Raw genomic sequence first — 121,896 nt, 5'->3', positions numbered from 1 at the left:
CCTAAGTGCATTTCGGTTTCTGTGCCATTAATCATTTGTTAATCATAAACACTAGCAAAGAATTGCCCTGCGGGAGGTTTTTCCAGGCCTGCGGCTGCTGTGTAAAACACAGACATGTATATTAATTTATCATGTTCTTCTTTTTATCTTCATTATACTACTGTTTACGGTCAGGTAGCAAAAAAAAAAAAAGAGTTCACGGACACCAAAGAAATTAATAATAAATAGGCTAAATATTCTTCTTCTTTGGAGGCTATGGTACAGGCGCTATTAGCATCACTGTTTGTTTGATATGCGCAACATCATATTCCTGTGACACCCCACTCCGAGTGTCACTGCATTTTGGCAAAGTTTATTCGTAAACAGCAACTTACAACTAACATACACGTTCGTTTTGAGATCAGCTGCGATTTATAAGGATTTGGTGGTTTTAAAAATGTTTTCCAAAAGAACTATAGATGTTGATATCAGTATCAGATCGACACTAGAATGATAGGATCGATATTTTGTTCCTATCCTCTAAATACAATATGTAGCCCACCGAACTGTGTTAAAAAAAATTTTTTTTCCAGAAATGTAAAAGTATGCATCTATAACCTTTTTTTTGTGTTGACTGTCATGTCTATTTTAGTTATAGGTCATTTAAACAACAACCCAAAGAGCTTCAGGGACAGGCATATTTACCTTTCAGCTTTTCATGTATTTTTATGTAAGCTGAAAGGAGTGCTTTGTTGTGTTGACCAATTTTTATGGAATGTAAAAATCACAGTAACTTACTGGTCATTCAAATGTGTTCATAATTTGCATAAGTCACACCACACTGCTCTTCCCTACATAAGCTGGCTTTATAAATTAAAAGTGTTGGCATTCGCAATACCGGCTCTGTATTTACTCAGTATACGACGGATACAAAAGAATGCAGTATTACACAGCACTACCTGGTACTCTAGGCAGCTTAAGTATTACGTTTCATCCAGACATGTTTAGGAGGAGTTACAGAAATACAGATATACACTATGATCATATAGGGTAAGATTCATAAAGGATCAAGTCATAACTATAGCTTTCTGAAGGAGCCATAAACACAATGAAGCCATGGAAGATATATAGCCTATATAACATTTTGAATTTGACACAAAACACATTCACTTCTATTACTGCTCAGGTTTTTAGTTCCTCTCTCATAAACACACCTGAACCTGAGTAGATCACCAACACATGGGCCATGTGACAGCTGAATTATTGTATTATTGTATGCAATACCCGTCATATATGTTAATTTAATGCATAATTAAATGCCCCCCATACACACACACACACTCACATACACACATTATGTTATATTATTTTAAGATAATCCACGTACAATTACGAAAAACAGTTTCCATTGCAACTGCTTGTAAACACATCTCCAGGCAAATATTTGCACATTCTGTTAGTTTCAGCCAGAAGGGATACAAAAACAAACAGAGAAGTGAAAATAGAAGGTTTTTTTTTTTAACTTTATTTCCTGTCATACAAAGATATCAGAACAATTAGCCGTATTATTATTATTATTATTATTATTATTTTAAGTTAGGCAGTATAGTAAGGACCACGCTTTGCAAACCAGAAGGCAAAATAAGGATGGAGAGGTGATGAGGTAAGGAAAGTGTGAAAGGGAAAAGACAAAATTAATTTCTTGAAGGGGAAGACAGTTGATGACGACATAAAAAAAAACCCGGGGAAAATGAGAAAATCACACAAGAACAGATTAGTGTCAGGAGAACAATAGTGGAATGCTTAATGGATAAACAAAGGCACCAGAGCTGAACTGGGGGACAGAGGTAAGTGGGACAAATGGATGGCTTCTGAATATATAAACAGCCTCTGTCTGGAAACCAGGCGCCCTAAACTCCATCTGGATTTACCCCTGCACTACACCCAAAATACATCTGTGGAGAAGTTGACCCAGCCTATTTCTGCTACTTAAAGAAATGTAATGAAAGTTCCATCATGAATCCATGTTCGCACCCTCGCACTATTAAATATTTACAAGTAAAACAATATATATATTTATATATTTTTTTTAATTCACAATAACACACAGTTGTTTCGACTGTGCTGTGCTCTGTGTGAACCCATGCATGCATGGCTCCATGTTATTCCGCTTCAGCACCCTCCCAGAAATCCCCACACTGCGCATGCGCGGCTAAAGCGCGCTACCGCAGACAGGGGGCGTTAACATGGCGCTGTCTCCTCCACGACCGCACTGACTGCAACCTGCCAATGAGAGAGAGAGCGAGAGAGGAGATAGACAGTAAGAGGAGAGAAAGCGAGAGAAGCGTAGGTTTCCATTCCTGTCAAGCCTCCATCATTTTTTTCTCCTACACCTATGAGTCCCTACACATTTTCAGGTGGATAGGGTGAATTTCCAGAGTTTTTCAAACGCCGCTCCCCCTTGTTTCACCTGCGCAGTGGATGGTTTTTGTTCGGCGGCAGCAGCAGACGCCCGAGCTTGTAGAGCAGGTGTGAGGGACAGCGGCGACCGCTCCTCTCCTCCCTGTTTCCGAGGGGAAATGTCGAGCGAGAAGCCGGTTTCAGCACCACCGGGCTCTGCTTCTTCGCTCACGGACACGGACCGAGAGTCCCATCCTCCGGCGGGCTCCTCCGCGCAGCAGCCGCCGCCACCGCAGCAGCAGCAGGTCGCCGCGGGCGCTGGCTCCGGCACCACCGGGGAAAGGATGGTGTCTGCAGCCGGCTCTATGGTCCTCCCGGCTGGGGTGATCAACCCCGCTGTTCCGATAAGGAATATCCAGATGAAATTTGCCGTGCTGGTGGGCCTGATCCAGGTCGGGGAGGTTAGCAACAGGGACATCGTGGAGACGGTGCTGAACCTGGTGAGTGGGAGCAGGACCGAGCAGTCCTGGAAAACGCTGAAAGGAAGCCATAGAGCACAGCACAGTCGCTGCGCCCCAACCCGCTATGTTTTATTTACGATGCTTCGCTCTCTCCTGGTTGTGTGGCTTTCAGGGGATGATGTCATTTGTTTGTTCGAGAGATGGTTGATATTTCTCTTTTATTTCCCTTAGATGAAACAAGGCCGCTGTAAGAAATAATAATGTGTTATATTTAAGACCAGAGAAGTTGAATGAAGCATGTGACCCCACCGAGGCTCTGAGGGTAGTCTAATCACCGGCCATTGTTGACTAAATGACCCGTTTGCGGTAGCTACAACAACCGGAGACATTCGCAGTCAAACTGTGGGGGATACTGAAAAAGTCTATGCAGGCTATTCTCCTGACCCCGATATGTACCCTGAAGTGATGCATAGGCAGATTGTAACAAGCCGCGAGTGGTTTTAATGTTGCGCACAACATCAGGACCCCTACAACGTACTCCATTCGTGTCCCTAAACGGGCAAAATCATGCATGTGTGCACGTCCTGGCAGCACAAAAACAAACAGATCCAACGCGGACAAAGGCCGACTAGCATTATGCTACCATCGACATATGTGTGTGTGTATGAGAATGGGTCAAAATTATGCACAGGCCTATTGTTGGAGGCAGGGCCCTGCATCCCGAGCCCAAAGGAGTCCCATATACGTTTGTGTATAGGTGGCTTTGGAGCTGTTAATGGTTTATATTACTCTGCTTCAAGCAGCCATTATTTCTGGAGCACATATACGTTTCCACCCCTCTTCCATCTTCACCCCTCCATCGGAGGCTTGTGTCGGCGATGCAGGGCCTAGATCAGAGGATTTAATCCAGCTGGGTTTTTTTTCTTCTTTTTTTTCCATGACTGGTGTGTACTGTTACGAAACAGATGAGCAAAATGTACAGCCGATGTAGGTCTGGAAGACTAATGCTTTTGGGGGGAGGTATAGGACGTGTGCGTGTTGGCTGTGTCCCCCTCCTTCATCTATCAGGCGATGGCGTGTGCTGCATGATATTACATGCATCTAGCATGGAGAAGAGGAGGAGGGGGTCTGATCATTATTGATTTTCTTTTGAAGGTAGAATAATAATGACTTGATAATGAATTTTTTACCCGATTACAGTGCAGCGAGTCTGACGGCCTGTTAACTCACTGGATGCTTGGAGCAGGACAGCCTACAGTTGAGCCAAACCATTTTGATCTCAGTCAGACTGTGGTGAGCCATTCTGATTCAGGTCGCCTCTCATCTCCCCAATCGATTATTGGTACTACGGGGAAGTGCAGAGGGGCTTTCGCTGGCTCACTCCAATCTTGTCTCCTTCTTTTACAACCCCCCGGGTTGCACAAGCTGATAACCATCCATCCTGTTCCACAGCCTCCTCCTTCACTCTGGAGGGACTGAGAGGAGTGATGCTGCCTGCATAGACTAGGTTGGCAGGGCAGCGCCATGCATTTAAAAGCAGGTGGAGAGGGGTTGAGGGAGGGTGGGGGAGGAGAAGAGAGAGTGGAGGAGGAGGAGGTGGTAGGATGCTGCAGTGGCTATGTGCTCAGAAAATCACCAGCTGATGCAGCGGAAGAGGACAGGACTGGTCCACATCAGATCAGTGAAAGCCCATCAGAGCATTCAGCTGAAATGCACTCTGCATCATTTTATGTAAATAACCCGCTTTTAAGGCCTTAATGTTTATTTGCGAGTGTTGCATTAGGCCCGACACGCTGACAAATTAAAGCAGCGTGTGTTGGTCATACAAAGCTTTACTTGCTAAATCCTGAATTGAACAATCAGTTCTGGTTGCAAGGCTGCCAATAGCTAAGCCTGTTAGGGAATTCGGCTGCCCAGCTCCTTAATTAAAAGAGTTGAAACAAAGAGGTGTGGAGGCAGGAAACCTCAGTGGTCATGCTGCTGGTACAATGAGTCCACTGTGACCCAAAAGCTGATCCATTATTCCAATCAGTGTGGGAGACCACAGCAGCCACATTCTCCTCCACCGGGGCTTTATTGATCAGATCCCACTGCGGCTGGAGTGAACAGATGGGCCTGTCTGCTGTATCAGATATGCTCCTTGGTCTGTACGGCGACATGAAACTGTGTAGAAAGAAAGAGAAGAACAGTTGAGAAATCAACTTTGAGCCCGAACACTTCAGTGCTGCCCTTGTTTATTCTTAATCTTTTAATAAGTCCACACACATGGACTAATAGACCTTCACTAGGTGTGGGGGGTGCTGACAGCAAGGTGCTCAGCGATTATCATCAACAAGGCATCACAGTTGTCAAGGCAACACCGGTCTTTGATTGCCTGCATCCAGACGCTCCACCACCTGGTGTTGCTCTGCACTTCCGGACTCCTCACACAGCACTCTTCCACAGCGTTTCTTTGCTCTCCCTCTCTCTCTAGCTGCCTTTGTCAGTCTCCTGTTTATGTGCTTAATATATCTTAAAGTACAGAACAGGCGATGAGTTACTTTTTTACTTATTGTATCTCCCATTGGGGTTAAGATTGACTTGAAATCTGGCAATTGTTAAGTCCATAGCATGTGATTTTCATACCTCGCTGAGCCCTATGTGGAGGCATCTATGATGGATGTGTTTGTGTTCTAATTTATTCAGTCTTTCTCTTAAATTTGTCACCTGTCTGTAGGTAAGTAGATGTACATCAAACCGCCTAATGTAGATTTTACAGATCAATGGTTCTCAGTCTGGGAGTTGAGGCCCTTTCCGAGGGATCATAAGATGATTAATAGGGGAGGGGGGCAGTAAACAGATTTATTTTTTCAGACGTTCATTTAATCTTTTGCTTTTTTTTTCTATCCTTAAGAATTACTGAGTAGTTTTACATTTTTAGGTCCCAAGTAAAACTGGGAACCCAGATCTCTTCAGCTGACCTGGAAATATTCAGCTGGTGTTGCAGTAATTTAAAGTTTAGGCACCACTCTTATGGGCAGCCCTCTCCACGATGGGATACTTCAGTCTGTTTGATTGGGCCCATTTCACAGTTGAGTTTTCCCCTTCCAAGAACTTCCTGTCGTTTGCCTCACTGCACTGTTTGTTCTGTAGATTTTAACCCTAAAATCTTTCCAGTTAATGTTCAGCCACTTCTTCCACCCAGTCGCTGGTTATTTGTGTGACACATTGTGATGCTGTGGAAGAAAGCCAGGTGAGAAGCAATTCTTGTTGACAGAGAGAAGAGTGTTGATGTGTGACTTATCTGTCTGAAGCGTACTGTCATATCTATTCTTTGTTTGAAGAACTGAGACATATATTTCAAATGCATCTACAGGCAATACTGTCAGTCCCTCTGCCTCAGTACAGCACCAGCTGGGCTTATTTATAGGCGGATTTATCTAGTTGTAATGCTTTTTTTGGGATCAAAACGGCGTGTTTATCTGGGATAGAAAATGATTGGTGACACACTCTGGCTCACTCTTAGTTTTTATGCCACCTTCTTTGCTTTTCCTTTCCTCCTTTGCCATCCTCCTCGGTCAGATGCAATATCTTCTGGCAGTGTCAATCCCCACCTGAGCCTCCTCAGTGGTCCCACTGACTCTCTGTTAGCAAACGTCTCATTATTCTTGTCCACACGTTCCACAATCACCAAGGTCACCTGATCCTGAGTCCTCAGTCGGCAGAGCGAGACTCGGCACAGCACACCAAGTCAGACACATCCTGATTATAAAAATACACCGAGGTGAATGCAGGCACACTTCAATCCATTCATCGAGGTTATAAATGGAGGAACAAATGCTTCACAGAGACTCGCTCTGTGTCTTTGAATCTCTGTCTGGTGCGCTGCGACTCTGGCATGCTGATATGTGCTTCATGGATTTGTAAAGGAATAGGTCACCCATTTTCAAGATGCATTTTGTGCCATTGTACTTTGCCCTGAGGTGGTTTGAGACATCAGCACAAAACTCAGTTTAAATGAACCGTTTTTCAAGGGTGCCCCGTGGCTGCATACCTAGGGCATAGGTTAACTATTTCCCTGCAGCACTGTGATCTTCTTGCATGGCCTCGCGGTGGAATAACAATGCGTCATCTGGTGCTCGCACAAGAGTGGAGATGAGCGTATTAACAAGCATCAGCTAACAGACTTGAACAGTCATTTAAATCATGTGCTCTCTTGGTAGCGTGGGTTAAATGGACTTTTGAGTATAGTGAGTAGTTTTAAAGACACTAAAAAAGATCTGATTGAAAGTTGTTTTTTTTTTTAACCGTTCAGTACTGCTGGGCCATATTGGACTGTCATATAATATAAGTATTGGTGTGTATATTGTCTGATATGCACACATATGTTTTAAATCTGCCAGCTCCACTTTGTTTTTTCAAAAACTGTTTTCCCATCTTCTGCAAGATGATATTGAGGTGGTTATTTTTGGGAAAGATTAGCTGCTGTAAAGCTGCAGAGAAGCTTACGATTGCCAGTTTGTGCCTAGGGTCCACAGGCAGTAAGCAGCGTTAGCTAACGATGTAAACAGTGCTGGACAAAAACACTGCATGAACGCTCTCTTATTTTGTTTCCCTAAATGAGTATACAATATAAATACACACACACACACACACACACACACACACACACACACACACACACACACACACCTATGTAAGGAAGAGCTAGAGGACAGAAGGTGTGGCTTCTGCTGCAAGGTCATGGATGACTTTGCTATCTATCACACAGCTGGGTTGTCCTGACCTCTGCATGAGCCAAAGGAGAGACAGGGAGCGTGAAAGCCAGGAGGAAAACGATGATGTGGAAGGATGCTCATCTTGTACTTTAAAAAAGAAAAGAACAAAATGCGGTGGAAGGAGAAAGATGGTGAACTACATGGTGAGAAATGATGAAAAGGATTCAGAGCGGTTCAGTTTGTGATTGTCCTTCAGGTGCTCTTTTATTCTTGAGTGTAACATAGGTCCAGCTGTATGATGTTCTGTGGGGGTCTGATGAGTTCCAGCCCCCCTGCGGAGCCTCATCATGCTGTGGGTATCACTGTTCTCCTCTTTCCTCTGCTCTTTTGGGTACAGCAGGGAAATGTAGTTGGGAGTCCCATAAACCAGACTTGGGCTTCGCTCACATTTCAACTTTTAATTGGCCATTTTTCTTCATCGATCACTTGTCACAGCGTGGAATTAACTTGTACTAGTTTGTTAGCATGGCTAGCGTTCTTCCAGAGCCGAGATCTGCACCTCTCAGATTCTCCCGCAGTCCGGACAAATCTACAAACTCTTTTCATAGTGTTTCAAATTTCTGGGGAAGGAAAATACCCAATTAGAAATATAAATGTCAGGTTGTCCATTAAACTACAAACCTTGTCGCTCCCAAATCCTCTTATTACCAAGCTCCTCCAGAATGATCTGCTTCTGAACCAAATAATCTCTTTTAAGACATAATGCTGAGGCCCGCTTTCATTATCATTTCTTTTTCAGCCTTTTTAGCTTGAATTAAAACACGATTTGGGCTAAACTCAAACCAGACTGATTTGTATGCGTGTGTATTAGGCACCCGGGCTAAAAACGTTCACCTCTCTGTCTTAAGGCTCCTAAATTCTGCTTCGCTTCTCTAAATTCCTTCTCATCCTTCGTTAGCAGCTATTTCCAGATGCGGGGTTTTTCCAAGGATAAGCCGTGTAAGATTTGGGTGAGCGTGTCTTCTGGGAATGGGAGGGAAAATGAGGGGCAGAGGTTTGGTGGGGAGGAGGGAGGAAGTGGCTTCTCTGTCACTTCCTCCATCCCTCTAGATTGTTCATCTCCTCTAAGCACATCCACTTCCCCTTGCCCACTGGTGTAATCTCGTCTCGCTCTTTGGCTCCCTGGCTGGGTGAAGCGGCCGAATGAATGTAGATGATCCCTTTTATGATTAGGTAATGAAGCTGTCTGCAGCGCCACCCCTCACTGGTTCTTTTTCTCGGAATACTTTCTCCGTCTTCTCGTCTTTGAGCATTAGAAGGTCTGGAGGGAGACTTTGTGTTGTCCTGTCATCACCTCTTACCTACTGTTGCTAGGTTTTTGTAAATGCAACTGCAGATGGAAGAGAAGTGCAATAGGGAGATGACATAAGGCGCTCAGGCCTGGCTTTTACCTGCAATGCTATAAATTGTCATAGAGGGGATTTTATGTCTAGTGTTTGATTTCTTTAAAACACCATCGGCATAGGGGTCTTAATTAAGCAAGAGCAGGTTTTATGAATTATGAATGAATTGCATAAGGGAAGCACATGCTTGTTGGCAATTATCGAGCTGAAAATGTAATCGCTTTTGAACCGAACAGTCACCTTCCGTGTTTGCTGTATGCTTTAAGGCTCCATTATCAATCTTGATAATTTTTTGATTGAATTTGTTATAATTACCACTCATAAATAATTCAACTTTTATTGATTTTTTTTAATGCCTCAATATGCTAATATGAGATTTGTTAGGTTAAGGACTGAACACTGAGTACACTTCAGCAAATCTAAAATGTGATTCAACACGATTCGCATCATTAGCAAAGTCATTAGCACAGAGGTTCAGTTACTTTTTCCAGTCTGCGCTGTGATTGACGACCCAAGGTTTTCAATAAAGACATTAAAAGGGCAGCTGTTTGTGTGTTATTTAGTTTAGACGTAATTGTGACGTAGATCTATTCAGAAATCACTAAAAACCTGAAACACTCAGCCCTGTTAGTAATTCGCTGCATCAAAAGTATCCATGAATAGAAGTAAGGTCCGCATATTAATACTGTGTAAAGTACTTAACCAAAGATACCAACCAACTCGTCCCTTTGCATTTGTAAAAGTGTAACCAGCTGGACTTTGAGATTTCTCTTAAATTCCTTAAGATATAAAATATTAATTGATTAATTTAATATCAGCTTTTTTTCTCTGGCCTAATGCATTATTCATTTTCACAGCTTCACATTAAGAGCTCCAGGAAGCATATGTTCTCGATTGTTCTGGTTGTCCTCTGCTGTGCTCTTTGCTTCAACACCATTGTGTCTCTGTGTCTGGCTGCTTCATGCTTTTGTGTCTGCCTCTATTGTGTTTTGTGTTTTGTGTTTTTTTTTTCTCCCCCAAAAGTGTGCATTGTCTGCGTGTGATTGTAGTGAGATGGGAGGGGCCATAACAATATAATACAAAACATTTGGATCAAAAACACTGTTAAGAATCTTGTTTGTTTTGCATCGGTGTATGCGTGTGTGTGCATGCATTTACATCTGGCACAATGACAATGCAGTAATCTCCAAAATTATAACAAGCTGCTTTGTTTGATTTACCTGGTTTTTGTGTGCCGGCGAGGGTGCGCCCCCAACATCCCAGAAAGAGGAGAAATGAGTGTTCCTACAGAACCCCTGCTTTAGTTTCCTACACCTTCATCTGCACATTTTCTCTGGCAACACACACACACACACACACACACACACACACACACACACACACACACACACACACACACACACACACACACACTCTCTGCTCTCTTCCTTTTTGTAGCCCACATCATTCCCTGGCAGGGGTGATTTTATATTCATGCTGGCCTACTTCGCCTCACTCCCTTGGCTCTAAACACACACACACACACACACACACACACACACACACACACACACACACACACACTTGCCTTACTGGAAGTATAGCTAACTGTGTACCTATTCATCATGCTGCATACTGCAGTGGCCGACGGTTGATTATAGCCAAGTTTGTAGTGTGTGTGTGTGTGTGTGTGTGTGTGTGTAATTTTAGTATTCTATATTAGATATCTAGGATCTCTGAGGTATGTTCGTGCATCCCCTACAGCCTGAAAAACGGTGTCAGAAGTTGTCATTTAACACCACATTACACTGGTTAGTAGTTCTGCTCTGCATCACAGCAAATCATTGTTTGCTTTTTGCTTTCCACCCTGTTACACAGTGAGTGAAGAACATCTCAGGACGACATGGCCACCACATGACATAGACTTGAAATAGTGTATATATATTCAGGGCTCGCAAAATCGCTAGCCCGACGTCCCGGGGCTAGCGATTTTTCCAGTCGGGCTACCAAAATCTGTCTCTGCCCTGCCCGTCGGGCTATCATAGGAAAATATATTTCAATGCTTTTGCATTCTTTCGGAAATGTAGCTGGGTAATTATGTCATTGGCATCGGTGAGCCACTGTCAATATGTGACATATTGAAATCGTGTTTGAATTTGCGCTTGTTTTTTGCTTTCACTTTGCAATCGCGCGAACTGTTTTATAGAGAGCGACAGCACTGATTGGTGAGTGATGATAATTTGCGCACCAATTCCTCTGACATCGTCTTATCAATCGTTAGCTTACTATGCAAACATGACAAGTGAAATCTCCCGCAGCAAGCTTAAACATGTGAGAGGTTGATCGCGCAGAGAATCGCTGAGCGTTATGTGAGTGCGTGTGTAAAAGCAGCAGGATATATATTTTAGTTCTGCTGAGCCAAATAAGACAGGTCAGCGTGAAGAAGTGACAGCCAAAGAAAAGCTTACCACAAAACGGAAAAGTTATGACAAATCAGACTATAAGGCAAAAAGAAAGTGCAGCTTTATGGTTTCATGGACAAAAGAATTTCTGTGGCTGCGATATGATGAGCTATATAACCAGGGCTGCACATAAGTGGTCCGCAGGTGCGCATTCGCTGTCAAAATAAAAAACGCGCACAAGATAAGAAGTTGCAACGCGTGTTTGCGTACATAAGATTTTCTGGAGGAGGACAGACATTTGTTTAGAACTCTTAAAGATGTCGAAGAAGCAAGCTCCTTTAAGCAATTACTTTGGTGTTCCTCCACATCCAAAGAAATGTCAGATGGAGTCCGAACCACAAAAGAAGCACGTATTCTCGGAAAAGTGTTTGCAGGAGGTGAGCTGGCTTCAAACAAATGATGAACGCACAGAGATGTGGTGCAGAATGTGCCGTGAAAATCCCACTCTAGCGGACAAAAACACTGCCTTTTATATGGACGCAAACGCGCGTTGCAACTTCTTATCTGGTGCGCGTCTTTTATTTTGACAGCGAATGCGCACATGCGGACCACTTATGTGCACCCGTGTAAAGAACATAATGTTCTGCCGGGTGTGTTGTTGCTTTTCCCTCGATTTCCGAGTCGACAAGCGCCTTTGTTACTGGGACCAGTAATTTTAAGAAAGGCCCCCATTAGAACCCATGAGAAATGCAAGAAATGCATTATTGCTCAGTCTGCAATATCTTTCCCAGAACAAACACCAATTGCAAATAACATACTAAAAATAAACCTGAAAATCAGTTTAGAATAGCGTACTATGTTGCAAAGAGTGAACTACCACTGGCAAAATTTAGCAGTCTTTGCAAACTTCAAAAAGCAAATGGCCTCGATCTTGGTTCCACTTGCCTCTTACCCGTGACTTCAGTGGAAATTTCAAATTCAGGATCTGACACAGACTGATTCATGTCCTACACAGTTCTTACAAGTTCATAGAAATTTCTGTTCAATTAGAACCAAGTATTTGAGTTGATGATTGTAATTTTTATACAATGTTGTAATTTGTGTTTAAAGAATTTTTTGATTAATGTTTTGTTTCCGTTACAATATTATACTTTAATGTATAATATTGTAACGGAAACAAAACAGGAAACAAAACATCAATCAAAAAATTGCTCTCTTTTTTATTCGGGCTACTTAAATTTATTTTGGGCTACCAAAAACTGAAGAGTCCCTGCCCGAAGGGCTACCAGGGATTTTGAAATTTTGCGAGCCCTGATATTAGACTTAAAACTTGTTGTTTTTTTCATAAGTAAGAATAAGAACACTAGTTACCCAGGCCACAGTGACACTGTATGCTTTTTTTTGTGTGTGTCTTCCTTTTTTGTGGAGGTGATGCCGTTAGCGTAGCAGCACTGGTTTTGGCTCACAAAATGAAGTTAGGAGTGTGAGCCGTGGTTCATATCATCAAGGGAAATAAGAACAGTATCATAATCTACTGTAGAGTCCTTATTTGGCAATAACATTGTGTAGGTGGGCTGGATATCAGTCAGTAGTGTCGACAACTGATAAGAAAGCATTTCGGGCCATGACAAATCTTACATGTGGAGTCTTTCTAGTGCAGGTGCTTGGAGTAGGTGCTAAGTGGAGCGTATATTTACACAATCGGCCCTCTTAATCAGCTGTTCTGTGTCCATTGAGGTGTAGGATCAACTGGACTTACGAGGAGAATCATTTTGCGGCAGCTTTGGCTGTGGTGTCAGTTGTAAATGTGCCAACACGACGACAAACACAAAGATGGTTGCTGCAGTGTTGTTTCCTGTGCAAGCCTATATGCCTGGTTTGAAGTTGTTTATAGTGAGAGGACTGCTGCATCACCTGTAGCAGAGTTCAACTAGTCTGTATTAAGCCAGGGCCATTGAAGCCTGTTCTTCTGGGTGGGAATGTGTAAGAACTTACTTTGTTTTACATCTAGTAACCATCTGGTACAAAAGTTTATTGACTGATGTTTGGATCTAGCACCGTTCTAGTCATCTATGTTAGCGTGGGCAGCTAGAAATATTAGGTGGAAACGTGGAAAAGCCAATACCGGAAATTATAGTAGCCGACTAATAACCTGTCGACCTGTTTTTGTTTTTGTTTTTTCCTTGTTTTGTATTTAGTTTTTTCATTTGTAGCTCTAACAAAATAATTGCAATGACCCAAAAGCCAGCTATATATATATATATATATATATATATATATATATATATATATATATATATATATATTAGATTTCATTTTGACTGGTTGTTTTTAAATCAGTTTAGTTTCTGAATTTTTGTTTTTAATCCAGAGTTGATTTTCCTATTGATTTCCTTATTTTAGATGAGGTTTTATTAGTCATCAGTGTCAGAGTCAAAATTTAGGTATTGCAATAAAAACACAGAATGTCTTGAAATCAGTGCCTCATCAGACAGGTTGTAACATTTTTACCAAACTAATAAAAACTAAAACTAAGGATTTTTTTTTTGTGTGTTTTTCCAAATTCAAAAAATCATTTCAGTTAGTTTTAGTTAACTATAATAACCTCAGCCTCAAAATCAGCAGTTACTGCAAAAATCAGCCTCACTCCATTTATTCTCTGGAACAGAGAAACTGTAAGCACATGCAAAACAAACCCTCTGAAGCATATCAGGGTGTATATGTGTGTTAGATCACAAATGCTGCTATAATCAATGCTCTTGCAGTAGTTGCATTAAAAGCAGGATAAAATATAGTCAGTGGGTAAAGTTAAAAAAAAATGTCATAGCTTCACTGAAAGTCTCCTCCAGTTTACATGTAAGTATAAATAATGGCTTTTCTTAGACTGCTCATTAGATAGAGAGCTTATTTTTGTTGTTATGCTGCTCATTTGAGGCAGTTCTTCCATACAAGTACACAAGAATATTACAGATAATATATATAGCACACATCTAATTAAAAAGTTAAAACACAAAGACAGTGGCAGGCTCACTCTCGGTGCCCAGCAGCCAGTCAGAAAAGATGCAAAACCTGGTACATCTTTGAATTTAACAGACTTAATTGAACACCTCTGTAAACGCTTCATGACAGTGTGGCCTGTTTTGCCTGACCTCTGTATTTGCCCACCAATCAAAAGTTGAAAAGGTGCTGATGTTTCGGTATTTCTCCATAGGATGGAAGAAAAGAACTAATGATTGATGGAGAACAAGATGTTTGTAAAGCCCATCCTGCCCTTAGCTAGAAGCATCTGTGTGACATTCCTAAACCTATTTCATAGTAATTGAGAAAAAATAAACCATGTCACAAAAGGCTCAAAATCCACTGAAACTCTTAACAGCATGTGGAGTAGTGTTTGTGATGGTAAAGTGCTAAATTATCACATTTAAAAAAAGCTGTGCTGTCATAAGACCTTTTACAAAGCATATAAAAAGAAAAAAAACTGTGTTTTGTGACTTAAATCAAATAAGTGAAGAAAATGCATAAAAAAAAATCACTCATTTGTTTTAACCTGAGAAAATAAAAGCCAGTTTTCAACTAAGCTGGGTGTGCCATTTTATTTATTTATTTTTCAGCAGAAATTTGGTTTCAGACGCACACTCACAGCCACACAACATGTAATTAGCATTGAAGCGCCTCATAAAGTTTGCCAAAGTAAACCATGGGAGGACCACTGTCATGAAAATACTCCTAACAATAAACCCAGTCACTCAAATCACCTTCACACAACTAAATATGAACACTTTAAAGAAGCTAGCAAAGGGAAAATGGTCAAAGCTAAAGCTAGAAGGAACACAGAACTAGCTAGCAGCCTCAGTATAAGCAAAGCATCAATGCAGTTACAAGGAGAAAAGCACCAATGTCCCGTAAACATGCTGGGAAATGATTTAAAAACCTGACATTGTTATATAAATCTGTTGCAATTGCTTTTGTTTGGGAAGGTAAAATATGTCACATAAAGGTGGCTGTAGAGCGGCTCATTTCCAGTGAATTATTTATAACTAACTGTTTACAATTAATTATTTATAGTTAAAGAGCACTTTATTTTCAGTTGTTTCAGGGAGAGAAGATGATCCTGCAGCTTAATGCAATTTGGAGGAATTGTAAAGTTTACACATTTCTTTTATAATGAAATTAAGTTCAGGCACGGAAGAAACGTCATCATGTTGCCTAGCAACCATTTCCCAATAGGCTAAAGAGACCCGTTTGTAGTGTTTATGCACCTGTAACATCTTGCGTTGTATCATTTTAATTTCATAACAGTGTCATCTCATTAATTATCCCCAAAACTTAAATAATCCATGATATATTATGACATCAAGATGTTGCCTAGTAACCAGCCAACAACTAACATCATGAAGTAAACAATACTGAAGCACTGGCATGTACTGGTTGAATTAAATTAACTATGACTAGTTGTACAAATAAATATTGGAGAGAAAAAAAACATATTTATGTTATAATTGACATTTATAAGTTTTTGGTATTTATGAGTAAAATGACACAAACCAGTTATTCAAATAAGACGTAACCACATGTAGAAATGTTCGTTTCTGATACCAGCAGGACAACCATGATCCTGTAGCACTATGTCATGGTTTATCCTCACCCCTCCTTCAGGCACTTTCACACTCGGAAACCCTCGAGGAGAGAGGTACAAGAAATTATTTTGAAGCCAATATCTGACAGTGTTGGTGACTCACTGTACTAACCTCCAAAAGCCCCTGTGCCTCACCAACCCACCCCTCTGTATCACTACTGACCCCTTACCCTGCACTCGCCACATTCAAGCTCTGAATGCGGTCAGCTCAGGGTAAGGGTTGGATTATTTTATCTGAGTGCAGAGATGGAGGCTCTTATAATCAAGTTAATGTATGGATTCAATAGATGGCTGAGTCTCACCCTGTGCATTGTACCGTGGGGGTCACGCATGGAAATTGTTTCATTCCCAGTTGCACAGTGACCTAAATGAACTAATCTGGCATTGCTGACAAGAATCATACAGACATCGATTTGTGAGAGTGTGTGTGTGTGCATAGATAGTCAGATAGATGGATGGATGGATACCTAAAATGTGATTTTGTTGCTTGCCTAAGGAACTGGAATTGCACTGAAATGTTTATCTCCAAAGCTGCTACAAATGATTCATGAGATGTCTGTATTTGAATGTCACTGCTGACTCCTGCCAGGAGTTATTCCTCCCATGACATAATTTTAGACACTGCAGTTTTTCTTTTTTAAAAATCATAATCTTTCCGTGTGTTTACTCTCTTATTTCAAGTGTGAGGCCTTCTTGGCAAAGAGAGCGTACATGCTGGCATGGCTCCGTGATATTTGAGAATGGATTTAGTGTTGATATGACCTTTTGATTGGAAATAGTTTGTGTGTGTGAGTGAATTTGGCATTCATGAGATCATTATCTGGGGAGCCTGTTTTTATATTTTTGTAACTTTATAATAACTGACACTTAAACATTTTGTGTATGTGCAGTTATAGTTTTGAAAGCTTAATATTATTTCATTGTAGTTAGACTGGAATTGGGAGTTGGATATCGGCCACTAATACCTAACCTAATGGCAGCTACAGTGAGACATTTATTAATTAGTTTCCTCGATTTGTTTACTAATAAACAAATCCATATGTGTAGTGGTGGATGACTTGTTATGTAAATATTACTAAATAGAGTAAAGAAAATGACTTAAATAGTTGTTTTGTAACTGGTTTCAAAGGTAAAAATGGTTACATTTTGAGTACATTTTGTGTGTAAGGAAGGCATTTCTGGTTAACTTAAAAGTTTTTTCATAAACGTTGTTGCGTATGTAGTTTTTAGATGTTTTTAAATGTAAGTCCAGCTCATATTTTTGGGTTCTAGTTGCCCTTCTTTACGTCTCAAAGTTAAGTCTTTTGATTAGGTCTTTCTAGCTTGCTCACACATCCATTAGTTATCTAATAGCATCCAAGAAAATATCCTCCAGGATGATGGCGTGCACCAAAACAGAAGTCATCAGATAAATTGAAGCTATGAGAGATAAAGTATCAATGTATTAAATCCCCTAAAGGCATGCAAATAATGCAAAAGACAGAAGGAGATGACTTGAAAACATGCTTTATGTAAAAAAGAAGAACTGGCCAAAACTGACTTGATTTGAATCTAAAATGATCAACACGAGCACAAACTTCAATTGGTTGTCTTTCAAGGTTTTATTTCCAAAGCACGAGCTTTTGACAACTGCTTCTCTCTTACCGCTGTTTTTGTTTTACTCCAAACGCCTCATGTTCACCACTGTCCAGCGTGGAGGACGGGTCTGAAGTAAAGCTGATGTAGTGACAGGCCTGTACTGGTACAGCACCAGCCTAACAGATGTGTAGTTGAGGCCTGAGCTCATTCTTTTGGCCGTCTTTTATTAAAAAGCACATTTTGGAATTGTTAGAGAATAATTATATAATAAAATACGTCAGAGCCGAGTTTGGCTTCAGCAAATTTGGCTGCTTTGTGTTCAGTTTTGTAATTGTCTGGCTTGACTTTTGATTATCTTGGGTGTGTGGGTGTGTGTGCACACTGTGTGTGGTCTTTTTTTTTTTTTGTATAATAACGCAAAGTACATCATGGTCCGCTAACCCCTCAGCCGTATTTTGTGTGTGCGCGCATTTGAGTGTGTCATTCCTGACTGTGTCTTATGATGATGGATTACTGAGACCCACTGGAGCTGCTTGCTCCCGCTCTTATCCTCCATCAACTGCGGTTCAATGGAACAGTACTCTCCATTGTTTCAGCTGATGGCGAACATGCACGGAGGCGTGCGTTTGTGTGTGAGTACTCACACACACACACTGTGCATGCACACATCCTATCTGATGTAGTGCATGCACGACAAACCAAACCAAGCAAACAGATTAGCGATCCTGAATTGCCACCAGCTTGATGCGAGGCAGGTCTGCTGGGCTTATCTAGTGATCTTTGAACTTAACATCAGCTAGTCTACAGCGGCCTCATCTCACAGACACACACACAAAGACGCACACACTCAAACACATTCCGTAAAAAGGCAATCGTCACATAACTGAATATGGAGCCAAGAAGAAACACACACTTGCAGATATAAAACGCCAGACTACTTGCATACTGCAAACAAGTTGCTCTGATCAATCATTCCTTGCGGAGGCTGAGAAAGAACAAGGAGCACATAGTGACTTACACCCAGTGAGGTGTAAGCAACACGCTGGATGCCCTGTAGGACTTCACTTCCTCTCAGCTTTGAAATTATCACATTTTGAGTGAAATCAGGAGACAAGTTGCGAAAGGCCTTGTTAAAGTACAGAACGCAAGCCTCGAGTGCTTCCTTCTGAGGCTCCCATGACATAACGCACAAGCATGCCCTTGTTACTTCCTGTCTTGAGGAAAAACTGAAAAGAGAAATTAAGTTACATCAGTTCCTAGACAGAATCTGCTGTTTCCAAGTGGAAGAGGAGAAAAATGCTGAAAGAAGGGTCCTTAAAGTTCCACTTCAGCACCTCACGGTTTAACTAATGCCTTCATCCGGCTTCAGCAGCATCTCTCATTTGTTTGATGCAGTCCTTCCCACGGTGAGAACATGTCCTTGATTTCACTTCTCTCCTTGGCCCTTTCTATTTTTTCTCTCTTTGAGCCTTTCTACTTTAGATACTTTTTCTCTCTCCCACTCCTGACTTCCAGGCATTTTATTTTATTTTATTTTATTTTATTTTATTTTTTTGGCCTTAACACATAAATCATAAAAGTTGTGTTCTGGTAAAAGGCCCAGGCAGTGCTTCCTTACTCTTAGGTTGTCTCCAGAGTCTATGAAGAAGTTACACTCGTGTTCATTCATTCCTTTGGTTTCAGGTGTTAAATGAGCAAAGCTAAGTGCAGCACGTGGTGACTCTGGCATATTTATTTAACGATTTATCGATCTGTACTTTCCAGAAATGATGAAGCTAACGCTGTTGCCATTCTGTGAAAAAACATTTCTTTTACAAAAACAAGCAGCTCAAAAGGCAGCTGATTGCCTTAATTGCCATCATTAACTTGATTAGCTTAAAAGTCAGTTTACATTCTGGTGCTGCCTCTTGATTACAGTTCACTTAAAATACTTGATCTGATATTTTCTATGAACATGACAAGCTTTTCACCTCTCTCGTGGTATTAAGTGGAGAGCAGTCCTTATGGTGTCACAGTTTTGCAGCTTTATCACAAAAGTAAATAAAAACACAACCAGCGTAGAAGAAATCGGAACGACTACGAACCTCGAATTTCTCAGATGACGCCACTCTGGAGGCTACGCTTGAAAGACACACACTAAGTTATTAAAATTGTATAGTCAGTTCCTTCAGTACAGAATAAAGTCTCATTGGCTGCTCCATTGTCACATGGGGTTGCCACAGCAGGTGGTGACGCGTGTTTGATTTGGCAGAGTTTTTACTCCAGATGCCCTTTCTGACACAATCCCAAAAGGATTTGCGTCTATGGCTGGAATCGAACGAGCAACCTGCCACTTGCCAAGCAAATGGTTAGACGACTACACTATAGATTTAAAGTGCAGCTGTTTGACTTTATACACGTCTTTGTAGAAAGGATATGTTGCTGAGGGTGGCTGCCGCTCCCAACAATAGCACGATATGACTATACCACTTTTTCATTTTTTTTCTTTGCGTCCTACTTATTTATTCCTGGGTCTAGGACCCAGTTAACACTAGATGAAAGGGATCAACCGAACAACAAGAGCAAACTGAACTGAAAAGGCCATCGACTGAATTGTGTTGTATAAAGAAAGATGTAAATTTATTCATGAGAAAGTGCATCGGCTTATTATTTTAGCTGAGAGGCACGGTTCTAGCAGTTCAGCGCTGTCAGTCTCAAGCACATGCTTTCAGATTTCTATGATAAATGGTTTTATGTAGGGGATGCACATGCATTTTAATTTTATATATTCAACTCCTTTGTTTAATTCCCTGGCTAAAATAAATAAATAAAAAAAGTAGCACCATGCAGCAGGCTTTTATTGGAAGAAAATCCAAAAATCTAAAACTTTCATTGGCGCTCAGCCTTTCCTAATCTTCAAATTTATTACATAAACTTAAAAAAGCATTTTTTAAAGATCCCACTGATAAACAGCCAAACGAGCTGTGCCTAACTTTAATCAAAAGTCTGAGCTACTGTTACTGCTATACTTACTACTCAGTACTGCATCATTTCAGTGTGATTTTTATAGCTTTTTGAATCGGAAACGTGGTTTTTAATAATGCGTTTGTGAAAGAGTATCAGGGCGTGATCTAAAACACGAACGAGCAAAAAAAGTTTTTTTTTGTTTTGTTTTTGTTTGTTACCCAATAGCATGTGACAAGGCTTATTGCAAGATCCGTTACTAAGCCTCTTTAGCCAATCAGGTGGCAGACATTTTAAACTGCAGTTGGATGAAGTCAGCTTTGCGATCACTTGGCTGCAATCCTCCAATCCCTGCAGTGTGTGTGCGTACGTGCACATCTTTCTGACCTGGATTTTTTTTTTCCTGAATATAATATCAGCCGTGCTGAGTATGGCTCTGCTCTGCTGCGGCGGCTCCTACAGAGAGCGGGGCTTTCGCATCTTTGGTCGTATTTTGCCGCCACGCACTTTTAGATCTTGAAAAGATCCTGGTGGTATTAATACAGCAATTAGTGCAGTTGCAGCTTCAGCTGTTTGTCAATGAATTTTTCCGCCCAGATGAAGGATTTCCAATGCAGCTTCTCTTAGTCAGTGTATCTGTCAGCAGAGAGAGCAGGAGCTGTCCGCTGTGCTGAAAAGAGTCCGCTGTATCCGTCTGTCTTCTCTCTTTATCTGTCATTTCCCCCAAGCAAACATTCACACTGTTACTCTTTCTGCAGTTTTTCCTTTCTGCACTGTTGGTGACATCTGACCTCACTTTAATTCCATCTCCCTTTCCACTCTTGATCTCTTCTTCTGTTAAAAGCTCTTTTCCCCCTTCAGTTCTGCTCCAGTAAACAGACTTCTGAAAAATCTTTATTTTCTTTTACAAGCTACTCAAATGCTAATGAAATGGTGGCTCATTATTATTGGATTATTTTGGGAAGACTCTCCGCATCCCTGCAGTTCTCTTCCTGTTATCTCCTCCCTTCTCGCTCTTTTTTCTCTTTTCTTTGTGTTTACTCATGCTGTCATTCATGTGAATTGCTGCTACTGCTGTGTGTTGGTGACGAATCGAGCGAGAGTGCGAATGACTAAGACCTACAAGACATTTTGCAATGAATTGTTTAAAGGCCTTTAGCCCTGTGAATGCTGAGTATGTGTGCTGGCTTTGGCCAACTTTAACAGCGGCGTCCGAGTGTTTGCGCTCACTTGTCTGCGTGTGTGCACAGTATGTTTTAAGCTAGCACTTGATAAGGTTTGAGTCAGGAGGCGGGAAAAGGCACACTGAACTGGTCTGCAGCGAACTGGAGACTTTGTAGTGGCTGTCATAAAAAAAACACATCTCAGCAGGTATTACTGTCTTATCTTGCCTTTTCTCACTCCTCTTTTATGCAGCTCTCCCTCTTTGGTTGCTGGCGGTGCTAATAGAAACAGACAAGCCGGTACATGGGAGTGCTCAATAGCTTTGCTTCTCTTTGATGCATGTACAGACGCACATTCATGCTTATTTTTGTGGAAAACGTGCCCAGGGTACAGCTCCTGGCACCGAGAACCAAAATGCAGTTGTTTTGTTTTTTTAAATGCATTTCTTTTTTATGTAATGCAAATGTAGAGCTTTCACTTATTTGCTAAATTGGAGGCAGTACATGCTTGATTGGAATTCGTCACCTTACCCACACAGCACCCTTGACAGGATTACACTAACTGATGGGAAACAAGCCTTCTTTGCCCATGGGCCTAAATATTTATGCATACAGGGCTTTACCCAAATTAAGTCCTGAAATGGTACAAGGACTGAATACCTAATTTTTAATTTGGTGCATTATGGCTCAAAGTTATTGCATACATTAATGCAACACACACAAAAAAACATGCCTATAAATACATTCGTATTTGCCTTATTCAAACCAAATGTGGCCCGTGTTTACTACTACAAGTGGGAAACATGATAAGTGAGAAACGAGCAAATCGTTTGGGGAAACATGAAATCTTACAAGCCCTGGCCCAAGATAAGCGCGTCGGATAAGCACTCTCAATCAGACGTTAAGCCCAGTTTATTTTCTCTGGTTTTCTGTGTGTCAGACCTGTGATTGGATGGCTTATGTGTGAGAGGAAAAAAAGTGAGAGGGATGAGAACAGTGTTGATGTTGCTGCATGGAGCTGCTGTATGTGGCTGACGTATCAGCTTGTAATAAACGACCATCTGCACTCTTCTTCAGGGAAAACGCAAAGTGCGTATTAAGAAAGTGCGTTTTGTGTGGCAAGTTCTACGAGATGTTTAAAGCTCCCCGATGCTTTTTGTTGTTTTCTTATAGATGTATACTCACATGTATTGGTGGAAGATGAAAGATGGTGCTCTGTTGCCACATTAGCTTCAAAGCAGTTTTTGAGTGGCTGGTTGAAAACATGTCATTTTGTGTCAGCTCCTAAAGAGATGCTGTAGTTTTTTTGTTTATTTATTTATTTATAAAATGAGAGTGTTGAGTCTGTGAGGATATACTATACCATGCCTAGTAGTAGGGCTGTTCGATATAATGATATATATTGGATGACAATATAAAAACGTCTATCGTTTCATTTTACGCTATCGTTTGTTTCGTGGTGTCGCAAAATAAACTGTTTACGGCAATATTTTTTCACCGTTTTGATGGTCACTGTAGTGGCTATATTAATTTCTTAAAGTTCTCTCTTTCTCTTATATTTAATATAACCACACTACTGATGGACAAGCGCCTGTTTTTATGTGTTTAGCAACAAAGACGGTAACAGCATCGCGTGTCCGCTTGTTTATGTTCCACATAAACCTTTCACAATAAAGCTCAAGATCCTGTTGAAAGAGCAGATTATTTACGGATGAGAAGTAAAAAAGAGCCGTCAGGTGCTAAAAAAATAAACCTTAGACTCAAACGTTAGAACAGGCTTTTCCCCGCAGCACGCTGTGTAATAAATACTCAAAGAAAACAGCGGCCGTTACAACTTATGTCTAAAAATGTATAGTTTCATGCATCGGTTAAAACACTCGACTCCAGCTACATGACGCGCAGCTGGAAACACTTCCCGTAAGTCGAGCTGCCCGAGATTCACAGAATTTACAGAAAATGTTACATTTTTGTGATTTATATCGTTATCGGACGATAGAATTCTTATATCGGGATATGAGATTTTGGTCATATCGCACAGCCCTACCTAGTAGCAGTACGTCCATAGTGATGTCTACCACACATTTTTATTTCTCTGTCCATCACCATTTTCAGGTTAGCATATTAACACGCGCTGTTTACCTGCATGGATTACAGGACTACAAATAGAATGCAAAAGGAACCAGAAAGCTTCCCATACCTAAAATTTTGGTTATGCTTTATTTTCATTAGAACTTGACCAATAGATATATATTGGCCCAGCTGACATATCGGTCCATATTGGCTGTTTGCCAATAAATGCTGATAAATGAAAATCTTAAAGTAAAAAGAGTTTGGGGGTCTTAGAAATCCTGCGTCCGTAATTCTCATTCATATGCAGACTAAATTTCCGTAAACTGTTCAGGAAAAAAAAAAAAATCTGACTCTTAAAATCAGTTATGGACAATCAAAGTTATTTCCTCCTTAGAAAAATGTGAACGTTTATGAGTCAAGCTGTCTAGAAGCTTTTAAAGCATTACAGTCCAAAACCGAAAGTGCACCTGTCAGCCTGGATGGAGGGAGAGGAAGGGAATCATGTCAGTAGGATTCATTGTTTCAGGCCCATTAATGGCCGTGGCTTGGCAGTCCTTTAAGTAGTTATTTCAGTCACAACTGATGTGGTGAACTTTAAGTATATAAGTATAAATACTGCACATCCGCTTAGTGTAAAGTACCAGTTTGTGTACTTATGGCAGATTTTCATGCCGTCAACTTATTGTCTGGTTTTGGCGAATGCTGTCCTCTTCATTTCTTTGCACAGGCTTTACTGCCACTCTTTTGTTTTTGTCCTGCATCTCCGACTCATCCCACATGCCTGCATCTTTGATTTTTTTTCTTTTTATATTTGTGACCTTAAAAATAGCTACGCTGGTCACAGGATGACCTCACCAGTTTTTACTGGTCCAAACCACCCATATATCCACCCCCCTATTGTGGATTTATGTAATTCTTGCAGTATCTGGTGTGTGTGTGTGTGTCTGACATTTCTGCAGTTATCTTCACTTCTCTCTCTTCATCGCACTCCAAAGCTTGAAGTGAAAGCCCTACACTTTATGCATAACAGCCCTTAGATATTCCACACACTCATGGCTGATCGTGTTTATTTTGCTGACTCACTGGGTGTGTGTGCATGTACGTGTGTGTGTGTGTGCTGACTGTGTGATTGTTGTTTTGAATGAGGCTTCATGAGTTTCTCATCCCATCTGCCATCTGTGCAGATGCTGTTACAAAGGCCCATGGGAAATGCAGTCTTGGAGGCTATCCCCTCCCTATGTGTCTAGAGGCTCCAGTCAGTCAACATGTCATTGTTAATCACAATCACAGAGGAAGAGGGAGAGACACATGCATTGCCCTTTTTATTTCAACATCTCATCCTCTTTTCTTTCTTCTTCTTCTATTTTTTATCATGCTGTTTTCTTAACTGCGTATCCAACATGGGTCTCTGGGGGGAACTGGATCCTGTTGCAGCTGAAACTGGATTAAAACACCAACAATAATTTTTTTTAACCATTTATTTTGATTGTTTACACATTATTCTATTTGACTGTATTGGTCCTGGTTAGCTATATATATATATATATTTTTTTATCTCACTAAGATCTCAGTGCGTGTTGGTTCACAGAGCTTCAAAATAATACATCGTATTCATCCTGCTGGGTTGTCTGATTACATATCCAAAACACTACCATTAGTAGTTAATCACTTATAGAATTAATCAAATCTCATTCTCTCTCATAGTGCAATCCATTAATCAACTTTTTAAAAAATATTTTGTTGGAAATATGCCTGTCTCCTCCAACCACCGTTGAGCCCCTCATATATTTTCAACCTAAAGCTATAAAAAAACAAGATTAAGAAGAAGTTTATCCTCTGAATCTGCGCTAGTGATAAAATTAACCGAGGCTCTTATCAATGCAGTTTTCCAGAAAATGAGGTCATGCAGGATACAGAATGTGGATTATTGAGTGTTTAGTGGCCAGTTTAGCCCTAGTGTAATCCATATCTTTGCAGAGATTTGCTATGGTCATCACTGGAGCACTAAACCCTCAACTGCTCATTGTAAAGCTGCGGGCAATAAAATCGCTCTGCCGGCCTGATAAGAAAAGCACAATAGCATTCGGCCGCTGACTCGCCCTCATTTTCTTTTTCGCTCCATCTCGCCCGTTCGCTCTCACAAACGCACTCTTTCTCATCACTGTTTCCCTTCAGTGCAAGCTGCTTCCTCTTGCCCCTTTGCAGTTCACACCATTCACTCTCTTGTTTGTTTTTCTCTCATCATCTCCCTCTCTGGTTCCCCCTTTTTTTTCTTCCTTTTTTTCCTCGCTCTCCTTCAATTTTGCTCTCCTGCGCTCTGTTGAGCCCTCTTGGCGAAGCGTTAAGTGTATAATCTGTGATCTCATGTCTAGATGGGCCTCTCGTCTCCTCTCACTCTGCACACAAAGGGCTTGAATGGCCACGACTCACTCAGGGGACACAAATGAGTAATGACTCACACATGCGCGCACTCTCACACACGCCAAATAAACACACACGTACACATGGCCGCACCTCTCCAGCACACTCCCGGGGGCTTTGAAGTTGCATATTGATGATGCCAGTTCCAAAGGCTCAATTGAATGTGCAGAAGCAGAAGAGGTGGCTATTGACCGTCCACTCACCTCCCTGACCTGTCATCTCTCTGACAGCCATAATGAGCAACAGGTGCCTCTTTTGCCAGGTTTGGCCTTGATAGTTATCCAATATTCAACAGTCAGTCGTAGTAATCAGCCAGCATAATCGCTTGTTTGATGTGCCATCACAGCACTACATAATGGGCTGCGGTGGGTCTGTGAGAGATTGTTTTCGATTAAATAATAATTACTGAGATGAATTTTCACATTCAGTTAATGCTCAGAATAGCTGTGTTTAAAGGCTTAAATTAAGGTGATTAAAATAAGAATTTTAATTAAAAGGATTTGTAAACGAACTAGAAACTAACAAAAAAATTAACGGTAAATAGGTGATTATAAATTATGAAGCACAATCATTAACAAAAAAAATGGCGTGTGGTAAGTATAGCTATTGTCTTCATGTCACGTCAAGACCTTTTCATGTCAAGCTAAGAATAAGCAGAGGCAGAAGAAGTCAGAATGCCTGAATGGTGCTTTCGTTTAAGAGTGGCGAGGAATGTGTTTCCTGTGTCGTTGTTATATCTTATCCTTCATTTATGCCGCGATTCATGTGCAAGTTCTTGCCTACGGCGAGCCCACGGAAAGCGGTTTTCAACCAACACAAACGTGCTCCCATGCAGTCATCCAAAATCCCAACTGCACTTTGCTTGACGTGGATGACACTGTGGGTCAGTCGAATGTTGATTGGTTGACAGGTGGGCTTGAAAATGGAAAAGATTTGACAGCAGGTTTCACAGAGAATGGCAGAAACTCGAAGAAAAAACCATCAAGGATAAAAAAAATACAGTAAGAAAAGTGCAGACAGTGGCTACAGCAGATATTTATCATTGTTTTTAACACTTGATCTCACTTCAGCTCTTTGTTATGAATGTTATTCATTATTCATTCTTCTTCATGGCTGGCTGACAGACTGATAAGACTAGCCCGGAAAGAGGTTGTACCACATATTTTCTATACTGCCACCATCTGGCAGTAAATACTCTCTGTGTGGAGATGAGCGGTCAAAAGCTGCCGATGAATAATTTCCCCATTACAAGGACACTTGAATAGAACAGGGCATTTTATGAATTGCTTTCATTACATTAGATTACTCATAAGTTTCATTTTCATTTACACAAAACCTTAAAAACTTTCATTTTTATTTTTGGCCTTCATCATATTGGACATTGCAGAGAGAGTTAACAGGCAAGGAGAGTAGGAAATTCAGGAAAATGGTCTGGGGCGGACTCAGACCCGTGTGATTCACCGCTGATTTCACATGTCTCCGCCAAAATCTGGCACTACCAAGATGCCTCGAAATTCCTGGAAGCAATGACGTCAGTGACTGCAGGAGTGGCATCTACAAGAAATACAGTTGATTCACAGACACAGCCACAAATTCTCTCTGTAATGATTTTCTCTCCATAAAAATGACCAAACTTATACAGCGTAACGTTTCATTTTTTACTATTATAAATAGGAAAGTGTGATTTGTTCTCAAAAGGCACCAAAGTTACACATGGGTCAAATGAGCTGCACCTCAGAATGACATTGAGCGACTGCTAGCAGGTAATATAGCTGATTAAGAGGCTCAAAAGCTTGTGTAGTCCAAGAAATGAGTAGATCGTAGCCAAAAACATCCAGATAATTGCCGTTGAGATAACAAAATGTTTATTTTTCACAATTTAAGTTGGTTACCCAATGATAACGACATTATTAATGGCTTCATACTGTTAAGTGTCCCTTTAAGGCATGATTATGTTAAACTCATTCAATATGAACAATACTGGGCCCCCAGGGTGTCATTTATCTTATTACTTAAAGCTTTTGAAATTCGGACCTGTCTTAGCTTGAAAATGCCGATGACCCTTGGAGCTGCTCTGGATTATCTGTGAGCAGTGTTGCTGGCGAGAAACGCTCGGAGGGACAGAGGGACTGTTTGTTTTACCGAGCTCTTATGAGAGCTGGTTTTGGCTGGCCAAGGAGCCTGCCCATATAAGCCCTTTGTGGTGTGACGGTCCTGGCACCCTCCACCCCCACCCCAGCCTTCTTGAAACTCCCACTTCCCTGACACAGTACGGATGATGCCAAGCTCCCAGTGCCAGCTCCCGTTGGGGTCTGAATGAGCAGCGCTGCAAGGCCAAACAGTACAGCAATAGAAATGGGAGAACGGGCGTGGTTTCGGGCGGTGGGGGGGTGAAACGGCAACTGACTGAGGAATAACTGACTTTTATAATCACCTCAGTCACAGAGTGAAAAAGTGAGAACGAGTGGTGTCTGGCAGACAAACACTTCTCAAGCCCATAAATACACCACAAGGAGATTACTCATCAGTCATGAGCCCTGTGGGAGATATTCTTACATTTCAGACTGCTGCTGAGTATGTTTCAAGGTTAAACATCACATGCTCAATGATCTGAAGAGTGTACTCTACAGTGTAGGCATAGAACAAGTAGGCTTCTGTTCATATGCATTCCAGTGTTTACCTGTCAAATGTGAACTCTAGCTGGTTGCCTTGCTCTCTTTTTCTGTGTATGTGTGTGCGTGCATGTGAATGGAACATCCAGCCCTGGACGGCGTGCTCTGGGAGCAATCGTTGCCGTAATGGAGCCAACGCAAACGTCTTCTAGCAGTTGCCAGGAAGACGGTGAGGTCAGCGAGTGGGTGGCACTGCCATGCCCGTTTATCGTGATGCATGAGGAGCAATGTGACTCCCTCCCTGGTTTGTGTCTTTTACCCACCAGGGTGGGTAGTAAAGGCCTCTTGTGCGTGCTCATTGATTTGTGAGGGCATTGTCGTTATGGGTGGGAACCGACACTGTAGACACGTGGACCGGGGGTGAAAAGAAAGATTGAAGGTTACGAGTCTTTATGCAAAAGAATCATGTTCCCTCATAAAACTAATTAGGAATCTGTTGTGGCTGTGCACGATGGAGGCGGTGATGGTGCTTGAGTGCGCTCGAGTGTGCTCAGGCTGTTTGTGATGAGCCTTATTGCTATTTAGGTGGCGTGTTTATTTATACATCAATTAAAAACCCCATTCCAGCAAATAATGGACTCAGGCATCTATCACTTTTATTGAAGTCTCATGAAATGGAGAACATTAATTTTGACTGGAACATTTTTATACTGAAGAAGTCTTTTTCAGTCTGACTGTCCTTCCTTTTTACGTTTTGAGGTCCAGGCAGTTTTTGGCGGTGTTATCCAGGTTGTTGTTTTTTTTCTTTTCCCCCAGATGTTGTTTCTGGTAGAGCAGACATAATAATAATTATTCAGACACTTCTATTTCTCCCACTGCGCTTTGTGCACTCGCGCTTTTTCCCCTCCTTATTGTTTGTCACGAGACTCAATTCGTTGCAGTCGTTTGCATCACCCCTCTCATCTTGGTGTGATCTTCCTCACACGGGTGGGAAGCAGTATGCACAGCGAGAGTCTTGTGCTGTACATGTGTAGGTTTGGCCCGGGGATGTGTGCGTTTCTCTGTTCAAGTTGCTCCGTATCCGTGAGCAGGTTTCTGCAGAAAAAAATAATTACGCCGCCTCCCCCCCTTAAGCCTCTATTACGTGTAATACTGAGCGTCTTCAGACGGACAGGCTGTATAGATGTAATACAACACAGTGGTCCCCAGTGAGCTCTGTAATTGGGAACCTCAGAGGAGAAGGGGAAATTCAATGTGGGATGAGTTAATTCTTCCTCTTTCTATTCCATACCTCATTCAGGGGTCCACTCTAATCTGTGCATTCACAGAGTGCAGCGGATCAATTCTTATCACTGAAAGGGGGGAGGAGAGACATAGGGAAGAATAAGAAAGAGGCAGGAATGAGAGGGAGGTAAGAGCAAGTAACATGCTGATTGTACACTTGGAAGCGTTGAAGAATTGAAAAAGGTGTAGTTCTGTAAAAGGAAGGGGAAAGAAGCATGATGGATAAGGACCAACCTTTAATCTTATAGGTCTGTGAGCCTGAGACTCACAGAAAGTCTATTGATGGGGCAGCACGTGACAAATGTTGGTGTTGCTAATGATTGCCGCACCTTTTTATGTCAATATTATATATGGCAGCGTCATTTTTCTTTAAAGTGAGATCAAAGCCAGGTTTGCAGGAGCTTCGGTAACAAATGGGTTACATCCGTGTTCATTGTTTGACGTTTGTTTGTTTGAAATGTATTCATAAGTCACGTTTTCTAAATTTTGACTTTCAACTATTATTATTTTTTTCTAATAACAGTTTTATGCAGTGCTGTAACTACTGGCTGCTAAACTGAAGCGTACTTGCTCAGATTTTGTCAGTTGAGGTAGCAAAACATCTGTGCACTAATAAATGGTGACAGCAGCGTGTCCCTTGTTCCATTCCCCAGCAGCTGGTCTTTTACTACATGTCACTCCTCTGCTCTCTTCCCACACATTTCTCCTGTCTGTGTTAAAGTTTGCTGTAGTGGAGTTGTTTATTGATATTCCAGCATAGGGTGAGCTTACATGTGCACAGAGCGGGACTGGAAAGCCAACCTACAGCTGCTGGGTATGACATTTATACAGGTAGGAAAGTAGGATGACATAATCAAAGACTCAAACATAGGATAGGAAAATACCTTCAGACATTACTTGTTTGCAAAGTTGCTTGTAATTATAAAAGCTCTGATTGAAGTTTTCTTGGTGTGCCTGAATGAGACCCACTGATACTGATTTATTTTTCCCAATTCTTAGTTGCTTTTTAACTACAACTGACAGCATAAGCAGACAAAAATAAACTTTTCTTCATGGTAAAATGTTATTTTCATTATAAAATCAATCATTAAGTGTAGGATCTTCTCTTGCTTACCCTACCGAAAAAGGGCAGTGGTAATAGATTTATATAACAAAATAAATGTCAGGTACTTGCATTATTTTCCCAGTATTTTTATAAAGTCAGCAGATAATAGGATATCGACCCTTTGCACTTTTTCCCCTTGTCTCTATAATTTTCCTTTTGCTCAGCTTTTGCTCATACCGAGGCTCTGGATAGCTTTAGCGTTAGCCACTTTTCCTTTGTTGTTTTTTTCTTTAAAATATCCAAGTTCGGTTTGGTCTGTTAAGAGTCTGATTGGGTTTTGGAAAGGTTTGTGTTTTTACTCACACTGAGATGCTTCCACCGTGCTAACGACATGTTAGCATAAGGCTGTGTGTGTGTGTGTTTGGTTGTGCTGCTATGCACACATGAAATAGACTGGCTTGTAATCGGGCACATGTGAGATTGACCAGTCACAGATGAGGCCCGAGAATTATAGAAATTGGTTGATTCTGGTCCCTGGCTGATCGATTCATGCGTCTGTACGTGTAATATTCAAACAGACCGAACGTTTTGATGATGAAAATGAAAGTTGTGGAGACTACAACAACTTCAGTTCCCCTTCTGTCTCCTTGGATTATTTGTTAGCCCTTCTACCAACAGAATTGTTTTCTTGTCTTTGATAATCAATTAATTAATTTTTTAAAATTCTAGTAGGTTAATTAACTTATTGCTCAACCCTCATCATCCCTGCGGTTATGATGCTCATACCAGGGACAGAGATGTGCTATCTGTAACAGGCTGAAACATAAAATTTCATATGCAGCAAATGAGGCAAAGATGAGCTGTTCATAAACAGCTTCAAGGTAAATGGACTGGTTCTTCCATAGTGCTTTTCTACTCTACATGAGCACTCAGAACGCTCTATACAACTTGTATGATTCACCCATTCACACGCACATTTCTATCTAAGTGCTTTCGAGCTAAGATTCACACACATACACACTACGATGAACACATCGGCAGTAACTCCGAGAACGCTGGAGAAAACGTGGATAACCAGACGCATTTAATTCCTTCATTTCAATAATCTGCTCTATACTCTATAAGTTCTCTTGCTGAGAACATTTGGTTCATCTGCAACAGGAGGTGTATTATTTGTCAGTGAACACAAATGATTGCCTTTTGTTTTAGACAATTGCCAGGAAGACTCTTTGTGGAAAACAGTGCTGGACACAATGAAGTGAATCTAAATGTCTCACAAGGTGTATTGATTCATCCGGGATGTGTTTAGCTGCTGTCGAATACAGATTTGTTGATTTGTCAGATGAATATTATTGTGTATTTGTTCTTTAAAAGTTTCATTTTGAAGCTAAGCGTGTGAAACTTTATTTTTTTTTAACAGTGATCCAAAAACAACACAGTAAATTGCTATGTGATCATCTCTTAAAGATAGCAAGAGTGCGCAGAGTATAACTTTACATTCCCCGCTGAGCTTGTAATAGTTTTTGCTTAAGGGTCGTTTAACCACATGCAGAATGAATTATTGAAAATAAACCCTTTATTGAACAGCACCAGCATTATCTGCGTCTTCCCGCTCCTGACTGCAGACAGCACACCACAGCCCTGCTGCCCCTCCAGTTTAATCACATTATGAAACAGACCGACTCTTCTTGATTTATCGATTAGTTTTATTCTCTCATGCCGTGTAAACACCACAATAGTCATAATGTTTATCCTGTTTGCTGTCTTGCTAGCTTCTGATAATCTATTGCATGTTTCTTTTCCATCTGATTTAATAACCCCTGTGGTGTTCTCTTAGCTTGCTGGTTGCTATGGCTACCGTTTCCTGGATAGCGTAGCGTGCTGAGGGTGAACTGTGTGGGTATGGCTGTGTTCATGTGGCGTGTTAGTTAATGTGCTAGCGTGTTGTTGCTGTACTTACCCAAGTAATTATAGTTGCCAGCCATTAAGAGACGGAAAATCATTTGCATTTAGTTTTTAAAGTGCGGTCTCCTCACACTAATGCCATCAGAGAGGAGAGGGACTGACATGTGCGTTAACTTTGCATGTGTTCAATTAGTGTTGTGCATCTGAGGTGGTAGAGAGGGGCATATTTATGCCTGCTGCATTTTGAGAGTAATTGTTGTTCATAGAGTAGAGTTCTGTTTTCCTCACGTTACTGAGGAGCAGAAGAGGAGACGATCTGTGTGTGTGTGTGTGTGTGTGTGTGTGTATGTGCTCACATGAAGGACGTTTATTTGTTGCAGCATATGAGGCCCCGGGCAGAAGAGATGCTTTCCCAACCACAATCAGCATCCATCAGAAGCCAGGCTTACCTCTCCTTCAGACATAAGGTTAAATGCTACACTAAATCATTCACTCTTCTTGTTCTCTCTCTCCACCCTCCCCTCCAATTCCTGCTCTACCTCTGTTCCCTTCCCAAACCCTCCCCCTCCTCCCCCTTCCCACTTCTTCTCCTAAAGCTGGTGGGCGGCGAGTTTGACCTGGAGATGAACTTCATCATCCAGGAGGCGGAGAGCATCGGCTGCATGGTGGAGCTGCTTTCCCACTGCGAGGTGACGTGCCAGGCGGAGATCTGGAGCATGTTCACAGCCATACTTCGCAAGAGTGTGCGCAACCTGCAGACCAGCACCGAGGTTGGCCTCATCCAGCAGGTGTTGCTGAAGATGAGCACTGTGGACGACATGATTGCAGGTGAGCAGTGGGTACACATGGATACATGCGCACATACTTTGTATTTTGATCAGTTTTTTCAAGATTGGGCAACGTATAAAATGAGAATATAATGGGATATAATGATAACTTTACAGCTTAATTCCCCTGAATTAACTCCACCCTGTAATAGCAAAAACCACGCCTGACTGTTTTTAGAGAATTCCTTGAATTACCACAATTTTAATATGACCTCAAATTTGTGGCTTTGAACCGGGTCCAAACAGCTTACAGGGGGAAGCGTCTGCAGTGTCCGTGTCCAAACATATTAATGTCTTTTTTACTGGGCTTGGCACTGTGAATTCATCCCAGAGTCAAACTGTCAACGCAAAAATTTTGCCTTCTGTGGGGTCTGAGGACACAAACAACTGGATCGCCATGCCGTTGTGCACCTGCTCTCAGCACACTGAAAATTCTGGTGTTTTTAATATGAAACATGAACACAGTTGTCAGTAACTACAAAGGATACTCTCTAAATTACTCTTCTTCCAACCTCATGCTGTTTCAGGACAGTGTAGGGGATCCAGCACACATTGCAGATACACAAGTGCAATAACTCTGGAACGGGACTTCCAGAGAGCTTTCAAAAAACACTGGCAGTGGCACAGAGGTGGACTATGACATTACTTTAAGAGAAGATCAGCCATATTTAAATAAAGGCTTTTGCTCTTTATGGCTGAAGAACTTACTGGTCACACTTAGTTTATGATGATGGTAGTGCTTGAGGAAAGAAACATGCGGATGTATCGCGTATTGATCCTAATTTATTGGTATTTGACAAATGCTAACAAAATATTATGATATTATTATTATTTAAATGGTTAATAGGCCTTAAATCAAAGTTTGGGATTGAACACAGCTGCCTTGGTTACCATTAGCTTTTACTTTTAATAGAATGTGTTTTTTATTCAGTTGCAGTGACACACACACACACACACACACACACACACACACACACACACACACACACACACACACACACACACACACACACACACACACACCTTATAGCTATTAGGCCACCAGCGTTATCTGTATGCATGCCTTCACAATGACTGTTCAGGGGACATCTTCAAACTGTGACTACAGAAAGTCGAATGTGTCAAAACTTTGCTAAGTTCTGGAAGAAGACCCAAAACGTCACCCTTGGTTAGAATTTTCAGGAACCACTTATTTTGGATTGCACGCTTGGTGTAAAACTTCACTGATGCTGAAAAATAGGTAAAATTCAGACTAGAAGAGCAGAGTCTGTGCTAAGGTCAGTGCCTTGATGTCTAAATCTGCATTTATATGTAATGAGTTCTTTCTGTAAACTCCAGCTCTCCACTGTGCGTCCAAGTTTCATGCACTTTGTCCTGCACTTTTTGCATAACCTTGCTGACAGAGAGGAAAGAAGTCCTCTACCAAGGCCAGTGGCCTATCTCTCTACTTTAACGAAAGTGATGGGGATCCATACCAAAACATAATGGGCTGTTCTTTAACAGATGCCCAACCTCTCAACCTTGTAATCGTGTTGACGAAGCAGCAACCAGCTGAATCTGTAAACGTGCCTCCACCTTGATGGAAAAAACTCAGATGTTTTTCCTTATATCAAAACCTATTCCACGTGTCCATGAGTGTTTGCCCTGCAGTGAAACATCCATAAAACCCTCCAGTGCAGCAAAAGCAAAATAACAACCTCGATGTGTTTCTGTGTGCTCACTGCCATTTGTAACAGGGCTTGATTGCAAAACAACACATCCACATTCATCTCTTTACATGAACGTATTGACCTTGGCTTCCCTTTAATGATGCCTCGGAGTGCACATCTTTTGCTCCACCCCCCCAGTGTCCTCTCTGCCCTAGCTAGCGCCGCAGGACGATGTGTTTTATAACTTCTTTGACTTATTACTGCTCACTACAGCAGAGTATACGCCACTTAAATCAATTTAATGCCGATTCTTCCAGAGAGCTGTGATTGTAACATTTTTCCAAACCTATGCAAAATGACCTACATGAATTGAACACAACAAAAACAGAGCTTAGGGGTTTTGAATCTAGGACATTGTGTATTGCATTTTCCTCTCATACCCAGCACCTCAGTGAGATATCCCTCTCCTTTATTCCCTGTCGCTAGGCTTTGGCTAATGAAATATTATGGGAAGACTCTATTCATATCTAGCAGGCCTAATGGGAAAGAAGAGCCTTTCTAAGCAGATTGGCTCCCTCTGAGAGAGCCGTGCTGTCTCTCTGCCATATCCACACTGATCTGTTGTGGTTGTGTAAAGTGAAAGTCAATGAAGCAGGAAGGTCATTTGGGCTAAACAAAAGCCTCAATGTGGTATTTAATTATATGCTTGAATATTGAGAGGGAATTGTATTTAAAGTCTTGTTTTTGTCATTTCATGACATGTAGCCATTAAACAAAAGCTCTTTCACAGCCTTAGAGAGGGAGGTGACAGATTGCCACTATTGTCTGTTAAAATGTGAACAAATTAAAGGAGTAGATTACAATTTTGGTTAATATGAATATTTGTTTTTTGTTTGTTTTGCTAAAAGGAGATTAATACTACTCTGCATGCTGTTTTTTGTACTATTAGCAGTTAAATTACATGTGTGGTCAGAAGTTTACAGACACTCATCATTGTACAGCATCTTTAATTACTTTTTTATCTAATCTACACAGGATCAACATTTAAAAATGTAGGGCCTCTAATATTTGCCTATACTCAAATCTTTTAAGTTATGCTGTAGCTTCTTCGGTGCCTTTTAACCCTGTAAAGCCTGATACAAGTTAAAGCTCATATCTGCAAATTAATATTGAATTCATTAATTATTATTTTTTTTATTCTCACAATTATTTCACAGTTCAGGCTTAAAGGGTTAACCTGACAAGTCCAAGGCCTGTTAACTTCTTGTGAGTGATTATAATTGATTTTGTCAGGTTAAAAATTGGTATTGGACCAATGCTCAGAACAATAGGAAGGAACTCCGTGAAGATTTAAGAAGGAGGATTGTGTAGATTTACATAAATAAACAATTGTACGTAAATACAGGATAGTCAGATGCGTCACCCTCAGATGAGAGGATATTTAGTTAGGTTAGGATGTTCAGACAACCCAACAAGCCTGCCATGAACTGGAAACTGTTGGAACACTGGCTTCATTGGCCATAGTGGAGTGAGCTTTTGCCGTGGACTGAGGAGATCCAGAACAAACAAGAAGCTCCTGTTCCAAATTCGACACCTTCAAGCTAGACTGGAATTTGCAGCGGTCCACATGAATCAGCCATATGGCTTTTGGAGAGACGTTTTGTGGTCAGAGGAGACAAAGATTGAGCTAACTGGCCACAATGACATGATGTTTGTTTGCAGGAGTAAATGCGAAGCTTTCAAACATAGGAACATTGGGTCTGTACCAAGAAGCCAACCAGTTTAGATGAATCCCACCAGTCCATCCAAAATTATAACAGAAGCTTTTTGATGGCTATCAAAACTGTCTGATTGAGGTGCACCCTGCTAAGTGATGTTTACCCAAGTGGGAGTAGAGGTGATATATGTGTATAGTCGAGCCCGTATGTACAATTGTGACCCTGTGTGGATTAGAGAAAATCAAAACTCAGTTCGTGTTCTTAAAGTCATTAAAGATGTAAGCTGTACAGTCATTGCACTCTGGAAAAAGAACAGTTCAAAGAAATCATTAAAAGCCCCAAATCACCACAACATTCATGCCCACGATGACTGCATGTAAACGTTTGACCACAGCTATATTTGTGAATCATAATTAACGCTGTCACAGTATATTTAGCCCTTTCTCAGTTGTTTGGCCTTCTATTCCCTGATGTATTAAGATCATTATGTATTAATGGAGCTTTATATGTTGTCATGTGTACTCTGACCGTATTTAGCAGTGCTGTGAAAAGCAACACTCGTTGAGGTTTGAGGTTGTGTGTGTTTTGTTTACATGGCAGTAGCTCTGAGTACTTGGATGAAGCGCCGCTGATTTTTACTTCTCTGAATAATAAATTGCTCAACTGACAGTATAACAACCTGTCAGTGTCTTATGCCCTCACCATATTCTATCAGAAATGTCAGTAGAGAGACTTCCAAACGCTGACTCACACACAAACTCATAGGAGCATGCACATTCAGGATATCTCTGCTGTCTTACACTTACTTTCTGCCTTTTGTTTGTGTGTGTGTGTGTGTTTTCTTTGTTGTCAGACCTTCTGGTGGACATGCTGGGAGTCATGGCCAGCTACAGCATCACAGTCAAGGAGTTGAAGCTGCTCTTTAGTATGCTGAGGGGCGAAAACGGCATCTGGGTAAGTTTTGGTGGTGATTTAAGAAGCGATTAGAATTTTAGATTGTGGGTACGTCTCCGCAGGATCTGTCATTTCCACGACTTCCATTGTCTATGTAAGCAGGTGAGCAGTGTTGTGGTCTAGGCTCCTTCATGCAAATCAAGGACATCCAGCGCAACTCAAAGCCTCTATAAACTGAAAACTAGCTGTTGTCAGTCGACAACGACAGCAACAGCAACTGCAGGGCTTAAATTCTTGCAGAAACACATTTTGTTACACTAAAGCTACTTTGGGCTGCTCTCTTATTTCCCAAGGGGGCCGCGTGTTTGATTTGGCACAGATTTCATGCTGGATACCCTTCCTAACACAAGCCTCCCATTTATCCTGGCTTGGGACCAGCATTAGGAGTAACTGGCTTGTGACCCCCACCCCCATGAGACTGAAATTGTGTCTCTACCTGGTCATGAAGCAGGGCTATTTCATGTGTTTACCTCTGCACCAGTCCTAGAGAGCTTATTTGGAAACAAGCTGCCACTTTGGTCTCGGTTTAAAAAAATCTGGAAGCAGACAGCCCACACGAGTTCATCCAGTAGGGTGCAGATTATGGTTTGCATGGTTGTAGCTGTAGAGAATAAAGTACGTCATCCAATCTAGCGAGTTCTCCAGCAGGCGTCCAATGCCAGGAAGTGGCGTGACACGCACCATTAGCTACGGGCTAAGACTCATGCACTTACTGGTTCTTTACAGTTTAACAAATATCAACACTGCAAAAAAAATTGTGATGTATGTCGTAAGTATCTCCTGTGTTTCATATTGGGAGCATTTCTGATGTGGTGTACCTCAGGGGACAATTCAACGACAGATGGAGCTTCAGTCAGAAACCCTTTGTTTGCTCAGATGGCAGCAGACCAACAAATATATCAGAACATTATTGAAGATTCATGTCTGGTTTGAGAGGAGCTGGTATTCACGAAGCAATATTAATTTTCTCTGCCAACACTGATGATTATTGGGATGTTGTAACCTTGGATATGTTTGATCTTTTTAGGTTTTTTGTTTTTACAGATGTCACATTTGCTGCTGAATTAGACATTTCACTGTTTTTGATTTACTGGTATTCACTTGCTGTGGAAGCTTAAAAAATGCAAACTATATTAGCCATACAGCATGAGTTTGTCTGCGTGTCATCAGTCTGGATGTCACTTAGTGAGATGTTTGTGCTAATGCACTAGAATAATGCAGGATGGGTGTGTATACCTTTGTGTGACTCCATATTAGGATTCATTTATGTATGTTTGTTAAGACACTTTAGCTTGTGTTCTTTTCTTTTTTTTCTTTTTTTTTTTGCTTGTAATTGATTTTATTAGTGTAATTGAAGAGAAGCATGGTGAAAAAAAAGTGACAGTGAAAGCTTAATCAGGTGTGAAGGTGAAGGAGCCAGTAGAGTCCAGTAGAGTCACATTCAGGACACATATAATCATCTGAACTGCTCTATGAAGCTGAATGCTTTGTTCGGGGATTTCCATTTCTTCTTCTTTACTTTCACCTCAAACTTTCTTTACTCTCGCACAGTGAGCCAAATATACGTCTGTTATCACAACCTGCCAATTTGGCATTGTTTTCTCAGTGAATTGCTTTGCAGGCAATTGGAAGGGAGTTTGATTAATACATTTCCTCCTTTATTGAAACGGCAACACGAACCACTCTTGCACTTTGGTTGCTTCAGGCTTTTATACTGAAACCCGTATGCTGTTTATTGTCGAATTTCTGCTTAAATTGGCTTCTGCTATTGCTGATTCATGCTTACTTTTAGAGCTACAAACGCCAGTACCTGAAAATGGGATTAATTCAGGAGCTTAGATTTGGGAGTGCTTAGTGCAATCTCAGCTTACATTGCTTCTTGTTGTAAGCTTAACAGCTCCCTGTAGTTTGCTCATTGGCCCACCTTCTAGTCGGACGGTTTAGCTGACTCAGAGCGGATGTTTTAAAACTGTACTGTGGAGATTAACGAGGGTTTTATGAGTCTAAACCGTCTCCTATGACATCCTTACTGACTGTAGTTTTAGCAAGGTTTGCAGAGTGTGCGATGATTCGGTGTTTGTTAACTCATCCTGTGAATCCTTGCCACTTCTTCGGCAATCCCCCCTTCTAGTCAGGCTCCAGGGCAACCTCCATCAGCAACCTCTGGTCACTGATCAGCAGTCCACTGCTCTCTGCTGTCCAATATCCATCACTAACCCATCCACCTACCGCTGTTTTCCCATCTTTTCCGATTCCTCCTCCCCTCAGCAGCCCTCTCCAGAGACAGATCGATTAAGGGTTGCCATGGTATTGATGAGGTGTTGTCGGGGGTAGGACGGAGGTGATTGAAGCGTTATTGATCCAGCTGGGTTGTGGTAGAGATGTGATGTCACACCATGTTTTTTTTGGTTTTTTTTTAACAGTCTTACTCTCCCCTGTGCCCCTGATAGGGAGCATCTGTCACTTAATAATGGCAGTCACTTTGGTCTTTCCTCCTCTCCTCCAGCCAAGACACGCTATCAAGCTGTTGTCAGTGTTGAACCAGATGCCACAGAGACACGGCCCGGACACCTTTTTCAACTTTCCAGGCCGGAGTGCAGCGGTGAGACCGACCAGCACGCACTAACCACTTATACACTCAAGCCTTAATCTAAGAAATCTATCAGAATAATTCTTTTTTATCCAGATTAATCTATGCTTGTTTGCAGTCAGTCAGCTCATATTAAATGGCATTTTCTCATGCATATGAGTGTAGTGATAGCTGATTGTTCTGCTCCAGGCTATAGCTTTACCACCAATTGCCAAATGGCCATACCAGAACGGATTCACTATCAACACTTGGTTCAGGCAGGATCCACTCAACAACATCAATGTGGATAAAGACAAGCCGTACCTCTACTGGTAAGTTCATTCATCTGGCCAAGTTGGGTTTTTTTTTATCAGCCCTCCGGGATCACAAAAGCACAGGATTTCTTTGTAGACTCTTGGTATGCTTTAAAAAAAACTCTAGATAGGTTTGAGAAAAAGAAAATGACAAAAGAGGCTCAGACATGAGCAAATTTCTATAGTGGCAGCACTCACTAGTGTTCTCAGTTTAAAGAAATTTTACTTGTGTAAGAAGTGGTTTTAGTTCGTACAGACGTCCTTGTGCTTTCACTATTGATCCAAGCAGAGGAGCCGACATAGCTGCACAAAGCAAGTTCAGGCCTGTTCCTTCTGGATGTCAAAAAGCATTATAGTTACAGTTGGAAGAAAACTAACCTGAGGTGACACAGTTTGAAAAGTGTGCTGCACTTAATCACAGCATGCGAAAGCACTTAATATACTGCAGACTGCAATCTGCCGCAATTGGTGTGAACGCCATACAGGATAGGTTCACAAATGTGCATGTAAGAAAGGTTTCAATCGGTGCTTTTGGGAAGGTTGAGCGGACAGATTTCCGTCAGGATGCACGCACGCGACGGGTTTTAACGTCACGTCAGAAACTGAACGAATCAAAAGAATTCTGGGTTAAAGGAAGGGGAGGTCAAACTGCTTGTGTGAGACAGAGGATGAACTGAAGTTGTTGTTGTGTTTAGGCAACAAAAGCTACTTTTGCCTTGTTCAGAAGGGTTCACAACAGCAAGCACAGTTTCCCTTGTGGGATCAATAAATTGTCTGTCTATCTATTTCTAAGAACTCTCACCGTGGGAACTTGTCGCGGAGTCATGGGGCATTCATAAGTCAAAGTGCAGCTGTTACAAGTTAAAAAAAAAAAAATCTGAAAATCAGACAAAAGCATTTTTTTTTTTCATGTTTTCAATCATCACAACAAGTTGCATTTGTAGGTTTTTAATAATTTTTTTAATACAAGTAAATAGTCAGACGGCTTTAGACAAGCAACAAACTGTTAGCAGTCGCTGTTGACTATCGCAAACAAATTGTGATAGTTTGTTTTGATTTGCAACAGGTGTTAAGACATTGTTTTAATCATGTTTCTGTTTAGACCCGTAATCCATATTATATTTGTGAAAAGGGGATTTTTGGTCTAAAATCAGATGTAGAAAAATGTTGATGTTGTTTGAGTCCATTCTTATGGTGTTTTTCAGCCATTTCAGTACTGCGAGACTCGTAGGAAACAGATCAGCTCTTCTAACACCTCACTTCCATCTTTTTGTCATCTTAGGAGTGTTAAAGTGTTGTGTTGTCAGCTGGCCACAGACACAGCAATGATCACATAGCTCCCGAATCCTAAACAATCAGATCTATTCAAATCTTTTTCCAGCGTTACTTTTGTTCAGCTTTTGAGTGTCTTCAGTGAAACATTTAATATAATGAGTTAACTAGTCTGACTGAATGACATGGTTAGGAAGTTAATAGATAAACAGATAATGAATTAGAACATAACTTTAAATGTCAACACACTCCATTATAAGTGATCTGTTGGGTGGATGCCTCCTCCTCGCTGTGCAGCTCTGGCCCTCGCTGGCCTCACCGTTAGTGTTGCAAGTGCAAGCCGTTAGCTACTATGAAGCTTCATTAGCTTTGACCTTTTATTTAATTGAACTCCTTCACGCCACTGCTTGGCTTCTTCCCTCTACCTCTTCGCTCTTTGACACTAACTAGCACCGTCCTGCCTTCACCTCTCCTCCCTCTGATTCATTACGGAGAGAAAAGGTTGTGAAGTCGTTTACAGGAAGCGCGATGTGCATCCATATATCCTCCAGATACTATCTCGGAGATGAGTGCTAATCAGGAAAAGTGCTCGGATGTAATCTTGTTTCCTTAGTAACAGTTTGGTTTGTCAGGTTGTCATGGTAAGCAGGGTGCGAGAGAGGGAGGGCAGCCTCCTCTTCTCTGGCCCAGGTCTTATCATCCTCCCCCAGATGCAGCTGCTACTCCAGCTGCCTGTCTGATACTGGCCTCAGCAGCTGCATGAAGGCCATGATAACGCAGTATGTGTCCTACTAATGTGTACCAGGGATTCACTTGAGAGGGATTTATATCTCCTTCCTGCTGTATGCGCGATCCTTCTGGGTCTATTTTAAAAAGAAAATATGTCTGCTTGTTTCAGGAATAAGCTTAGCTGTGAGACTAGGTTTTATGTGGAGGTTACAAGTGCGGGAAGAGAAAAATGATGCGGGTAAAATGGAGGGAAGAGGATTACTGGTGTTTCTCACAAACCTACAATCTGGGACCCTTGGCATCGCTGAAAGGAAAGCACCTTAAAATCCTGCTTTTTGTGACCCTAAAGGATGTGATATGTGGGTGTGAAAGGTGCCTTGTGCATGTATTTCAGTAGTAAGGATATCTTGAGGTGCAGTTGTATTTGTGAAATAAAATCCAGCTCTTTTAGTCTAAGCAGCTTCATGGTTCACATGCCCTTTCGAGGGACAGCTCATTCATGAAGTTAGCCTAACCTAATTTGTTTTCATTTACAGCTAGCTGAAAACTTATCACAGCCATTTTCAGACTCGTATATTGACTCTACACCAAAGTGAAACGAGTGTTTCTCTTTCTCATTCTTCTTCAGTTTTCGCACCAGTAAAGGAATAGGTTACTCCGCGCACTTTGTGGGAAACTGCCTCATTGTGACATCGTTGAAGTCGAAAGGAAAAGGCTTTCAGCACTGCGTGAAATATGATTTCCAGCCCCGCAAGGTAAGAAAAAGAAACACCCATTTTCTGGAGCTCCTGTGCCACTTGTTAAATGACACAGCATCAGGAGAGTGCTGCTGCTCTCCCCCGTCTCTCTGCACACATGCCGAATGTTGATGAGTCCAGATAAGGTCTGTCAATTAAGACCCGCACGCTGCCCCTGTACCGCGCTGTCAGCATTTTGCCACTGTCCCACACACATCCTCGCACGCGCACATAAACAAACACACATTACTTGATGAGATGGCCTTCCAGAGGATTTGCTGACCCAGTAGAATCCCTGCACCGCCTAACGAAGTTCCCAGTGGTTCCATTTGATAAATTTCAAAGCCACCGTGTCTCACAGCGTTTTGCCTTGTCGTGCACATGCGTTAATGCGTGTGTGCATGCATGTACGAGAGACTGAACGCCGGCAGCGCACACATTGTGCTCCCTACTCCCCATGTATAGATGCACCTGCAAAATTATAGCTTCCCCACCCTCCCCTCTGCACTCCTGTTCCCCATTGCAGTCTCTCTCCAGGGAACCTGTGTGTATTATCATCAGGGAAGATGTTTTCTAATGAAGGCACACAAGCATATTGCTGTAGCCATGCACTATAAAGGTGGGCAAAGTGAAAAAAGAGAGAGAACAGAAAGCGTTCTGTTGAGTAAATGAGTTCAACACTGTTGTAATTCATGTTAGCTGACCTTCTTATAGTGAGCTAAAGTAGAGGGCAGTGAGAGTGAGTATTCTCTGTATTACAAAGATATGAATTTTCACTAAGCTAGGAAATAAAATAAAGTCTTGATGAAAACATACAGTAGTGGATACAGCAGGAGGCTTTTGTCAATATCTTTCAGTAGTTTGTGTTTATTAAATAACAAGTGCAAAGGTGCAAGTAACACATTTTGTTCACCACAGGCTTCAACAGGTTTGCTTTTACAGTAGCTTAGTAATCTGTATGATGCATTCAGCCACCAACAGAGCCAATGTCCAAATCAACAACATCAGTGTACCAGATATTTTGGAGCAATCAAGGCTGACAGTGTTTTTCCTTCTATTACTTGCAACCCCGAGAGATCCCTTCACTCTCTCTGAGAAGCAAAAGGAAAAAAAATAAGAATAAAAAAAGCAAATTATTTGCTTTTATTTGCCTAACTTGTGAGCCCTTTTTTGTGTTTTTTGTCGTTGTTGGTTTCACTCTTGGTTTTCCTCTCTGCTGTCACAGCACAACACCCCAACAAACACATGACAACAGGCTATAACTCGCTCTGCATTTCAAAAGCAGATGAGGTATAAAAATAGGAAATCCCAAAAAGTGCAATTGCAGCACGGGACTCACGGGAGCTCAGGTGTCATCACTGTGGACCGCCCGACCCCCGTAGCAGTAAACATTATACGCCAAGGCCGTTGCCTTATTTCTCAGTTCTCAGTATGAATGCGTCACTTTTTCACTAAGTTTCAATTTAGTTTAAATTCAGCCCGGGGGGTTTGGATGTAATGCGTCTGATGGACAAACAACTGTCAGTAATAGCCAAGGTGAGAGCAGAGGCAGAGGAATAAAATCGATTAAAATACCGTTCTGGTTGTTAAAAACGAAGAAACCAAAACAAGAAAGGTCTCAGTCGTCACGAAACGGTTCTGAAGAACTCCCACGAATATAAAAGCCTCGGGTAAAACAAAGAACATTTAGTTCTTGTTTTGGTAATTTGGTGCAGTGATGCTTTTCTTGTTTTGATTAATCATCTTGTGTGTGTTTTATTTTAATGTGTTTTTTCAATTTTTCAGTGGTATATGATCAGCATCGTCCACATCTACAACCGCTGGAGGAACTCTGAGATCCGTTGCTATGTGAACGGTCAGCTGGTCTCCTATGGTGATATGGCCTGGCACGTCAACACCAACGATGTAAGGGCGCTGATGTTGTTTGCCGTGGATTTTACGTGGTAGCGTGCACAGTTGATTATGAACGTGGAGTTCATTATTCAGCTGCTTCTATTTGACGATTGCTTAAAAAAATAGATTTAGCTTCAAAATAAGGATTTCCGCAGCACTGTCAGAAATCCAGTACTGGTCTGGCTCTACTTCACACCTCTCTCCTGTTGTGATATTGGCAGACATCTGAGGTTTGCCCTCTGCATTTGTCAGCAGGAACAAAGTTGTCCTTGGGCCTCTTTCCAACATAGCTCACCCAAACTCCAACTTCCAACTTTTCCATTTAGCAGGTGACAGGTAGCTGCTCGGCCTTTGTTCCCCTTCCATCCTGGCCAGCTTTTGACATTGCTGCCGGTATTGAAGTTTGGCGTTGTTGTAAGAAACTGAGGGAGAGGGTTTTGCTGTTCACGCAGCTCAGTCAGAGACTTGAAAGCAAGGGTCTCGGAAAACGTCGACGCTATCGGGGTTTGTTTGGTCCCGAGGGCCCAAGATAAAACGTTTGTCCTCATTTTGAAAAAAGGCAGAGGAGTAAAGATTTCATTGTGATAAGGGCTATGAGAGCGAACGGGACAAATGTAATAGCAGGTGAGAGTAGAGTTGGGACCGAGCGATTAGGAACCAGCAGCTATCAAAGGTTTATCTGTTTTCTACCATCCACTGTTTATTGCTTCAGAGATCTTATGACTCAACATGAACCATATCTGTCTTTCAGATCACTGTAAAGATCAGCAAACTTCAAAACATATTATTTTTCTCCAAACTGTCGATTACTCTGATTACATTTCTGTTTGATTATGTCTGAAAGGTAACATTATCTTGTGCTCTGTCTTTCCTTCAGAGTTACGACAAGTGTTTCCTGGGTTCATCAGAGACAGCAGATGCTAACAGGGTGTTCTGCGGTCAGCTGGGGGCCATTTACGTTTTCAGTGAAGCTCTCAACCCAGCTCAGATTTTTGCTATTCACCAGCTCGGCCCAGGATACAAGGTGAGATAGCGCCCGCATCCATGCTTATCACCACTATAGCACATGTTCTCCAAATGCTTAGCTGTGCTTCAGTGTCACAGTTAGAACATCCCGGCCACCTGACTATTATTTAATGTTTCTATATGCTGTCGGTTTCCATTCATATTGTTGTTTATAACCTGAGGATTTTACCTGTACCATCAAAGTCTGCACTGTGCACTGGTCCCTGCTGTGTGCCGATTTAAACACCAACAATAACAGTGTTTGATCAAATGTAATATCATAAATCAAGGCGATCTTGAAATATTGGGGCCTTAGCACAGACCACAAATCTTAATAATTGCACTATTTTAAAGTTAAAGGCAGGTTTGAACTTTAAAAAAACTAAGAAGAAGAAACTGAGGCTACAAAACCAACACTGGATAGAAGCTTGGAAAAACATCTGGTTTTTATGAGTCTCCTTGTCTATTGTGATTGTATGGTAGGGTCAGAATGTGTAAACAACATGAAAGCATGGGTCCATCCTGCCTTGTGCCAAGAGTTCAGGCTGGTGGAGGGGTAATGGTGTGGAGCATATTATCTTGGCACACTTGGTACCAAGCGAGCATGGTTTAAACAACACAGCCCCACAGAGTATTGTGGCTGACCACGTCCATCCCTGTATGACCACAGCGTACCCATCTACTGATGGCTGCTTCCAGCAGGATAATGTACCAAATCATTTCAAACTGGTTTCTTGAACATGACAGTGCACTCAAATGGCCTCCACAGTCACCAGATCTCAACCCAGTCGGGCACCTTTGGGATGAGGTGGAACGAGCTGTGTGGTGCTATCATGTCAATATGGACCAGAATCTCTGAGCAGTGTTTTCAGGACCTTGTTGAAGACATTATGAAGTACTTCATCCCAGTACTAGAATATGAAGTGTGTTTAACGAGCTGATTAGAAGTAGTATTTTAAATAAGAACATTTTTTTAGGTACTTCAAACATTTATCTGTTTATAAGACTTTTCTCTGCTGCTACTGTTGACGTGTCCGTTGTCTTGAAGTTTAAGATACTTCTTGCTTTTTAGCTCTAATGTGTGAAGCCGTAACTTCAAAGCAGGTAAAAAACATCTGTACACATTTTTAACAATAATACCAAGTTTATTCCAGTATAGAAAAGGCAGGTCTTAGAAAACTAAATGTAAAAATATACATCAAACGTTATTGTTCAAAGCCAGGCTTTCTCATAGAGGTCATCAGTAATGTAATCTAAAAGGTGCAGGAGTTTTTCCATTTGATTCATCGTGCTTCTGTCAGTTTCAGTGTCATCAACATCAGTTTGTGAAGACTGATATTTTAACTTCTCAGCAGCAGATGATGTTGTAAATGGTAAATGGCCTGCATTTGTATAGCGCTTTTCTAGTCCCCAAAGCGCTTTACACTACATTCAGTCATTCACCCATTCACACACTGGCGATAGCAAGCTACATTGTAGCCACAGCTGCCCTGGGGCGCACTGACAGAGGCGAGGCTGCCGGACACAGGCGCCACCGGGCCCTCTGACCACCACCAGTAGGCAAACATGGGGTTAGTATCTTGCCCAAGGATATTTGGCATGCAGCCAGGAGGCAGCCTGGGATCGAACCACCGACCTTCTGATTAGTGGCTGACCTGCTCTGCCACCTGAGCTACAGCTTGAGTTCATCTACCTTCCTTCTCAGTGAGCTTTTTGAATGCCTAGATTTACTCATACACCTAGTTTTTTTTGGTTGCACTTATTTCCTTGAGGTTAAAAAGGCACAAAAGGCAAATACAGAACTATCCATACATGCCACATTTTAACTCAAGTGGTTTTTTTGGGGTTTTTTTAGGACTTTGTGTTCCTGTGGTTATTAAAGTTATTCAAATGAGGCTTCACAATGTTGGGTGTTGAGCTCTGATTGCTTTAGAAATCACAGTTTCTGCCTTTTGGTCTGGCTATCAGTGGCAGCTGAGATGCCTTCCCAGCTGTCTGCTTCTTGTTTTGGCACACTCGCACGCCTCAGGCCACTTACGACTTGTTTATGAAAGTGTCCAAAGATGTCAGAATTTTAAAAACCGCGAGTCGTCATGGGGATAAGGCAGCTGATGTAATTTCAGCTGCTTATTAGAAAGAACGTATCCTTAATCAGATTTTGTTCTTTTAAATAATGTTTTTCTTTGGCATGTTTGCATGTATTAGATGGCAGCTGTGTGGCTACATGAGCGATCTGGGGGAAGGAGACCAGGTGAATGGGATGCAGTAAAGATCTGGCCGGCCTGAAAGCGAAACTACAGGCGCACCGGTGAAGGGATTTGAAATTGTCAGTGTGACGCTGACGGGGAAAGATGCAGTATATAGAATGCAGGAGTTAGAGCTGTCTCTCATATACGAGCGCTGAATCATACATGTGGCCTTTACACCTTTCCTTTTTTCTTTTAAACATCGAGGCATTTGATGAACTAGACTTCTCTTGTGCTCCTCCTAATGATCGCATGCATGGGGTTTGCTGTTTCTCTGCCATGAATACTGATTCCTCTCTCTGTCACAGCCCACAGTTTCCTGAGGCTGATCAGTCAGATGATTGCCTCTCTGCATGGCTTAGAATGGGCTTCTCAGATGCCCAGAAGAGACCATTAAATGGCTCAGTTGTTTTAAAGCCACAGGCCTCAGCGCTGGCATTGTAATGACAAGTGCGTGGGCTTTTCGCTCGGCCAAAGGAGGGACGCCAGTGGGTCTGTTTGTGTCACGCAGCTTCCTGTCTTAACTCGAATATAGGTCGGTCCTCGTTCCTGTGGCTTCACGCAGATGTGGACGTATGTGTGTGTGTGTGTTATACGTTTCTTCTTGGGTTTTGCCTAATCTGTGTTTAATCGAACTGTATCCACATATATACACACAGTATGTGTGCGCGCAGCCGTATGTGGCTTCTTAGTCCCAGCCACTGTCAGTGTTACTGTTCAGTAATGAGGAGCAGGAAGCAGACAGACACTCTGCTTTAGCACAGTGAGGGTGCGCATGGTGTTCCGGTTCGACGAGGCTTATGATGGCTGACACGCTGTTTGTGCTAAATGTCTGCGTGCGCAGTTCAGCACTTCCATGCTCTCCTAATGACGGAAGAAGACGGGACATAACGTCTTATTTTTCTGTGCGGGCCACGGTTGAAAGGAAGCTCTGGTGTTATTTTTATCTTCCTCTGCGTGTGTATGTGTGTGTTCTGTATATGTCCTGCCACTCATGTGTTGAATATGTCATTGGTTACACTGTTTATAGGAGGTCCAGATGTCCTCGTTGCAGAGCTCTGCCAGCAATCTGGCCACAACTTAATTAATGAACCATGCGAGTATGTATCTGGACACCTGCATTGTGCGCTTGTGTGTGTTGTTGTGTGTATGTCTCATATGTTTCATTATAGTGACATTCACAGTCTTTTTTTTGTGGTGCGAGTTGTTAATGTTGAACCTTTAGATAATTCTATACCTTAATAATGGATTTCTGTGCAGATTAACATGTGTGACTAACGCTGGCTACAAATGTCTTGGTAGATTTCAGATATTTTTGCTCTAATTCAGTTTCAGAAAGTGTTTAGAGTTGACATTTAGTTTTGAATATTTACAGATAGCCAGTCCTAGATTTAGATTTTTTTTTTTTTTTATAAATAGCTTCCATAATAAGTCAGGCAACATTTCTGTCAGATGCTGGAATTCTCATCCTGAAGAGTTGGCCGTCATTCAGTAAACTGTCTGGAGTTGCAGGCAGGCGAAGGATGAGCTGAATGGTTTAAGCGCGCGTGCACGGGCTCGTGCGCCGTTATCACTGCAGGCCATGTCGTATCTGCATCTGTCAGGTGCGAAAAAGGCAAGAGTTGTCGCTTTCATTCCTCTCGGTGTGAGGGGACACATGTTTTTAAGTGCAGCCGCGTAAGGCTTTACATATGTAAAAACCCGCGCTTTAATGCATGTTCCTCCTTCCACCTGACGGATATCCCCTTATGTCTTCATACTTTGAAGAGTCAGCAAAGATCTTTCACGCTTTCAGCAGCCCGCCTTCCCCCTTTTTACTATGGCAACCTGAATGCAAGCTCACATTTAAAGGAGCTGCGTCTATACATACACACACAGCTTGTAAGTACAGCACAATAAACAGGCTGACGCTGCAAAAAATCTGCATCCTGCATTAATTTCACATTCAGGCTATACAATACTTTTGTAGGGCCCACTCCAAAATAAACTGAAGAGGCTTTTTATTAGTGATTGTGAAGAATTATTGCAGAATTTCAGGCAATTTTTAACAGATAAGCTTATTGACACACGCTGCTTCACAGAGGAGCTGTTTAACACGGGGTCATCAGCTCCCGTATCTGACTAAAGTAATATCTTCTTAATTCAGAAAATAGAAGCATGCTGTAATTACCATTAATTACTCTTACAAACAATGATGTGCTGTGAAGACTGTGTGAAAAGTGGCTTTAGATGCAGATTAGTGGCCTCTCCCGGCTCCTCTTTGCGTGTCCATGCAAGGAAGCGTTTTGTGTTTCTCGTAACTGAATCAGAGAAGGTTTAGTGTAAATTTGTATTCAGCCCTTGGATGGAAATAAGGATATTACATTTAGTGGTGCATGGTTAAAACTGCTCAGGGCATTTTTAATCTTTTTTTACGCTAGACCTCAGATGAAAGGTTTAGAAGAAGACGGGCCTGCAGGTCTGTCATCGGCCCGCGGCTTTCCTGTGCAGTCAGGCTGAGTGAGGTACCTGGGGACCCAGACGCTTGTAGGTGGAGAGCGGCCCCCGCCTAGAGCTGCTGCAGAGGGTGGCAGATCAGTCCACTGGCCTTTCATCTGCTGGGCTTTATACTTTGTGTGTAGCAGCACTGCTGCAGGACACATGAACCCAGAGACCTGTGCAGATAGACGGATATAGATACAGATGAAGTGCAACCTACAGTTCCTACAATTTGTGCGTGGACTAAAGAAATGCGTCTATCTTTAGACTGCGTGTCCTGGTTTCAACATACTGCTGTGTTACATTCATCCATAATGTCAGTGGAGGAACAGAAAAGTGAGAAAATGATCCAAAGTAAAGCTATTTTAGATTCCAGGCTGTGTGGGTTTTTTGTTGGTTTTTTGTGGAATAAATGTAAATAATGTTTCCCTTCTCTCTTGTGTGTTTGGTGTTGGTGGACTACAAAGAGAGAGATAAATTTGGATCTCCGAGTGCTCCTCTCCCACACATCCGCTCCCCCATCCATCTCTTATTCTGGGCTAATTGAATTAGTGCCCGGGTTAGCGCTGTGTTCATTAAGCTAATGCTGTGTTGTTTACACACGGCTCATGCTGCAATTAAGCAGACTCCATTTTGGGTGTTGAACTTGTGCACACAGAGACGCGCTTCTGTCGTCTCGGGGAAAGTCATTTGTCTGTCTGATTCAATGGTTTCGTCACACAACCCTTGACATCTTCTTCTTCCTCCTCCTCCACCGCCACCGCCACTGCAGAGCACTTTCAAGTTCAAGTCCGAGAGCGACATCCACTTGGCTGAGCACCACAAGCAGGTGTTGTATGACGGAAAGCTGGCCAGCTCCATCTCTTTCACCTACAACGCCAAGGCAACGGATGCCCAGCTCTGCCTGGAGTCGTCGCCCAGGGAAAACCCTTCCATCTTCGTCCACTCACCGCACGCACTCATGCTACAGGTTAGTTTGGCTTGTTTCTTCTGAGAGAGCTCGCTCTAAATCACAGCCCACAGCTCTTGATGTGTTTAGTAATGCATATGTGAATGACTGAAGTGGAATGAAGTGATTGCTCAGTGTGATTATCGAGCTAGTTTTTCATAGGCTGACTCACACTCGCCTCAATTGCATTTGTGAAAAATAAGTGGTATTTACCTTGCTTGGAGTACTGAAGATATAAGGGATTTCCTCAGTATAAGATATTATAGCTGATATGATATTTAAGAAAATATAGAAAACAGATTTTATTTTGACAGGACTCTTAGATCTTAGTTTAACCTTCTTTGAAGGATACTGCTTGTAGTTATGTTTAAGCAAATATCTTTCAAGGTTGATGGAGATCTGCTCAACCAGTGGTGCTTTTCTTTTCTTTTCTTTTCTTAAAAAAATCTCCTGATTTCTGAGAATTCCCTCAGTTGCACAGTGTGTGAAAAATGCACCAACCATTCAGGCAGCAAATTCTCTATTTTATAATTACGAGGGCACAAAGGGAGTCCTGTTTTCTTATCCAGTTAATTTAGTTAAGGGAGGTCTTGCAGTCGCCTTTTTCATGATTTTAGTTCAGTGGGTTAAAACAGCTTAAAGTGGTACACAGGTACCATTTATAGCCCTAAGGAAATGCTCTGTTTTGAGATAATTAAAATTATTTTGAAGTAAATTGTTTCAATTTGTCTCTGTGGGATCTAAAACTAGTCTTTAAAAAAACAAAACAATAGATGCACTAAATGTGTGTGTGAAAAGAAGCAAGTCTTAAATTACCATATGTGGAATAAAAAAATGTCTGCAACATTTTCTATTGTTAAGTCTGCATATGAGAGCTGTTTGCTCTTTAATAGTGGAAGTGAGTGTGTGATTTATACTGTGTGAACATGTCAAATAAAGTCAGCGCTAACAGTCTTTTTTCCAACCCCCAGGATGTGAAGGCTATTGTTACCCACTCCATCCACAGTGCCATTCACTCTATAGGAGGCATACAGGTCCTGTTCCCTCTCTTTGCACAGCTGGATTACAAGCAGCTCAATGACAGCAGCGTGGACACCACTGTCTGGTGAGTCATCTGCATAAATACAGAGAACCTGATGGCTGTCTGAAGAGCACTTATATCAGCTGCACCATTTTTTCTTTTCCAGCAGAGGAAATCAGGCTGAAGCTTCAAAATATTACATGTTTTGTTTGCTATGCAGTGCTGCAGCTGATCCTGGTAGGGACCCCGAAACAAACAAGGGAAAATGAGAAGAAGTAAATATAGACAATGGTTGACATTAGAGAAAGGTAAATGTCGTATGTGGGAGAGTTGTCTTCCTTTTAAAAGAATAACCTCGGTTGTGCTGCAGGCTACAAAATAACTGATTACAGAGAGTAAAAGGAGGAAGAGCGAGGTGTTTTAGAAAGTCAACGTGTTCTCCTCGCTCCGAGATTCCCCTAAACTGCCCCATCTCATGAGTATTAATCCAGTTACATCCAGTATCGAGCAGCTTCTCCACATTGTATTATTTGCATCTTGCTTATTAAAAATATATGCTGGGGTATGTGAATGTGGGTCTGAAGAGTGATAAAGCAAACATGACATGGATCGTCTTGCCTGCAGTAGTAAACATGTTTGTCCAGTAGTGATTTCAATGCAGCATTGCTGGTGTGTGCTTATGTTGCAGTGCTACTCTGCTGGCATTCCTGGTGGAGCTGCTGAAAAGCTCAGTGGCCATGCAGGAGCAAATGCTGGGCGGTAAAGGCTTTCTGGTGATCGGATACCTGCTCGAGAAGGTCAGTACAAAAGCCTCCAGGAAAGAGTTTGCATTCTATTTGAGCTCCATTAAGTGCATCAGGGTTTTTTTGTCAAGCTTTACTTACATTTCGGTGTGATGCAACAATATTTTTGTCATTTGTGGTTTTGTTAAAATGTTTTGGGCTATACTGACAGGTGCTTCTTTTATTTTGTTCAGTGCGATATTAAAGGTCAAATTTAATGCAATGTTGATTGCATTTCATCAGTATTACAGAACTGTGCAAAAGTCTTGAGCCACCTGTCTTTTCTTTATGTTTTGCTTCTAAAGAGACAGAAATTCCTTATATACATGTTTGCGTGCAAAGTTTTTATTTGGACACTGGTTGCTTTTCCACTCATTTTCAGTCCAGTTCTTGTATTTGACCATCTTCAGAGAAATGCTTTTGTTTGTTAGTGTACCTAATGAATCACGAGATAAACCAGTGTTGTGTCTACACATGAACCACAATTTAGCAAATTTAGCATGTAGTTACTAGCAGCCTGTCACAAAACACATAATTTGTTTCCCATTTCTGTTGTTGAATCTGTAAATTTCAAAGATAAATTTGACATAAAATAGTATTATTAGTTAGTTAGTTATTTCCAGAGAGCTATTAGCCAATAACGTGGCATATTTCCACATTATACTGCGTGTACAACTTGGTAAGAGGAAAATGGACTAGTGGAGCACAAAAGCAGAAGTGGCAGGCCTAAAAATCATACAGCAGATGAACAGTATGTGAGTCAGGTCCTTAAGAAATAGGACAAAATCCAGCAAAGACCTGCCACAGGACCTGAGAGATGTATCTGGATCTTAAGTTGATCCATTTACTGTTCACTGAAGCCTCATCAGAAATGGTCTGAGTGGAAGAGTGGCTGTCAAGAAGCCATACTTAAGGAAGAGAAATGGGTGGGGAAGGCTGAGATATGCTAAATTACATTAGAATAATTGGACTAAAAATCGGTGACAACAAGTCTTATGGAGCGATGAATCCAAATTTAAATATGTGAAGTTAGGAGAGAGGTACAGCAGTGTCTACAGCCATCTGTAAAACACGCTGGAGACTTTTACCATGCAGTACCATCTGCAACATCTTTATCATTGAAAACATTTCAGCATGATAATGATCCCAAATGCCAATCTAGTAAAAGCATACCCGGATAGAAAAACACACTGAAACACTGTTGGTCATGGATCGGCCTCCCCAGAGCTCAGACCACAATATTACTAAAGCAGCGTGGGATCATATTGACAAAGAACAGAACAAAAGGCAGCATAAAAGAGCTTTGAATGTCCTTTAAGAAGGCTGGAGAACTATTCTGCTTAAAGACATTACAGGAAAGCTTACCTAAGAGAGTTCAGGCTGCGCTAATAAGGTGGTCATATCAAATATTGACTTACAAGCTTGTTAGAATATGATTTAGTTGTGTATATGTTTCCTGTTCTTCTAGAAAAACGTAAAGAAAGGAGCGTTGTCTCAAGGCCTGCTTTGTTGAGTTTTTAAACTGAATTTTCAACATATTTATAGGTATTAGAGGTTGTTGTGCGAAGATTGAAATGTGCAGAGGAAAGAGACAGCGATATCATATGCACACTTCTTAACAAAACAGATGGTGTAAATTAATTACCTGAGACCTGTGTTGACCTCTAGCTTAGGTACCTAAAATTATGTATTGAAAAGCGTCATTCAGCAGGTGATTGGCTGTATCCGTGGTTACACTGGCTGTACTGTAGGATGACAGCAAATAAAACGTTAACAATAAAAATAATTTAAATAACAGTGTTTATCAGCTTGTTATAATTGCGTGCTCTTTTCCTAGTCTTCACGGGTCCACATCACCAGGGCAGTGCTTGAGCAGTTCCTGTCCTTTGCCAAGTATCTGGATGGTTTACCTCATGGAGCGCCACTCCTCAAACAGCTCTGTGACCATGTCCTCTTCAACGCTGCCATCTGGATACACACCCCCGCCAAGGTCTGTTTATTTTCAGGCATCTCCTAAAAATGTGTGCGAGTGTGTTTTACATGACCTTGCTGCAAAGAAAATAAAGGTCTGGAGGCCTGTAAAAGATAACCAGCAGAGGGAAGAACATAAAACATAAAAAGAAAGCAAGAGATACTGTTTTTTTCTGATTATTGTGTACTCTAGGTTTGGTCTGAATTCAGGAAAAAAGAGAGACATGTAAACATCATAAAAGAAAGATGGAGGGGCTGATATCTCTCACTGGCTTTTGCCCTTTACAATAATATAATGAACAAGGATGGAAGAAGACATTGGGGGGAGGGGCTGGGGCATTACACAGGAGAAGGACAGAACACGCGAACGAGGGGAAACAAAAAGAAAGAGTGACATTTGAAAAGACCTCGGGACAGAGAGCGATGTGTTGTTCCTCTTTTCCTCCTCACTCTGAACTCGATGTGGCATCGCTGAAGGGCCCCTCAGCTCTTGCCTCCATTTATTCTCAAATCTTCCTGGCTCCCTGTCTCCTTCCCTCTGACCCCGAGAGCTGATTGGCCTCTGGGTATAGCGGTGCAGCCGACGGCGTCCTGGAGTAAAAACAGAAGCTATGCAAGCTTCTCAGGAGACGGAGGAATGTGCGAATGTCAGAATGCAACACTGTACAAATACAGCGTATTGATCTTGGCTTTTATCTCAGAGATTCAAAGTGACTGAAGTATGTGATTACATATTGGGTTTTTTTTTTTTTTACCTGCAATTGAGTGCCACTGCAGGAAAGATGATAAGTTCTTATTACATGATAATAAATAAGAACAGTGCACGCATAATAAACATACTAAGCAGCCCCACACACACAAGAAATCTTAAAATCCTTTAATCTTACTTCCTTTGTACCGTTCTGCCTCCTGCTGAGTGTTATTATTTTCTACCTCTTAGTGTATTATCATTACCTTCGTTATTGGCGAAAATAGCCTCGGTCATGTTCAGGACTTAATAAAACACTTGAAGAAATCACATGTGAGTCACATCGCCCGTCTCTCATAATGTGTCCCCTGCTCAGTTTTAAAAGAGCCCGTTTCTCCTGGTAAACACATTCCTTTCAGAGAGGGAGGAATATATATTCTTCTTGTTTTTGTTTTAATAAGCCATTGTTGGAGCAGCGGAGCCTAAAATGTTGCAATACGATCAAGAATTTTCATATGTTCTGCTGAGATGGTTTTAAATTGCACCAGATAAACAGCTTAATGTGTGAAATGTAATATAATGAAGGCCATTTAAGTCATCTGAGTGCACTCTCCTTTTTAGATGAGCTGTGATGTGGTATGGTCAGGCAGTGGCACCCTGCTAATTTCATCCGTTTAAACAGAGCTAACTCGTTAAGGCTGGTCCTTAGCGTCACGGTCACTGTAATGAGCTCAGAGATTTCTGAGCGTACAGCACGCTCCAATCTTTGAAAGTGTGATTGAGAGGATTGGTTAGTGGAATATCAACAGAAGGGGGGGACTTTTTACTTTCTTTTTTTTTTTTTTTAAATGGAACATAAAAGGAGGAAAGGAGCAAATTAGCGATTGGAGAACGCACGCCTCAAATACCAGATTCAGTAACTGGCTCCTCAGATGAGGCTCGAAGAGCTTCAGGCACAGAAACATCAAAATAACACAAAGCAGGAAAACACTGGTGCTTTTACTGGAGGGAAGTTTCCGCTGTGGCCGTCCTTTCACTGTTAAACAGCTTTTTTTCATGAATATCATAAACACAAAGTGATGATTTATTTCTCTCCCCAAACTACTTGTCCGTCAACATGCGCATATAAAGACAACGCACGTACTGTGCATGTATTGTTTAAATGTATTTTGTGTATATCCAGGTCCAGCTGTCCCTGTACACATACCTGTCATCGGAGTTCATCGGCACTGCCACCATCTACACCACCATTCGCCGCATCGGCACCGTCCTGCAGCTGATGCACACTCTGAAGTACTACTACTGGGCAATCAACCCCCTGGAGTGCAGTGGAATCACCCCCAAAGGTCTTGGTATGTTTACAGTGCACACAGTTTGCATGAACACAAAGGCATGCTCGCTGTAAGAAGAAAGACAAGAGTGAATAAGGAGCAATGACAGTCCCTTAGGCTCACAGCTCACAGTGTTTCCATTACTTCACCACTAGGGACTCAAAGTGCATACGGTGCACTCTGCCACACACACATGCACACACACACACGCACACACACACACTAGTGATAAATTGTGCGCAGTTTTAGGGTTCAGTATCAGGTCCAAGGACAGTTTGTTATGTGGACTGAGCCACAGCTGCTCTGGCTTTGCTTCTTTTATTTTTATTTTTTTTTGCTAATTTGTCAGATCCCATCCTCTGTGATTCAAATATATAAAGACGCTGCTGTCACACACATCACAGAACTAATACAGTTACAGCCAAACTAATGCGCAGTTTAGCTGGTCTATTACCTTAGTTTAACAGACTTAACTTTCTAGCATTAATACATGACCACATAAAGGCTTCCAGTCATCTATCCAGGAAGTTTATTTTACTTGTTTTGCTCTAAATCTCCATTATTTCTAAATTAATACGATAATTGTTACCTTTACACGCCTGTTAATGACTTCCTTCTTTCCTTGGTTGCGTTAAAACGCTTCGTCTCCTGCCTCGTGGCGTTGTTGTTTTCTCGGTTAACAAATGAATTTCACACTTGTCATGAAAATAGAGAGTAAATAATTCAGAGCTCAGACAGAAGATATTTGCTAGAATATACAGTAAAATATTCTCTTCTTAAAAGCCTGACAGTCGCCCATTTGAACCACATCAGTTTAACATTTAAACGACTCTTAAAATTATGATTATTTGAGATTTAAGGAATGTTTTCTTTCACAGTTATGAGCAGTAATTTTGAGCTTCTTGTTAATCATTTTCATTTGATTTTTATTGTGCTGTAATAGTGGTGCACTTGCTTTTTTGTTAAAAGATGGAGACGGGCCTTGCAAAAAAAATAGTTTTAGAAATGCAGCTCAAGAGGTTTTTAAATTGTAAAAGGGAGTTTTTGCTGACAGTTGAAAACTAAAGGTCACCTCAATACCTGAATAAGTGATTAACAACTTCAAATTGCCGTACAAATTTGCAGTGACATCGTACTCACAGTCATTTCAAATAGTTAAAGCTATGAATGTATATACAGTAAAGAAAATGATCATTTCTGCTATATATTACACAGTTGTCTTGATGTATGCTCAATCATCCAGGTAAGTAAATCCCCAAAAGTTGATTCTGTTCATGTGGACATAGTTTTTCAGTGGGAGAAACGTTTCGTCACTCATCCAAGTGACCCTAACAATAAACTGAACTTGACCCAACCTAAATCTTTGGACTAAAATATAAATTTTATTAAGATATCTACATTGTGGGCACTTTCTTTTGATCACCAATACTTTCTTTTGCAGTTCTCCACAGTGTGAAACAGATTTATGCCTCCACAATATGAGTAGTACATGTATACACACACATATTCAGAGTTTTTCCCAACAACCACTGGTGTTTATGGGAATGGCTGAGCAGCTTCTTTTGTGTATTTAAGAGTGAATAAGACCATTTCAGAAGCATACACTGCATGTTCTCTTTTCCAACTGCTGCATTTTATTTCTTAAGAAGAGAACAGGTGATAGCTGTGACACCTGTGTAAATAAATCTTTTATATTTCCTTAAATGTACCCACACCTTGTGCTTCTTGTGAATACAGTGTTTTTGGAAGAAGGTCTCAAAGATTTGTCCATGTTTTTTTTATAAAGCCACTATAAAACATATCTATTTTAAAATAACACAGGGCTGACTCAGATATTCAATTTTCCTTGCCTTTGTAATAGAGCAGGGAACAGCTAGCAGTGCTAGCACCGCCGCTGTTGTCACGCTCTGTAGCAGCAAAAGGTCGGAGGAAGCCTCACACTTTAATCAACCTCTCCTTTTGCCCGGGACCCTCCGCTGACTATGAGTACGCATCCCATGTCTCCATGGTAACAGACATGTGATTGGCAGATCCAAGGGAGCTTTTGGAATTTCTAATCAAGTGACTGTCTGGCTTCTTTTCTGTTTGGCGATATTACTGTTTGCCTGCTGGGATTTAGCCCCATAAAAAAAGCGCAGATAACAGTATAGCAGCAATTAACCTCAGACACATTCGTACTGTAGTTCAAAGCTAAAAGCAGCTAGTTGTGGTTTGAAAGCCTGCAAATGTATGCACTTGACTATACTGTATGAATGTGATATGCACTCATTTGCATAGTAATGGACAGTTATGTTGATCATACCATGAGCTTTGTGAATAAAAATGCATTCAACTAGCTGAAGAATGGGCTTGAATCCGAGTTGGAAGGATAATTTTGTATTTTTAGTATTTTCTTTTTCATCTTGCACCAGCCGTGGACTGAGCTTAAAATACCAAATTCCTTTAACTGTGTATTTTACAAATGGCTAAATTAGGTGGTGGTTGGAAGTTCCAAGAAAAGAGTGTGTAGTCTTCACAATAAAACCTCTTGGGTCTTTTGCTCTTAAATTGCATTAACTATAATCAGATGTCCTCCACTGAATTAAAAAAAAAAAGGGGGGGGCTCTAAATGAATTACACTCAGCGGACACTTAACGTACGACTTGTTAGTACCAGGCTGGAGCTCATTTTCCCTCCAGAGCTGCCTTAATTCTTCATGTCAGAGATTCAATGAGGTCCTGGAAGCATTCCTCTGACATTTTCTTTCTGCATTGACGTGATAGCCTCAAAGAGTTGCTGCAGATTTGTTGTGATGAGAGCCTTCTGTTCCATCACATCCCAAATTTGCTCGCCTGGATCTGGTGAACGGTGAGACCATTTGATGACGGTGAACTCCTTGTCATGTTTCATAAAGCATTTTGATATGATTTGAGCTTTGTGACATGGTGTGGTATCCGTCAGAAGGTGGTACACTGTGGTCTTAAATTGAAGGACATGGTGTGCAACAATAGTCAATCAAGTAGGCTGTGGTGTTTAAACCATGCTCAGTTGGTACCAAGGGACCTGAAGTGTGCTGAGAAAATATCCTCCACTGCCCATTACGCCCCCATCAGTCTGAACCGACTATACAAGGCAGGATGGAGCCATGCTTTCATGTTCATGTTTCACACTAAATTTTGATTTTGTCATTAAAATGAAATTGATCAGGTGATTATCAATTTTGGTAAGTTTTTGTTTAATCTCAATTGTCCCTATTAACCTAGTGTGGTCTTCTGTTGCTTGTAGTCGATCTGCAGTCAGAGATGCTCTTCTGCAATAATACCTTGGTTGTGACGAGTGATTATTTGAGTTACTGTTGTCTTCCTGTCAGCTCAAAGTAAACTGGCCATTCTTCAGATTGTTATGAGCTGACAGGTATACCTAATAAAGTGGCCAGTGAGTGTCTTAGTCATGACAAATGTCTTTTTTTTCTGTCTATTCACTTTTTTCTTTATGTATTAAGCCTCGTTCAGCCAATTTCAGCGACTTTTTCTATGTACTTTGTGTTAATTGTTGTAAAATGGGCAAATCTTGAGGAAATTCATTTTCTTTTTAGATCAAATCTGAAGTTTGTGTGTGTGTAGTTGTGGCAAAGGGCCCAAAGTCAGAACAAAATTGCACCACTTTAAACCTCTTTATCTCTCGAAAGCTTGCCATTATCCAGTTAAAATAAAAACTACTCGTTTGTTATCGTAATTTAGACTAGATAAAATTGTGCAGCCAGACTAGGAGCACACAAAGACGAAAATTAATTTCAAAGAGTAAGCGATGGTAATTAAACCTGCCCAAGGAAAGCTGTTTAGAAGAATATAAGCTTTATTCAAGGCGTCTTATGACAAAAGAGCTTTAAATAAGGAGGTTCCACTCACACCGCTTTCACCTGGCCATTTAATGCAGAGTGGCTGGGTAAACATGATGGATGGTCAGTGTCACCGTTCAGGCTACACGCACCAGCTTGACAGATAAGGATGATGGATCGCAGTGGATTGCTTGGGTGTCATGTTTTGGCTCCGTGAAGAGCAGGAGAACAGACTGAAACACGTACACATTCGGGTGATTGAAGGGCAACAGAGCGTGACAACGAAATGGAGGGACAGGCTTCACATCGTCTTCCTTTCACACCCTCGGCCTTTTATGTTTCTCGTGAGCCTACTTCTGCTGGCTAAGCAACAGTGGGTCAAGTCTTGCTTCTGAGAGGACGTGGTGCATTTTATTCCGTTTACAATAAACACTGTTTGCGATTGTATTTCTCTTCCTTTGAGGAATACATAATAAAGGATCGTTTCAAACACCCTGACACAGCAACATGTGAAATGACAAATACACACAAACTGGACATCATAAATGTTTACTGGTTCTAATAAACAGAACAATTCTGTTGGGAGTGATGAGGACACGTAGCATTTGAGGTTTATTGGGTTGCATTGTGGGTGCTTGGTTGCTAAAGGCATCGATACAAAAAATAGAGTAGTTGAGGAAAATGGAGAATAAGTAAAAAAAAGTAGGAAAGGAAGAAGGGAACTTTATCTGACTGCAGTGGGATTCAGAGGATAAATGTCCTTGTTTTTGAAGGGTGGGTCTTATATCATTCTTGTTTTGATCTAAATCAATGCATTTTTAGGCTGCCTGGCACCGCTTTCCATTAGCTAGTTATTTGGCAGCTGTTTTGAGCCGATTCATCACAGCTATAAATTCAACTGTATCTGACGTGCACATTAAACACTTAAAAAAAAAGAATGAAATACAGTTACATCAATTAAAATTTAATGCCATCATCTGAGTTGTCAGTTTTTTTGTCTTAATCATTTTAAAAGTGATAGAGTTGTGAAGCTTTGACGCAGCTAAATGTCAGAAGGAACAAACACTATTGCTCTTTTTGCATGTGTGTGTGTAAGTTGCCCAGTTCTAGATGAATCTGCTATAGAAAGCATGCACCTTTTCCTGAACTTTTAACAGAACTATAATAATTCAATTTTAGTTATATACCGCCAAGTCACCACAACAGTCTCCTCAGCCTGCTTTATATTTCAAGGTAAAGACACCACAATAATACAGAGAAACCCAACAATCAGATGACCTCCCTATGAGCAAGAACTCGGTAACACGGGGAAGGAAAAACTCCCTTTTAACAAGAAGAAACCTCCAGCAGAACCAGTGTCAGGGACAGGCGGCCATCTGTCGTGACTGGTTGGGGATGAGTGGAGGGAGGAGGGACAAGAGACACACTGTGGCGTTCTCAAAAATACATTTTAAATCATTTTTGCATCATTTGGTTTAAAAAACAAACAAAAAATGGCACAGCATTAAATCAACAGGCCGCTGCTTTCATCTTTACATAGTTCTACATGCTGTAAGTTAATCTTCATAAATTAAACTATGCAGATAAATAATAGAAAGTCTTTCACTTCATTCATTATACCAGCATGATGGATGTGACTAAAACTCGTAGCAGAGTAGTCGACAGCTCTTTTCCCTCCTGCATACAGTGCAGGTTTTGCCACATTGGCAAAATAATTGCTCAAGGGGAGAACATATCTTTTGACAAGTATGTTGACCATTTTCCTGAAGCCTTCATTACACACAGTGTTTAATGAGTGCACATTTTTGGCCTAATGGAAGGGGAATGTGTTGGTTATTTAAGGGCTTCTTTGTGTGCTCGGTGGATTTGCAGATGCGCTGTACAGGCTCGTTTTTACTGATGTTTGAGTTCGCGATGGACAGTTCATGTTACAAAGCACTGCACTGTTTTTCTTGGTCTTCATGCATTTATCACACTGCAGTTTGTGGTGTGTTTTGCTTTGCACATGACTTCTTGGTTAACATCACTTGAGTTAAAGCCAGAGTATTTCAAAGCATCGGATGAGGACCTTTTATAAGGGCATGCTCTTTGCCTTCTGTGAAAGTAAACTTACACGGAAAAAACTGTTAGTAAAATCTGTTAATGCTTTCTGCGTCAGTATATTAGAATTTTAAATCACCAAATATCGGCATCAGTGTTGGATGCTTGTCTGTGTAGGTTCTCAGTCATCCAGCTAGTCTAGTTTCTTGAAGCTTCTGCCGTTCTAGAACTAAATGGTGGATACTGCACTTTGAAGCATCAGAACTGGTGACCCCAACAGACTGAATCAACTGACTCTCTGATTGGCTGCAAACTGGACAATTTGAGAAGAGGTCAGTGAACATACCGATATCCATCAGGGACAATCCTGACCTCCTTCTGCACCACTCCTGCACCACTGGACAGGCAGTGGAGCATCTTCTCTAACAGACTGATTCCACAAGGACAGATGCAGGAAATCTTTTGCTACATGTCTGCCAGAGAGGCATGTACCAGATGTTGTTGTGGTTGTTGTTTCTTTGCGAGACTGCTCGCTGCGATTTTTATTTTAAATAACTGATTTTCATTTTGAAAGAGAGACATCAATGCCAAGTTTTTTAGCTTTGGATAAATAGTACCACAGGCCAGAGTAAATACTTGATGATGCTTGATTTTTGGGGTGAACTGTCCCTTTAAAGAACCCATTTGCTAATAAAGGCCTGTGTCAGTTGAATGAATGAGTCACGGCAAAATGGAGCGCTTGAAGAATGCAGCCAATTTCAGACCCACACGAGAAATGCCTTGTGCTGTGCGTCAGATGCTTTTGTGGGTTTTTTTTGTTTTTTTTTAGCTCGATTATCTCTGTGTAAACCACCACAGCAAACAACTGATCCAGTACCAAAGCTGTAAAGTATATACAGTGGATTACAGCGGTTGTTTGGTTTGGATCACATTTTTGTGAATTACTGCGTCTTTGCTGTAATACGTTAGATTAGTACAATCATAAAATATCCAAATTGCCACTAGAGTTAATGACAGTTATTTACAGTCATATAGCAGAGTGAGTGTGTGCGAGCGTGTTTGTGTTAACGTGTTTTTCTCTGCTCTCCAGGAAGCCTAATAAAATCCAATATCAGTAAACACCAAGGCTCAGTGGTGGGCTTATTTAGCCGATCATTATCGAGTGTAAAAATGTATTTTTAACAGGAAATTAATTTTGTGTTTGCGCGTCTTTGTCTAGATGGACCACGACCGTCCCAAAAGGAGATCATCTCACTCAGAGCCTTCATGCTCCTCTTCCTCAAACAACTCATACTCAAGGTAAAATGAGAGAAACCGATTTACCGTGATCTTCATCGCATAACATCCGAGAAATCGCTTCTTTTTTAGCTTTCTTTTCCTATTATGTCCTCTGTTGTTTTTTCTCCTGGGGACTGTTGGCTTAATCTAAAATGTGTGTGTGGAGAATTGCATTATAGATTTGCAGCGTGAATAAAACACTGTAGCTTTTGTGTTTGTGCACTCTGATATTGATTTGTTCCTGTATTTGCGTGTGTGTGTGTGTGTGTGTATGTAAGGAGGTTGTTACTGCTTCATGGTAAAAATGCAGCCAGGAACAGAATTAATGAAGCGGTGTGTAGTTAATAAGAGGTAAAAAACAACAGGAGATCACGAATGTTTAACTGAATGTCTGGTTTTCACAGGACCGGGGCGTGAAGGAGGACGAGCTGCAGAGCATTCTCAACTATCTACTGACCATGCATGAGGTAAATGCTAAATTCTGTATTAAAATAGACACTGAGAGAGGGCAAAAGAGGGAAACGGAGAGACTGTGAGAGCGGTTGAGTGGAGCTGGTGGCAAAATGTGCATTATAATTTGTGGGCTGAAGTTATGGTCCACTTAAACGAGTGAGTGTGAGTCAGCTTCAGTGCTGTGACCGCATGAAAAATGGAGCAACAATGAACTGAACAGAATGTTCTCTTCTGTAACAATTATATCTATTCTTGCTCTGAAATGCCACCTGCTATTCTGTAATCCACCCCTCCGCGTCCACCCTTACAACTCTTCTGTCTTTGTCCTCTTAATCCTGTGTCCGTCTGTCCCACAGGGCTTTCTCCATCTCACCTGCTTCATCTTTCCTTTCTTTGCAGGATGAGAATATTCACGACGTGCTCCAGCTGTTAGTGGCCCTTATGTCTGAACACCCGGCGTCCATGATCCCTGCATTTGACCAGAGAAACGGCATAAGGTGAATGCTGCTCACACATCTGCATACACATTAAAAAGGTTTTACACAACACCAGAACCTGAAAAAATAAGTTTATGGTTAGAGCTATGCTGTTTGTGTCAACATAGGCATCCATATGCATCTATGTTGATATCTATATTAGTATTATATATTATTTTGTTATAATAAAACCCATGATTTATTATGAATAATTAAAGTAGATAGTGTTCATTCAGAAAAGTGTAATATCTTTCATAAATCCCCAAACTGCTGCGTCATAGGTGTTGTGTTTCTTATTATTATTACTATTTGCCTCCTTGTGCTCTTGGCAAACTTTTAAAAGAATAGGAATGGTAGATGTGGTTTATACATTAAAAATCATTAGTTTGCTTCTTGGCAATTTATTGTTTGAAATTAAAACAACAGGATGCTTTCATAAGGTTTTATAGGTGCATAAAGATTGAAAATATGGCAGTTTAACAAATTGCTACTTGGTTGCCAGGCAGCATGATAGCGTCATAATTTCAACATGCATAATTTAACTTTTGTAGACGAGTTAAATGTTAGTGTCATAAAATAAAAATTGTACAGTGCTTTTAAAGGGTGATATAGGTGTATAAACGCTAAAAACTGACCATTTTAACCTGTTGGCAGGTGGCTAGAAGGCAACATGATGATGTTATATTATCTGATGTAGATAAGAACCTTCGGGGGTCTAAGATTTACCTATGTGCCAAGTTTGGTTGCTCAGCTCCTGGTGGTATAGGAGGAGTTTGGGGACAAAGAAACAAATAGAGATTTAGTATATTGTAGTAGGATATTTAACAAGTGTCTCCATAGTGTAGTGATTTACACATTTGCTCAGCAAACCAAAGATTGCTGGAGAAACAAGTCGTTTTTGGAGTTGTGTCAGGAAGGGCGCCTGGTTTAAAAGTCAAACACGCTGGCCCCCCCACTGTGGCGACCCCTTGTGACAAGGGAGCAGCCAGAAATAAATGTTTAAGAGCAGGTCAGTGAAATCAAGGCATATACCAACAAAAGTTCGAATGTGACCTGCTGAAGTGTGAAGATTGCAGGAAATGAGGCCATCGATGTTTGACTTTTCACTTCTGTACCAGTAAGAATTGCGTTGCAAATTGTTCAGAAAGAAAAGGACCTGTTGTCCGAAAGGTTAAATTCATCGAGCCAGAGGTCAGAATCATCATCGGGGCCTTCTTACTAACAAAGGCATTGCATTAAGGTGGTAGGTGGGCGGATGTGTTTCTTTGATTCATAAGAAGAGTTCCTTTGTAACAGCAGACTAATTGAATGTGGGAAAACTGAGATGGGATGAGTCCGACTGATATAGGATTTTAAAGATCAATATTTGGTCATTTATATATCTGACATATTGGCCAGTTTTTTTCCTAAAATTTGATATGTGTAGATATTCAAAAGCCAAATATTACTTATGCTCTGCCTGACTGCCTAGCTGGTTTTATTTGTGGTGTTGCAAACGCCTGTGCCCTCTGGTGGACAAACTGTGCAATGTCAGTATTCGTGGTTGAAGGGTGTTTCTCCCATCTCTTTACTTTTTAAAGTTTCATTTATTGGATGTTATAAATCCTGATACTGATATATCAGCACCACTCTAGTAATTACCCTTGTGTCAGTCTGTTCTGTTCATCATCCATAAAATGTGAATGTTTTCACAGTGGGCTGCTTTACAGTAAAAGAAAGGGAGGGGGGGTGGAGAATGTGTTGGTTTTTGGTATGAAGCCCCTTTCTAAAACCAGTGAAAGATTTAGACATAGATTTAAAATTTACTCAATAGTATTAATTTAATTGTTTAATTCAGATAAAATTCCTGTAGTTTCACATTATGTTTCTCGAGTAGCTCGAACTACGCAGCCTTTTTCAAAGACGTACCCTTGCTGTGCTTGTAATTCCCCCAAAGCACAACGACACATGGATGTCTTTTTGGTTGCTATGGTAACTCTTCTGTTGCTAGAGAGCTAGTTGCAAACTGTGGCTTGTTCCTCTTATTTTTATTTTGATGTACTGTGTGCACGCTTCTTTGAAGAAAATGCTTCAGTCAGTGCTCGTGTTGCAAACTGTGACTCTTAAGAATGTTTGCTGAGTTTCAGGCAGCAGGTGTTTACTACACAGCGAAGAACCCCTAATTTTGCCCTTGTTTTTTTTTGCTTTATGTTTGCTATTGTAGTAAAGAAAGATGTTATAACTGTCTCTCTGACCTGTGACTCTGTCTCACATGTTACAGGGTAATCTGCAAGCTCCTGGCCTCTAAGAGTGAGAGTATCCGGGTCCAGGCACTCAAAGTTCTGGGCTACTTCCTCAAGCACCTTGGTCACAAGTCAGTACTGCTTGCTGAGCTTTCCTGGTATATTTCCTTTGTGTGGTTTTCTGCAGCACTGAAGTGAGGGAGTACTTGATATTTTCCTATAATCCTTTTATCTTTTACTACTAAACCCCCCCCAAAATCCTGCATCAGTGGAGGGAGATGGAGATGTGCCACGCATAGTGTAGGTTTGAGTGTGTGGAAAGACACTGCAGTAAAGCTGCAACAGTGCAGTCTCCACTGAACCTTAGAAAGACTGTTTGTTTGTGTGTACACCAAGATAATGCCCTCGTCATCATGTCCAGGCGGAATAATCCTTTTGACAGTGTGCACTGGCAGGGAGGTGGAACCTTGATGAGCAGCAGTGAATGCTGGGGGATTTATTCATCCCATGTGACAGCCGCGCCTCTCGCTGCCTGACATGAGAGCAGGCTGCCATAATGCACCTGAGCCCTGCACCGTCAGCCCCCCACCTACTTAACATCTGCTTTAGCCAAACATCCCGTAGGGCTGCCCCTTTCAGTCTACATGTCATTTCATTGCATATGGAAATTTAATATCGATCCTAATCGGTACATCAGTCTTAAATTAAATAGTAAAGCCAATCATGCATACGTTACAGTAAAGTAAAAAGTGCTTTTTCCTAATAATCTTCAAATATTCTTAAATATACTGAACATTGTCAGGTGGTATTAGATTTACTGATAATCTGATTTCTCATATTAAAAAAAGAAAGCACAATAAAAAAATCAGGGTTCTGATAATAGGGTTCTATAATAACGTCTTAAAAGCCAGTGACATTTTGAATAAAAGATTATCTTACCCTGAACTTATCTAGACATTTCCCAGCAGAACTGCATGTTAGAATATAAATGTCTGATGTAGCCAGAGCAAAATCTTTAAAGTTCATGCGATGTCCACTGTAAGAGCGATCTAGGTAGCTGTCGACTTTATATTTAAATAAATACACGTCTGCTGCTGTGTTTCTTCGGAAGGTTTTTTCCAGCTGTCAGTCAACTCAAAGCGCAGCTACTCCTAAAAGGCAGATGGCCTACTTTAATCATGCAGTGTAATGCAGAACTGTGCGCAGGTCTTGAGCCATCCCTCAAGTCCTTAAAGTGGTCTTGAGTTCTCCAGGCTTTTCAAGTTTACCAAGTTCGTTTGGACATTTGCTGCTTTTTCAGCCATTTTCAGTCCAGTCCTTGTACCTGACCATGTTCAGCTGAGCTATCTACAGCAGTATCTGAAAGTCATGTCCTTAAGGAATAGGAGAAAATCCAGCAATAAACTGACACAAGACTTGGTAGATCTAGCTCTAGCTGTTTAGTTGATCCATCTACTGTTCCCTGAAACCTCATCAGAAATGGTCTCTGTGGAAGGGTGGCTGTCAAGAAGCCATACTTGAGGAAACAGGAAAAAAAGGGTGAATTGTGCCAAATTACACAAGAAATGGACTAAAAATCAGTGGCACAAATGCAGAAACGTGCCAGATTTTGATCCACCATGCAATGCCATCTGGAAAGCAGCCTTATTTGCCAGAATGACAGTGGTCCCACACACTGTCAGTGCAGTGAAAGCATGTCTGGATGGGAGACTATTAGTCATGGATTGGTCTCCCCAGAGCGCGGACCTCAACGTGGGATCATCGTGGGAGAGAACAGAATAAAAGGCAGCAAACATCCACAGAATAGCTTCAAATGTGCTTCAAGAAGCCCAGAGAACTATTCCTGAAGACTACTTAAAGAAATTACAACAAATTTTGGCTCAGAATTGTATAAACAGTGTACTTCCATGTGTGTTTGCACGTTTCAGTAAATCGCTGGATCTTTTTTCCATTTTCCCTGCAAAATATAAAGAAATGAGGAGTAGCTCAAGACTTTTACACAGCACGGTAGTTTAATACCTGTCGTAGTCGTCTTCACTGCCATCCTCCACAATAGCCTGCCAGACTCGGTAACAGCTTCTTGAGTTCAGTTACACTGAATCTATAGACTTGCCTTATTATGACAGCCAGGTATATAGACGATGCTTTTATTTATAAACCATTTTGCCTCGAGTTTATTCAATTTTTTAAAACAAAGTTGGAAGTTTGAGCTGTATGTCAAAACCAATTTCTCTAAATGAGAGTATGTTTTTGGAAAATATAATTTAAACGGCACAATAGTAGCTAAAGTGACTCATTATTTTGACTGTATATGCGCGTGTGATTAAATCCTCCAAAGGCTTTGGTCAGGAATATGAAGGCGCTTCAAGCATTATTCATTTAATTCAATTGTAAAATATACTCAGAAGTTATTCATCCCTGATTTCTGAGCCTCTCAAGTTTAAACCCTCTTATAAGCACAATTTTTACCCACCGGCAAGGTAACTAATAAAAGTTAATCATTCACAGCCATATGAGCATTGCCCCGCTACCTCCTATGGTGTCGTTGTATTGTTAATGCCTCTTGTCAATTTCTCTTGTTGGTATTCAATTCGTATCCTCTCTGGTCCCATCATAGCTGACAGGGCCACATGGTGCCACCTGCCAATATCAGACCGTCACCCGGTCAGTGACAATCAGTGTCAGTTTCAACTGTCATAAAGCCTTTACAAATGTGTGTGTTTGTTTCCCTGCAGGAGAAAGGTTGAGATCATGCACACACACAGCCTATTCACGCTGCTGGGCGAGAGGCTGATGATGCACACCAACACCGTCTCTATCACCACCTACAATACTCTGTACGAGGTAGGTGAATGTCAGTAAATATTACAATGGATCAAGCCATCGGATCTGAGTTGTTGGAATCTGTGTGTTTATAATTTAATGACTGCTGTCAATCTTCTAACCGTGCAGATTCTGACTGAGCAGGTCTGCACTCAGGTGGTTCACAAACCACACCCAGACCCCGACTCCACTGTCAAGATCCAGAATCCCAGTAAGTGCATAAGCACTTCACCTCGCATCTGCGTCTCTCTGCGGTCTTTGGTCTGCCAGTAATGGAGTGTTTTGTTTGTTTTGCCTTTTCTTAATGCGAGTAAACAAACAACAAAGCGTAAATTGAGAAGCTGACACTGTTGCCATTTTCCACTTCTTGATCTCATTCCAAATGCTTTCAAAATATTTGCTTCTTCTTCTCTCTCATCTTGTTCTTCTCTAACCTTTACTTGGTTTTCTTTTTACCTCACACCCAGTGATTCTGAAAGTGGTGGCCACCTTGCTGAAGAACTCCAGTCCCAGTGTGGAGCTGATGGAAGTCAGGAGACTTTTTCTTTCTGACATGATAAAACTCTTCAGTAACAGCCGCGAGAATCGCCGGTAAAAAGCACACAAATCACTGTACCTGCACTTATCCAGCCGTGTTCATTAGCTCCTCACTGTGGCTTTTATTTTGAAATCAAACTCATGCTACAGCTCATCTCACATGCTGTCTGTTTTGTGCACCAGCTGCTTGCTGCAGTGCTCCGTGTGGCAGGACTGGATGTTCTCCCTCGGATACATCAACCCCAAGAACCCAGAAGAGCAGAAAATAACCGAGATGGTGTACAACATATTTAGGATCCTTCTCTACCATGCCATCAAATACGAATGGGGAGGATGGAGGGTCTGGGTGGACACCCTTTCAATAGCACACTCCAAGGTAAGAGTGGGACATGCACAATTCAATAACAGTTCCCAGTAGTCTTATTTCGTTTAGTACAAGTATAGCTTGTTATTTCGATTATGTTATTTCTGCTGTATTTTATATTTGGTGGTATGGCTCTGTCCTGGGACTTCCAAAGCCTTCCATGTACATACATGAATGCCAAAGATGGCGAGATTGGCAATAAGACCGAGCAAGAGCAGTGAAGGTGTCAATAAAAGCAAACGTGACATTAGTAAAAATCAGAAATGGCAAATAAAAAGGAGGAGCTATTGTAGAGGGGAGTGCAAAGTGGCTTGCAGATCGGTAACAACTGCAAGCGAGCTAATGTGAGATTGTCCAATAGGAGCCTTAGATAGGGCTTAAGCTCATGTGGGCTGCCACTGATGACAGCTGTTGTGCAGCACTGCCGGTTGAGCTTGACTTTGTTGTCTGCTGTTTGGCTACAAATGAGCAGATATTAATGGGGATTTTCCAGGTGCTGATATTCTGATTCAAGCTGCTTATAAGCTGTACAGAAACCTAGTGATTTGTGCAATTTGACCACTGTTATGTGTTGTTTCAACATCTTCCAGGGCCAGAATGATCCAGCATTGAGACACTTTCAGAAACTGATCACCTCTCTTTTCACTGTTCAGTGACAGAACTTTAACTCGCCCTTTTTTCTCATCTCGAGGTAAAAGTGAAGGGGCATTATGGGTAATGGTCTAATGGCCCCGGAAGGCTAGTGTCCCAGTTTTCTGCACTTTGGTGTAAATGATCTATGAGTCTCCTTTGGACTACCGTGTGGCTATTGATGTGAAGATTCACTTTTGTTAGTGCTTGTGTGCCGATAACATTACCAGTTATAATCTACCATCTGTCACAGGTGACCTATGAAGCCCATAAGGAGTATTTGGCGAAGATGTATGAGGAGTACCAGCGACAGGAGGAGGAAAACATGAAGAAGGGAAAGAAAGGCTCAGTTTCCACCATCTCCGGCCTCTCTGCCACACCTGCGCCTGTCGTCAATGGCAACTTGGAGATTGATGACAACTCCCAGACGCAGACACCTGAGAGTGAGGCGGAGTACAGCGAGGGGGCCGGCGCAGACTCACGCAACCTCCTCGCAGAAGGTGCGGTGAAGAGACCTAACGGAGAAGCACTTACACCTGGGGAGCAAAGTGCAGGTCCAGGCGTGAGAGTGGAGGTCCATGACCTTCTGGTAGACATTAAAGCAGAGAAAGTAGAAGCCACGGAAGTAAAGCTGGATGACCTGGACCTGTCTCCTGAAGGTCTTGGTGGAAGTGTAGGTGGAGGAGGTGGGGGAGGAATGGAAAATGGACCTCTGGTTGAGGTAGATTCTCTCTTGGACAGTGCTTATTGCAGTGTGGTTCAGAACCTAAATGGGAATCTGGCGCCTAAAGATGACACATCTGGTTCGGGGGTTGGAATGGGGACAAACCTCGGGCTTTCAGGAGTCAGCCTGGATGATGATGGGAACATGGGTCCCCTCATCACATTGGCGGATGAGAAAGACAGTGTCCCGAGCAACAACGGATTTCTCTTCAGTAAGGTAGGATTAGTATTACTGTGCTGCCTAATCCTTCTTAGAAACATTATTTGGGAGAGTAAAAAGGACTAAGTTTTCCTCAAACCTGAAGCTGTACTGTTTTTCCATTTTTCCCCAATTATTCCTTCCAGGTTGATGAGAAGTTGCTTCCAGCTTTGGCAGCCACAGACCCCCTTGTACTGCCCAGTCCAGATCAGCCCACTCCATCCGGCCCAGCCCCAGCTCACTCCACCACCAGCGCTAGTGATGACCTCAGCCTGCTGGCCCACATGACCAGCTGCGGCTCTGATTTAACACAGACCCAAAGCCACACTACCGGGGAACTTCCAGAGGATGGGCCCTTCAAGATCCAAAGCCCTCTTGCTGACATCAGCTCAATTGCTGAGGCTGAGAGCCAGACCCAGGGAACCTCTAGACCAGATTTCCCAGAGGGAGAGGGCACAGCCGGTGCAGACGGAGAGACTGCAGGGCTTAAGACTGGAGGAGATACAGCCAGCACCACCTCTGACACGGAGAGGTCAGATGATGGGAAAGACAAGGACACAAAGAAGATCCAAACTACTGCAACCACTCAGGTGTGTTTAAGTGTGTTCAGCTGGTTAAGAGGGAGCTCCTCACATGTTGTGTACACACTGGTCAGCAAATAAACTAAGTAACTCTGCCATGAGGTGTTATCCTGCACATATGAGTGATTTTTTTTTTATTTCCTTGGCTGTATTTATCAAAATGTTTAAAAAGTTATAATGTGAATGCATTAAAATAAAAATAGAAAAAAGTGTGTAATCATCCTTACAAATCGCATTAATACCTATTGTCTTTCATCTAATACCTCATGACTTTCAAGTGGCTGCAGTGCCTCATTATTTTACCCTTGCTTGTTGGAATTTTGTGTAATAAAATCACAGAAAGCTGGGGAAAGTGCTTTTTCACCTCCCCCACTGAGATTTATCCTCTCAGTTTAAGGACTGAACAAGTGAGCCACTGGTCACAAGCCTGCCTCTCTACCCTGTCCAATGTGATTTGTGTTGTGATTAAAATAAACAGTTCAGCAGCAGTCCTGTTTTCCCGGCCAAAAAGCTGAGAAGCTGCCCACACACGAGCTAAGTTTCAGCAACCGATCAGTGAATGCACAATGAGAGTCTTCTGTGTTTTTTGGGGGGCTTTTTTCCTGTGGTTTTGACACCTTAAATGAAATTGAATTTCATCGATGCGTGTATGCCAAGTCTTATATTAGACCAAATGAGCTTCACTTGCTTATTCAACAACTGTTACAGGCCCTCCACGGTCGCACTGCAGCCCAGTTGGAGAGGGACCTACGCGTTGATTTGGGTTTCAGGGGTATGCCCATGACGGAGGAGCAGCGGCGTCAGTTCAGCCCAGGCCCGCGCACGACCATGTTCCGAATCCCAGAATTCAAGTGGTCTCCAATGCACCAGAGGTTGCTCACTGACCTGCTGTTTGCCCTGGAGACAGATGTGCATGTGTGGAGGAGGTGAGTTCGATGCTGTGTTCGCCAGGTGTGTGTTAGTTGACCATTTTTAGTCATTTTACGCCTCGTTTTAAATAAACTGATTATGCTAAAGATCTGAATCATGTGACAGCTATATTGTGTTTTCCTGTTAGAAACTATGTCTTACTTTCAAACGGTTTGCATTTTATTCTCTTCCAGCCACTCCACGAAGTCGGTGATGGACTTTGTGAACAGCAATGAAAACATCATCTTCGTCCACAACACGATCCACCTCATTTCTCAGATGGTGGACAACATCATCATTGCCTGTGGAGGCATTCTGCCTCTCCTGTCTGCTGCCACCTCCCCTTCCGTAAGTGGCTCTTCTGCACCCCTCTGTGGTAGGAGGGAAAACTGCAGGTCGACAGCTCTTTCACAGGCCTGTTACTGGAGCGTTAAAGCCCACACAGACTTGTTTTTTTTTTTTTTTTTTGTATGTGTGTGTGTTTTTTTTGTTCCCCTTGCAGCACAGATCTTGTGTGCCTTGATAGGGTTATTTCCCTGAATTAACCTATAAAATCACAGTAGACAAAATTTTAAAAAAAAAGACTTATAAACGAATTTAACTCCCAATTAAACCAGTATGTGCAACTGTCAACCTAACACTTCTTAACAATATTTAGTTCTAATCCCTTCAATTAACCGTTTTCGTTAGCTTGATAGCCTATTGTTTTAAGCGTTTTTGCATTTTAACCTTTCTTTTCCTCTCTGTGTTACATGTGTTTTGTGTATTTTCTTGTCTTTTTTTCTCTCTGTTTTTGTCTGTTTTGCATGTGCAGAATTCTAAGAGTAGTGCCAACACTGTAAGTTTGCAGTTTCTTCCTCTTTTTCTATTCTACTAATACTTAGCTCTGGTTTATTAACCATTGTGACTGACACTAACCCTTGCTTGTCTGACATCCATAGTGTTTCTGCGTGTTGTGCTCCTCTGCTGCTTACCTTATATTGTCTAAATCTATTGATTTCTTTGTCTCTGTTCATAAAGATTAAGTATGTCAACCCAGTTAGAATACTATGTGAATATAGGGGGTGAAAAAGCCTAAAAAGCCACAGGGTGGATCAATAAGAAACAAAAGGGAGAAGATTATTTAGGGGGTATATAGTCTGCTTATATATTTTATAAGAGAGTATTTCCAAACGTCCTTGGGGGTTGCATCTGCTAAGCCTGTCCCATTTGTATCAACGCTAAAGAAGGCAAGAGGAGCCGGACCCCAGAGGGGGTCAAAGGGAGAGGAGGTGACCCCTGTTCCTGGGGGAGGAGGCGCAGGGGGAGAGGTGCGTAAAGAGCTTGAGACTCTCATCATCACCAGAAGAGCTAAGAGCACCAACCCAAGCCCTTCTGTCTTCACCTTGTGTGTCTGTTATCCCCCAAAATGTCTGTGCTCACTTGCTCTGATGAGCCACCAGATGCTTGCGCTGTCAGCTCTCCACAGCCCTGCACGTCCTGCTTACTGAAGCAGAGACACAGAAAACTACACCACTTGGTTTTGACCACTGCAATGCTGCCTTCAGATTTTCAATGTAGTCGCACCACAGTTTGATAAATCAAGGGGCCCATAAGATATTCAAGGCTAGCCCAAGTGTGTCCACACTACTGCTGTTAATGCTAAAAACCCACACTGTCTTTGCCACAACCCCACTGTCACCGTTATATGTGTGTCACCAGGCTGTACTTTGTGTTTTGTAGAACACCTCATGTTGCCAAACGTCATCATTATAAGTATGTTTTTCACTAAACCAGCATGACACTCAAGGTTGCCTTCCGTGTTTGTTGTGCAACAGCCAGCCGTGACCGTTTTGGTCCTGCTCATTGCAAGGCGCGACTGCATATTTTTTAAAGGTTTTTTCTGTTGTTTGTTAAAATAATAAGATAACTCAGGATTTCTTCATCCCTCCTAACTTCTGAGAGCATCCAGTGCGTTGTGTTTAAGTGCCAGTTTTTCACTGAATAACTAGCGAGCACGTGTTGTGTTTTCCCTCTTTCGCAGACGGAGTTGGAGAACATCGAGGCGACGCAGGGGATGTCTTCAGAGACGGCCGTCACTTTCCTCTCTCGTCTCATGGCCATGGTGGACGTGCTGGTGTTTGCCAGCTCCCTCAACTTCAGTGAGATTGAAGCGGAGAAGAACATGTCGTCAGGAGGACTGATGAGGCAGTGCCTCCGCCTCGGTGCGTCCGAGTTGAATCTCTTCAGTGTTTATAAAATGTTTAGATGAGCTGATTCTTAGTCGAGACCAGCAGTTCTCAACTACGAGGGCCGCAGGAAGAAGTGCAGGAGGAGCATGGGTGACCAGGTCAAGCTAAATTATCAGGCAGCTGTTGTGTTTTGGCAACTATCAGCTTCTGAAGGCTACGTGCAAACTGCTTCATGGCCTTGTTGCATATGACTGGAACTGAAAGTTACTTATGTCAGCATTAAGATTACTGAACAGTTTTCAAATTAAATGTGTAGTTTTAAAGTTAAACATGTGAAAATATGCCAGTTTTTATTTCCCTGAGGTTTAAAATGCTTTTTTGTTTATCGCTATTGGAATAAGTATTTTTAAATTATACAGATATACTGTAGATAAGTCCATCCATTTTTATCTGCTTAGCCAATTCAGGTTTTGGGGAATTGGAGGCACCTTGGGTAGAGAGCTTAGAGAAAGAGAGGGACAACCACTGGAGATTTGAAAATAAAAAAACAAATAAATTTTTTGCTAATTGGCAAAATAACCGCAACAAGCTTTCATTCCAAAATAATTGTTGATTCCCTTTACACCATCTTGGAGGCAGTCCTGGCTAACTCTTGCTAATAATTGGCTGTCTCTGTTGTGGACCACCTTTTTATCATTTAGCAGCTTGTGACAAATCCCAGGTCTCAATCCCAGATGACCCCCATTTTTCACAAGCTAGCTCAAGCTGACTAACAAGGAATCCATGCAAGAGGTTTATGTAAATAAAACATTCATTAGAGAGAAAACAAACATGAACTTGAGTGGAAAACCCAGGTGAGCTGCTTTAGCCGGTGAAAGCAGGCCACGACCGCCTCAGTAGGAGGTTCATCACAGGGTGCTTCCAGTGGATCCAGATTACTTATATTTAATCTCTGAGTCTTTCTGTCGCTGTACCTTTCTAAGGAGGAAAGATGGAAGGCAGTTCCTCAGTTTGAGAGCTCCAGTGATTGGTTAATTAGCTGATTATTGACTTATTCAGTGTTTTAGAATCAAGTAGAAATATTTGATTGCTGGCAGAGCACATCAGTTTACTTAATTTCTTAGATTATTGTAAGTGGAGTATTTCTAGGATGACCTTACATTTCTGCTACACCATATGAAATGTAATTTCTGATGTAGGGCAGAGAAATGATCACATCACAAAATAAAAATCGTTCTTTGTTTGTAACGTATGGGTGCATGTATGTGTGCTTTAAATAAATGCTTATACACGCTGCAGTCACGACATGCATGACTTCAGGACATCCCCTGTTTGTTTTTTTTCTTGAAATGTAAAAGCCGACTCCATTACACTATACTTACCTGTTTTTTCCTCTACCTCTCCGTCTCGTTCAGTATGTTGTGTGGCGGTTAGGAACTGCCTGGAGTGCAGGCAGAGACAGAGAGATCGGAGTTGCAAGTCCTCCTTAACCAGCAGCAAGTCACAGGACAGCCTCCACAGTGCCTCCACCGCCAGCAAGGTAGCACACGCATGAATCGAGGACGCATCCAGCAACACCTAAAACTGTCACAGAAACATGCATATGTATGACACGCCACCTTTTGATATCCTGTCTTCCATATTTAGCAGGATCCAGACAGACTTCTCCAGGATGTAGACATTAACCGTCTCCGAGCTGTGGTTTTCAGAGATGTGGTAAGCGTGCGGGTGTATTTTTGGTATATACAGTATTCGTCTGGTTATAGATACAGGGAGCAAAAAAAAAAAAAAAAAAAGATGCCTGAGTGTTTCTCTGCTGAATAACTTTGTGTGCGTGTGTTGTTTTGCTGCAGGATGACAGTAAGCAGGCTCAGTTTCTGGCGCTGGCAGTTGTTTACTTTATCTCAGTTCTCATGGTTTCGAAGTACCGGGACATTTTGGAACCCCAGCGAGAGATTGGCAGATCTACCAGCTTATCCGGGAGAAGCATCCGCCACGAGATTAACTCCCCAACCAGTACAGGTGACCTTTGTTTTTCTTTTGCTCCATCATCCTCCACATGCAAGCATGATTTTGGATGTTTGCATTGTTTGACCAAACAATAATACTGATAAGAAGACTCAATATGACACCAATAAAATTTAAAAAAAAGAGAAATTAAGGGTGTTACTTAAAAAAAAATGCTTTAAAGCATTAGTCTTTTTTTTTTAGTTGAACATCAAAGGTCAGTATGTTGTGGAATTTCTTGATAATCCAATCTGCACTGAGAAAATATACTTCTTTAATTGTATCAGTGTTTATCCATAAAAAAAAAATCTTCCAAATTTCTCCAGAACATCCATCCACAGCCTTCTCCGACCGCGACAAACAGACCCCCACCCCTGTGGATGACTCCCCTCGTGCCGGCCTTCCACACACAGACTCGGGCATTGGAGAAGAGGGCCATGTGAGCGGATCGCTAAACGGTTCGGAGATGGGTCTTGGACTCGGGCTGGGCCTGGTGGGGAGAGAGACGGATAAAGACAGAGACAGAGACATCGGAGGAGGAGGAGGAAGTGGGGGAGGAGGCACAGATCTGTTATGCAGTCTGTCATCTGATGTTAGAAGGTCACAGGAGAGCCTTTTGGATTCTCCCCATAACCCCGGCTCCACCCCCAACGCTAGTCAAGCCCCGCCTTCGTCCATCTCCAGCATCAGTCAAACAAACAAAGGCATCAATGTCAAGGTGGGCGTGTGATTCCAGCATCCACATGAGCCTAATTCTGAGAAAACAATAGTCAGCACGTATCTTTAGATCTCTCAGTTGTAGTTTCTTTAAATATTTGAAAATCACTGTATTTTATTTTAACTAATAGAAATCTGGTTTAATGCAGTCAAAATGTATGTATCCATTTATGTTTACCCTATACTGTAGAGGTCACGTGAATTTTCTATTACTTTTATCGCCTGTATTTGTAGCTGGTTGATTACCTGAGGTTAGATGCTCCTTTCAGTGAGCTTATGTGTGATTAGAACATACTCACTTTTCCATGTTAGATAAAAGAACAAAATAAAACCACCCTTCAAAGCAAAATTTAGTGATGCGCCTCATAAGTATCGTGTTCTGTCTCTCGTTCGCTGCTCTCGGGAATGCAGGAAATCCTGAAGAGCCTGGTGGCAGCTCCTGTTGATGGAGGGGACTTGGGACAGGAGTCTGGGCCAACTCCCTATCACCCAGACCCTGCCTTGAAGACGCACCCCATGCTGCCCATGCAGTTCCACTCCTTCGACAGGTCAGTCCCAGTTTTTGGACCTACGTGGGGCGTAAAACAAGCAGAGGTATTAGCTTCTGTGCAGCCTGACACATCCATCAGTTAACCGATTTTGGGTACAGAGACATATTAGTGTAGTGCTGTTTGTCAAGTTGCTTTGTACCAGTTTTAGAAAAACAGTGGGTGCAGAAACCGATCGTTGCCTCATATGTGGATAATTCTCACTTTGAACAAAGTTATTTTGATGGTAACATTTACAAATACACACATTGTGCTCCCCTGCCAGCAGTCTGTGATATGTTTTGTTTGATGGTGACTACAATGGCACAAAGACAAGAAAGGCAAATGCAGCTGAGTGGTTTGAGTAAAATGGATGCATTAGTTTGAAAATTCAGTTTAAAAAAAACCCAGTAATGTTAATTTTTGTTTATCAGCAGTGATAGCAGGATAGTTCGGATTTTAGATTTAGATACTTGGACACGATGGGGGATGATAAGTTTAAAAAAAGGTTTCAGTTTTTTGCTGACGACATACTGATATCTCCTGTACAGAAACAGGAAACAATCACATCTGTATTATTAGTAGTTTTGAAATGCATGCTCGCCCTTTCACAGTTTTAACTGTTATGTTGACAATTTTGGAAGATTAATCAGATCTCTCTCTGTATCTCTGCACAAAAGAAAGACCTGCACTTGTTTAAAAAAAATAAAAAGCATGTTCGCAATAGTTTTACCTTTCTTTGACATTTAAAATAGTCTCTAATATTGCTGCTAAGCTCCCAGTAGTCTCTACATCTGAAAAATAAATGTCCTTGTTGCTCCCTGATTTTTTTTCAGCTGTTATGAATAAAAAGCAGAAATTACTCTTTGAGAGGACGTCTCGATATCTTTGGGGACATTACTGGGCCCTGAAATTCACTGGTACTAAAAGGAATGTGAAAAAAATGTAACGATGATGATTCATAGGTAGAAAAATTGAGTTTGCTAAAAGAAAGTTTTCTGTTTCTTAGGTCAATTAATACATTAATTACATTAAGAAACAGTAGTTTCTACAATGAAAGACCCCTCCCTGAGCCTGCTTATGCTGGAGGTTTCTTCCTGTTAAAAGGGAGTTTTTCCTTCCCACTGTCCCCAAAGTGCTTGCTAATAGGGGATCATATGATTGTTGGGTTTTTTTCTCTGTATATATTATTATAGGGCATGGATGGGCAACTCCAGGTCTCGAGGGCCGGTGTCCTGCAGGTTTTAGATCCTTGATCCAACACAGCACTCGAGGCCTGGAGTTGTCTACCCCCGTTGTAGGGTCTGCCTTATGATATAAAGCACCTTGAAGCGACTGTTGCTGTGATTTGGCGCTATATAAATACAATTGAATTGAATTGATGTTTGCACATCTGTCTGAAGAAGAACTTACCCCTTGAAAGCCTAATAGGAAGAAGTTAGTGAGGGTGGTCTACCCTTGGAAAAACTCAGAAACTATTCTAACTTTATTAATATATACTGAGGTGTCAAAACTCATCATTAGTGTTACAAAGGACGTTTTCAAATGTCATCTTCGTGGGGAAAAGAGTTTATTCTATTCTATTTTATTTATTTGGTGCTGTAGCATACAGTAAAACCCAGTGATTTGACAGTCTGACCAAGCACTAGGCGACAGTGGGGAGGAAGAACTCCCGTTCAACAGCAAGAGACCTCCAACAGAACCGGGCTTAGTGAAGGACAGCCATCTGACATGACTGGTTGGGGTTTAGGACGGAGACAAAACAGAAAAGAGGATCATAGAGAAATGGCAAACAGCAAATGGGATGCACCACATCGCATGCAGTGGTCGTATATGCATATATGGAGAATTCAGAGGGTAGTGGAAGTGACGCACTCAGAGCGTCATGGGATGTCCCTCAACAGTCTGAGCATATAGAAGCTTAACTTAGGGATGATTCAGGGTCACCTGACCTACAGGGTTTATTAGAAAGCATAGTTTTAAGATAAGTCTTGAAAATGGAGAAGGTGTATGTCTCCTGAACTATCTCTCACTGTACTTTTACAATAAGCCTATTTCAAGGTCTAGACGTAACAAATGCATGGATACATGTTTGCCTGATGCCTTTATGTCTCGTCTTTCACAGGAGTGTCGTGGTTCCAGTCAAAAAGCCTCCACCCGGCAGCCTGTCGGTCAACACTGTGGGCACGCCCACCACTAGCGGAGGAGCCTCAGCTGGCAGCACACCCAACATTTTTGCTGCTGCAACAGCAACACCCAAGAGCATGATCAACACTACAGGTGGGAGAGAACACACAGCTGTAGCGCACGCTTAACCCACCCATGTCTTTTTGAACCTATTCGTGTAATTTCGACGTGCATATATTCGATATTTTACTCATAAAGACTTTTGCCCAGTTGGTAGTGTGTGTGCTAAAGGAGATAGAGCACACAGAGAACTGCAGCATGACAAAGGTGTTTGTGTAAAAGGCCTCAAGCAGCTCAGAAACCGCTCAATCAAGCAGGGTTGAATTTCTTCTTTTGTTACAAAAAGTCTTTGAAGCTTCACGCTTTTGTCCTTTAACAGGCAGAGCAAACTGAACCAGCAGATCCTTTCAGGGTTAGTTTTAGCTTGTATATGAGGGCAGATGAAGGAAGTTGCAGACAGTGCAGCAACTATAAGAAACTCATCTTATGGTGGACGTTGCACATATGGCTCATACTTAATACTGAATGCAGAACAAACAGAGAGATATTGTCTATTAGATGATCCTTGACCCAAATTTAGGATAACGACAACATCAGCAGACTTGCAGATCATCCTTTCTGAGTAGAATCATGCTCAGCAGATCCACTGCAGCAGAGTGGATTTCTATTTGAGGCTTTGTCAGCCTGTTAGACATATTGTACTTTATCATACATGCATAATGGAGAAGGAAGGGATTTGTTCTCTGGAATGGATTCTGTATATTGATTGAAAAGCTTTTTTCTCAAACCGGGGCCATTACCAAAAGGACAAGCAGCAGCATATCCAGTTCCTTTATTACTACCATTACTGTTAACTTCATACTAATCTTGGTTCTTGTTACTATCGTGCTTTTTCTTTTTATCATTTTCCCTCCTGTCCAGGTGCCGCAGATTCGGCCTCCTCATCCTCATCTTCCTCTTCATCTTTTGTCAATGGTGCAACTAGTAAGAATCTGCCAGCGGTGCAGACAGTGGCACCCATGCCAGAAGACACCATGGAGAATATGAGGTCAGAACTCTCGCCATCATACAGCCTTTGGCCATTTCATTTCATTGGTTCAGTTCCATCCTACTTTATTTTGTCCCCCTGTCTCCGGCTTTTGTTTTTTATGTTAAATTGTCTTTTTTCCTGCCTCATTCCTGTCCCTTCATCCTCCCTAAAGATTTCTCACTTCACTTACACGTTCATTACAGGATTATAGGGTAAGATGAAGTTTTTTCTGGACTGATGTGGCTGTGGACATTTTTATTAGGCTCATGTAAGACACACCACATTTGACATGCTAAACTAATCAACTGCAAAAGACGGGTTCAGGTATCGTTCCATCAGCTAATATCAGCTAATATTAATCATCTTCTAGCCACACATATTATATGTTGTCATGCACACGTACCCCTGACACTTCTCACTTACCGTACAGTATGATGCTCATCACCTCTGATATGAAAACTTTGTATGAAAACGTCACCACTTACTAATTAAGACCGTTAATGTCTTAAGCTCAACAGTCTTTTTTTTGTATTTGTAAACATGTAAATGAACTTGTCATTAACAAAAATCTGTTTTGTCTTCAGACTTTATAGGTGTCACTAAAAAAATTATGATCATCTGCAATATGAGGTCTTTACTAATTACCAGTTAGCGTAATTAGCAGTATTCCTTTACCATTGTAGGAGTTTGCACTGTAACTTTTTTGTTATACTCTACTTAGACATGTTAGCAGATACAGTCATGTGTAAAAGCAAGTTTTCGCAGGAACCTGTGCAGTCCTGTGAAAAAAAACTAAGTACACCTTCACGGAATTAAGAAGGTAAGTAGCAGCCAGGTGCTGCTAATCGAATGCACCTGATTAATTGATCATCGCCACGTGTGAGCATCTCTATAAAAGCAGATGTTTTGGCAGGTGTGTTTAAGCACAATGCCGCAATCTTCCCCAAGTTTACTCCAACGTCAGAATGTGCAATGCTTAGGGAAACTGCAAAAAACTCAAGAACTACATCTCAGACTCCACATAGTAACACTGCTTAGGTTTGCAAAGCTGCACAGTTGAACAAACCACAACGAGACCAAGTGAAGATGTTTAGCTGTAATGCACAGCACCATGTTTGTCAGCACGGTGGTGGAGGGGTGTGATGTTGGCTTGTTTTTCAGCCAAAGAACCTGCTTTTTGGCTCTTTTTGTTATACCAAAGTATTTTAGAGTAAAACGTGAGGCCATCTGTCTGTCAGATAAAGCTTGGCCCAAATTGGGTCATGCAGCAGGGCAATGATCCCGAGCACAGCAGCAAATCTACAACAGAATGGCTGAAAAAGAAAATAATCAAAGCGTGGCAATAATCCAGTCAAAGCTCAGACCTCAACCTGATTAAATGTGGCGGGCCCTCAAGAGAGCTGTGCATAAATGAATGCCTGAAATCTTCAGTGAACTCAAGCAGTGCTGTAAAGAAGAGTGGGCCAAAATCGCCACACAGCGATGCAAGAGACTGATCATTACTTTGCTCTGTAAGGTGAATCATGGGGTTTACTTTCGCTGGTTTTTCACAGGACTCCATACAGTTGTGTAAAAAGTTTTTTTTCACATGGCTGCACATGTTCTTCTAAAAGTGCACACACACAGGAGTGGGTGGGTGCGTGTGCATGTCTCCCTTAATCAGTGCGCATGTCTGCACGTGTGTTTTTATGTGTGTGTGTGTGGTTTGTATTGCAGTGCCTATTGTGAGGTGGCGCAGTGTGCGCTGCGCAGCGGTCAGACGCCCCCTGAGCTCAAGTCTTTTAGCTCTCTGGCTGGCTTCCAGGCAGCCCCCCGAGATGCAGGACAGTGTTTTAGGCAAGGAGATACTCGTCCTGTCCCCATGCCCCTCCCTCTGCCCCTCCTCCACCACACACCCTCTGCCACGCCCAACCACGACTAAATGTTCCCAGAATGCCATGCAAGAAAGGGCCGACTTCCTCAACAGCTTCAACAATTTTTCAGTAGCAGAGTCAACTCTGTCATTTCTGGCATGGTCATCTCCTCACACTAACCCCAAACTCCAGGCCAGACCTGAGTCGAGATGCTTGTTTTAACCTTCACCGCAGCTTTCGCAAATCATCTGGTTCTCCGAGCAGGTTAAAACAAAACCACAATTGGTAGATTAGCGACCCAGGTCTGTTTCAGAGATCGCATTACCTAAAAAGCCAGGAATATAAATTTCACTGCCATCGCGGCTCCATAATTGAGTCTGCTGCTTTGTACTCTTCATGTCTCAATTTCTAAAGAATGGAAAAGCATTTAAAATGCAGCTGTACACACATAAAGACGCAGTATACCATTCAAGAGACAAGTCTGGCAGTTTTTCAGGTTCAGTTTTTATTACACTTTAACCTTCACTCATCCCACAGTGCTAAGCTGACCGGCTAACAATTATCCTTTCTAACTCATCTTTTTCCTAGTAATACTAATACAGACATACTGCTTCCATACCACACCATCGTTTTTTTCTACATTCTGTGTCCGACTCGCACATTTTTCTATTTCGTTCGCCTGCTTTTTCTCTTCTCCTGTGTCCTGTGCCTCCCTTCCTTGTTCTCACGTGTCTCCACATATTTCTTTCATTCACATTTGTCCCTTCTCGCCTACTGTATATCCCCTGAGATTTTTCCTCAAATGCTCTTGTACCCTCATCTGTATGTTGCTCATGTTATCGGCACGCCTATCGTTTTCATCCTTGTCTCTCGATTATCTCCGCCACAGTATCACCACAAAGCTGGAGCGCGCTTTGGAGAAGGTGGCCCCTTTGCTCAGGGAGATATTTGTGGACTTTGCTCCGTTCCTGTCCAGGACGCTGCTGGGTAGCCATGGGCAGGAGCTGCTCATAGAAGGTACAGGTGCTGTACACGGCTCCTTTTTCTCTAACTGGCGTCTCTCTGTGGAGTCTCCTCATTCACTGTCCCTCACAGTAATGTTTGTGTGCGTGAGACAGAGTGAGATCGAAAAAGAGTGAGTGGAGGGTTGAGAACGAGGTGATGAGTGTGTGTGTGTGTGTGTGTGTGTGTGTGTGTGTGTGTGTATGTGTGTCTTTGAACTGGCTGCTTCACCCATTCGTCAAGCAGGTAGGATTTTGCACTGTTTCTATTCAGCTAGCTAGATGTGTCAATATTTTTAGATAAGATTATACCAGTTTTAGCGTTACGGGTGTAAGAGATTGTACTAAATGCGTTGCAGTCCTGCCTCTGCTCACCTGCTTCCTGGTGTCCCTCATCTTTTTCTCCACCGTTTGTTCTTGTCTTTTCTGTGGCATGCTGTTTTTAAACTTGTCTACGATGATTGTGCACAGCAGCAGAAACCGCTGACACTACAGTGTCTTCTTGATGATATTTTTGTATCTTGCAGTGGTGTGTATGTGTGTGTGTGTGTTTGCATGCGTGCGTGTGTGTGTGTGTGTGTGTGTCACAGAGAATAAAAGAGAGGCTCCTGACTGTGTTGTATGTGTCTGTGCCACAGGTCTGGTCTGTATGAAGTCTAGCACGTCTGTGGTGGAGCTCGTAATGCTGCTCTGTTCTCAGGTTGGTAACTTCTCACCTCTCCTCTCTGTTTCTTGATGAAATGTCCTCACGCTTTCAATCAGTTCTGTCAAAACCTGACGTGTCTAAGTGTTTTTGAAAGGCTTTTTTTTTTTCGGGTGGGGGGGGTTAGAGCACACCGGAAGCTTCAGAGTTATTGATCTGCCCTGTGAGGCAGGGACGACTGTGTAATAAGCGCATTGCAGATGTAATCTAATATCACAGCATAGTTTTCCCTCAATAATAATAAAATCAGGGCTAGAATTGTGACATATGCAAGGTTTAAGTTTTACATAAAAACACATTATGTCACAGACATTACATCTTAATTCGTTTTGTCTGGCTCATTTATCCGTCTGCTATCACAGTAAGCCAGTAAGCTCAGTTTTCTTCAATAAAACTCCAAGCGAGAGTGACACTTACCTTCGCAGAGCCTTTCACAAGTGGAACCTGTCACCAGCTTTTCTTTTCTTTTAAGTTGTAAAGTTTCTCAAAGCGCTCTTGTTCTTTTAGGCGTTCATTCCCATAGTCTCGCTCTCCATTTTCTTCATCTTTACCTCTATGTCATCTTCTCTCTCGCCTTTTGTCCTCTTACATCTTCAGCCGTGGTCATTTTTAAATCGGTGTTTCAGGAGGAACTGCTTTCACCTCGTACCACTCTCCACACTGCCCTTCTCTTTACCACTCCCTTTTCTTTTCCTCTCTGTTCCACTTCTGGGTGGCTGCTCGTCAGCATGTATAGTATTACCATTGGCTCCGGCCTTGTCTGCCATTAGAGACCCGGGAGAGCAAACCCTAGCCCAGAAATCGATCCTCCGGATGGGGGGATGTAACAGGAGATAGTCCCACGTGTCCTTCACAGCCTTAAGAGCCAGTGGAGCTAATGGAGGTCTGATAGTTTGAGGCTTTCAGCAGCACTCTTACCCTTCTCCACTCTCCATTCTCTCACAGACAGGAGCATTTTCACTTGTTTCTTTCATCTTTCCTTTGATCAGTGTTGCACTACTGTGCACTTTTCACACAGTCAATGGTAAATGATGAAACTGTTTATGTCCTCTGAAATAAAGCTTTTTTTTAAATTTCTTTTTTCCTTTTTAAGCCTTTTACGTGTTGATCAGCTCGTCCAGTCAGGGTCTGATGATGTAACAGCATTTAGTGTGAAAGAATGAACAAATGTTTGACCAATTAAAGGAAATCCCTGATATAACAAATGCAGATGCCTTCACACAGGTTCACTGCAGTACTGTGTATTAATAATCAAGGGTTTCTGGCATGTATTAAAAAGCCAAGAAGGCATAGTTGTTGTTGTTTTAATTAGCATCATTGAAGATAAGTGGCTTTGAAGGAGGAATCATAGTTTAAAAGGATGGCCTGGATGATTTTAGATTAGTGGAAAAAATACTTCAGTATTATTGGTTGAAAATATCAATTACCAACACATATTTTATCACTGTGATGCTGGTCATTAGGTTGATGTGTAATGAAAGCAAGAAGGCCAAGAAAGCAGGACACTTGTGTTGTCATGGTTTGAGGAAATGCTGGCTGCAGATCAGTTTTGTCCTGTATTGAAACTTCTCTATCCTGATGAGAGAGATCCTTTCCAGTATATGACAGTGCCCCCATTGCATGTCACGAGAGCTCAGTGAAAGTTTGAGTATGAAGGTCACTAGATCACAACGATATTGAACGCCTATAGCAGACGAATTCTGGGAGACCAGTTTTCTCCACTTTCACTATCAAGGCACCAAATGAGGGAATATCGTTTGGAATAATCATCCCTCCTGTAGAGTTCCACGCGATCAATATCGGATCAGTGAAGCTGCTCTGGCAGCATCTGCTGTCACCGCGTTTCTGAGGTGCTTTCAGCAGGTTTCCCAGGCAGGAACTTCAACCTACTGCAGGCTAAAAGAAAAATTAAATTCAACACTCCATTAAAACATGTTTATGGGAACTGAACCGTCATGTGTTTTCTTTGTTTTTCATCAAATACAAAGATATTCAGATGTAACTCTGAATATGGTACAAATATATTATAAATTGTAATTGCTGTATATACTGATATGTAGTGTAAGCTGTAGTAGATACTACATGTGTATATACTTTGCATTGCATTGCATTTGCATGCCCGTGCTATAATATTGTTTGGCTCGTCGGTGCTGGTTCCAAACTGATTTACTTGATAAACTTGAGAAATGTTTAAAAATGGGGCGGTAGATGTGGTTGCTAGGCAATATAACAGCATCATAATATAGCATCCTTTCTGATCTAGCACAGGTGACTCAGAAGGGAGTATGCTAATTTAGATTCTGGCAATATAAAGAAAATGTGTTTGTGACAAAATTATATGATGCATTTTATAAGATTTCACAGGTGCATAAATGGATTATTTTAGCTTGTTGCTAGGCAACGTGATGACGCCTTAGTGTCTGATATGGATAAGAACCATCAGGGCACCAAGATGTACCTGCATGCCAAGTTTGGCTGCTCAACTCCCGATGAGCTAAGAGGAGTTTGCAAACAAACAGACACCCAAACAGAGTTTTTGTGTATCGTAGTAAGATTACCTGTGAGTGTTCAATGATTACAATTTAATTCTTTAAAACAAAGAAATGGAGAGCAGAAGTAGAAGGCAGCATAGCACAGAAACACTCAAGTAAAGTACTTGTAAATCCTATGTTTTATTTCATATTTTATTGAAGTATTTGGGTAATTGTATATTGCGCCACTAGTCATTCTGATGCTCTGATCCACTTTCATGAGCCATTGTAAAACCAACAGTAAATGAATTAACATTTAGTCTCCAAAATAAACTGACTACATGGTTAGAACATGAATAAAACCAGTATAAAATGACCCGTAGAGGTGTGTGTGTGGCATGACCTGTTCATCATTTACCCTTTTTTACTCCCAGCCGTGGTTCATCGTACTCTTTTTGGTGTCTCTTCTACACTTAGGAGTGGCAGAACTCCATTCAGAAGAATGCTGGACTCGCTTTCATTGAGCTTATCAATGAGGGAAGGTAATCCATCACACTTAATGATTATCGCAGCAGATCACTCTGTAATTCACACATTAACACTAATTCTGTATCAGTGCTTAACAACTAATGGGTGTGATAGAGCCCTAATGAGAACCTTGCCAGGATAAGTGCACAGTGCCATGTGTGACCAGCAGGAAGTCGAATCATTATTGTGCAATTACATTTGCAGCTGATTTGAGCCGGTCTAATTTCAGTGCTTGCAGTTTTGCTTTTCCTTTTTACTCTAAACTACCCGAGTATCAGTGCAAACCCAACAAAGAAAGCACAAAGTGGAAAACGACAGCATTGCATTGAAAATGAAGCAGATGTTAGCTGAAATCATTAGCCATTCTTATTGCTGCACTTCCCATCTTGTTGAGAATTTATGTTTTCTCTAAGTAGAGATGGTTCCTTCCATTTTATTTTATTCTTTTGCTCTTTTTCCACTTACTTCCACTGCCAGACTCCTGTGCCATGCCATGAAGGATCATATTGTGCGCGTTGCCAATGAAGCAGAGTTCATCCTGAACAGACAGAGGGCTGAGGATGTACACAAACATGCTGAATTTGAGGTATAAGCACAAAACACAACTTCTGTTTGTCACTTGCTGTATGTATGCGAGCAAGAAGCCACAGAAACTGGACGATATGTATTGCTTTCAACGTTTTTAAAAAAATCAGCAGTGCAGATAAGTGAAGTCCTTTTGTTTTGTGAGTGCTTCAGGTATATGTTGTTCAGGTTTATCTGGTCCATTTTCCAGAAAGCAGGTTCAACAAACTAACTTTGAACTCTGGGTTGGACAAATTTAAGTTTTCAGCTCCAGAAATAAGGTCAGTAAACTCTGCGTTAAGAGTAGGGATGGGTACCGGTATCCGGTGCCATGATGGCACCGGTTCTGACATAAACGGTAGTAACCAGACCGAAAAGCAGCGCACATTTCGGTGCTTAATTTCAGTGCTTTTTTTTCCTGAGCTGTGATATACTTTAGATTCTAGCCAATCATTTTACGTTTCCGAGGATAGTAGGCGGGTCCAGGTACGTACGTTCTTTTAGAGCAGAGCTACAGATTAAAAACGCCCAAGGCAAAGCGGTCAAAAGTCTGGCTGTACTTCACAGCAAAATATGCAAACTCAGCACCCTGCAACAAGTGCTTTAAGGTGATACTGTGATACTGTCAAAGGAGGTAACACCTCGAATCTGATGAAACACCTGGCGACGCATAGCGTTTTTTTTAAAAGCCAAAAAACGCACCGTATTTGATAGCTTGCTGCGAGCCCTCACACCATGCACATCTACTGCGGGTGGGTTGCCTGTTATCGGACCCGGAGCAACATCCCCCAAAAACCCGAAGAGTAGAGTCCTGGCCCCTAGCCCTGCCAGTGTAGCAGAAATGATGACGGATGATGATGGCAGCAGCAGCCGTTCTTCTCTGCGTGAGTAGCTTAATGTTGTTCGTGTGTAATTTACTTTGAGTAGGCCAACCACGTTATTACATTAATGCATGTAAGGTGAACTAGCAAACACCGTCGTAGTTACATGCGGCTGTCTTCTTGTTTGATGGCAGATACTCCCTTCACCCTGGCCAAAAAGGCTAAAATGACCAAAGAAAAAGTGGAAAACCGTTAAACATGAGAGGTTTTTGGACAAAGTTTGTGTTTTTTCCATTGTTGAAGCACTGCTTCCAGCCAAGAGTGATACCATATATTCCCCATAGCTGCAGAAAAGGCTAACATTGTTATCTTTTTACAAAGAAACAGCTGAACATGAGAGGTTTTTGGACCAATTTTGTGTTCTCCATTCTTTAAGCACCGGTATGAGCACCGTTTAAGCACCGGCACCGTTTCAAAAGTACCGGTTCTGCACCGGTATCGGATAAAACCTAAACGATACCCATCCCTAGTTAAGAGCATGCATAAGTAATGGAGCAAAAAGCCATCATTAATGGAGCTCTGATACCAAGAGACACCATGGCAACAAGTAAATAATAAGCAGAGCTTATTTTTATCCATTGGAATATGAGTGTGAGTCAGTGTGGGCCATGACTTTTATCTTATGAGAAAAGAGTCAATTCAACCATCGTCTAAGTTTGGGTCAGCAGTCTCTGTGGATAAGCCCAGCCACTACCCACAGCTCATGACCGCAGTTGAGTGTCGGACCGTACACTGATTTCTAAATCAAATTTTTACACCCAGTATCACTGATTTAGATGATTTTTAGTGGAAATGGCCTCAAAGTTTTCAAACTGTGAATTTTCAGACACTGAAACCTTTACAAATTATGCATCTAATAACTGCATATCAATGTATAATCGATGCATATCGAGGCATATATTTGCAGCCTGTTTAACTTTACAAAGTTTCGTTCTGTTTTATTGTCATGCTCCCACTTTTTCTGTCACTGTGAGCGATTACAGCATCACAAATTATTGTGTTTAAATTTAATATTTAAACTTTAGTTTTAAAACATTTGCAAATATTTCTGTCACAGAAGTGAAGTGACTTGAAAAAACAGCTGCATTATTGTTCAAAGAATCACGGAGTTAGAAAGATGTAGCCTGTTATTTTAAACTGTTCATAAATCCATGATGTCCACCGATTGCTGTCTATGCGCTGACATCATTGACTGATCATAAAAGCACTTATATAGCACTATATCTAGAAGCTAATTGGGATTTCACGTCTGCAAAGACGTGAAATTGTGCGATGAATTCACTCTGCTATTCATTTTTCTATCAGCCTTACAAATGAGGAACTAAAACCAGACAGCAGACAGGTTCACAGAGTCTGTTACCGCAATAAATGCCTCAAAGTTTTATTCAACTCTTTTTGGAACAGAAAACTCAGTTTTTTCTCATCTCAGGGTTGACAAACAGCCTTGATCCTCCAAGAAAATGATAATCAACTAATTCCCATGTTGATATTTAAGAGTAAATGGACTATCAGTATATTTTTTTATTTAAACATTTTTTACTGAAGTTTTTTTTACATTAGATTGCAATTGACATTTTCGGAATAACTTCAGATAAATCTTGTTAGCATATGTGCAATATAAGATAAGCCGTTATCCACGCGTGTATCGGCCTGATGTGTAAATACTAAGGATCCTCATCTGATCACCTACTGACTCCTTGTCAGCACCATGTCCTCGTCACAGTAATGGTCCACGGTCTTGCTGTTTCTGGTCCTTGTTTAACTTTCCACGTCCCCCTCTCCTCCAGTCTAACTGTGCGCAGTACGCTGCAGACCGAAGGGAGGAGGAGAAAATGTGTGATCACCTCATCAGCGCCGCTAAGCACAGAGATCATGTGACTGCTAACCAGCTGAAACAGAAGATCCTCAACATCCTGACCAATAAGCACGGAGCATGGGGAACAATGTCACAGAGGTAGACCATCACTGTGTAATCTGACGAGTGATCCCTGCAGGAGTATGAGTAATGAGTCAGATTTTGATATAAATTAATGAAATGGGTAATAAAAATGTGCAGTATCTGACTCCTAATATATTTACTGCCTGGAAGCATCAAGAGACTGATGTCCTTGTTTTGTTTTAATGCACTTCAGCTTTTGCTCATCCAGACCTTCCTACAGGCTGGCGGCCACATGTGATGTAACATGTAACATCTAACCTTATCCATCCTTCATCCGTTATGCCACTATTGAAGTAACTGTTGGTTGTTTACAGTTCATAACTCAATAATATTTGTTTTTCTTCTTTATCTAAAAGCCCGTTATTGGTGTTTGTAGAGTTGTAAAGGCCCTCATGGTCAAATGATGCCCTTTATCCTAATAACGAGGAACCTTTTAGACTGTAGGAAATTAGTTTGGGTGGTTTTTAGCATACATGTCACATATAACGTCATCTCTGTCTTTAGACAAGTGCCTCAACTGAAATTGCTCATCTTTTTTCCTCCCGACTTTCAGCCAATTACACGACTTCTGGCGTCTAGACTACTGGGAGGACGACCTCAGGAGGAGACGGAGATTCGTGCGAAATGCCTTTGGATCTACTCACGCCGACGTGCCGCTCAAAGCTCTCGATGAGTACAGTCAGTAATGTTTACTAACATACAAATATTGCATTGTTTTGTTTTGTTTTTTTCCTGCATATTCTAACATGCTCACTTAAACATAAACAGGTACAGAAGATGAGGAGAAGGGACTCAAAAAAAAGAATTTCCGGAGTCAGTCGGTGGTCACCCAAAACCCGGAGGCAGAGCTCATGCTGGAGGGAGACGATGACGCTGTTAGTCTGCTGCAGGAAAAAGAGATCGATAACCTCGCTGGTAAGAAACAAACAAACACACACACACACAGAGACACACACACAGACTTTGTTACAGTTCAGCTGAACAATAAACTCTCTGACTCTTGTTTTTAGTACGTTTTCGTCCGAGACTTTTTATCTCCAAAGGCAAGTTTGACATTTGAAAGCTTTGCAGCTAATCTAACCGTCTGGCTGATTTATCTCACAGAAGAAGATTAAATCACAATTCACTAAAAACTGATGCAAATCAGATCAAACACCTTGTTTAATCCAGTGATTCCCCCCCGGCTTTCATAACCGATCGGTTGTTTCCAACAGAGGGGAAAGAAGCCAATGACTGGTCAATCTTAACTAACATAAAATGACCCTAATGTGCTGTTTTATATTCTCCTGTGATCATGCTTATTGGCATGACCCGGATACTTGTATAACTACCTATAGTAATACCTGACCCTTTAATTTGTCCCCACAGGTCCGGTGGTTCTGAGTACTCCAGCTCAGTTGGTAGCACCAGTGGTGGTGGCTCGAGGCACTCTGTCCATCACTACTACTGAGATCTACTTTGAGGTAGATGAAGAAGATACTGCCTTTAAGAAAATGGACCCTAAAGTAAGAACAAATCATTTTTCTTTATAAGTGATCAGTGCACAGAAAGAGAGAGGAGGAAAACCTGTAAATTACAGGGTTAATTTATAAGTCTTTCTTTGTGCTTTTTTCCCCAATAATGTGCATCTTCATTAGGTGCTTGCCTACTCGGAGGGTTTACATGGCAAATGGATGTTCAGTGAGATCCGAGCTGTGTTCTCCAGACGATACCTGCTACAGAACACTGGACTAGAAGTCTTCATGGCCAACAGAAGTAAGTCTCCAGAGTTCTTACTGAAACGATCATACTCACAGGTGACACTGCAATTAACCCGCTTTAGTATAGAATGACTACACTACCTAATCTGTTTAAATGTACTCTTGGATATTAGCTCAGTGTTAAGTGAGTGGTTCATTTTAAATCAGCATTAACTGTATCTTGTTCTCCCTCTAGCATCTGTGATGTTTAACTTCCCCGACCAGGCCACCGTTAAACGGGTGGTCTACAGTCTCCCGCGGGTCGGTGTAGGAACGAGTTACGGTCTGCCACAGGCCAGGTATGCACAGCTCTGTCTTCGAAGGGCAATGCCAAGATTTGATAAATGGAGAATTAAATTTCGTGTGTGTGTACATTTCAGGCGGATTTCCTTGGCCACTCCTCGCCAGCTGTTCAAGTCATCCAACATGACGCAGCGCTGGCAGCGGAGAGAGATCTCTAACTTTGAGTACCTCATGTTCCTCAACACTATTGCAGGTGAAGTCCACTTTAAATGAGCGCTGACTCTTCTACCTCTGGACCTGTCAATGATATACGTGTGAACAGAAGATCGGTCAAGCACACAAATCTGGCTGATATGTCCAAACATTTCTGCTGAGTCATACGGACATTTCTTATTCACTGTGAAGTTTTTTAGCAGTTTAAACTTATTTGGTTGCTTCGATTGCCAAGGATAGAAAACGCACACTTCCATTGTGTATTTCCTTCATTGGTGATTCTATAAACACTTTAATGAAGAGGGCAGACAAAGAAGGTGACAGATTTGTAATAAGATGAATGCTTTGTCTGCAGTTTGCCAAATTGTTCTTTATATACTAGAAAACAGATTTAGAAAAATGAATAAAACCACTTGTTTTAATACATGTCGAGATACTGAGTAAGTGTCAGAAGCACACAAAGAAACTGAGTGAATATTTGTTTAACTCCTGGCATCATTTATCAACAGTTTGTACTCGTTGATAAATGATGGGCGATCGTGGCTCAAGAGTTGGGCGTTTGTCTTATAATCGGAAGGTTGCAGTTCGAGCCCCGGCTCCGACAGTCTCGGTCGTTGTGTCCTTGGGCAAGACACTTCACCCGTTGCCTACTGGTGCTGGTCAGAGGGCCCGGTGGCGCCAGTGTCCGGCAGCCTCGCCTCTGTCAGTGCTCCCCAGGGCGGCTGTGGCTACACTGTAGCTTGCCATCACCAGTGTGTGAATGTGTGTGTGACTGGGTGGATGATTGTGTATAGTGTAAAGCGCTTTGGGGTCCTTAGGACCAAGTAAAGCGCTATACAAATACATTTACCATTTACTTTTATCTCTCTGCTTGACTTTCTTTTTTTTTAACTAAAAACATGCGTCTTTAGTTAATGAATGTATAACATTTCATCTTGGCTCAGCGGTTCGTTAATATTTCAGCACGAGTCCGGCATAATGGATGTGTAAGATTTTAAAATATTTATAGCAACATTTTTTTTCCCAGAGTAACATTTACACAGACATTTTATAGTTTGTTATAATCTAAGAGTAGTGTGTGTGTGTGTGTGTGTGTGTGTGTCCTTGCAGTTTATAACAAGACTAACGCCACACTGTTGTCGCTGATCGCTGTTGTGTCTTCTGCAGGGAGGACCTATAATGATTTGAACCAGTACCCTGTCTTCCCTTGGGTCTTGACCAACTATGATTCAGAGGAGCTCGATCTCACACTACCGGGCAACTTCAGAGACCTTTCCAAGGTTAGAGCTCCCACCCATAAAACTCTTTATGCACCTTTTCCACTTTCCTGCGTGTGTGCTACTTGGATATGCTATCAACTCAAATGAATCAAAGTCACAAAATAGCATTTACGGTACATAATGTACCAAGGAATAGCACAAATCTCTCCTTATCACATCCCCACCAAGAGCGTATATACCCCGCTATGCAGAAGAACGCTAATGTGTGGTTTCTCTTCAAAGTATTCATCCAGTTATTTCTCTCTGATTTCTTCTAGCCAATCGGTGCCCTGAATCCCAAACGAGCAGCATTTTATGCTGAGCGCTACGAGACATGGGATGACGACAGCGCACCTCCTCACCACTACACAACCTTATACTCCACAGCTCATTCAACACTGATGTGGATGCTCAGAATAGTGAGTGCCTACTTAACACACTTATGAACTGGAAACAGCTAATTATACACATGCCAGACACTCAGGGCTTCTTTTCACATGAACTTGTCTGTTTTTTGTTCCTGTAGGAGCCCTTTACCACATTTTTCCTCAGCGCTAATGATGGTAAGTTCGACCATCCAGAGAGAGCCTTTTCTGGCATCGGTCGCTCGTGGAGGAACTGCCAGAGGGACACGGCTGATGTGAAGGTAACGTGGAACAACCTACTGAAGTGACTGGTTTGAGGTTGTTGGACTAGATGTATTCAGCATAAAATCCATCCGCACTGAGATCTAACACCAGGAACATGAAATTATGATTTTCTTCTTTCATTTCCAATTTGAAAGTATTTAGAAGTGGCCTCATGGAACTCAAGTGGTTAACATATTTGTTTTGCATATAAGGAAAGGTCCTCAGCTTGATTCCAGGAGGAGGCACAACCCCAGTTTTGAGGGTTTGCAAGCCAGCAGTGGTCGCACACCAGGATAAATGGGAGTTTTGCAGGGAAGGAAAAGGCATCTGGTGACAAATCTGTGCCAGATCAGACATGTGGAGCCATTTGCTGTGGTGACCCTTTGGGAAATAAGGGAGCAGCTGAAAGTACCATATGTGAAATATTTGATAATAATTTGCTAAAGGAGCGTCAATAATTGATGTGGATTTTTCTTAGATCCAGTTAACTAAAGCTGCAGCATAGTCTGTTATTATACTGAGAGTGCAGAGGGTGGATTGTTAGATGTTCACCAGGCTAGGTATTTTGTGTGATTTTGGTTTGTTGGCTGTGTGTTTGTTTCTGATCTTGGGGTAGGGCTGTGCGATATGACCAAAATCTCATATCCTGATACAAGAATTCTATCGTCTGATAACGATATAAATCACAAAAATGTAACATTTTCTGTAAATTCTGTGAATCTCGGGCAGCTCGACTTGCAGGAAGTGTTTCCAGCTGCGCGTCATGTAGCTGGAGTCGAGTGTTTTAACCGATGCATGAAACGATACATTTTTAGACATAAGTTGTAACGGCCGCTGTTTTCTTTGAGTATTTATTACACAGCGTGCTGCGGGGAAAAGCCTGTTCTAACGTTTGAGTCTAAGGTTTATTTTTTAGCACCTGGCGGCTCTTTTTTACTTCTCATCCGTAAATAAGCTGCTCTTTCACGTGATTCAGTTTATTTTGAAAAGTCTCGACAGGATCTTGAGCTTTATTGTGAAAGATTTATGTGGAACATAAACAAGCGGACACGCGATGGATTTACCGTCATTGTTGCTAACCACAATGCATAAAAACAGGCGCTTGTCCGTTGGTAGTGTGGTTATATTAAATATAAGAGAAAGAGAGAACTTTAAGAAATTAATATAGCCACTACAGTGACCGTCAAAACGGTGAAAAAATATTTCCGAAAAGAGTTTATTTTGTGACACCACGAAACAGACGTTTTTATATCGTCATCCGATATATATCCTTATATCGAACATCCCTATCTTGGGGTGTTCACTTTATAATATAACCCACAATTTCAATGTTTTTTATATGAAAATGCATTGAAATTAAATTTAGCTTCCACTTCCACTAAATAACGAGTTGGTTTTTTACATGTAACAAAGAAATAATTATACTGTAAGTAATTTTAAGTGCTGCATAATTTTCTGGTAATTTGGCAGAAAACAAAATAATATTTTGCCATCTTACAGAGCAAGTAGGCTGTACCTGTGTGTGGGCTGTATTATAGAGTGACTTAACCTTGCCTAAATTGTTTCTGTTTTATTGGAAAGGAGATACAAATTATACTGTAAGTAATTTTAAGTACTGCTTAAGTAATTTTCGGTATTGTTTAATTACCTGGTAATTTTGCAGAAGAACAATATTTCCCCATCGTAAGTAGGCTGTACTCTTCAGGTCTTTATTTTTTCTATTATTTAATTGTGCTTTTTTGTTTATGATGTACTCAAAATCAGTTACAATATCATTTGTGTCTCCTTTCCAGTAAAATATGCAGACATTAAGCAAGGTTAAGCCACCACATGGCACAGCATGCTCCTCAAAAAGAGGCAGTGACTGAACAATGTGTTTTTGCTTGTGTCCATAAGGAGCTGATCCCAGAGTTCTACTACTTGCCCGAGATGTTCGTCAACAGTAATGAATATGAGCTCGGGATGCGCGAAGATGCAGTTCCTGTAAGTGATGTGGAGCTTCCCGTCTGGGCCAAGAAACCCGAGGATTTTGTTCGCATTAACCGCATGGTGAGAAAAACAGAGACTTGTTTTTTTAATTCTAAACCTGGAAGTTTTGTTTCTTTTTTTTTGCCTCACCTTCAAATCTGGAGATAAACTGCGAATATTCTCTCTCTGAATCTTTCCCTCTCTCCAGGCATTGGAGAGCGAGTTCGTGTCGTGCCAGCTTCACCAGTGGATTGATCTAATATTTGGCTACAAGCAGCGAGGGCCAGAAGCGGTGCGAGCTCTCAACGTGTTCAACTTCTTATCCTACGAGGGAGCAGTCAACCTAGACAATCTAGATGCTGTACAGCGTGAGGTTTGTTGACGATTATCATTAAAGTGCAGAAATCGAACTTGTGCGTGGTAAGCCCATCTCTTCCTCTCTGATTCCAGCTGATTGAGGCCCAGATTCAGCTTAGTGGTCAGGTGCCCTCCCAGCTGCTGATCGAGCCACACCCACCTCGGTCCTCCGCCATGCACCTGGTGAGATACCTCAACAGCCTTAGCACATCTTGGCACGCACTTACAGACAAACACCTGATGAAAACACCAAGTCAACTGTAGGAGCGCTGCAGAGCTACTGAGCTAGTAGTGCTTTGAATCTTCATTGTTTTCATTTATTTATCATATTTTTAAAACATTTCTACCCAGTGCATCAATTATTTTTAGTCCGCATTCTCCTAGAGGAATAGCTTCCATTAGCAAGATGTAAGCTATTTGAAGTTTTATTACATACAGTAGTATGTAATGGTGTTTGTAGCCTCTCTGTAGTCCCTGCTACCCTCAGCAGCATGAGGCCTCTGCTTCTCTACATCAGAGCCATCAATGTCAACCCAAACCCGTCAGACCCTGAGCCCTCAGCAACTGGTGCATCCGCCTCCTTTCCTAGACCTAGAGCCGCCCTCAGTGTGTGTACCTGCTCTGACCCTGTGCTCCCACTAATATACCGTTTCCCCTGCCGTCCCTCTGTCCCATCTGTTCTGTCTGTCCCTCTCCCTTCGTCTCCATCCCCCTTCCTCCAACCTACCCTCTCGCCCTTTCTCTCTCTCCCTTTCTCTTTCTCTGTCTGTCTCACCAGTGTTTCCTTCCCCAGAGCCCTCTGATGTTTAAGGATCAGATGCAGCAGGATGTCATCATGGTGCTCAAGTTTCCCTCCAACTCTCCCGTGACACACGTTGCGGCCAACACGCTCCCCCACCTCAGCATACCAGCAGCCGTGACGGTCACATGTAGCCGGCTGTTCGCCGTAAACCGCTGGCACAACACTGTCGGTGAGTGTACGTTGATGGAAGTCCGCGTAAAATTTAAATTATTAAAGAATTTTTGCGACTGATTTCCCAAAGCCTGTAATGCTTGTTCTTGTTGTTTCATACTGCCCTTTAGTCCTGTTTTGTTCACACCCTCGATGTTGACATAGAAATATTTGTTAATTAAAGCTTCAATTAACCTTATTAATGACCTCATTAGCGCAACAGACTACGTGTAATTAATCATGGTAATGTGATTATACATGATCACGGGCAGCTTAAGTGGCTTTTAGTACCGACTGCCACACGAGGCACTTAATTTTTAATGTACGCTTGCATCAGAGCTCCCATCAGAGAGCACTAGATCAGGCCTTCTTCACCACTTGAAGATGTGCGTATGTATGACTGTGTAATATTTGTGCCTCAAACCCTTCAGGCCTCCGTGGAGCTCCAGGATACTCCCTAGAACAAGCTCATCATCTGCCCATTGAGATGGACCCTCTCATTGGTCAGTGCTCACACATATTCACAGCATTTTATCCATTCAGAAAGTTATAGATGCAATTTATGTTGAATTTTATTGACCAGAGGTGGGATGTGGCCCAGATGCAGATCTGAATCAAGGAGTTTTTAATATTATAGGTTATTGCAGAATTTATCACAGATGCTTATATGCAGCTCTTGTTTTTATATAAGCAGTTGCAGACCATAGTTTTGATACACATGTTCTGTAAGTAGATAAAGGGAATTTCCAGATAACTGGGGGAGCTGTGGCCAAAAGCATCACATGATGCATTGGGGGATTTAGATATACTGTTAACCATTTTCCATTTTTCTGCCCTCATTAGCCTGATTACATCTTTTTCTTCCCATGTAGCAAACAACTCAGGCGTGAACAAGCGTCAGATCACTGACCTGGTGGACCAGAGCATCCAAATTAACACACACTGTTTTGTGGTTACTGCTGATAACCGTTACATCCTCGTCTGCGGCTTCTGGGACAAGAGCTTCCGCGTTTACTCCACAGAAACTGGTTGGTTTTTGTATTATTTATAAGTCATGTCAAGCACTAAGTACAGCAAGCATTTCCTCGAGGCTGTCAGCGTCCTTTTTGAAGCTTAAATTTATGATTCTGTCAGAGTGTTTGCTTTGCATGTTTATTAATTTATTACATAGAAGAGATGCAGACTTTTTTGGAAATACATGCAGGCACATGGAGGTAGATGCTGTTTTTACTGATCCTCGGGTTTAAAAGGAGACACGGCTTGATTAAGTTATCATCACAAAGCACTTTTATCCCACCGTCGCCTTCCAGGAGTTTGATAAGGAGAGGCACACACACGTTGGCAAACTTGTCTACCTCCCTGCTCTCCACAGGAAAGCTGACCCAGATCGTTTTTGGCCACTGGGATGTGGTGACGTGTCTGGCTAGGTCAGAGTCTTACATTGGAGGAGACTGCTACATCGTGTCAGGATCCAGAGATGCCACTCTTCTTCTGTGGTACTGGAGTGGGCGGCACCATATTATAGGGGACAACCCTAACAACAGTGAGTGGTGAAATGGTGGATACAGAATGTGTGCAAGTTAACTAGTCGTTGTTTGGGACATGAGTGCATGAATGCGCTTCAAGGTCAAACATTAAGTTGAATAATTAGAGCATGTTTATTGTATATTTACAGCAATGGAAACATTTTGACTGCAAATGTAGTGGTTTGACTCCTAACTGTGTTTTCCTCAGGTGACTATCCTGCTCCCAGAGCAGTACTGACAGGACATGACCACGAGGTGGTGTGTGTGTCCGTCTGCGCGGAGCTGGGATTGGTTATTAGTGGAGCCAAAGGTTTGTACATCTTTATATGTCTTTGCCCAGAAGAGGTTTATTTGCAAATAAATATTTAATTTAATTAAAAAAGATGCACATCAGAGAACAGTGGCGTGGACGCAGTGAACGTTAATCACAGTGAATGTTGCTTTTGCCAAAGCTTTACACTATCTTGCTTTGATCTTTTCCCTCAGAGGGCCCGTGCCTCGTCCACACTATCACAGGGGACCTGCTCAGAGCCCTGGAGGGTCCAGAGCTGTGCCAGCAGCCACGCCTCATCTCGGTGTCTAGCGAGGGACACTGCATCATCTACTATGAGAGAGGCCGCTTCTGCAACTTCAGCATAAATGGAAAACTGCTGGCACAAATGGAGGTCAACGATTCGACACGGGTAAAGCTGTCAGGGTTACTCGAATGCAAACGTTTTCATACACTGGTGTTCACCTTATTCACCCATAAACCAAGAGCTGCTTTTAACTTGGACTCTTTTTCTCTGTTCCAGGCAATCCTGCTAAGTAGTGACGGGCAGAATTTGGTGACAGGAGGCGATAATGGAGTTGTTGAGGTGTGGCAGGCGTGTGACTTCAAACAGCTTTACATCTATCCGGGCTGTGATGCCGGAATCCGTGCCATGGACCTATCACACGACCAGAGGTAAAACAGGAAGAGGACAAAGACTGCGTCACCTTTGTGATGTGGTTACAAAAGTTTCGATGGTTCGTAGATGTGATTTACTGTGTTCTCTGCCCTCAGGACTTTGATCACTGGCATGGCGTCTGGCAGCATTGTGGCATTCAACATAGACTTCAACCGCTGGCACTACGAACACCAGAACAGGTACTGAGGACAGTGCGAGGAAGAGGACGATGGAGGGAGGAGAGGAGGTGATGCATTCTGCTGTGTATCTGCAGCACAGGGGAAACTACAGGTTCAGAGACGATGGAAAAACAAGTACCGGACCTTAGGCTGTATTCCCTTGTGAAGTTCACTTGATTTTAGGATGCGACGGCGCTGGTGGAAACTGCTTCCTCTGTGCATACGTGTATGTACGCGCACACACACGTGTGTAACCACAGACACTTAATACCCAGAAGATACACACCAAAACCTGCTAATAGAATAAGAAGACTGCAGAGTGGGGAGGGGGAGGCAAGGTGAGCAGATATTGTAGAGGTCTTTCATACCTGTACCACTCACAGGACTGGTACATTTGCTGTTCCTCAAAGAAATCCTAGGTTTTCTTTTCTTTTCTTTTGGCTATGTTTAACATTTTGTTCTTTACTTTTCATTTGAGGAGATGCCAGCACATCGATTATTGGGTGGATAATTAATGAAATATGTATCTAAACTGATAAGAAATGGTCAGAAATGAACCAGCTCTACCCATTGTTCAAAAACAGGTGCTATTGGCTTGATCTTAAATTCACCCTTGAAAAATTGCTGGAAGGTCTAATTTTTTTAAATTGTTTAATCTTGTTTAATTTCACCTGTTTTATTCTTTTCTTTTCTTCTTTTTTTTTTGAATATTCATTTAGGTTTTTTTTGTTCTTTACCCTCAGCAGGCTTAAATCAGATTTTTATGTAAATAAGGCTCTGCTTCCTTCAGAGTCTACACTTCTACTTTCACTACACGAACTGCGCTTATCACCTTTAATTTATTAATGACTTGCTGTATGTAAAATACTGTGTAATAATTATTATAATGTTGACGAGGCTGATGGTAATAACGGTGGTAAATGTTTTGCCAGGGAAGGTAATGATAAAGAGGTCTTACCAGTGCCACCAAGGATGACGAACACAAGACTGACATGATTTCCTTTGTATATTTGGTGATCGTTCTGTCAAATATGTACATATAGTCTCGGTTCAGGCTTGGCGGGAGACTTGATCAGCTGAATAAGACTGGAAGCGCAAACTTTCACTTACCCACATTTGTTGATTATTTAAAAAAAACAAAAAAGAGAGAGAATCAAATCAATGTAAAAGTTTTGTTTTGTATTTGCACTTTGCACCAATCACATATCATTATTTATTAGCTTGGTTCTTTCTGGTCGGCTGCCATTTCGTTTAGGTCCATTTTCCTACGGGATTATTTGTGCATTGATGTTTGTATTTAAAACGTTGAGCTCATGTGTGATTATAAGTTTTACAACCTCACAGTTGTAAGCAATATCATGATTCTGTAGCTGATAGAGGCGGGACGGAGGGCGGAGAGAGAGGATGAAATGTGAGATGTACCGTATGTGTGAAGCCATCTTGATCAAATGCGCACATGCACATACTCTATCGACAGGTTCAACTAACGTATCCAAAAAAAGGTTAAATATTTTTGGATCTATGAAACCCTAAAAAAAAACTATTGTATTCATGTTTTATTGCAAAGATGTAAAATATGACGTGTGAGTTGGAAAAAAAATCATGATAAGAAAATAAAATATGCAAAGAATTTGACGACTTGGCTTTTCATTGATCACAACAGTGTATCACGCGTACATTTATCGCCATTTTGAGTGAAATCTTACTTCCATAAATGCGATTTCTAGTTAAAACGCTGCATTTTGCACACGCATGACATTTGTTGAACTACCTGCTGTTTTTTTTTCTTTCCTGTTTGCGAAAATAGCAACATCCTGCATCACAGACATCAATACCCTGTTAGTAGTACAAAATTACCACTTTCAGTTTTCAGCATTTCCTGCATTGTTCTTTTCTAAAGAACCCATTTAAACCTACTCCTGTGGAGCTTCTTCAAATAACACAGGAACAGAACAGCCGTTCTCCTCACTGAAAGTTGTCTCAGTGATTATACAACCTGAAATTTAACAGATGACATTAAAGAGAGGTTCAGTTTTATCTATTTTTTTTATTTCACCAGTTTAAAATAGTCATTTACTCCCATAGCTGAACATCTTTTTGTGCAAAATTAAACTAAAAGCTAAAATTATACACTAGTTGTTGAATTTGTGAACTTACGCTGTGAAACTATAAACAGATTATTATTTTACTGCTTTGCTGCAACTCTTAAAAAACACAATCTTGCTTGCTTGGCTGCTTATGAAAATGGCTACACATTGCTCTCATCAAACATTTAATAATTTGATTCAATTCAGTTTTATTTATTCATTAAGCAGCCTGAACTGTTAATACAAGGCAGGATGGATCCATGCATCGTTTTTCCAATCTTCTTGTGAGCCCTTACCAACTGTAGCTTCAGTTTCAATTAAATTCCATTTTATTTACATAGTGCCAAAACACAACTTGCCTCAAAGCGCTTTATAATGTAAAGACTACAATAATAAAGAGAAAACCCCAACAATCAGATGACCCCCTGGGAACAAGCACGTGGCAGCAGTGGGAAGGAAAAACGCCCTTTTAACAGGAAGAAAGAAAATGTTTGTTTTCTAATAAAGTTTCTAAAACGCACCTTTCATATTCACTCAGTGCATCAAATGTAAGTCACTGACTGGCCATTGGGAGTAAATTGGGGGTTCAATGTCTTGCCCATGGACACTTCAGTAAGCCACTTACTCCGTGATACTAGGTCTGCAGATTTTAAACATGCCTCAGCTCTTTGTTCATAAATATATAGAATATATATCTCTTTATGTTTTAAGTGCTTCTAAATAAGAGAAACATTGGTTTTGATAAAATTTACATGTCAAACAGTTAAAACGACCAGGCAGTAGAAAATAACACTAGTTTAAGTATCAATTTATGCCACTAAAAGTGAATTTTATAGTCTAAAATTATAAATGAAATATTAAAATGATATGACTTAATTTTATACTGAAACATTTTGATTTCTATTTTTTTTTTTTAAATTAGATTTAAAACTAATTACTTTAAAACGACCAGCACTTTACAATCTGATTGACTGACTGACCTGGGTGTTTATTAATCCGATTACAATAAAAAATATAGTAAAATAATAAGGCTATGGTCACTATTTTAATATTAAAAATTAATACCGCCTCATGTTTTAAAAGAATCTGTATTTGAATGTGCTATTTACTATGTGTGTTTAAACACGTTAAACACGTGTTTATTATGCTGGTTACCTGGAAATATTTGCGGTAGTTATTACTTTGTAATAACCATAAATCAGGCCAATATGTTTACATATTGTTATCATATTGTAAAACATTAACTGTACAATTACAAACTACACTTACTTTTATTTGCACATTATTAGCCCTAGTTATTAATCTCTTTATTTATACTTTATACTATACTACATCTACCATTGCTCACCTAAAAACTACGTTCAATACCGCACTCTATTTATGGTTATTATTGCTTTATTACTATATCGTGTACCCACTTTTGTTTCCACTGAGCTGTATAGCCACCGAAAATTCAATTAAGGTCTTGTATACCTAATTATGGCATCTTATTGATGTGTCTAGCGCAGTTTTTATAAAGATATTACCAGAATTGGCCAAATATTAATAATAAAAGATGAATGGATACATATTTTTGTATATATTTTTGGGTTGTATGTGGCATTTTTTCAATCATTTAAAAAAAATTTAAATCCAGGGATTCGTGGATTGGGAAGAATGAGCTGAAGTGAAACTACAGCAAAGCTAATAATTACATCCAGTTTGTTTACAGTATATTTGACGCTTTATCTTATGCTTAGTACTACATCCATTTTGCTAATTTTGCAAGACAAACAAATCCATTAACACCTCAATTATAATTGGAATGATAAACAAAAGCATTGCCACTAATCTCTTGTTTTAATTAGTGTGATGTTTCAGCATGTATAGAAGTTGAAGGGATTTTGTGATTAAAGTTTATACATGGGGGAGTGCTGAGTCTGTCAGACCGTACCACCTGAAATACACAGATTAATTGGAGAACAGTGAGGATTTGTCAAGAAGTCTGACAGCTCTGGCTGTTTTTATTGCTTGTGGCTGTCATCTGTGAGCCTTTGTGGTCTTTACAGGTTATTGACTTTTCTGACAAAGTGTGGCAAAGATGAATGAACCGTTTTCAAATAATTCTCTCTGTACGTGCCATACATTTTTGTCACAGTGTCAAAAAGACTTCAACTCACAATATTAAAAAAATAACAAATAAGTAAATGATGTATTTTCAGAGTAAACAACCATTTCTCTAACCGAAGCCTGGAATAAAAGCTGATGGCAGCACAGAGCTGCTGTAGTCTCTATGGAGACCGGGATCGGACGCCTTATAAATTGACAGGCAAGAGTGGTAATCTGTCACGCTGGTAGACCTGTCTTTCAGGCTCTGAATTTCCTCTTGTAGTTGATGCCACTTTTGACCTGGCCTGTCTGGAGCTGGAGTCCGTGGGTGCCTGTCTGTCAAGTCTCCAAGCATCATTTCTTTCTTACCTTCACATCCACATCACCGTTATCGGTCTTCTTCTTGTGCAACCTCCTTTCTTCATACTTTGAATGATTACAAGCCAACCTGACGTGATCACAGTTCGGATGTATCTTGCCTTTTCCTTTCCAAAACCTTACTGAACAGCTGAGACACATGTATGTACTTCATGTACAAAGTTAAAGAGCTTTAATAGGATTTTTATACCGAGTTTGCAATGTAGTCTACAGACATCATGAAGCATGCTGTACAAAGCTTCACTTCAAAGAATAGTATTTCTTCTAAGTTGAACACGAGTGCAATACGAGAAATGACAAAAAGAAAAGAAGAGGAGAAAAGATAATGAGTCCCTCATTATGCTGTTCCCCGCAAAGGGAAAGCAGAATCTCAGTTTCATTTGTCTTAATTGTGAAAGTAAGACTCAGAAGGGTGCATTCACACTCACCCTTCAAGACCTCTTCATCACATTATGAGCGATATTTCCCCTGTGCCTATGCAGATTGCATGGCCCCGCCAGAATTAGAATATGCATGCACAGACTGTAATGCCATTATGTCAGCTTCTTTAGGGCTGACAAAAGGTTTTTGTGTTTGTATGTCACAGTGAGGAGGTGCTGGACCTCTGTGTGCTTTATATGTGTGCGCATGCTTGCCTTTGTTTGCATGGGCATGCACGAATGAGAGCACATGTGCATATGTCTGTACTGTATGTGCTCCCTCCCACATCCCTCAGGTGGAGAGTGCAGAGATGGTGGACCTCTGAGATGAGATGCTACATATCTCCATGTTGGTGAAGGAGCTTCCTCCCTCGCTGCTGCAGTCGGGGACAGAGGAAGAAGAGGAGATGATGTTCTTGAGCCTGTGTAGGGAAATGACGAGCAGCGTCAGAAGGAACACCAGCAGGCCGAGAAAGAGCCATACATAAACATAAACATTCCCTGGACGCCCCGGAGATGAGGCGGCCGCAGATGTGGAGGCAGAGGTCGGGGAGAAACGGAGGAAAGTCCCATTGTCTACTGACGAGATTCCCGTCTCATTTTGGTCCATCAACGGAACGTCAATCCCAGACATCCTGACTGTTGTTTCGTCATGGAATAACAAGAGAGACAAAAGGAAGAGGAGGGAAATTTATTGAGGAGCAAAAACATGTTTAGTTTAAAAATCCAGTATTTACAAAAAGCCTTTAAAAAGTGATTTCTCTTTGTCTGCTGAAGAATGGGAGATGCTTCCTGATGCCCACACCCTCACACAATCCCAAACAGCCTTGGTTGGAAATGATCAATTAAAAAAAGGATTTTTGTTCAGATTAAAAGTCAGGAAGCTTTTTGTTTTACTTTTTTTTATGCCGATGACACTGTCATGAACAGCAGGGGGAGTGCTTGTCTTATTGAATGCCTGTCAGGCTCGGTGCCCAAAGCTGTGCGTGCTCATAAATGAAGCCATCCTTATCTGATGAAATTAAACCCCTTATAATCAGCTTTCACAAAGACAGATGAAAACCAATCCTCCTCCACTGTATATTAATATTGTTAATAATATTCCATCACAAATTACTGCATGGCACGAAACTGGCGAGGAAATGCGAGCGACCGCTGGAGGAGCAGTCAGAGTCTTTGTGCTGGTGAGACACAGAGGGGAAGGGGGCTGTGCTGAATTTGGGTTAGACCAGCCTTGTGTCTTGACTTGATCTATGACAGCAGAGGAAAGACACTTCAAAGCGAGGAATAAATGACCATGACCGGTATGAAAGCTAGAGGTCAGCAGCACACTTTTCATCTCCCAGTGGTGTGAGCTCAACTTCTTTCTTATCTTCTGTTCCTGGCCTCCTTTTCTCCCCATTTTTTATAGCCTACATTTCAGCATGCCCCATATGTGAGCCCGGCCACTCGTGCGATATTAAGGCTGGAGAAAATTATACTCCTGCCTTTTGATCTGCAGTAATCACCTCTATTAATCAGATTAGTGCTGCTGAAAACTGCGAAAGTAGCTACAATATAAAAACATGTTAGAAACTGGAAGGTTTCACTTTAAATGCTTTGCCATTTCATTTCATTATGATGTTTCATTCTGGAAATTGGGAATGTTGCTCTGACAATATTAATAAAAACATTATAAACTTGTCTCGGTGTCACAAAGTGTTCTCTCAATTTTGTAGTTTGCTGCTAAGACACCAAATCAGTTTGATGTGGACTAATAATCATTTATTTAACCTGACCAATGAACACTGTGTTTTAAATTTAATAATACTACAAAGGGACAGTTAGCTAGTAGATTTAACCTTCATAAGCTAATTAGTTAACTAAGCTTGAACTAGCTGCTTGTTATTCTGAATTGGCAGAGATTAAATGATGCAAGTTGAATAGCTAGCTGGTGAATGCAAGTTATAAGCATTTTCAATCTATTAAACGCTCATAATGCTACATTGTTACAGTCATTAGTATTTTTTATATATTATTATACACTGATAAATCCCAAGCAGCAAACCTCTGGGTCTGAAAAATGATAATACATAAGTGCAAAACTGAAATTCTTCAATTGGACATTTGAGCAACTGAAGTCCATGCTAACCTTATGGAAGCTTGTTTTTGACACTATTTTGATTAATTAATTGCATTTTTCATCAGTAGGCCAAAAGTTTAGGTTAGTATCTCAAGACATTCACACTAAATTTTAAATAAGTCATCTCTAAATTTGGATTTACCCAGAAGTGACTAGAAACCGCAAGATACTCAGTGAAAACTTGAAATATTGAGAAATTTCTACTTCTGTTCGATCCTGTTTGTTATCTAACAAATAATTCCCTGTCATGCAGTTGATTAAGTAACACACAGTAAACCGAAAGTTCAAATGTTATTAGCAAGTTGCTTACATCTAATTAGCCATTTGTGGATAGTCTTAGCTAACGAAGTTTGCTAAAATATTAGCTAACAACTGATGCTTATTAGCTTAGCACGCCGTGCTTTCTTTCAAATAAGGTAATAAATGGTGGGAGGTGTAAAAGATTAGGCTCCTTTTTGATAAAGTTTACAGTTAAGGCTGCCTGCCCACTTTTTTAAGAGCTTCATTTTATCCACTGACGCTTTGGAAAATCATTACTTAAAGAGTTATAGGACTCGAACCAAGCCAATAAGCTACTAAGTGAATATGACCATTAAAAGATTTGATTTGGATAAAAAATAAATAAATAAAAGAAAGTGAAAAGACTGTGCAACTTAAATACATTTGGCAGTGAATGAACTAATCATGCCAAAATGCACACCAAATACCAGCTTCCAAAGGGACTAACTTCAAGCCTTCACGAATGCAGTTGTTTTCATCTAAAATATTGTATACTACTACTACTACGTCTAATAATAATAATAGTTTTGTATATATATATATATATTTTAGTACCCTAGTTACTGATATGGTGCTCCTAACTGCATCCACCGCTCTCACTTTCTAAGATTTTGCGCTCTCTGAAGTTTAAACATTTCCATGATAACAGTAACCTCCACCAATCAAAGAGATCTCTGTTTCAGCTGAGGATTGTGGGTAGAGTTCTTTTCCACAGCACTGCAAATTAAACACTTTTTTATTAATAACACAAAGTTGATAGGTTTCCACAGCAACACATAGCATCGTGCCACAATGTTGCACTTAGTAACAGTGGATAGCTGAATGGTTACAATATAGTGACTCCAAATCAAAATCCCAGTGGGGAAAATGAAGGGGATTTTCACTTCTGGAAACTCACTTTTCTACTTTCTTCTTTACTCGACTATATTCTACATATTGCTGAATAGTTTATGTTTTGTCCTTGTCCTCCACAATGCTCTCCTGTTGTGGCCTTGAGGCTGGTTCTACTAGAGGTTTCTTTTTGTTAAAAAGGAGTTCTTCCTCCCCACTGTCACCAAGTGCTTATTAATATGGGATCATCGGATTGTTTGGGTTTTCTGTCTAATATCTGAGTTATGTACCTTACAATGTAAAGCGCTTTCAGGCAGTTGTTAATCTGAGATTGCTCTGTATAAACAAAACTGAACTGAATGTGCAAACCAGTGGGTGACAAACAGTGGCTATATCCATCTTTTATATACAGTCTGTTCTGTTGCACAAAGTTTCAGATAATTTCATTTGGTACAAAACTTTCTGTGATGATTTTTGCTTATGAAGTTTGGTAATTTGGCACTCCATTCCCAGAATCTTTTCTTCCCTACGTATTCACTCCATTTTATTCTCTTACTCTCTCTCTCTGGATGGTACATTTGGCAATAACTCTAGCTCTCTTTAATTTAAAGCCCAAACTACCTTCAGGGAGATGCACAGCATAATGAGGAGGAATGAGTTGGGCTGCAGCCTTTCTGTGATTGCGTGCTCTCTTGCCCTAACTCTGTATTCTTTATCAAACGCTCCCAATGGTTGTCCTGGCCCGGTGAAAAACTGTATTGCCACTTTTGTTAGCTTATAGTGCCTCTCTTTTTCCCCCAGACTCTTTTGGAAACATGTATTGATATTCACTGCACACGCTGCTCACATTGCCTGTCATTGCTTCTGCTGTCTTTTTGCAATGCATCGTTCTCTGTACTGTTTTCTCTCCCAACCTGACATCTTTCATTTAGTGCATAAAATGTTTTGGTCACATTAGATTTCCAATATATTGAGGTTAAAAAAATGTCAGTAATTAGTCGTGTACACATCTGAAACATCCCCAAAAACTTGCCAGTGAACTCCTGTCTACTCATCTATCTTCAAATCTCTCTTCTTCTCCTTCTTCTCAGCCACATTTCCTCATCTTATCTGTTGGCCTCGTCTTTCCATACCACTCTTTCCTCCTCTGTATAGGTTGTTGATTTTAATGATATGTTGTTTTGAAATTTGCACTGAAGCTTGTTCATTGTGAGCTGAAGTGGCTGATAATTGTGCTTAATGATGCTTTTTGTATCCAGGCAACGATGCACGCTCAGTTCTTTTTTTCAAGCTAATCTACTTTAAGAGGGCAGGCCATGCAGTCCTTCTGACTCTGGAGAGGTGAGCCATACACATGCACACACACACACATGCACACACCCGCCTACATATAATAAATACCAGTAGCTATTTTCCTTAGGAATTGCTGCAAATGTAGTACAGAGAACACAGAGGACTAATTGGGAAAATGAGCTATCTTTATACAGGAAAATTATATGAATTTTAAAAGTGGCTTGGTTTTCACGTAAAGGAACATGAGTTGTTTATTCCTGCCTCCAGTGAGTCAGCAATCTCACATCATGTGCTTCTGTTAACAAATTCATGGTTTTTCTTCTATCTGTCAGGTAGAAACCCAAGTCTTTGAATTTATGTATCAAGTCTGTTGCAAAAGTTTTCTTTGTTGACCCTTAACTGCATCCGGCAGTGATGTAGTGCACAAGTGTATGAGATCCCAGAAGGCTGTCAGCAAAAATATTTACACTGTGTTAAGTTAAAATTTTAAGTGGCCTTCGTCTTATCTCTTGTTTTTCTCTGGTTGTGCTGGATCTGGGTTTTGTATAATGTATAATGTTTTGCTGCAATCAGGCCTTGCTCACTATTCATTCTGCTGACTTTGGACAGATTGTTGGTTATTTGCCCTTGAGCCTCCCTACACCTACTTTCTCTTACAGAGAGGATAAAACGCTGGCTGCTGAAGATGGACTTAATTTCTTTTGCCTGTTTTAATGTGTGCGCTTTATTCCCATCTTTTTATGTGTCTCCCACAGAGTTGTCATATATCTGCTCAGTAATTCATGATTTTTATTAAGATTGTTCATAAACATGGATATCAGATATTCAAGCCCATTTTGGGGGCAAGAGGCATGCTTAATACCTCATGAAAATCCTTACATCATTACAAATAAACAGGATTTATTTTCTAGGTGTAAGGTCGGCGACATAATTAAAAGCTTTGTGATCTTAAATTGTTGCTCAGAGAGACACTTTTTTAAATAGACACAATATAACATTTTTTTCTATCCATGCTGTCAATGTCTTCCTATTCTTGCCACATCTCAGATTCACTGAAGTGTGATCTGGACTGCTCTCACACCTCCCTCTGAGCAGAAGCTGCTTTTTTAAAGCCAGAATGGCCCCTCTGTTGGACAGCCTGTCCAACAGAGAATGAACACCACAGCTGGTAGCTGCTCCTCTGAGAGGAAATAGGATGAGTGAGGGCCGTACCTTGAGGCTGGACATCAGCAAACTTTACTTGACATGACTTACATCTCTGTCCTTTAATACTTTTCTCCCAGTTTTACTCTCAGTCAGGGTTGCACAGAGTTCAGCACTGTGAGACTATTCTGCCTTTTAGTCCTCTTATTCTCATGTTTCCCCTTGAGTCTAGCAGCCTGGAGCTCATCAGTGGGTTCTTGCTGAAGTGCTCTCTTTTTTTTTGCTCTCTGATATGACTTGTGTCTGATTAAGTATTTCAGCTTTTTATTCCTATAGCAGCATTGGTTTCTGGGCTTTGTCATGAACTTGAAATATGTTCTGTATAGACACGGCTCTCTGCTGCACACTTCAGCAAATTTCTCTGCGTATCTTCACTGTTGCTTTCTTAGACTTTATATGTATATATATATTTTTTTGCCACTGGTCTATCTCTATAGACAGTGAGCCTCGATTCCCAAGGCTCTCTCTTTTTCCTGATCAAACTCCTTCTCTTTGATCTGCACAATTTCTCGAGGTCTCTCCTCAAACAACCTCATCCTCTGCTACTGGAGTATGTTCAGCCAAACTCCTTCTGAGACACGGTGCCGCGTAGCTTCCCGTGCTCCACTTTCTCAATCTGTTCTTCACCCAACACCCTCCTAATTTTCTCATCATCTCTGTGTAATCTTCTTCACGGTCACCATTCAGCTTATGCCTCTGCCCATTCGTCCCCATCAGCCCTCTTGTCCTATTTTGCATGTTTTCATTTCTTAGTGTGTATCGTCTTTTTTTTTCTTCTATGCTTGTTGATATTGCTGGACAGTGCACGTCTTTGCAGTTTTATACCCGATGTGTCGATAAAATCATAGAACAAAGCAAATCTTACTGTGCTTTCTTGTAAGCCTTGTATGAGTCTAATATTAATTACTTGATTAATAAATGTTCAGTCTTAACGCAAGTCTTTTTTTTTTCACACTTAGCATCATTCATGCTCATTCAGGGCCAAACAGAGACAGCCTTGGAGCCTCTCTGCAACTTTTTATTAAACCTTGTGATGTCCGAGAAAGAAAATAGGCCCGGCCATTGCTGGAATTTTAACAATCCATGCATGCGGCTTATGCAAATATTTACTAAAACTGAAAGTTCCCACTGAGATGGATTCTCGTGTTTGTTTAGTTCTGGTACTAGCCCTTCACTTCATGAATAATGGACAACATCCATGTGTTTCAAAATGTCATGGCATTTGGACCATATTCTTTTGTGGAAGTGTGTGCATGTGTGTCGATGCGCACATACTTTTTCATGCACGAAAAAGCACAGGAGCCAAAAAAACCCCAGAAATCCTGGGGATATACATTGTATTGGATGCATGCAACACTTGCACATGCATATGTATACTTCTATAGTCCAAATAGCAGATTACCAGGAGATAAAAGTAACCTGGATTTCAGCCATGCTACGTATCTTATATTCAAAGCCAGATCAGCTGAAAGCAGACCTAAGCCTCACCACATGAATTCCAATTTGCTTCTGCAGTTGCAAATACCACAGATAACACACAAAGGGTCAGAGATATGCAGGAATGATGAAAGTATGAAGAAAGAGATGTTACAATATTCACCAGAAGCTGTAAACCGTTTTCTCCGCTCTTCTTGTTTAGCATGACAACAAACATCATCTCTAGTTTTTTGTGCACTTAATCAAAGCATTAAAAAATGTGCACAAATATAAACATAACTGAAGAGGCTCCAGATTTAGAAAAAGGAGGAGTTGAACTGACTGCAAAGCTACTAAAGAGCAAACTGCAGTTTCTATTCTGCGCTTTTTACATTTCAATAGCAAAATCTCAAAGCGCACCTGACTGCACTCAAAGCTTTACCGGGGGTCGTGCCCCAGTGTTCAAGCTGCTATCTGATTCTCTCAGATATTCAGGGCATGAAAGTGCTGCTTTCAAAAGGCCAAATTGGAGTGAGATCTCAAAGGTGCTGCGAAGGGTTTAATCTAACTGACAATAAGGTAGCATGAGTTAAGCCACGAGCAGACAGGAACAGTGATCATCATGAATAGGAAGCACTGGACGATTTTTTTGGTCAGTGGCCAGTATGGATAATGAGCTCCTTGCTTTGATGTTTCACTGTGTGTATGTGTGTGTGTCTGTTAGTTCATCCCTGTGGTAAAGTGTATTTTTACACCTCATTCTCATATCTGTTAATTACTCCTGATATTTCTGAGCACCGTGGCATAAAACCCGATGCTGAGTTACTCTGCCTGTGCAGCTCATTTACTCTCTGATTATTATGATGAGCTGAGTGAGTCATACATCAGTTCAAATGCAAACAAACCCCGCTCTTGTCAGGATTGCTCTGAAAGGACGCTTTCCTCACCCTCTTGGGGGGAACAATTGCCCCACTCATCGCTTGTCACGCTTTTCCTCCTTTTCCCAACTGTCACACAGGAAGCCCGCTCACCTTCCAAGTTGGTGACTAAAATGAATTCTTCCCGCCATGCATGCGTACATCTCGCACACTTTTCCTTTTAAATCTCTCTGACTTTGACAGAAAGGCTGCCGGTGACAGCAGCTTCACCGCAGCTCTGCGGGTGTTGATAAACCATAAATAAAGTTGTCTGTGAATGAAGAGATGAGTTCAAGCTGAATAATCTCTCTGTGTTTAGCAGGATCCTTCCTTATAGATCTCATCAACAGATTCCCTGCTCTGTCTGGTTCATTATAATAATTTGGAAAAATGTTGTAAAATAAAACAAAGTAGCCTGAAGCATCAGCAGCATGCATGCAGTTGCTGAGAAAAGAAAGAGGAATAGATACAGACCTTTATTTTTCTTATGTGAAGCAGCTGCTCCTCTCTCACGTTGTGCAAAAATCCATCTCTTGTTTGGTCTTTCAGCCGAGCAAACCAGATCTGTTGCCCCTCAGAGCTTCCCTGTGAGCCTCCCCTCTCCCTCTCTCTCTCTTGCTCTCTCTCTCTCTCTCTCTCTCCCTCCCTCTCTCTCTCTCTCTCTCTCTCTCTCTCTCTCTGTCATTCAGTGTGAAACACGGCCGCACAGGCTCGTCAGCCAGAGACGAAGCAGTCACATATGGGTCCCTTCTAGAAATGGAGTAACACATATAAAAGGCCTACAACAAAAACTGTGGCTGCTTAAATGTACTGACACTTCCTTTCCTTGAGAAGTGGCGAAGATGGGCAGAAGAGAGGGAATTTTAATTCCATCCTCACCTCTCTCCCCTTTCCACTTCTCCGTCTCCACCCTCCCACTTTTCTCTTTGCTTGCTCATCAGCTTCAATAACGATCACACCAACGGTCAGACACATTCACAGAGCAGAGCCACCTGACAGTTAATAAGCTGCTCGCGAAGCCTGTTAACGCCACACCACAAGTTGTCAGACAGACACGCAGGTAAATGAAATGACAGTTTTAGCCATTTTAATACATTTCTGTCATTGTGTGCTCAAACACACAATTGAGCCGCCTTTGCTTTGGCTCTTCTGTTTGTGTGAGGGACACACGGCCCAGCTCTGTGCTCTCAGCTAAACTGTGTCAGTAGACAGCATCCAGTGGTGAGTAATAACCGGCTGCTGGGGGAGGCCCAAGTGGAAAGTCGTAGCATTCAACATCTCTTTCTCACCTCTCTTCATCTTATAGCTCTTATCTTGTGTTTTCACTCCCGTCTCTCTTTTTTCTCCTTCACCTCCTCATAGCAGTTAGCAGCGGCTAAGCACATCTGTTCTGTTGAAAAGTCTTTTTATGTGAACTGAGTATGGACACATGCCGCAAATTACACATGAAACAAGGCGCCTTTTTAAAAAAGGCTTCCCATAACTTATAACTTGCTGTATTTCATCGAGTGATGAAACAGAGAGGATCGTATTCTCGACAAACTATGTCGATTTCTAAGCAGGAGAAAAACACTCTGCCAGTGGTGTCAACCACTCTGGATTTATTGGGACAGGCTTTGAAATATGTGTCTGCAGCTTGACAGCAGAGATTTAAAGCAGACTGGTGGCTGTTACAATTTCCGTCTCTGTCCCTGCTCTAGGCTACTCTCGCTCTCCTAATAGGTCCCTGCATTCCTTTAGAACTTTGTAGATTTGCCCTGCCAGCCACGATCATACGACTGCACACCTACCAACATCCCAACTATCTTTCTGTCTGCTACTAACAACAGACCAGCTTCTTTTACTCCTGGCTGCCTGTCATTTTTTTAACCTGCTTGTTCCTCACAGTAGCCTCTGCCTATCTGCTTGCCCAGAAGCCTCAGCCGTTTTTCATCGCCTGCTCTCCATCTGTGGCCTCCAACCTGTGCTGCACATGGTTTTTGAGACTAAGGCACAGCTGTGATTTGACTAGATTGATATGCTAATTTCAGCGTGCTAAAACCTTTTAAGAAAATGATGCCAGTGTGTTAATTTTAACTAGATAAAATTCTTATTGTGTGCACCATGCCTGTTTAGCATGTTAGCATGCTATTGATCATTTATTTCATTAAAATTGAGCTTGATCATGTCATTAAATGAAGGGTCCAGTAACCTCAGGTGCTGCTGGAACTGAAATATTTCACTAAAAAGGGAAAGGCTAAAAGCCTCTAGAGGAAAAGCTACTGAATTCATTCTTTACATGTCTCTATCAAAGATTTCAACCCATTAATTATAATTATTTAATGTGTTTATAATTATTTAAAATTCTTACCACACTTTGAAATGCCCCGCCCCCTACTTTACCTGACTTTTCAAAAATGATTTATTTTATCTGGATGAACTGACATTTAAATTGCTTTGCTTAGCACTAGATATGTCCTCTTTTGGTGTAAAGCACTCCAAATAAAATCCAGTCTCATCTGACTTAGCATAAATTATGCTTGTTAGCACCTTAATGGTATTCATGAGGTGTTAATTGTGTGGCAGATGTCACCTGTCTCTGCTCTGTGAAGGGAAAAAGGCACCTCCTCCTCCACAGATGCCACTATCTCCTGCCATCTGCCCGCTGACATGCGCACCAGAGAGGAATAGCAGCAAAGAAGAATGCAGGGCAGAGATGAGATGACTTTATTTAACATCCAAATCCAGCATCGGCAAACATCACAGCTGGTATTCAGGTGTACGTACTCTGACAGATATGCTAGAAAAAGGGCTTTGATTTATTGGATCTGCACAAATATATATATGAATATATTTTGATTGGCAACCCAATAAGAAGCTGGTTTTGCATTTCATTTAACTACTCTAATAATTATTTGGCCTGATCTCACACCATAGAAGACTATTTCTAAACCTATCAAAGGAAATCACTGCAGACACAGAACTTTTTTTCTAAATAGGGAATATGCGCTTGACAAAGCTAATTAAGGCAATGTGAGTACATGCACCCTCACTCTGTGCAAACTCAAATGTTCTTGTGTGCGTTTGTGTTTCGTGTGTGTGTGTGTGTGTGTGTGTGTGTGTGTGTGTGTGTGAGAGCAAGAAAGAGGACTGAAGGATAGAGATAAGCGCTTCGGCCTCAGCTGGCTTTTGTCACTAATCCCAGAAGGCGAAGAAGTAGCTGCCGATTCCATGTCATTCCCTGATTTCCCAGCCTGTTCTCAGTCCATGCCATCCTAGAGCTGCCCTTGTAAGGACACCAGTCTCTGCACTGCATGTTAATGAGAAGAAACATGCAGCAGTCGGGGTACAGCTGCAAAGGAAATCTCTGTTTGCTAAAACCCGTGTGAACACAACTATGAACTCTGAGATAAACGGCAGGAAAGTGTCACAATATTAGTTACGGATTATGTTCCAAGATGCGTACATTTTAGATGCGCCGCAAGATATGATTTACATCCCTCTGGTAATTTGAACCAATTTGCCGAGCATCCCGCTGAGAGGGAGGCTCATAAAAAGCAAAATTTCACTCTGTGATGAGCACAGGAAAACTGCTTCATATCCTCTCCTGACTGCAGGAGAAAGTATTGCTGCGTCTTTAATCACGGGGAGGCAGCGTGCGTTTGTCTCCAAGATGTACGAAATTATTAGTGACATTTGAAAGATTCTGAAACCAATAAATATGCAGCACACTGCCGCTTTTCGTCTCATGGCGGTGGCGTGCCAATCAGAGTGCTCTTCAGAGATCTGAGAGCGTGGAGCAGAACGAACATACTGAGGCGTATCAGTGACACACCCACATGTCCACGCACACACACACAGAGGACAGAAGCCTGATAGGCGAGCACTTGTCCAGAATAACAATGAGAGATAGCAATGTGATACTGGGGCTGTCTCAAACCACCCCCTAGCGGTGCAGACAGCTCGACCACAAGAGCACAAGCGTAAGCTCAAAAGTCCGACAGCCGACCGAGGCACCATCCTACTCCAAACTTCACCGTTAATAGCACTTTGCAATTTTTTGCGCTCTCCTTCTGCAGGGTACACTCTAAATTCATGAAAGAGGAGAAGAAAGAAAAACATCCTCAAAGTCAGATTCATTTGAATATATGAATAATTTACTGCACCAAAAGATTTGAGGCCCTTAAATTGCAAAAAAAAAAAAAAAAAAAAATAGAAGCCCTTAGTCTCTTACTCAGACATTCATAATTCATATGTCCCACAGCTCTGACTGGGAGATATTTGATGTACGAGCAGTCCGCAGAAGGTACTGGGGATACAAGGACAAAACGCGGCACTTTGTCTTTCAGCGTGATTACTGAATCGTTTTGTCTTTGCTGTGAATATCAAGTGGTTGACTTTGTTTTCTGTTCTGCTCTCTCCTCCTTTATGTTTTCCTCTCATTTTTTAATTAATGAAAAAGGGAAAAAAAAAGAAAAAAGCGGTAAACAAACTTTTTGTCAAAGGTTTGTTATTGTGGCGTGCCGTGATATAAAGTGTAGCCCTGGGGTTATAAACTGAACAGCCTGTGTTTGTGTGTGTGTTATACGGCATCCTGATTTAAGTAACATAATTATCCTGCCATTATAAGAAACAGACAATAGCACACCCCTGCTCTCTGTGCTAATTTTCCTTTCATGCCTCTGGCTTACTGCAGTGATGGACCTCTTAATGAATCAGACTGGCACCAAGCTTCCGCATCATATCCCTGATTAAAAAGTCCTTAAATCTACATGACAGCTTATAAGTAAACAATAAATAGAGTGGGTGGACGGTGGGAAACAATATGACCTTTAGTTAAGAGATAAGGGAGGAAGATTGTAGTCATCATATTTAATATAGGTTGTTGGCATCTCCTGCGAGCGCTTAGACTCCGTCCTGCAGTTTTCTTCAATTTGGCACAGATGATTTGTCCTCTTTGGAGTTCTCTGGTTTGAAAATGTGCTTATTAAAGCACTGATTGCCTTCTTTAAGAGCCAGTCACTGCTGCTGATCAGTTTTCAACCCCACATGAGGCCTGTGTTGGCAGCAACTAACAAAGCAATGCTAGAGTTAAAGACCTCTTCTGTGTGGTGTTTGCGTGCGCAGATAGGCTGCAGAGACAACGCC

At 41.4% G+C, this 121,896-nt stretch overlaps 2 protein-coding genes across 20 annotated transcripts; one reads left to right on the top strand and one right to left on the bottom strand.

The window, feature by feature from the left end:
• The first annotated feature begins 2,231 nt into the window (after nucleotides 1-2,231).
• Nucleotides 2,232-105,371, top strand: nbeaa (neurobeachin a). Of its 19 annotated transcripts, none has more exons than XM_084942564.1 (61): nucleotides 2,232-2,879; nucleotides 33,575-33,806; nucleotides 38,026-38,126; nucleotides 40,633-40,728; nucleotides 40,906-41,027; nucleotides 43,639-43,765; nucleotides 45,533-45,652; nucleotides 46,518-46,664; nucleotides 52,142-52,339; nucleotides 53,290-53,423; nucleotides 54,028-54,136; nucleotides 55,959-56,111; nucleotides 57,964-58,132; nucleotides 65,188-65,267; nucleotides 65,651-65,713; nucleotides 66,099-66,196; nucleotides 68,436-68,528; nucleotides 71,133-71,241; nucleotides 71,350-71,431; nucleotides 71,688-71,811; nucleotides 71,941-72,133; nucleotides 73,005-73,691; nucleotides 73,820-74,263; nucleotides 74,963-75,180; nucleotides 75,358-75,511; nucleotides 75,978-76,001; nucleotides 76,393-76,473; nucleotides 77,187-77,367; nucleotides 78,750-78,874; nucleotides 78,982-79,050; nucleotides 79,188-79,356; nucleotides 79,668-80,059; nucleotides 80,470-80,606; nucleotides 82,711-82,865; nucleotides 83,694-83,820; nucleotides 85,519-85,638; nucleotides 86,545-86,672; nucleotides 87,295-87,356; nucleotides 90,308-90,372; nucleotides 90,836-90,944; nucleotides 93,591-93,757; nucleotides 94,296-94,420; nucleotides 94,511-94,657; nucleotides 95,111-95,247; nucleotides 95,380-95,497; nucleotides 95,678-95,780; nucleotides 95,862-95,977; nucleotides 97,105-97,217; nucleotides 97,475-97,615; nucleotides 97,723-97,842; nucleotides 99,722-99,874; nucleotides 100,002-100,166; nucleotides 100,244-100,333; nucleotides 100,929-101,121; nucleotides 101,534-101,605; nucleotides 101,975-102,130; nucleotides 102,475-102,645; nucleotides 102,837-102,938; nucleotides 103,115-103,311; nucleotides 103,423-103,574; nucleotides 103,674-105,371. In XM_084942564.1, the coding sequence occupies exons 1-61, from the start codon at nucleotides 2,559-2,561 to the stop codon at nucleotides 103,762-103,764; spliced, it is 9,147 nt and encodes a 3,048-aa protein (XP_084798690.1). In that variant the 5' UTR covers nucleotides 2,232-2,558; the 3' UTR covers nucleotides 103,765-105,371. The 19 variants fall into 19 exon arrangements, with proteins under 19 accessions (XP_084798690.1, XP_084798689.1, XP_084798679.1 ...); XM_084942563.1 differs by having other exon boundaries at nucleotides 76,390-76,473; nucleotides 86,545-86,678; XM_084942553.1 differs by lacking the exon at nucleotides 76,393-76,473 and having other exon boundaries at nucleotides 78,985-79,050; nucleotides 86,545-86,678.
• Nucleotides 105,372-108,444: 3,073 nt separating this feature from the next.
• On the bottom strand, nucleotides 108,445-117,608 carry sertm1 (serine rich and transmembrane domain containing 1). The gene is made up of 2 exons (XM_084942573.1): nucleotides 117,244-117,608; nucleotides 108,445-109,347 (listed from the first exon to the last, which is right to left on the bottom strand). Exon 2 carries the CDS (start codon nucleotides 109,340-109,342, stop codon nucleotides 109,001-109,003), a length of 342 nt encoding a protein of 113 aa, XP_084798699.1. The 5' UTR covers nucleotides 109,343-109,347; nucleotides 117,244-117,608; the 3' UTR covers nucleotides 108,445-109,000.
• Nucleotides 117,609-121,896: the final 4,288 nt, after the last annotated feature.

The sequence above is a fragment of the Perissodus microlepis genome, chromosome 10, assembly GCF_051167445.1.
Source record: "Perissodus microlepis isolate ML-2025 ecotype Zambia chromosome 10, ASM5116744v1, whole genome shotgun sequence".
Lineage (NCBI taxonomy): Eukaryota > Metazoa > Chordata > Actinopteri > Cichliformes > Cichlidae > Perissodus > Perissodus microlepis.
The sequence above is the reverse complement of the archived record's forward strand: the minus strand, read 5'-3'. Positions and strand labels throughout refer to the sequence as shown.

What these genes read in the sequence shown, in the direction of transcription:
- nbeaa (XM_084942563.1), top strand. Translation starts at nt 2,559, where the DNA reads ATGTCGAGCGAGAAGCCGGTTTCAGCACCACCGGGCTCTGCTTCTTCG. An exon ending in TCAAACAACTCATACTCAAG is followed by an intron (nt 65,268 to 65,650) that starts GTAAAATGAGAG and finishes TGGTTTTCACAG; the next exon opens with GACCGGGGCGTGAAGGAGGA. An exon ending in GGGACACGGCTGATGTGAAG is followed by an intron (nt 97,843 to 99,721) that starts GTAACGTGGAAC and finishes TGTGTCCATAAG; the next exon opens with GAGCTGATCCCAGAGTTCTA.
- sertm1 (XM_084942573.1), bottom strand. Translation starts at nt 109,342, where the DNA reads ATGTCTGGGATTGACGTTCCGTTGATGGACCAAAATGAGACGGGAATC.